This window comes from Coenobita brevimanus, chromosome 46, assembly GCF_032717465.1.
Source record: "Coenobita brevimanus isolate Jiangsu-jjx chromosome 46, ASM3271746v2, whole genome shotgun sequence".
In the NCBI taxonomy this organism is placed as follows: Eukaryota; Metazoa; Arthropoda; class Malacostraca; order Decapoda; family Coenobitidae; genus Coenobita; species Coenobita brevimanus.
The window spans coordinates 38,257,131-38,401,309 of record NC_136999.1 but is presented as its reverse complement, the minus strand read 5'-3'; the positions used below and the strand labels follow the sequence as shown (position 1 = coordinate 38,401,309).

At 41.2% G+C, this 144,179-nt stretch overlaps 1 protein-coding gene across 1 annotated transcript; it reads left to right on the top strand.

The window, feature by feature from the left end:
• The first annotated feature begins 25,460 nt into the window (after nucleotides 1-25,460).
• Nucleotides 25,461-110,490, top strand: LOC145398697 (uncharacterized). Its single transcript, XM_080271498.1, has 9 exons — nucleotides 25,461-25,517; nucleotides 26,065-26,188; nucleotides 39,606-39,730; nucleotides 40,932-41,048; nucleotides 43,010-43,245; nucleotides 45,593-45,721; nucleotides 47,916-48,074; nucleotides 49,979-50,069; nucleotides 110,158-110,490. The coding sequence occupies exons 1-9, from the start codon at nucleotides 25,461-25,463 to the stop codon at nucleotides 110,488-110,490; spliced, it is 1,371 nt and encodes a 456-aa protein (XP_080127624.1).
• Nucleotides 110,491-144,179: the final 33,689 nt, after the last annotated feature.

Below are 144,179 nucleotides of genomic sequence, written 5' to 3'. Positions count from 1 at the left end.
CTCGCTTTTATTTCAGTCTGATTTTGAGTTCAAAATTTTTATGTAAAAAATGTGAAAGCTGGTGATATATGGCATATGTGCATTTTTCAGTTTGATGTCAGATGAAAAACTTGGAAACGTTGGTGATTGATGTCTGTAAGTAAATGCACATTTAGGGATGAAATTCGCCCGAGGATGAAAGTACTATCCCACCAGAATCATCTGTTCTTCATGGACGCTATTACAATAGGGTGGTTAGAATCCGTAAACATGAAGGAGAAAATGAACGGGAGTGCTAAGGAAAATCAAACACACCCTAGATTATTCTTAATTTGTATATCCCAAAATCTGGCTGTTTGTGTAAATTATAGCATGTGTTAAAGAATAGCAGCCAATATTATATCAACAGGTCCCTGAATAAATGCAACAATCATCTGTTGTAATAATGAGTTTTTTCCTTTTGTTTTATTTTTTCAAACATTAGTGATAAAAGACACGTAAACTTTAACTATTTTGTACATGTATTTCATGCAATCTTTCTCTCTCTCTCTCTCTCTCTCTCTCTCTCTCTCTCTCTCTCTCTCTCTATATATATATATATATATATATATATATATATTCATCCCCCATTTGTCTAGCCATCAATACCCAGAAACAATAAGGAGCTGTAGCAACAAAATCCTTCAGTGCTAAACCGAAGTCAATATTCAAATTTATATGTACAGTTGGCCGCACTCCCGCGAGGGCCACCTTAGTGTTGTGAACGCTGGCCGAGATAGTAACCGCGAATCATTAGTAGTGAGCTCTGATCGAAGCATTCACAGGACTGAGGGAGGGAGCGGGTTTGAGGTGGGTAGGTGGGTGCCTGTACACGAGAGGCGAGATATGACGATTGTTGAGGCGACAGAAAAGTGTAATATTTATTAAAAGAATTTTTTTTTTTTTTCGGTGTTACTTTTGCCATCATGAAAAGTAAAAAGATCAACTTTAAATATTATACTGCAAAACAAAGACAACCGATCAAGATTTATAATTGTAGACTTTAATCGTATTTTATTTTATTGTCGTTTCCAAGCAATGGACGCTGTAAAATACAGACAAAAACTGCCTGAAAATAATGAATCAGAATGCTGTTTATTAATCACATGTAACAAATGTAAGTAACTTCATCCGGAATGTGGCAGCTGCTGACACCAATGGCACATATCAACATCGCCCATATCTAGCGTTACCTAACAAGCAGTTTAAAATCGCATCGTTGCGTCATCGCATCGTGGAGTTATCAGGGCTCCCATTCACCTTCACATGATAGCAGATTAAATATATATATATATATTTTATTTTATATATATATATCTATCTATCTATCTATCTATCTATATATATATATATATAGATAGATAGATAGATAGATAGATAGATATATATATAGATAGATATAGATATAGAGAGAGAGAGAGAGAGAGAGAGAGAGAGAGAGAGAGAGAGAGAGAGAGAGTAAGAGCGAGAGAGAGAGAGAGAGAGAGAGAGAGAGCGAGAGTAAGAGCGAGAGAGAGAGAGAGCGCGAGAGCAAGAGTAAGGACAAATTATATTATCTTTGTTTTTTCTTGTGACTCGAAAGGTTGATGTCTAGCCTAGACCTATTTATTACGTAATTGTTAATGCTGACAATTAACTTCATTGAACACCGGAAAGCTGTTATAGTGATAGGACAAAATAAATAATTGGTAAACGACATGTGGAAGTGTGATAAAGGAAATATCTAATTACATTATGAAACGTGCTGATTGTAACTTGTTATTGCTCTTTTACAGAACGTGACGGCAGACACTGGTGGGTTACTGGGATACTTATTTGGTAACTGTAATTAGTGTATTAATAAATATTATCAATAGAATGACCATATTAATTGTGACCCAAATATCAGCACAAGAGAACACGTTGAAAGTGTCGGATTATGGCAACAAATATTTTGTGCATTTAATTCGGGAATATATAAACCCTGCTGTGGACTTTTGATAAGGTAGGGTTGCTTGGACATATAACATCGCCTTGAAAACAAACATAAGTAAAGAAATACGAGACAAAACACATTAAAATAAGAAGAGAGAAAACTACTTAAATTCTGAAACGCTCTGTTGCAGAAAGGGAAAAACGATAGAGATGAGGGGTATCAAGCATGTGAAAAATGGAGCAAGGATTGACTGAATGGGCAGACTCCCGCCTCATACACCACAAACAAGCGAGCCAGAGGCGAGTGAGCGAGCGGTGGAAGGGCAAAACCCTCGCTTTTTAAGGCCTGTCTACACGTTCGGGGCTGATGGGCGGCCATGCCCGTCAAGTGGCACGTTGAACGGACAAATCAGCAAGAGCCATTATAGTCCAGCCGGTATGTGTCCCTCCATAAGGGATTGAACTTGCGACCGATCACATAGGAGTCGGACGCCTTACGCAGTCAGGGATCGAGGTGACATGGAAATGGCAATAAAAACAGAAGAGAAGGGAAAAAGAAAAATGACAAACTTAAGTTTCATCCTATACGCTACAGACAATACTCAAGGGTATGGTGTCAGCCCTGAACAATGTATTGGCTGTATGAAAGTTAACACATTCGGATACATTACAGTCAATTAGGTGCTAAAGAAATAGTAATAAGTTGTAAACAAGCTACTGTACTGTACGGTATCTAGAATATGACACTCCTGTTATCATGTGAGAGATAAGCGAGCCAATGTTGTCGGGTGTTAGGAAACGCTTGATAAGGAGGATACGGAGGTGTGTGCTAGGGGTGTCAGCAATTACCGCATGCAGTATTAAGGATTCACATTTGCTATAATCAGTAGCATTATGCTTTATGGTTTCCAAGCATTAACTGTGCCACTTTTCACAGCGGTAATAACTTGACGATAAAGGTATTAAAATATATATGATTTGTTACCAGGTGATTTATATTATATATAGCTTCCAGCCTTCCACTCATCTGTTTCAGACGTCATCCCTCACCTCTCGTGCATAGGTATCCCCCCACTCTCCTCAAACCCCCTTCCTCCCCCCCAAACTCTCTCTGTACGACTCTCTCTTACTGGCTGTGGATGCTTCGAACGCATTTGTCTACTAGTGTTTCAGAGTAAATATCTTGGCCAGCGTTGACAACGCTGTGGCCCTCGCGGGAGTGCGGCCAGCTGTACGTGAGTATCAGCAACTACAGGTACTGATATCATGATGCCTCTACATCTGACAAGTTCTTAGTATTCACTTACGCCATACATAAGGCCAGGGATGTCTACTGTAACTCTGGGTGGACAGAGCCTCAATAGTGGATGCTTAAATGGTGCCTAAGATGCAACATAATTTTACAATCGATCACCATCTAAACATCTATTTGTTACCTTAGCCCAGACTTACAACACAAACCTTCGACTCAGAGGTCATTTGAAGTGTCAGGGGAGATTACTGATGACGACCACTCTCTGTTGTGAGAAGTCATGGAATTAAGAGGTAACTCAGTCCTAAAACTTATTTTCTATAACCAAGTTTTAGTGGAATTCTGGCTGACCAAGCTCAAACACTGCCCATACCTGTCACGGAAAGCACTTGATATCCTTGTCCCTTTCAATAGTGGGACAGGCTTATCCACCCTTGTGAGTGTAATACCAACTACAGAAACCACCTCATTGACAACCTGACTTGTTCCTCGTACGTTCAACCAATCTTCCTCGCTTCAGACTGATCATGGGTAAAATGCAAAACCAGAGGTATTGTTAAACTGTTCTTTTTTTCTCTGCAAAAACCAAATAATTCATATGTTTTGTTAACTTTAGCCAAATGGAGAATTAATCTTTGTGAGATTTTGGCTACATACCCATTTTGTAATATCTAGACTATTGTGGAGTAAACAATAATGTATAATATCAGTATTTTTTAATGTTACTTTAATCTTATCTTTTCTCTCCAGAATTTAATGAGGTTGATTTGCGATTTTTGTGATACAGTTAGTCTGGTTGTGCACGAGCAAATAAAGGTTTGATAGGCTTACACTAGGCCATTTTAACTGTAAAATAATTTAAATGAACCAGCAGCACAAATAATACTTTGATGGAAGCAGAAAATATTATTCCATCATAAGGAAACGGTTCCTCCCTCACGTCGCTTTATTAAACATTCATAGTCATTATTTAACCTTCTTACAATGAAATGGGATCTGTAGTGAAAAGGTTGATGCAAAAGTACTGTAGTTTTTTCGATTTCAATGATATTATTAAGTACAAAGGAAACAGACAAATTACAGATGATATTGAAGGAAGCAGTAAAATTTATTATTCGCTTTTAATGCTGAAAAATGCTAGGATGTTCAATTTAGCACTGGATTCGAGAGAAATATGAGGATTTGTGATAGTGTTTACTTGTAGAAGAGGAAAAGGGAGCTTGAAATTAGTAAGCAAAATTTCATGGCTATATATGAGGCTTACGCTTAAGAAAAAAGTAAGGAGCATAAATGGGCGATATTTAAACTCATTTGCAAGTAAATGTGGGCGATATATCCATTCAGTCAATATTAAATCAGTCAAGAATACTGGTTTCCGTTATGTGGGAGAAACCCATCCACATCAAAAGTTCTCTCTTGGAATGCCCGTGAGGTGGGGTCATGGCTCAGAATGTCAGTTGAAAATAAAATGGCTCAGAATGTCAGTTGAAAATAAAATGGAACCCTTACCACGAGCACGTCCATCTTTTAGAGCATTAATTGCAATCTATCATCATTGTCCAAATTGCGGTTTTGCACAAATTCATTTAGCACACTAACGCTCTCTTCTCCTCTCACGTTGTAAACATACTTGGATTTACCGTCCTCTTTTTTTATTTGTACCTTGGTCTCTCGTTGTTGTTGTTGTTGTTGTAGATTTACCTACCGTAGGAGGACCGGGCCAAATAAGGGCCCACCAGACATAATCGTGGAAGATGAAGGCGGCTCTTAGGAGAGCACCCGTGTCAAGACGTAGTCAAGCACGGCAGAGCGAGGAGGGTCAGCAGCCAGGGCATCAAAGAGGCAAGACTCCAGGTTGGCAGAGATGGCCTGCATGGTCTGTCTGTCATCCTGCTGTATAAGCAGACACTTCTGCACACTAATAAAAACTTCTCACATCCCTGTGGGAAGTTTTCTTGTTTCTGTATTTATTATTATTATTATTATTATTATTATTATTAGTAACATTGTCTTTATCATTATGATGATGATGATGATTGTTCTTATCATTACCATTAATAATAATAATAAAATTATTATTATTACCCGTTCCTGCCGCAAAGGGGTTTAGGGACGGGTATTGCTTTCATCTGGGTTGTGTGTCTGTCTGTCTGTCTGTTAACAACTTTACGCAAGAAATACTTTAGCGGTTTTGGTTAAAATTACAGGATGATGGGCTATGATCTTCTGATAACCTGATTTAATTTTGGGCTAAATTGGGCCAAGGCCCATGCTGTAGGCCAATAAACTGTACAAAGAAATAGTTTTTTCGCCATAACTCCTTTCAGTGCATCTTTCAAATCTGCATGCTATAACATATCTCATTACATCAGGGGGTTAACCCATCAGTTAGTGGTATGGGGGTCAGTGTTAGTGGTTTGGGCCTAAAATTTCAAATGGGCATAAAATCGTCAATTTTCACCCGATTTCCTCCAAACATGATATGTGACATCTTTGACTAGATATCCTGTTGTGTTTATACGTCAGCACTAAAATAATTGCTGGGGACGGGTTTGTTGTTCCTTGGCACTGCTTCTTGTTATTACATATTTGAAAACTGTGATATTTCAAAGAGTATGTTGGTCATCTTAGTCGGACAGCTGTCTGCTTCTTTTGACCAAATATTATGGTGGCAATCCGTCAACCGGATCTCTGGATATTATCCGGAAATAGAATAATGAGCCAGCCAAGGTATCTCAAGAACCGTTGAAGCTAGGAAACTGAATCTCTTCTTCAAATAGCTTTTAGCCAGACGCCGGCCAGAAGGGACTATAGTTCCAATCGGTTAGTTATTCTCCGAGATTGCCTGCAGTGTAATATCGTGACATTTCTGGATATTCTGGATGTCACCTAAGTTTCCCTGAAGGATTAAAGCTAGAGCCACCGAAAGTGGTGGACTTGTAGACCGTGATGACCTAAGGTGACATGCACAAAATAAGTAACCTTAACCTCACCTGGGGAAAATAGTTGGGACTTTTCCTGATATTCCAGATGTCACCTAATTTTCCATGAGGAATTAAAGCTAGAGACACCAAATTTTGGTGGACTTATACAGTGTGCTGGCCCACGGTGACACACAAGATCAGAGGCCTTGGCCTCCGCTGGGGTGTAGCCTAATTTTCCATGAGGAATTAAAGCTAGAGACACCAAACTTGGTGGACTTAGTGTCTGATGTCCTAAGGTGACATGCACAGCATCAGTTACCTTGATCTCAAGATTCCTTTATAGTTCGGCTTCCAGTTGGTGTCGTACATTTTGAGATAATTTTGCGATTCCTTTAGAGAGAGAGAGAGAGAGGCTGAAGATCAGATTCATCTATTTTTGATATTCACTGGCTTCATACGAATCGCTCAGGAAAGGAATGAAAATGGGTATAAGCCAAGAGAGGCAACGTTTGTACTCGTGATTAAATAGTAAAAGATATCACTGTCCCAGCAAGTCTTATTCTACTTTACATTGGAGGGTTCCTCACCACATTATCTTAATGATATACTGTATTTGCTTTCTGGGGGGATGGTAAGTAATAAGAATATAAGGATATAAGCCAGCAAAGATGTTCCCCCCCCACCCATAAATAAAGAAAAATATAAAGCCTAAACGAAGATCAAAATATTTCCAGATTCTTAGGTGTTATAATGTATGCTACTGATGAAAACTACATCGATAATAGAAAGACTTGTTTAGCATAGAAGTCAATAACAAGATGGAAAGTGCAAAGATATGCTCCGAGGCCTTCCAGTCCACCTAGAATATGACCTTTAGTTTAAACTTCAAAATTGTCAGATTTATAGCATTGCCAGTGCCAGTATTTCGATCTCAACAAAAATCATTAGGTAGTTCAATTACAGATTCAACAAGAAACAGACAAAATGACACTGACCGCAATTTTACCACTTGCCTTACCAGACAACCACCTTTTCCCATACGGTATCAATATAGATATATAGACAGATAGATGGATGTACCAAATGTATGAGCTGTCTCAATTACTGGAGGAATCTGACTGTGACTAAGGAGTGAGGACTGGGGAGGTTAGAGCCGAGGAACAGAGATGGACTGGTGTGTCAACTTGTCAAGTGTGAGCTGTGAAGTGTAATAATTTGATTCATTTATATACAATAGTGAAGGATTTACCCTTGTTTTGTAGTAAAAACAGTCTAATATACTAATAATAATAACTGAAATATATGTTTTAGTTTCACTATACCTATACAATTTCAAACCTTCACAAAGTCACCAATTGTTAGTTAGAATAGAGTAAATAAAGATATAATTGTAGTGGATGAGTAACTAGAGATGGCTTTTAACCCATTGATTATGAAAAATATCATCCTAAACTTAATACAAAATGTGGTGCCAAGGCACAGTAAACCCGTCCCCGGCAGTCATTTTAGTGCTGATGTGTAAACACAACAGGATATCTAGTCAAAGATGTCACTTATCAAATTTGGAGTAAATTGGATGAAAACTGACAATATTATGCCCATTTAAAATTTTAGGCCAGACCCACTTACATTGACCTTCCTACCGCTAACTGAGGGGTTACCCCCCTAACGTAATGAGGCATGTTACAGGATGCAGAATTGAAAGATGCATCTTTAGGTTTTGGTGTCATGTTGATATGACAAATTAGAAAGGAGTTATGGCGAGAAAACTTTGTTTCTTCATTATTTTGGCCTACAGCCTGGGCCTTGGCCCAGTTTGGCCCAAAATTTTATCAGGTGATCACAAGGTCATAGCCCATCTCCCTGTAATTTAGTCAAAATCACACCGGTAGTTTTTGTATAAAGTTGTTAACAGACAGACAGACAGAAAAACCGAGTGAAAACAATATCCATCAAAAAGCACCTCTTGGGTGGGGATGGGTAATAGTTCTATAATAGTATACAGAATAAAATGAACCTGAGACCGGTGTAATGAAAGGGATTAAAATTGTTTGTGTTTGCGATTTTCCATTTGAGGAACTGCTAATTTCAACAATTTTGCATATTTGCGGTTGCAGAGGGCAATTTTTTGAGTTTGCAGATTTGTGTTGTGGAAGTGAACTTTCATTTGTGGTGCCCATCACTGATACACGCACACACACACACACACACACACACACACACACACACACACACACACAAAATAAAAATAATAACTTAACCCGAGGCATCCCATCGACGTATGGGTACGTCGCAACATTTTTTCACAGATAGACCCGTCGACGTACTGGTATGTCGCACAATTGCAAGGTTCATAATTTGCACAATTTTCAATTTTCGCGTGTGATTTTTGGTACGTATACACGGGGCACCTTCCTCTATTCCTCTACAAGATGCCAGGCAGAGACAATGCTTTACACCGCATGACCTCCACCCCCCCCTGCATGCCATTGTCTCGGCAATTCACCTGTTACAAGTGACCTGGCCAATAAAGACATTCAGGGCCAGAGTGATTCCCCAATTGATGACAATGTGGAGGACAAAGTTTACATAGCATTAGAGGAAGAAAGAGTCAGAAATGATGATCAGGTAATGTCACCAAAAAAGGTCAGGTATGTTGATGTGTTAGTGAGTGAAACAATGCTTATATTGCCTATATTACCATTTGAAACCCAATATACTCTCATGCTACATATAAATTCGTACCAAATAAATAAATAAATACCGTTTATAAGTGGTTTGGAATAGTTACCCTCCCATAGAACTCGTTTTCTTTGGAGCCATGATGATAGAAAACCCAGTAAGGTAAGGAGTACTGCTATCTGTATCGATTATTTTTAACCTCAGGTGAGCGATTTCTCTGTGAATTTTCGATGTTTCTCACCAAAAGCGGAGGTTTGAGCCAAAAAAATTTTTTCCCAAAATTGGTCAGGACTGGGGGGAGTCAGTGGTGGAAAATCGGTCAGGACATGACGGGTTAATTATGCTAGAAATTGGTAAATCATTATGTACTACGAACAATAGAAGGTAATTCTGGATGCCATGAGCAACTAGATTCTTTTTAATGCAAGAAACAAGCAACCAAAGGTCAGGAGCCTGCAAGACTGTTCACTTCAAGAAAAAACAAAAACAAGATAGCAGAGAGCCAAATTCAAGATCCGTTCATTCCGAGATGCCTGGACACACTGCATTTGAAAGACTGGAGACCAAAGGTAGGAATACAGACAGAGGAAGACAGTTCTAGAGTTGGCCTGTTGCATACATGAAAGACTGGGAGTAATGGTTAACTCTTGTGTTTGAGAGTTGGTCAGAACAGGAATGAGAGTTTGTTGCTAGATGGGTGCTACGTGCCCGCCGTAATGGTGGAGGGATGCAAGCAGACAGAGGAGCAGTGACCATTGATGTAGCGACAGAAAAGAGATAAAGATGCATCAGTGTGCAAAGAGTTAATAAGACTAAAAGTCTTTGACTCCACCTTATTGAGAAGAGCTGTATGTGGGAAGCCTTCCCACACATGATAGTTGTACTCCACACAAGGGCTAATAAAACCTGTGTATAAAGTCAACAACTGTGCAGGGGTAAAGAAGGCACAGAGTCGGCTTAGCACACCTAATCTGTTGGAACAGAATTTATGCGAGGTAATATGATCTTTCCAAGATGAATCCCGAGATAATGAAACCCCAAGTATGTTCAGAGATGATGCAGGACAGAGATGGAAATTGCTGAAAATCAGAATCTACTCCTGGTGAAGATTTTGCCAGTTTGAAAGTTGAAAGAACAGAGTTTTTGATGCATTAAAAGCAACAAGATTACTTTTACTCCAGTCAGAGATATGACCAAGCCATGACATTAGGTATGCCATAGCCTCATCCCATGTTTACTGAAGTAACTGCTGAGATGGACGCTGCAGATGGCGAATGGAAAGGTGAAGGGTGGAGTCATTAGTATATGGGTGGAAAGGGTTAGATGAACAGATCAGAAGGTGATAGGACAGAGCCCTGAGGAACACCACTACTGATAGCTCTAGGAGAAGATTGGTGGCAGTCTACAACAGGTGCAATGACAAATCTTTCGCCAAAGTCCGGAAAGGAGGATGACCAGGAATCTGAAAGATAGAAGAAGATAGCCAGTGGAGCATCCTTGGCGGAGCTCATCCTGACGATCTGAGAGAAGGTTGTGATAGGAAATGTGCTTTATATATTTATTTACTTAATTTTGCTAAGAACAGCCTCAAGAACTTTTGAAATACAGGATGTTAACCCGTCACGTCCGGAGCCTTTCCGCACCTATGACATCCCCCAGTCCCGAGCCTTTTTGGAAAAAAAAATTTTCTTATAAAACTTCCGCTTAGGTCGAGAAACTATGGAAAATCTTGAAGAAAGTGGTCTCTGCGGTCTATAAGTGGTCTATACAGGTGCGGTTTCCCCCCGCAGGTATCGTATTCTGTAATGGGCTGGATATGCGTTAACGTTTTCTATGGTAAGGAATAATGGGACAAACAACACACAACACCTCTACATTTATTGAATTTGAACTAATAAACAATAACAGTAACAATATAATGGATTTCAGACACATATATAGGAAAAATAAGCATTGTACCATCGCGCGAGCATAGCGAGTTAGGTCCGAGTCGTATCATGCTATATGCTAATTTTCTGTTATGAGTCTACCGATCATTTTTTCTACTTGTATACTTCTGTTTCAATGACAGTTTACCAATTACAACTGTTTGTAAGTGATTTCAGATGTTTTCATTCATTTTGATGACATGCAGCATAAGTTTAGCACACATCAGCTTAGTAAGCGCACTCGCTATGACTCGTATTTCAACATACCAAATTGTTTTATCACTTTCCAATTATTTTCCCATTTCCATAGAACCTTTCCCCCACCACTGTGAAGGTTTTCAATTATTTTCATTCATTACGAGGGCATTTAGCGATATGCTAGCGCCTATTCACGTAGCAACCACGATCTCAAACACTCGTGTTTCATCATCTACTTTATTTATTCACTCCAATTATATTTTCCCACTTACATTACACACGTTTACACCCCTCCAATGCACTGTACATACTTACTGCCATTATTTATTCAAGTGAGCGTGAGAATATCGCCTGAAAATACCCTCGCAAGGAATGTTACGTCATACATAATACTCACACACTTATATACTAATTCACTCACACACTTATATACTAATTATTCACTTTATCACTTGCTGACTTTTATTTTGACTAATACGTGCCTTATGCTTTCGACTAAGCGTCAGGAAATCTTATCTTTATAGACACGCTATGAATATTTGACTTAGGATATACATCATCATATACAATAATTTGAACTTATATTATACCCGTAAGAATGTCACATAATAGAAAATATATAATAAGGGGCCGTATTTATTGCACTGAGCGACAGAATATCGCATCAAACAACCCTCTCTATGTAAGTTTCAACTTAGGGCAGATTTATATACTTACACCCAATGTTTTCACTTATGTTCTACCCGTAGGCACATTATACTAATATTTGGCGATCCACATGACTGATATTTTCACAGAGCGTCTGTCTGTCGCATTTACATCAAAATTTCTGCGTCCTTTCGCATTCACACCATGCTAAAATTGCATCAACGTGTGATATTCACTAAAACATGGGTGAATACACAGACCCACGTCACACTGCACGCACTCATAGCGGGTGTCCTTCCTCTGTGTCGTGAGTCTCACCTGGGAATGACTGCACATGTGACACCTGCGCTGGGGCCTAGGTCTGTTGGGCTGGGGCGGGATAGGAGTGGGGAAATGGCGGGCGGATATTCTCTGGGGAGTGTGGGTAATATGGGCAGTGCGGGGGCGCTGTTGGGGCCTTCCAACAGCATACTTTGCAAAGATTTCTCGTGTGAGCTCCCTCACAAACCCTTCAAAGGTTTCCTGAACTCCTGTGGTCATGGCGTGAAGGTGGTGGCAATTCAGAGCAGTGATATCTAGCAAGTGAAAGAACAGTTTTTTATACCACTTCATCGTGGTCCTGGCACACTCTACCGTCGATATCATGTAGTCTGACTGGTCCACGAGGCGCATGTTTATATTATAGTCCATGACACATTCAGGTTTCCAAACACGACGCCTGCTCTCGCTATGGTAATCAACAGAATCAGTACGGTGCATCAAGGGGCAGTGAACCGTGGACAAGAGGCTTACTTCTCTGTTGTGGTTCCACATTGTTGCAAGGATGATGTTTGCTTTGAAGAAGACAACCTCACTCCTTGCAAGTTTCCGCCCTACCTTGACCATGTGACGCCGGTTCACCTTTACGGTTCCACAGACTCCCGTTTCATGTCTGTGAAGATAACGAGCGAGAAGAGGGCTAGTGTACCAGTTGTCGAGATAGAGAACGTGACCACGATGAAGGTAGTCTTGTATCATCGTCTTTACCACTGCTCCCGAAAGTCCTATAATTCGATCTTCTATTATGTCTGTCTGTGCACCGGTGTACAAGACTATGTCTTGCACGTATCCAGTCCTACAGTCACACATAACAAAGATCTTGAACCCAAAACGGTGCCTTTTGCTGGGTATATACTGTCTGAATGAAATATTGCCTCTCCAGAACACGAGACTCTCGTCTATGACGAGATCTCTATAGGGATAGAATGAGGATCGAAAGGTTTGCCTGAGGTGATCAAAGACCAGCCTAATTCGCCTCATTTTGTCCGTGTTGTTTGCATTTGCAGGGTCATTAGCATCATAAAAATGGAGGCGACTTAGAATTTGTTGAAACCGATTACGGCTCATCACTTGACCAAATATGGAGGTAAACATAACAGGGTCCGTAGTCCAGTAAGCAGGAATTCTATTTTTTCTTATTATACCCATCAAAAGGACAAGGGCAAAAAATAAGGACATTTCTGGAATGGAGACAGGGTAATCATAAATCATTGAATGCCTACTCCTTGTTCCCAATCTTTCACTTTCTAGCCGCTGGCTGCTTGCAAACAGGTTTGTTTGAAACACGATCTGATCTACGAAGGCCTCACTGAAAAACAGGTGGAAAAAATCCAACCTGCTTGAATTACAGTGAATACCTGGTGCAATGCAGCCAGATCACCCCTGCTCAGTGAAGGGGTGAATGAGGGGAGAAAAATCACTCCCATCCTCCCAATCCCACGACACAAATCCCTCGTCCCCATCACCGCCTTCGTCTGGGTGGGGAGGAGATCCTGGTTGGGGAGGTTGGGGAGGAGTACGGAGGGCTTCCCCACTGTCACTCCTCTTCCCTCTGCCTTTACCCTTTCCCTTTCCCTTACCCTTACGGCCTTGAGGAACATTAGGGGGCTGTGGGGATGAAATAGTTGAATATTGGGGAGCAGAAGACGTGCTGGGGAGTGGTTCCTCCCCACCTTCCCCCTCCATTACCACACCACGTGCTCTCTCACGCAACCTTGCTCGACCACGTGTTAGGGGATATTGGGGAGCATAAGACGTGCTTTGGAGTGGTTCCTCCCCACCTTACCCCACCCACACAACCCCACGTGATAAGGAACGCACCCGCACAGGCCCACGTGATCCACACTGCCGCCTCACACTGCGTAGGGAGAGCAATGACTCACCCACCTCACTCTCACTTTCCCTAATCCCAGGAATGTCCATTTCACTCCCCACTCCCTCCACTTCACTTCCTACCGCCCCAAACAGAATGCTAGGCCCATACCTGCTTAGACGACGTGGTGTGCGCTCTGGGCCACGATGCGTAATCACCTCCCGCCCATACCACGTGGCAGCACGTCCCACGTCTCCGTCCTCATCCTCGTCCTCGTCCTCGACCTCGAATTCTGCTTCCAAGGCACGCTGGGGATAGGGATATGACATACCACGTGCCTTCTTTGCCTCCTGCCCCTCTCTAGCAGCACGGTAAGTCACGGACTGCCGCTTCCTTGGTGACGGAACTTCCTCGTCACTGCTGGTGGTTTCTTCCTCCTCTGGCTGCACATAATCCTTGTCCATCTCCTCGTCATCCAGTGGGGACTCACTGTCGCCGGTAAAGGTGTCCAGGGCGACTTGAATTTCGCTCTCTGAGAGACCTCTCTTAGCAATGTCTGAGCAGGACCGTGGCTACCAGGTGAGTGGACGAGTGGCGGGCTAGCGCGGGTCGCGCGGGGTCACCAAGTGTCCCCGCCTGGTGGCAGGTAGGGGAAGGTCAGGCGAGGGTACGTACCGCAAATCAAGCGCGAAATTTGAAAATTGTCGAAATTATGCACATTGCAATTGCACGACGTACTGGTACGTCGCCGGGACTGGCAAATGCAAATCGTGGTGACGTACCCATACGTCGTCGGGACGGGGCGGGTTAAAGCTATTAGGCAATAGTTATAGGGCTGGGAATGGTCACCATTCTTTGTAACAGGCTGAATCTGAGCAAATTTCCAGCAAGAAAGGGAAGGTACAAGTTGACATACGAGAGCAAAAGAGTTTATCTAGGCAAGGTGTAAGCATAGTAGCACAGTTCTTGAGGATAACAGGAGGGACCCCATCAGGCCCATACAATACGCCTTGTTTGTACTGAAGCCAGTGATCACAGAATATACATCAGTTGAAGAAGTTGTAATGTCAACCACGAAGAAGAGGAGGAAGATATGGAGGGACAGCAAAGGAATCTTCTGATGTGGAACTGGGGAAGAAAGTCCGAGTGATGAGCTCTGCTTTATCAGTAGAAGAAACAGCTACAGAGCCATCAGAGTGGAGAAGAGGAGGGAAGGATGATGAGGCAAAATTTTTAGAAAGGCTTTTGGCAAGGTGCCAGAAGCAGCAGGAAGAATTTGAGTTGGAGAGTTCAGAGCATTTAGTACGAATGAAACAATTTTCAGCAGAGTGAAAACTGACTTGGAACGATTCTTGACAGAAGCTTAGATGAGATAAGATTCATGGGTGGGTTGGCTTCGGTACCTTTGTAGGCGTTCTCCTTGTTGTGGACAGCATTAGAACAAAAGTAATTTAGCCAAGTTTTATATATTTATTTTTTCATTAGTCACAGGATATGAGAAAGGGATGTATGCACCCATGCCCGAAAGAATAACCTCCGTAATGCACAAGGCACACTCAGATGGCTCTAGGCCATGGAAGCAATAATCACTCCAAAGAAGCAGCTTTAAAGTGTGACAGCCGCTGCTTCTTGGGAGAGTTTACAGGCCTTACTGGGGCGATAGGACATGGTAAGGTGATAAGGTTGTGATCTTGATTCTAGTTTTATTCACACATTAAGCCACCTTGAAACATCTGGTTCTTAGTCTGCAAAATCACTTATTTCTGTGTTGTCAGACTTTACCTGAAACTCAGTTGGTTTATTTGATATGGCAATACCACTCATATTCTGTCTTTTAGCCATCACTTTGAGAGAAAGAAGGTTGATTACGTTAATATGATCTCCACTTTACAATGCAAATACCGATCATGGCCTACATTCTTTGTCTACCCTCCTCTTTTCACTTGTCCTACCCTCCACCTCTCCTACCTCCCCCTTCCTCCCCCACTGATACTAGCTGGGAAAGAGGTGTATCCCTCGAACCAGTAGAAGGAGGAAGTGGACTTTGCTTCCTCCCATGAAGATCACACAAAGTAGCTGATTCCGTCTCATTCCGAGGTGGGAATTCCAAAGTAACAGCGATGACATTGCACAAACAAAAATTGAATTACCCTCTAAAGGACAGAGGGAAGGAGGAAAGGGCACTGTGGGAGGTAGGTTTTCAATTTGCCTCAGGATATGGGACAGGGGATGATGGGGTAGTTTGGAGGGAGGGGATAGGTTGTAGTGAGAGATTAGAGGTTTGGTTCCTGGATGGATGCCTCATTTGCATCTCCATTCAGTGAACAAGGCTATATCAAAGTAGGTTCCACATCACCTCGTTATTTGTTTATAATGATTATACATGGTTACCACCCAGTGTTATAAATGGTTTCCTTGGTTACAGGAAGCCATTAGGCTTGTCAATTAGTGTGGAGTCACCTAAAGATAGTACTATGTCCAGTGAGTGGATGACGAGCGCCTTCATCTACCACCACATGCGTAGTATTACATGTTTATATTTCCATTACTGAAAATCAACCATGGATTTGTTAACTGGAGATGAAATAAGTAGCTAAAAATACAGAAAGGTTATATTTTTCCTCCTATTCTTCCATACACCTTTGTTACCTTCACCATCAGCAAATGCTCCTATATTCTCCCGAATGATGTGTTCTTTGAATGTAAAGACTAAAATCAGATGATGCTACTTGTCAGATGATATGAGGAGAATGCTTACACCTATCGACTGTATGGGGCTCATTAACCCTCTCGCACACGCATTAGTTTCAGTAAATTTCACGGCATGCGATTTTACTCAGCTGGCCGCCAACCCAGCCCGCCCGCGTGCTGCTGAAAACACGTATTCTCGCCTTATTTTTGCCACCCAAACCTCAATATACTTCCATGAAACCTATATCATATTATTTGTCGATGTTTGTTCTAGCTGATAAGCCAAAAAAAAAGAAAAAACAAGAAAAACACGAATAAAACTACATTAGGTGGACCCGAATAAACATTTAGAAATGTCAGTCTCAATTCCCAACATCACCATTCGAGTGCTTTCCATCATACAAGAAATTGTTATTGGATGTTTTGATAGAGAATTTCATCAGCTTTCTAATGAAAAATATCTGGTTGTGATACGATTTGTAGTTTTCGAGAGAATAGCCAAAAACTGAAAGCTATTAAAAAACAACTGATTTTTGTACAGGGAGTTCTACTGCAAAACTTCTCTGACACACCTAATGTTTTTATTTCATAATATTATTTAGGATTTCATGGTGTAACGGTAAGAATTTACTATCCCCACCGTTATTGTTCATCCGGGATAATGACGGATATTTATAATCTTACCTGTTGTTGGTACTGATCAACTTACCCATGGATAATACAGGTGGTACTCGACTTAGTATAGTAGATGATAATTATTTAAGAAAATTTTTGGTACCGTTTGTAGTTTTTGACCGAGCTTAGATTTAGTCAGTACCACAGGTGGTCGTCGTTCCCTCAGCGAAGGAATCTTGAATTGGAAGGGGAGTGAATTAGGCTTGAGGACTTAATTCCCTTGATTAGGTACACTAAGAAAGAAAAAAAAATGATATATACTTTACTCTACTTTAATAACTTTATGCTAGTTTTCACAAAACATTTTTAATTACATGACCCTTTGTAGTATGAAAGAAGATTGTACATTAAAACCATGGTTTGGATGATCATTCCTCCAACATTGTCACCAGGCGAAAACAATTTGATACATACAAACGATTTATGAGATCATTGTACCTTACTTTCTTTTTGTCAGTTACTCTTGGGCTCGACAATAGCCTCAAGACAGGGACCTTTTTACGAGCATGGGTTGTCTTTTCGGGTTGGCATAGCCTCGAACCAATAAGAATTATTACTCGTGTTCATTTTCGTCCATATAATATACTCTCATCATGTAATTCTCTATAATCCACTATCAGTTCAGGATTATTTATAGTTCATAATCATCATTACTACATAATCATCAAAAAGAATACATAATCACTCGGGCTTGTGTAGCCTCGAGGTACAATTAAAAAAAATTGTTTAATCACCAAGAATTCGTAATCACTCGGGCTTGTTTAGCCTCGAGGTACAATTCAGATTTTGTATAATCACCAAGAATACATAATCACTTGGGCTTGTTTAGCCTCGAGGTTCAATTCAAAATTACATCATTGCTCACATTCACTAAGTTCCCTTCCACGCTCCTAATTTCCTAACCTTAATTTAAGAAAGAAAATGGTTAATGGTTTTGAATTTCGCTCTTCCGTTACCAGATTACATCACTTTTAAATTTCTACGAGGTATTTCTTATTTACAAAAAAAATTCACTTGATAGATCAATAATACTATTACAATTACATTTGGTTTATAAAATAATTCATGGGTAGTGTAAGTGTGTATGTTCAAGTCTTTGGACAATACTACGGGAAGGCCTCGTGCTCACACTGACGTTGTCGGTGTCTGGGGACTGAACGAACGTCCATTATACACGATGTCTGGGCCTCGAGTCTACGTTAAGCTTTCAACAATATTACTTCATATAGTCCATGCCAAGTAAGGATTAAACAAAGAAAAAGAGGGGGGGGAAGGAGAAATGTGGACAGCTCACCTGAACGAACGGCCATTATACACGACGTCTGGGCCTCGAGTGGGCTTCCTGGGTACGCTAGAGACACCACTGCTAAGTCAAATGAGGTGGTGTTTTTGAAATATGGTGGGTTTCAATTCTCTTCACAATTTATTTAGCAGTGTACCCATGACGCCAGGACTTTTGATTGAATTGGGGAAAATTTGGGATTTAATCCTTACTTAATTTAGATACTGATTTTATCACTATCCCGCCTTGAATTTTGGGGCAGCTTATGCCATCTAGTGATGGCTAGGGTAAACGGGACCATTAAATCCTCACAAAAGACATTATTTAGGCCTTTTGACTGTTAATCTCACATATTTGGGTTCTAGCAGCTTCATTAGTAAACATTTCACAACTAGGATACGGAAAGAATTGCATATTCATCATTATTCTGTTTAAGGTTTAAACTCGGCGCCCCACAATCGACGCACAAAGAGAGGGAAAAGCTGCGCGCATCTGTTATTCATTACTCGACCAGACGGAGGAATTCCCGTAGCTCAACATCCACAATTACATCACTCAATGCATAGATACAGAGATACATAGATATAAAAATAAAGTTAACCCTACATTAATCATTAACATATGAATTACTACTTAGGATAGGAATTTATAGACTAATATTCAGGTTGCACCCTATCTAACTTAAAAATTACAGTACCTTTAAACACATACATGAATATTAAATTTGTGGCACTACAATGGTACCCACCGTTTTTTGATAGGCCTCATAGTTTCAGAGTAAATCACAAAAAAGACTGGGTACTCACGACCGTGCATCATTATCGTCATGCATTCACAGCAAACACCATATTCCCGCCTACGTAACAACGACTTTTTAGCAGAGATATTACATTTTTATGTCCTGTATATACGTAGAATTTACTGCTCTTTATCATGGTTCTTACAGGAAATCAATACGTCCAATAGTTTTTGAGAAATTGGCCGACCAAGTGAGATTACTCCTCCGAGCACTGGTTACTTTTACCGCAAGAAAGAAAAAAAACACACTCTGTTCCCCCGCCTTTTCCTACAAAATATACTCCCAAAAGCTTTTATTTGGGTAGTGAAAATACGTATAATCCACTGATCTTCATCATGGTTTTACAGAAAGTCAATGTGTCCAATAGATATCGAGTAATAGGACAACAAAGCTAGATTACTCCTCCGATCGCTACCTAGTTTTACCGCAAGAAAAAAAAAAAAAAGTCTTTCCCCTCTTTGCCTGAAGACTATGCTCTCAAAGGCTTTTTTTTTTTTTTTTTTTTTTTTTTTTTTTTATGTACAGACTAACATCTCCAAGGGTTGTTTTTATAGTGTTATAACCTACTAGATATGAACACTACTTTTTTCTAGTTACTGCTTTTGAAGCTGTACTTTCCGTCATATGTGTAATATGTAGAAGATAATGATTATTTGTGTAAAAAATATGATGGTATTGATAATAGGTCAATATACATATCAACAAAATTCGGAAAACTTGCTTCCTCCAGGGATGTTGAGCTGCCTGAAGGATCTTCTGGGATTTGAAGATGAGGAGTTATGTATAGTGTGTGTGTGTGTGTGTGTGTGTGTGTGTGTGTGTGTGTGTGTGTGTGTGTGTATGCTCCACTAGGGAATATTTCGCTTGGTATTCCACCATTCGAAGCAATCACCCATGCAAAGCAGTACATCACAAACTGGACACATGTGACTTGTGTCCCTCCTCATCTTCGCCAGGGCACACAGGGCGCACCGGAGCCTCCTCCGTTTGGGGATCCTCTTCCGTCGATGGCCCAGTGTGTGATCCAACTGCACTCTGTCGTTGATGACTCTTCGTCACTTGGTTGGATGTCCTCCTGGTCTTCCCCATTCCTGTCGTCCTGCAGGTGTAGCTGCAGGGCCGGACATGGCAGCAGCAGCACGTTCTCCTGACGGACCAAGAACTGCTGCAGATTGTCGTCTTGGCACCCGTGCTGGTCCTAAAGGCAATGGTGGTGTTGGGTCCTGTGCTGGTCCTCCTCCTGGAGATGGTGGTGTTGACACCTGTGCTGGTGCTGGTCCAGGAGATGGTGCTGGCCCAGGAGACGATGGTGATGGCACCTGTGCTGGTGCTGCTGCAGGTGCCACAAGCGCCAGAGGTCCTGCTGGCCATCAGGTTGGAAGGTCAGGGGGATGGTGGATGACGTGCCCTGATGCGGGCCACTCTGCTTCAAGAAAGTGGAGGAGCTTGTCAACTATCTCCACAAATTCCAGCAAACTGACTGACCTGCATGAACACTTCTTGTACAGGGCGAACACATTGAAAATGGCCATCTGGATGAAATAAAAGGTGATCTTCTTGGTCCATTTCACGGTTCTCCGCTGGATGGGGTAACAATGGACCATCTGATCGAAGTGGTCTACCCCACCCATGTGTTGATTGTAGTCCTTCACTACACCGGGCTTGTCCATGGTACTCTGGACATAGGTTGTCCTCTCATCAGGACACCTGGTCTTCCCTCGAACCTGCTTCTGGACAGTGCTTGTTCTGTGGAAGGTGGAGACCATGTTGACAATGCACTTGTCCTTCTGCAGCAACACCATCACGTTGTCCTTGTGCATCGCTGCCATGCCCCCCTTTGGCAGGTTCTTGGTCCTAGCGATGTCCTGCAGCCACTTTGGTGCTCCTCTTGCGAGGTGTAGGGTCCCACACACATAGGTCCCTGCAGTGAAGAGGCGTTCGGACTGGGATACAGAATAATAATAATTGTCCATGTAAACTTCGTATCCCTGATCCTTCAGCAGTTCTACGAGGCTCCAAACAGTGGTGTCCAGCACCTTCTTCTGCCCTGTATACACCTCGAAGTTCCAGATGTACCCCAAGGAAGTCTCAGCCAGGGTATAAAACTTGATGGAGTACTTCGAGGGCTTCATGGGGTTGCAGACATGGAAGTGAGGCACCTTTTCCACACCAGCGAGCCCTCGTCCAGGCTGAGGTGCTCCTGTGGTAGGTAAGTGTCCTGGAACCACTGAACGAGGTACTCCATCTCTGTGCGAACCCTGATGATCCTGTTGCGATTGTCCTGGGGTATAGCGAGTGAGTTGAAGGCGTGGAAGTGTTTTAGGATGGCCCTGAAATGCCTCCCACTAATCACTTGCTGGAAAAAGGGGTAGTTATGGAGATGGGATCTCCTTCAGTAATGCCTGATGGTTGGCATATTCACAACCCCCATGAAGAAGTAGAGCCACAGGAACTTGGCCATCTCCTCTTCACTACAGATGAACCATGCATCCTACACAGTCCCCAGGAATGACGCGTAGCTGTTGGTCTCATGGGTGAAATACGTCAACAAATTCCTGGCGAAAAACAGCTGGAAGAACTTAAGAGGCATTGTTGGCAGATCCACCCTCATTCCTGGGGATCTTGTGAAGGGGCCACTAGCTGGTGTGAATGGGCCACTGCTCCACCCTGAATCCTCTGTAGAAACATCTCCCGCAGTGGTGGCAGTGGGTCGGCCTACCGACACCCTTCTGACTCCTTGGCCACCCCCTGGCTGCCCCCCATATCTGAGCAATGGACCACACTAGCCTCGTCGAGTTGGTGATGGCTCCGATGATGATGATGACGAGGCTGCCTCTTGCTGCTGCAAAACGTGGGTGGGGGGGATGAATGCTGTCAGAGACATCGTTCTTGTTGGCCGGGAATGGAATGACGATTCAGTCGCATCCTGCACCAGTTGCACCACAGACACTGCACCATGTGCAGGTGCCAGTGTCACGTAACTAGGCCCTGCTACTGGTGACATGCACTTGACCAAGGGGAAACTGGAGGGTAGAGGTGGAGAGACTGTGATGGCTGCTGGAGTGAGAGGTTTGAGCAAAGGCTATGCCTGTTGTCCAAGTGAAGACGATGGCTGGGCTGATCGTCCCCACATTGGTGGTGATGGTGTCTGCTCCTGTGGTGGTAGGGGTCGGGGCAAAGCCTCCCGATGGAAACGGCATAGGACATCATCCCAGTCCTCCTCACTGGAAGCATCACTCAGCTGCTCCTCCTCCTCACGCTTGGTTTCCTCCTTGAAGAGAGCCTTCTGCCACTCCTCAGAAAACAAACCCTTCTTCTCCACTGTGGCAAGCACTAACAACAGAAAGTCCAGTATGAGCTGTTTAGGTTCTCAGCTGAAAAACAAGAGATATTATTCACAGTCACACAACACCTTCCAGTGAGAGTAGCACTACACAAGTGATGTTAGATCTGTCCATACGGCCAATTGCTGCACCATTTACGAACATTTCACATAAATGGTAACTTTTCAGTGTCTTTGCACGGTGTAATACCTGTCCACTGTCGTCCATGGGTGTGTGTGCCCCCCCCCCATATATATATATATATATATATATATATATATATATATATACACTCTATGTTTCTAATTTTCTCATTCCCCCAAGGTTCCCCCAGCACATGATACCATCTCTCGATGAGCACTCGTAACACATATCACTAAAGTTTTATTGTAAATCATAAATAATGAGCAATTGTCTTAGCAAGGTACAGTACCTGTCCACTGACGTGCGTTGTTGCTAGGCATCCTTACGTTACCTGCACACCTGTCAGTAAGGTATCGCTGACATACACTATGCACCCACAATATCACACAACGAACACTCGTGACACATAACACAAACATTTTATATAAATCATAAATAATCAACAAATGTCTTAGCAAGGTTCAGTACCTGTCCACTGACATCCGTCGTTGCGTGGCATCCTTACATCACCTGCACACCTGCCGCTAAGGTATCGCTGACATACACTATGCATCCACATCCCACATCACTCGTGACACATATCACAAACATATTATATACATCAGAAATAATCAACAAATGTCTTATCAAGATACAGTACCTGTCCACTGACGTCCGTCGTTGCCCGGCATCCTTACATCACCTACACACCTGCCGCTAAGGTATCACTGACATACGCTATGCACCCACAATATCCCACAATGATCACCCGTGACACATATCATAAACATTGTATATAAATCATAAATAATCAACAAATGTCTAAATACGTTACAGTACTCGTTCAATGATGCACTTGGTTGCTAGGCATCCTTAAGTCCCCGCACATCTGCCACTAAGGTATCGTTAACCTACGCTATGCTCTTACAATATCCCACAACGGGAGAGAGTTGGCCTGCAGTCCTAACGGACCCGGGTTCAAATCCCGCTGGTGCAGGGAACAGTTTAAGGATTTGAATTTCATAAAATCAGACTTTACTGTTCTACCAGAAGACCCGTCGACATGTCGTAAAAATACCCCCGCTAATACCAATACACCATTCCTGTATGAGACAGCCCTAGCATGTATTCAGTATGGAAGGTGGGTGTTAGCGCCGACGTGGTGACATGTAGAGGTGTGCAGTACGTAGGAGGACTACTGGGCCTTGAAAGCAGGCTGTGAAGCCTATGCCCAGAGTCGGTCACATAAAAAAAAGAAAAAAAAATATCACAAACATTAATTTTTTTATAAATCATAAATAATCAACAAATGTCTTAGTACGTTACAGTAGCTGTTCAATGACGCATATGGTCGTTAGCCATCCTTATGTTCCCGCACACCTGCCACTGAGGTATCGTTAACCTACGCTATGCACTTACAATATCCCACAATGAACACTCGTGACACATATCACAAACATTTTATATAAATCATAAATAATCAACAAATGTCTTAGCATGTTACAGTACCTGTTCAATGATGCACGTGGTTGCTAGGCGTCATTATGTCCCCGCACACCTGCCGCTAAGGTATCACTAACCTGTGCTATGCACCCACGAAATTCCTTCACGGACACTCGCTGCACATTTCACGTTCACTGTACATAAAGTAAAACTTCTCACTAAATGTCTTAGCAAGTTACAGCACCTGTTCAATGACGTCCATGGATCCTAGGTTTCCTCGTGTCCCTGCACACCTGGCGCTAAGGTATCACTAACATACGCTACGCACCCTAAAATTATCCCTTCACGAATACTCCCAACTCAATTCACATACACTTTACACTAAATCATATGCAAATACATGACTACCACAATTATTCCACTCCTACCTCCGCAATTATTTACGTTCCTTACTACGGTACAACGTGACCGTGACGCAGCACTTTTGCCTCGAGATTTATGACACACCGCTATATTAGCACACACAACACTCCTTCATGAATACTCGCAGAATGTTGGCCTTATATTTCACACAGATTTATACACATATACAGTATCACAAACAAATTATCCATTCCTAAACACATCTAATAATTACATCCTGACTATGGCGTACAGGTAACGCCTGCCCCAGTCCACACTATGGCTATGGCGTATGTAATGCATGCAAATTCAAATATATCACAAAGCAAGCCACTATAGCTTTAACACACTATATAGTTTAGACACTCTCATTTCTATATATGTATGTGTAGTCAAAGCATAGGCCCCAGGAAAGGTAGAGTGGAGAAACCCCACTACGGTGAATACGCGTCTTGCCTCTAGGCCTAAGGACTGATAACAGGCACCATTTCTTCACAAGATATATATCTATGTTCCATCAACAAAATCACCTCAATTTATGCTCAGAAATAATACATTATCACACTCAGTCCATCAGGGGCTTCGACTCATGGGGGAGGGGGAGAATTAGTGTGATTTGAAGGGACAGCATACACGACATGGCCTTACAACCTGACTCCTTCAGAGGTACTGAGGTTTCTCATTATGGGGAGGCTCTGAGGAGGCTCTACAGTGTTTACCTCAGAAGAGGGATGTGCCTGCTAGAATGCATCCAAATTTGACTCTAATAGGTTGAAAACTTTTCTTTTGACGGCGTTTTTTCTGCTTTTTCATGTGATTCGCGTCAATGTGCGTTTATGTGCCAAACCACAAATAACGCGATTCTCGTCAACGTGCCTGGGAGGGTTAAGGTTTTGCTGGGACTCAATCTTCCCCTAGAAAAGGACAAGGAACCGTAGCAGTCAAATTTACATCCAGGTCCCTATTTATATTGCTATGTTAAAATGGAAAAAGGGAAAAGCTCAACTCGGGTTCTTCTGGTTGTGAGATGAATATGCCAGCCAATGCAACAGTCGTTCTCCCAGGAAATGAAATCAAGTTCTGGGTATTGTGTTCCCTGACAAAAAGGAACATGTGCTTTATGAAGGGATGGATGGCATATATGCCAAATTGCAAAGTACTGGTTCAGCTGTTACTTTCAAGATGCAACTAGGCACACATTATTTACTTCATTTATCTATGGTTGTAAGGATTATCATAATGTGCATTACAGAGAACGATTGCTTCCCATACCTCCAACGCCTCCGCCTCTGCCACAAATCTGGCACTGCCAGAAATTGTCGGTAGTTTAGTTAATGCATTCTGTTGTCTTTTCCTAACAGCACCTGTAACAACTGCTATGCTGTTTATGCTCTAACCTGGGCCAGGTTTTGGTCCTGTTGCAGCTAATTTCTCATAGCTCGGTAGCAAAAAAGATAGTACTATCCATCTACATCCTTCCCACAGCACTTCTTCGTGATTAGCATCATTCTAGTGTTAATCTATTGTTTTAACTCACTATTGCAGGTTGACAGATGGCAATTTTAGGCCAAGAGAAATTGAAAAGGGTATATTGTAGGTATGTATAGCTTAAGAAACATTTCCTGCTGCAGTTGTACCGTGGGCAACCCTGTGCTGGTGGTGGGGCAGTGGTGATGGCAGGTGCTGTGGGACGACTGTGGTTTAGCCTGGTTGTGTCCTGCCTCACGGTCCATGCTCGTCTGCCCCGATGCTGTGGTATGATGTTTGTTTGCAATTAGTTATACTTCAATCAATCAATCAATCATTTCCTGTAGCACCCCACGGGATGAATAGGGCCTCCATGAACTCTCTCCACCAATACTTATCTCCTGCCATCTCCTTCAGGTCCCACCAACACTCCTCTCCTGCTTCTCTTTGCAGCGTCCTCAACCAGGTCTCCCTTGGCCTACCTCTGCCTCCTCTTCCTCTAGCAGTCCACTCTGGCACATCCTGTATTAAACAGCCTTCTTTTCTATATATGTGCCCCAGCCATTTCCAGTGAGACAGTCTCACATATTCAACTGGTTCATCTATCTGTCTATCTATTGCCAGATGCCTCATCCCTTTTTGGGGTGGCCACAAACAAATCGCCTCCAAGTCGCCCTGTCCCCCGCCATTTCACTGCCCTGCTCCCAACTCACACCCCTCTCTCTCATATACCTCTCCATCCCATCCCTCCATCTCATCCTCGGCCTCCCCCTCCCTCTTCCCCCCTCCACCTCACTCACATACACTCTCTTCGTCAGTCTTTCACCCTCCATCCTCTCCACATGGCCAAACCACCTCAGTGTGTTCCTCATAACGCTTCCTATCACATCCTCATCCACACCACAACGCTCCTTTATATCCTCATTCGTCAGCCTGTCTCTCCATGTGACTCCACAGGCTCCTCTTAATCCCTACACCGCGGGCTTGTTTACCAATGACTTGCGTGTGCCGTGGGGTTATTTGGACTCCGACAGACTCTCAAAAAATATTTGCCAAAAATCAGTTATTAGTCCTAGAATAATAAAATTACATATGCTTATGGCACATACCTTCAGCTTTCTCCTGGAATGATTGTTGAGCCTTCGTCGTTACCGTAGGACTTGTGGAGACCTCTGAAGTAGGGTAACGAAGTCTACACTTTACACTTCCCGACAACCCGTAATATGATTACCACAGCCAGATACAAACACTATAAACACTATTCTACAATTTTCAAGTAGTTCGGGATCCATACTAAAAAAAAAAAACACTGTGAAAGCAATGGAAATTACGAGCGCGTCTGATCATCGCACTGGCACTAGTTCACTTTTGTTACTCTGTCATTTATTATTCATAAAACCCCTCACACTTTATATTTCTATTACTATATAACACTTATATATATCTACAGTCTTTATCTATAAGTTTCCTTCAGTAGTATTAGTTTATTGTCACGTATTTCTTTCAGTAAAATACGTAGCATTCACTTTCTCGTCCTGTATACTGGCATTGAAAGTGAATGTCACTTTCATCTTCACTCTCATAACTCATAGCATTCAGACATGCTAGAGTGAAACTTTCACTTTCATTACTCCTAGGGTATATACTCGTATTCTTATAATACTACTCATTTACATTTCTATTTACGTTCTCTATTTTATTTACGTTATTTACATTTCTATTTTATTTACACTGTGTTGTGCACTGTCACTTGAAATAACTTGTAAAACTATTTTCCATTGTTCACGTATATTTACATTCATTACTTTCACTTGCTGTTTACACATTATTTACAATTCCACTTGCACTGTTTTACTCAATAGAAAGATCGTAGTCACTCTTTTATCATTTGTCAGCCGTTTACCTCTTTCCACACGAGGTTTAGTAGGGGGTAAAGGTCACAGGGCCATTTGCATGGGGGTGAAAAAAGGCCTTGAAGTCAGCAAGAAGAAACATACGTACTCTCGCTTCGGAAGATGAGAGTAAACTGATAATGGAGGGCCAGCGTGGAGGCCTGCTTTAGGGGTTATTCAGAGTTACCAATATTGGTTCTTGAACAGCTAAGTCTAGCACTGATATGATTGGCAGGATATCTAGACAATACATTATAAATTTGGTAGTTCCAGGTGAATGTAAATATCACTTAGGCTTCTCCCTTCCCTCCTTACATGTATATTTATTACGAAAATAGATTAGAGGCCTACTTAGGAGATATATATTCAGAGCTACCAATGTTATATCTTGAAACAGCTTTGTCTAGCACTGATATGATTGGCAGGAAATCTAGACAATACATTATAAATTAGGTAGTTCCAGGTGAATGTAAATATCACTTAGGCTTCTCCCTTCCCTCCTTACATGTATATTTATTACGAAAATAGATTATACGGCATATTTCAAGGGGAAAAAAACAGCGAAAATTAGCGAACGAGTGCACGTGAGGTGTTGTCAGGTGATGATTAGCCAATTCCAGGTGTATGGCACTCTCACTTACCTTATTTCTTTCTTGTATATATTATTTGGTATAAGAATAGGACATAGGGCTTATTTCAATGGATGAAATCAGTGAAAAATTCCAGGGAAGATTTACTTAGCGTATATGACGGAGCAGGCGAGAGGATCGGGTAATGGATGGGGGGTAGGGAGGGGAGTCAAGAACGGGGAGAAATGGCTAAATTGTCAACAATGGATGGGAGTACAGATGAGATTAGGAGTGCTGACTAGTGTTGGACATTGGCAGTACTGATAGATGATACAAACCCCCGCTTGGAAGCCCGGGTGAATTCAAAATAACACAGAATCACAAAAGCGACGCCCCGCGGTATGATCCCTTGCTCCCAAGCGTCACGAAAGTGACGCCCCGCGGTTAAGGGGTTAAATAACTCATTTCCACTGCTTTCACTCTTGACTTGTGTCCTTCCAACAACGTCCAAGTTTCACTTCCGTACGTTAGACTTGGTATCACAATACTGTCATGTAGTAACTTTTTCACTTCCATGCTCACTTCCCTGCTTCTTATCACTGCTTTCAAAGAACCAGCAACCTTTCTTCCCTGCTGCACCTTTTCAAGCACTTCACCCTCCAAACTTCCATCCTTACTCATCACGCTACCAAAGTACTTAACCCCTTAACCGTGGGGCGTCACTTTTGTGACGCTCGGCCACAATGGATCATACCGCGGGGCGTCACTTTTGTGATTCTGTGTTATTTTGAATTATCCCGGGCTCTCAAGTGGAGGCTTGTATCATCTATCAGTACTGCCAATGTCCAACACTAGTCAGCACTCCAAATCTCATCTGTACTCCCATCCATTGTTGACATTTTAGCGATTTTACCCCCTTCGTGACTCCCCTCCCTACCTGCCCTCCATTACCCTCTCCTCTCACCTTCCACGCCGCGCTGCACTACAGAAATTTCCCCCTGATTTTTCCACAGATTTCATCCATTGAAATTAAGCCCTATGCCCTATATTTTTACCAAATAATATATACCCAAAAAAAAAAACAGGTAAGTGATAGTGTTATACTCCAGAAATTGGCTAATTATCACCTGACAAAACCTCTCGTGCATTCATTTGCTACATTACCACGGTAATTTCCCCTTTGATTTATGCCTTGTAATCGATGTCTGTAATAAAAATATATATCAGAAAGGAAGGGAGAATCCTAACTGACATTTGCATTCACCTGGAACTACCTATTTCTTTATTTATTGCCGAGATTTTCTACCTATAAAAAATTTGCCTGTAAGTTAGCAACAGTCAGCCTAAAGTGTCATTATCAACCCTTCCCTTCTCAGATAAGCCGCGGCATTTAGTTCCTTGTCCTCCACTGTAGAGAAAACATGTCGCACTCACGCCCTGCCATTCCTGCCGCTTCTACGCCCATTGCATAGGGCCCCGTGACCTCTACTCCAAAGAAAAGTGTTGAGGCAAGCAGGAAAGGCCTCAGTGACTCTGCAGTGGCACGAGAACTTGCAGAATTGTCCATGATAATGATGGACAGTGACTATGACGATTCAGGTGAATCGTGTGATGAGCCGGGTGAGGTTATCGCGCCAGAAACAGCGACAACAAGTGCTTCAACAAGTGAATCAGTGTCTAGCTCCAAGGGAAAGGAGCCTTTAGTGCAGGGAGGACAAGAATTTGGGAATCGAGTGAAAAGGCGGCGTGTTAGCCCCAGAACAATGCCCCCACGTGACCCAGCCCGCCATGAGTCACGAGTGCATTCACCTCCCCGTTCCCCAAGCCCCGCTTTACTCATCTCGTCATCATCGTCGGCTGAGTTATCTCCGGAGTCTTCATCGTCGGAGTCACCACCAGCATCAAGAGTGAAGGCAGGCCGTAGAGGTAGAGGTAGATCTAAGAGAGTGAAAAGTAGTGTAGCTAGTAGGGTAAGGGCTGCTAGTGCTGTACGGCAACCTAGGGTCAGTGAGAATGACCTTGACAGAGATAAGCCTCCCTCACAGCCAACCTCCACCACCACCACCACCACCCGCCCTCCACCGCCACGACAGGGAATCCTGGACGCCTTCGTGTGGACGGAAGGGTCAGATTTTGTCCCCGAAAATCTGGTTTTCGATGAGAGCTCCTCAGGAGTTCAGCCTGCCTTCACTATGGACAAAAATGCTGAGTGTGTCGACTACCTTTTGGCCTTCCTAGATGACGAAGTCATGCAGCACATATGTGATGAGACCAACAGGTACGAATCACAACGTGCTGCTAGTGGTACAGGTGCAGCCAAGATGCAACAGTGGTCCATGCTGGGAGTGCAGGAGCTGTATGTGTTCTTTGCCCTCATGCTTCTTATGCCACACTCCAAGAAGCAAGAGTTGGAAGAATACTGGTCCATGGACCCCTTACTACCCTCACCCACCTTCAATAAGTACATGGTCAGAGATCGCTTCCGGAACATCATGGGAAACCTGCACTTTGCCGACAATGATGTACCTTCCCAAACCGACCCACTCTGGAAGATCCGGGAGACTCTGAGCAGAATGAAGGATAAGTTCATGTCATTCTTCCACCCATTTCAGAAGGTTGTCATTGATGAATCCTTGGTTTTGTTCAGAGGACATCTTCAGTTTGTTCAGTACATTCCAAGCAAACGCCATCGCTTTGGAATTAAGTTCTTTGTACTGTGCGACTGTAAGATGGGGTACATCCTTGACTTCGTCATATATTCAGCCAGCACTGTTGATCTCGATAAAACTCACCCCCTTGGCTTCTCAGGCTGTGTAGTGAAAGTGCTCCTAGAAAAGTATTTTGGTGGGGATCATGTGCTGTATACAGACAACTACTATACAGCACCGAAACTTGCCAAATATATTTCTGAGCACGGCATTGGCTCCTGCAGCACTGTGAAAAGTAATCGTGCCAACTTCCCCAAATTCCCAGAGGTGGGAACCTCGCAGCGAGGAGACGTGCACCTACGCAAGTGTGAGAAGATGCTGGCAATACAGTGGCATGACAAGAGAGTCGTGCACATGCTCACCACCGTACATAAGGGGGAGATGAGAGACAGTGGGAAGGTCGACCGTAGGACAGGCGAACGTGTGATGAAATCTGATGCTGTGTTGGACTATAATATCAACATGCGGCTGGTGGACAAGTCCGACATGATGATTGGTGAGATCGACTGCATCAGGAAGAATACTAGGTGGTACAGGAAAGTTTTTCTGCATCTCATAGATATGACGATGCTGAACGCCTTCATCCTGTACAAGATGAAGGCAAAGCCACCCAAGTCCTTCTCCCTGAGGTTGTTCGCCAGGACTTGTGTCCAGCAGCTGCTGGAAAGATATGGTAGGGTGCAAGCAGCAACTCCAAGACGCCATCCAGTTACACTTCCCACCCGACTTGAGCAGAGGGCGTATATGGATCGGCACAGACTTGAGCTAATGCCTGCCACAGGGAAAAGGAAGGCTGCGATTCGCAGGTGTCAGGTATGTGCGCATACCACACGCCACACACCTGAGCACAAACGCACCTCTTGGCAGTGCGCTGAGTCCCAGGTTCCCCTCTATGTTACCTGCTTCCTCGATTATCACAGCCAGAAATAGTTCTAACAGTGCAAGTGTGGAAGCAGAATTATGTGTAAATAATGTGTAAATAATGTGTAAATAGCAGGTGAAAGCAATGGATGTTCAGTTCATATGACTGAACAGTGTATTATAGTTTTATCTTACTGAAAGTGAGAGTTAATAACATAGTGTAAGTAAAATAGCAGGGTAAATATTGAAAATAGAATAGAAAATGTAAATAGTAATGTAAGTAATTAGTAATATAAGAATATGAGTACAAATAATTTATGTTATAACAGTGAGAGTGAATCCGTGGCTCTCTACGTATTTTACTGACTGATAAATTGAATGACTTCAGTGACAATAAACTAATACGACTGAAGGAAACTTATGGAGAAAGACTCCAGATATATATAAGTGTGATATAGTAATAGAAATATAAAGTGTGAGGGGTTTTATGAATAATAAATGACAGAGTGCCTAGAGCGAACTAGCGCAAGTGCAACGATCAGACGCGCTCGTAATTTCCATTGCTTTCACAGTTTTTTTTTTTTTAGTATGGATCCCAAACTACTTGAAAATTGTAGAATAGTGTTTATAGTGTTAGTATCTGGCTGTGGTAATCATATTACAGGTTGTTGGGAAGTGTAAAGTGGAGACTTAGTTACCCTACTTCAGAGGTCTCCACAAGTCCTACGGTAACAGACGAAGGCTCACCAATCATTCCAGGAGAAAGCTGAAGGCATGTGCCATAAGCATATTTAATTTTATTATTCTAGGACTAATAACTGATTTTTGGCAAATATTTTTTGAGAATCTGTCGGAGCCCAAATAACCCCGCGGGACACGCAAGTCATTGGTAAACAAGCCCGCGGTGTAGGGATTAAACGTACTCACATTTTCCAATTCCTCACCATCCAACCTCGCTGTACATTCACTGACTTCGCCTCTCTCAAAGACCATCACTTTACTCTTCCCTACATTCACCTTTATATTCCGTTTCTTACACACTCTCCTAAACTCATCCACCAAGCCTTGCAGCTCCCCTTCGTCTTCACTCAACAACACAGTATCATCTGCAAACAACAGTACAGGGAGTTTCCAAACACTATCCTTTCTTACCAGGGCCACTCCAACATCCACTACCCTACCTTGTACCTCTTTTATTACCCCATCAATATACAGATTGAACAACCATGGAGACATGACACATCCCTCTTTCAACCCAACTTTCAAAGAGAAAAATTCACTTAGTTCACCATCCACACGCACTGCAGCCTTCGCACCATCGTACATACTCTTCACAGCATTCAACAACTTCCCATCTACTCCATATATTCTTAACACTTTCCACAATCCTTGTCTATCCACCCTGTCATATGCTTTCTCCAAATCCATGAAAGCTGCATACAACTTCTTTCCCTTCTCTAGAAACTTTTCCACTAAAGATCTAAGAATGAATATCTGATCTACACAACCTCTTCCTTTCCTAAAGCCTCCCTGTTCTTTTCCAACTAATTTCTCTGTTCTTTCTCTAACTCTGTCAATAAGTATCCTACCATATACTTTTCCTATTATACTAAGAAGACAAATGCCCCGATGATTACCACACACTTCTTTTTCCCCTTTTCCTTTGTACAAGGGAATAATTATACCTGACTTCCAATCCTCCGGGACTCTACCTTCCTCCCAGGCCAATCTGCACATCTTCCACATCCATTCTACTACTATCTCTCCCCCATGCTTCAGCATTTCACCACACACTCCATCAATTCCTGGGGCTTTCCCCGATTTAACTTTCTTCATTGCTTCTACAACTTCTATCCTACTGATTTCTTCCTGTCTTCTCACCTCCCTCCTTCTCCCAGCCATTCCCCAGCCACTTATACTCGCATTACTTCTATCCTCTATGTTCAACAATTCCTTAAAGTGTTCTCTCCATCTGCTCACTTTTTCTCCCTTCTCCACTAGTAATCTACCATTTTTATCTTTCACTCGACTGCTAACTTCACTTTCACCTTGTCTTACTCTTTTCACCTCTTTCCAGAACATTTTCTTACAGTCCCTCCACTTTACACTCAAATTCCTTCCAAATTCCTCATCCACTCTCTTCTTACTCTCTCTTACTAATCTTTTCACCTCTCTCTTTCTTTCTACATATAACTCTCTCTTCCGCCTCTCAACTTCTTCCACGCGCCTATTCCTCATCCATTCATTGTATGCTTTCTTCTTTTGTGCCACAGCCTGTTTTACCTCTTCAGTCCACCACGCTGTTCCTTGCACCCCCCTTCGTCTTCTCTTCCTGCCACACACCACATCACATGCTGCACATATTTCTTCTGTAAATATCCTACACACACCTTCCACGTCTCCCATCTGCTCCAATTCATATTTACCCAATCGTTCCTCCACTTCTCTCTTATACTCTGCCTTTTTCTCATCTTCTTGTAACCTTTCTACTCTCCTTGCAACTACTCCTTCCTCTCGTCTTTCCCTTCTTCTATTCCTCCATCTTACTTGAATTCTAATTCTGGCCACCACCAAGTAGTAGTCAGAAAGTCCACTCCCCCAACCTCTATAAACTCTTGCATCCATTACACATCTTCACATCCTTTCATCCACACGCAAATAATCAATCATTGCCTTCCTTTCATTCAGTTCACCACCCACCCTTCTCATCACTCGCCATGTATACCTGTGGATCATTAGATGCCTGGAGAGGGTATTGGCTATCACCAACCCCCTCCCAGCACAAATGTCCACTAATGCACTCCCATTCTCATCTGTCTCAACAGGCACACCCCACTCACCAACTATTCCATCCACTTTCACATTCCCAACTTTACCATTCATATCACCGATCAAAAACACTCTCTCATTCCTTCCAAACTTTTCCATGCACACTTCTACATTTGTCCAGAACTCTTCTCTCACTCTTCTAGCACGATATTGCGTTGGCGCATACACACACACACAATCGCCCACATTTGTATTCCAACTTTCAACTTTACCCACACAATCCTTGACCCAACTGATCCATACTGTCTTATGCTCCTCTTCCATCTTTTACTCACAACTATACATACTCCTTCCTTTTCCCTCTCATTCTCACCTACTCCTGCACATATGCCCCATCCATACTCCCATTCTCTCACACTTTCTCTTCCCCATTTTGTTTCAGTTATTCCACATACATCCACTTTCGCACCCTCAAGCACCTGGACAATCTCTCTCTCTTTTACCTCATCATTCGCTCCCCTTACATTCCACGTTCCGATAACCATGTCCTTTGTCCGGTCCTTGGTCGTCATCGTTTGGTCAGTCCTTGTCCGAGGCTCATTTTTGTGTTTTTAGGTAGTTGTTTTCCGGGGAGAGGCACTAACCCTCCGCCAACCCTTTTAGTCGCCTTTTACGACAAGCATTTGTAACTCTGTCTTGCCACATTACCCCAAGAATCCTTCTCATTCTTTTATTCCCAAATCGTAATACTTTCTGATCTGTTGCAATTGTAATGTACCATGACTCATGCCCATAATTAAAATTGGTCTAACCATGGGCTTGTAAATTTTTACTTTAGTATGTATCGAAAGCGTATTAATATTCGAAACAGATTTCAGCATTCCAACAGCTCGCCACGCCTGTCTAATCCTATCCCCAATTTAATGATCCATTAGATGATACTATCGTTCCCAGATATTTAAAATTTTCTGTATTCTTCAACACATTGTTCCCAGTTACACAATCGTTTTGGTTCTCCACATTCATATTAATAATTTCAGTCTTTCCACAGTTTATTACCAATCCCATTTTTTCTCCTTCCTTCAGACAATCAAGCAACCTCTGCATCTCGTAAGTACTTTCACAAATCAGTACAATATCATCAGCACAGTCCAAATCCATCAGCCTCTTATTTTCTTTCCAGTTAATTTCGGCACCAGTCCTCCTTACAACCTTTGTCATATAATCCATATCCAAAACAAACAGCAAAGGCGAAAGAACTCCTCCTTTAATCACTCCTGACCTAACTTCAAATGGATCAATCAAAGAACCACCCACCATTACCTTACAAAACGAACCTTCATGCAGACTTCTAATAATATTTCCAAACTTTCCTGGAATACCATAGAATCTCATAATTTTCAAAATAGTTCCATGCGAAACACTATCAAACGCCTTTTCAAAATCCACAAAACACATACTAAGTGGCATTTTCATCTCATTAGCTTGTTCCATTAGATGCCTTACAAAAAAAATCTGAACTTTACATCCTCGACCCTTTCTAAATCCAGCTTGTTCTTCTCTTAAAATTTTATCAATTACTGGCTCTATTCTGTTCAACAAGATTTTGGAAAAGACTTTTGCAACTATAGGTGTCAAAGTTATCCCCCTTCAATTTCCACACACACTTAAATCTCCCTTTTTTGGTATTTTTATAATCACTCCATTTTTCCACTCTTCTGGAATACCACCATTATCCCAAGCCACATTAAAAAGTTTCAAAACCATATTCATCAACTCATTATTTTCCACCTTAAGCATTTCAGGATATATTCCATCTTTTTCTGGGGCCTTAAACTTTAATTCCTTTATAAAGGAATTAAAGAAATTAATGTTATACTTAGTACATTCCAAAATTCGATATGATATGAAAAAGGCACTTTCGTAACTTGTCTTGAGTTCCCGGTGCCTTGAAGTAGTGAAATAAAAAAATTATACCCACATCAAGAGGGTCTAACACAGGCTGAAATAGTTGTATCTCCCCATTAAATAGTTTTTCCAAACTTGGATAATATATTATTCTTTTCTTTTAAATTTCTGTGGCGTCACCATGAAGTAAGAAATGAATATATTTGTTAGATAACATCGTTTAGTACAGGAGACTGAACGTGAAATGGAGTTAGGGCGCTATAAATTTCTGTGCCAAAGTCAGTGCAGAATATGAGCCATTTGGTGAGCATATAAGCTTAAATATGAATTGCAAATGATAATTAGCAACGTGCTAAAGGAGGTTTTTAATTAAGATGTCAAAATAGGGATCCTGGATGATGACTAAATGGTACTACGACAGGGCGGACTGGGAGGGACTTCAAAATTTTCTCATGGATGTTCCTTGTACCTCCTTTTTCTCCCATGATGCAAATTCCACACTGGGCCACATACAGGATTTCATTAAAGTCGGCATGGAAACATTCATTCCCCATCATAGTTACAGAAAAAGATGTAATTCTTCTAAATGGTTTGACCACAATTGTGCTAGAGTAACAGAACATAAAACAATAGCCTATAACACTTATACAAGGACCAAAACCAAAGAAGCCTTTTACTATTACAGAAATATTAGAAACCATGCCAAAACTATTATCAATCTTTCTAAATCAAACTTTCTACATAGACAAGCTAACAAACTACTAAACAATCCAAATGATAAAAAAATATTCTGGTCAACCCTTAATTCATTCAAAACTAACTTCACTACCACCTCTTCCATTCCACCGTTACAGTCCCCCAATAGAAATCTAGTAAGTGACCCATGCGGAAAAGCCAACCTTCTTGTTGGCATTTTTTTCAACAAACTCAACCCTAAATTCAGAAAATCATAATATTCCTGTACTTGATTTTGATTCCCCTCAAATACCTCCTTTCATGTTTCACACCAGACACACACAAGCCGTATTACAGAATCTATCAGCAGACAAAGCTACTGGTCCAGGTGAAATTCCTCCAATAGCACTTAAAAATTGCTCCTCAGTGTTGGCTCCTGTATTAGTAAAATTTTTCCGCTTATGCATCCGTCCCTAAATTTTTCCAGCCCCTTGGAAAGAAGCAAATATCCATCCTGTTCCTAAAAAGGGAGCAACTTCTGATCCAACAAACTATAGACCAATTGCAATAACTTCCGTTCTCGGTAAAGTTTTTGAGACACTAATTAACAAATACATAGTCAAGTATCTAGAAATCAATAAATTGATCAATGATCGGCAGTATGGATTTAGACAGGAACGTTCAACTGTAGATATTCTTTGCCTTCTTACCCATCAGATTAACAAAACAATAGACCAACCTGGTGAAACACACAGTAGCACTTGATATTTCAAAAGCATTTGGCAGAGTATGGCACCGGGCCTTATTGTCTAAGATGTCACACTATGGCCTTGCATCACTGGTTCCTCTAATTTCTTCTTACCTTCATAGTAGAAAAATACGGGTCATGGTAGATTGAATTTATTCTCATTTTCATTCCATAAATACTGGCGTACCTCAGGGAGTAGTTATGGCGCCAACCCTCTTTCTCATACATATAAATGACCTCCTATTTGTCACGCACAACCAAATACACTCTTATGCTGATGACTTGACCCTTCATAGTTCTTTCACATTTAGTACCTCCCTTACATAATTTGATATTATAAATTCCCAAATAAACACAGCAATTTCTCTGAACCAGGACCTTTCTAGAATTAATCAATGGGGAAAAAAAATCTGGTCTCATTTAATGCTCAGAAAACTAAATACATTAATTTCTCCAGTAGAAAGAATCCCTCAGACTCTCACATAATTTTAAATGATGTCAGTCTTCCCATATCCACTACAATTGATATCCTAGGTGTTACTCTAAACCACAACCTAAGCTGGACAGCTTATGTTAAATCCCTTACTAAAAATGTTTCTAAGAAACTGGGACTTAACTACAATCTACAGGGTTCGTGGGTTCTTCACTGACGAGCAGATGGCCACAATATACAAAAGTCTTGTGCGTTCTCAGATCAAATACTGTTCACCACTGTGGAGTGGATGTGGAGTGGTTGCATTGAGGCAGTTGGACAAAAGTCAAAATAAAGCCATTAGATTAATCAATAATCCTGCCATAACGCAGGACCTTCCTCCGTTATCAGTACATAGAGATGTTGCTTCTTTAGCACTATTTTATCGCTATTTTTACTGCAAGTGCTCTAACGAACTGGTTTCAATTGTGCCTCCCCTTCACATTTTCTCCCGAAATACTCGGGCAGCTGGGAGCGCCCATGAACTCACACTCTCTTCTCCACAATTCAGAACCTCTGCTTATCAAAATTCATTTAATCCCAGAACTACTACTCTCTGGAATACACTTCCTGGGAGTTGCTTCCCACATACATTTAATTCTCTCAATTTAAAATCCAATTGTTATAAGTATTTTATGAATGGAGGATGCCTTTAGGCACATGGACTTATTTTTTTTTCCTTTGTTTTTCCTTCCTCCATTCATTAAAAAAAAAAATGCCACAGTGTAAAATCATAAGCAGATTTCCATATACTTTCAAATATTACTTCATTATTACTGACAGTAATTTGTGCTGTATTGAAGTTTTCTTTTGTTGTCACTTTAGTCATCATGCTAACCCACTTTCCCATTAAATACATGCGATGAGAGTGATCCACAAACAGGAGCAGTATAAGTGAAAAGCTATAAAATTCACAGAGCTCCTGAAAAATAGACCACAGATCTAATCACTAATCATTCAAGTCTCCAAATTATTGACATCACCTTACAGACTAAATGATTAACACAATACAGTATTAACATTAACTGTACTTATGGAATAAAGATTAGATGAACCATGCGAGATACCATTTTATTTTGTTTCCAAATTTATGCTTGTTCCAGACCTGACCCAATCAGTGGCAGAGTTTCATGCTGCACTGGACGCCATGTTGGCCACACAGTTATGCAGGCACTCCTCCGTGTTTGTCGTGACAGATGGCTCGTACTGGACCTCCCTCGTGTCCGGGGTGAGTTTAAATTATGCTTCCCGTGTTACTTCATTACTTATCGATCTAAAGCAGACGGCAATAATTAGTTGGATGCTAGAGGATGACGAGCTAAAGAGGAAATTTTAATGCAACACAGGATGTAGGCATTAGGTGCTGAATGGTTGCTCACTACTTAGCCTTATGCACTTTCATGAAGCTTTCATGTCCCTATTCACCTGGCACAGAATAGGTACAGTACTATTGCCAACTAAAGTTCTGTATCTACTGTTTTTCTGTTTACAGTCTTTGGAAATTTGCCTTGAATCCGAAGCATATGACACAGATGACACTGATCTATGGCCAAATAAACCGTGTCAGTTGCTGTAGAATCACCAGACGGATTTTTATGGTCCATGGAGACCGAAGTACTGTAGGACAGCCGACAGAACTTTCGCTGCCAAATGTATATGGACGTAAATCGACTGAGCGAATCGTAATAAAAGGGAACAAACTATCGACTCCTGATTCACGGACACATAAGACACTAACTCTCTCACATGCATACTGCCTTTTCCCTACACGCCCCTTCCCAGCCCAGCTTAAGCCATCGTGGGATATTTTATTGGCTGTAAGCCTCCTAAATGTGCAAGTCTAATCCTACAGTGAACCATAAAGAACTGGTCATTGTACTTTTTATTTATCATCATATGTAAAGAGAATTATTTGATAAAGAGAGAGATTAATTGTGGAATGCACTGCTCTGTTTTTTATAGTCTGTTCTGTAGTTGTCATTGTTGTTGTTATTGTTGTTGCTGCTGTTGGTGTTGTAACTCCAGGCTCATCCGGAAGGGAATCCAGGACAGAAGGATAGTGGCCACTACAACCGGTCACTCCCAAAGATCTTTTGTTAGTTATGCTGAACAACTGAATGGCTTGCTATGGTGTGGTGGATGTGGTGAATTTATTATGGTGTGGTGGGCCGTAATGCAGTGCAGGTATAATGGATTGTGAGTTGTATTTTAGTTCGGTATTGTGGCACATGCTTGCAGCATATTTAAATCAGAAAAGAAACTGTATGTCTGCAAATGGCATAGCGTATGATGAACGGTAATTACAATGATATTATATGACATAAGTTTATCCAACCCTCCTCTGGAGTAACTGGCAAATAGCCGCACTAGGATCTAGCAGGGCAGGTAGAAGTGAACGACAGGTCTAATAAGGTATTCCACTGGTACAGGATCTGCCCAGGCTGAGAGCACCCTGGGGTCTGGGAGTTTTCGAGGGCAAGATTCATGGTCAAGACCAGAACACAACTCAGGAACATTTTACCAAGACTGTTAATGAAGCTCAGCAGGTAGGTTGTGCAATAATATATTAATGGTTACCAAAACATAATCTCACTCGTAGCATTATCCTAGCAAGGACAATGAAACTTTTATACTTATACCAAGCACAACTGGGTGGAACTCGCATCCCTAATTTAGTTTCCCCCATACTTAAACCTACAGCAATTCAAGTCCAACTGCTGCAGATTTTTTTTCTTAGTGAATGGAGGACACTATATATATATATATATATATTTAATTTCTTTTCCTTTCACTGTTCATCTTTTGTATATGTAAAAATCAATGTGCCCTCAGTACTAACAAAATCGTATTTTGTCTTTCTTTCCTTCAGTTTCTTTGGAAAAATAAGAGTATTTACAAGCCTTTGGTCTGGGGTTCGACTATGATTTAACTCAAGTCGTTTCCTTTAAGTTTCCCGTTTGTAGTTTACTGCACACACACACACACACACACACACACACACACAAATATATATATATATATATATATATATATATATATATATATATATATATATATATATATATATATATATATATATATATATATATATATATATACACACACAATGGAACCCCGTAATTCGTACGCCTCTCTACTCGTACAACTCGGTTTTCGTACAGCTTTATCGCCCAAAAATCGCTCCAGTTTTTGTACGGTGACCCGTTATTCGCACCAAGAGATGCGGCGTCGTAGGTGCCACATGGTCGCCAGCCTGGCTTTGTCTTCCGCCAGCTATGCATCATACAGGCTCGATTAAACTTTGTGATGAATTACGTATTTTCGATAGAAAATTGTACATAATCATGGGCCCTAAGATGATTAGTGAGTCAGGTGGAGCTAAAAGTAAAGCAGTGAGAACAAGAATTGAGCAAAAAAAAAGAACTCATTGCAAAGTTTGAAAGTGGAACCCGTGTCTCCAATCTTGCCATTCATTATAGTATGACGAAATCTACCGTTTCGTCCATACTAAAGAACGGATTAATGCAAATTACATTGCTTCTTATGGAAAAAAATGATTCGGTTTTCGAACAATTCGCATCTCGTACAGCCTCCAGGAACGAATTGTGTACGAATTCCGGGGTTCTACTGTATATATATATATATATATATATATATATATATATATATATATATATATATATATATATATATATATATATATATATATATATATATGTGTGTGTGTGTGTGTGTGTGTGTGTGTGTGTGTGTGTGTGTGTGTGTAAAATGACCCAGGATTGACTAAATAAATTTCTGCATATAGTGTAAAATCGCAGACTGAAGTACACATTAGCTGGTGGTGAAATATTATGGAACCCCCAACGCATACCTTCTGATACGCACACCTAACTTTTTCATTTTGTATAAACTTACTATTTCTCTCTCTCTCTCTCTCTCTCTCTCTCTCTCTCTCTCTCTCTCTCTCTCTCTCTCTGTCCTTGTACACATGAACAACCCTGGATCAACTTTTTTTTTTGCCTTATTTTCTTCGCACATGATTATAGTCTGCTTTTATGTGGTGACTTTGTGTATTGGTGTTGGAATGTTTACCTTGGTATGCCCCCAGGTCGAACTAGTAAGCATAAAAAAAGAAAAAAAAAATCGGATAAGGTATTTGTGGTTATTATGGGATTACTATAGAATTCTTATATGCTGTGACTTAGTGGCATAAAATAATATCGTAGAGTAGTAGAGATAACTGGGTCGGTATTACGGACTACGAGTATGCAGTTCTTAAAGCTGCATGATAAAACCATAAAGGTTTTTGAAAAGAAAATATGAGTTCAGAGATAAAATGGTAAAATTACCCATGTACACGGCGTCGTAAGTTTAGAATAAAGCTTGAAAACCTATTCGTGTGCAGTGCAAAACTTAGTAAATTAGCAAGAAAGTATTAGCAACCAGTAAGAACAGTGTGATATCAAATAGCTCTTAACATCCTTCTAATATCTGACACCATCAATAGCTGAGTGAGGTGGTGTGGAGATTGACTGTGGTGGTGGTGAGTGATGACCCAGACTTCCTGTCCACTTTCGCCAAGTCCTCCTTCAAGACTCATCTGCTGATGATTCAGCGAACGAGGATGCTCGCCTTCACTCGCCTCCCACTGCACCGCCTCTACACCCTCCACCACCTTCACAGGACATTCTCCCGCACTGACTCACTCATCGCCATTGTTAACGACGACGTGACAACATTCAGGTAATCATCATAATGTGATACTAACCCCTCCGCTACACGGGGTTAAATATATATATTTTTTTAAAGTAGTTAACCACCTTTAGTATATTTTAAGGTGCTATATACTCGTGCAACATGCTATATAAGTAAATCCACTTCCTTGCCTTGTAGCCTCCATGAATTTTTTGGACATTTTCTGCACACCTAGCACTTCCTGCTAAATTACGTGTAACTGGTAACTCAAGAAAGCAATGTTACATTAGATTGATAATTACCGAGATGCCCAATAATTGTGTAATAATAATATTAAAGCTAATTTCGCTAAATATTTTTTAGCGATACTAACACAAGTGAAGCTAGGGAAGGCGGTGGCTCAATCGTTAGAGAGGCTGCCTGCAGTCCTAATGGACCCAGGATCGAATCCCGGCTAGGGCAGGAAACAGTTTGAGGGTTTGAATTTCATAGAAGCAGACTTTACTGATCTACCAGAAGACCCGCCGACATGTCATACAAATACCCCCGCTAATACCAATATATCAGTCATGTATGAGACAGCCCTAGCATGTATTCAGTATGGACGGTGGGTGTTAGCGCCGAAGTGGTAACATGTAGAGGTGTATGGTATGTAGGAGGATTACTGGGCCTTGGGAGCAGGCTGTGAAGGCTATACCCAGAGTCCTGTACACCAGGAAACCAATTACTACGCTTGGTGGTAACCATGGTTTAGTGGGCAGTTAAGGGGCCCCAATCGGATTGAGCCGGTGATGGTTTATATCCAAGGGTTGGTTGGGGTTTGTTGCTCAAGTACTGCCACTCAGGGATGAGTGAGGCTGGTCACTCTCATCTTAAATGTCAGGACCAACTTGCCTAGCCTCGGGCTCCGCTTCTCATGGGGTAACACTGGATTAGATGATGAAAGAATGAAAATTTGCTTATATGCCACTCAGGGGTTTTGCAACTATAACCTGTTTACTTTAACGACCTAAACTTGCCAGTTCTCAGTCTTGAAAGCTAAGATATAGCAATAGGACAATGCTAGAATATGATGCTAGTCACGAAGTGTAGTTCCCTAGTATGGTGTTATTCTGCTACTGATCAAGTTTGAAATAAGCTATAAAAGAACAAAATTCTAGACCAAGTTGAGGTAAAAGGACTACAGTAACTAAAAGAAAATGCCAGGACTAAGTAACCTAGCCTAGAGTTCCTACATTTCTGATGGGGTAAAAGTGAAATGATGATGATGATGACGGGATTACCTCGACTTGAGTAGGTGAGGCAGCTTAAGAACCTCTGTGCAGTACTGGAAAATCAAGGTAAATGTGCAGTGGGAGTAGAATGTGGAATGTTCCTGGAAAGATGGTGACCGATGCCATGATAAGCTTGATACTAAGATGGAGGCCTGGGTGTGAAGAGTATATGAGGAGTACTTGGAGGTGTGTTACTGCAGTGTTCAGATCAACATATGGGCGAGAGAATTTTGCTTTGCATGAGGAGAAGTCAAACGTAAGAGCATTAAAAATATAAATTATGAAAGTGTGTAGAATGAGTTTAGTGATTAGAATAAAAAATACTGTGGATGAGAAGATAGTGCTTATACCCGCTGTAAGGTAACTTATTTCTTAAGCCTTGCCCCCTCATCCACTGCCCAGAAAGTAGCATGGCGTCAACGTGGCCACGCTTCGGGAAGGGGGCGGGGTATACGAGACAAGTTGCCTGGCGGCAGGTATATTAACAAAGCAAGGGTATATATGTTTAAGTGGTCTGGATTATGGAGACAATGACTGCAGATTGGGTGATGGAAGGAAAAATTTTAAGTATATGACTATAGTAAATGAGTGTTTAAGAAATCAAGGTATGGAAATGGGTGATACAATGGATCTGACAGGGTAATGGATACGTTTGACGAAATTTTAAGGATGAACTCGTGATGCAGTTCTGGTAAACCTTTCTAACTTGACTGTCGCTATGTGGCAGGTGTATGAAAAACACATCTGTAATAATTGAATAAATATTTAAATAGATTAAAATAAAGGTAATGCCTGATGGTTAGGCCTGCAAGGTGGTGGACCCAGGATTCCGCGGCTTTGTGTGACGTTTAAATGAATGTACGGCGAACTTCACTGCGCATGGTGTTGAGTTCTCCTTATGTCGTGGTTTTTCATTCGTTGTGTTGTGGAGCCTACCCCATCCTATCTTCAGCTGGGAAAGATGGTCAGGGTAATGACAAACAATGAATAGTGTTGTGATTTAAAACATCCTCTCGAAATCATCATTCCCATCATTGTCATCTTTGCTGTCGATGTTGTTGTTACCGTTGTTGTTAACATGAAATGAACTTATTTTGATTACTTTTATTAAATGTTTTCAGAGTGAGCCTGTACTCGTTTTTGCCGTACAGTGATTCATTTACCCTGCCAAAACGAGTGGCCACCTGGACTGCTGACAGAGGCCTGGTCCTTGCCCCCACAACCCAGCTCTTCCCTTCGAAGTTTGTGAAGTAAGTGATCTATATTTAAACATTGGGAAAGTTTGTCTATGCATAAGATTATTTTACCTAATAAAATACTATATTACCTAAATAAAATATTACATTATAAAAATACAGTACTGTACTAACGAACACAATATTATACAGAGAGAGAGAGAGAGAGAGAGAGAGAGAGAGAGAGAGTTCAATACCTATACAAAACTTTCCTGACTTTCCGTTTCTTCTCATCTGTAGAAGCATTTGCACACACACACGAAAACATTTACATTCCCATTTTTCTCTGAGAGTAGATAATTCTCAGCTTCATCATCTCAGAACCTTTTACAATATCCATTGATTTCCTTGCCAAGACATTTTCATCAACAGTATACACGTCTTTCCCATATCTCATACTCCTACTGCCCCCCACCTCTGCCTTTCATCTGTCTTCTAATTCCCTATCCACACGAGCGGGCAACGCCTGACGGACTCTGCCCACTGAGCGTATATCCCGCTTTTTTAGCAGTGTTACCAGATCAAACAGTTTCTGGCGGCCATTGGTCACCACTGGTCACACTTGTTTTGTTGTCCACACGGCAAGCATTGCCTCAACAACGGGCAAGGGTGTTATAGATAGTTTGCCAGTGGTTTCCCTGCTTATGACGTCATCTACGATCGAGCCCGCCAGCCACCTTCTAAATGTGTGAATTGTAATGTGATTTGGTATCAATGTTTGCCCGTCGGGCACTGCCCGCTCATTTGGACGGGCCCTTAGATATCCAGCCTCGGACTCATGTTCTTTCTTATAATTTCTCTCACATCAGACATTAAGTTTCACTGACAACCCTCATGCCTGATAAGTTCTCTCCCTGGCTTTTATGGTCACCCGAACTCTGTGGAATTTTTTTTTTTTTTTTTTTTTTTTTTTTTTGTGATGAAGTCTGTACTGTGTGGAAGTGATGTCAGGATTCTTGTGACATGCAGCAGTGTAAATGAGAATCGAGAGCTAGTGAATTCCTTAGGAGGAACTGGAGCTTTTAAGAAACAAAAGACCAGATTATTATTATTATTATTATTATTATTATTATTATTATTATCATCATCAATTTTAGTAGTAGTAGTAGCAGCAGCAGCAGCAGCAGCAGCAGCAGTATTACCAGATGCAATAGCGAAGCTGGTATTGTTTTCAATTTGTCTGTGTGTTTGTCTGTGTCTGTTTCTATTAGCACGATAACTTCGAAAACGCTCAAGATATCATCACATAATTTTACACGTGCGTAGTAGGGAAACCAATAGATCACGAGTTCGAAACTGGTGAATGTAGGTGAAGGTCTGTGTGTCTGTTACCACGATAACTTCGCAACCGCTCAAGATATCATCACAAAATTATACAGGTGTCTAGTAGAGATGAAAATTTCATACGATTGTTTTCATTTTGTCTGTGTGTTTGTTAGCACGATAACTTTACAACTGCTCACGATGTCATCACACAGTTTTACACATCTGTAGTAGAGATGAAAATCTCCTATGAGTTCAAAACTGGTGAAAGTAGATCAAGGTTTGTGTGTCTGTTACCATGGTAACTTTGCAACCACTCAAGATATCGTTACATAATTTTACAGGTGTGTAGTAGGGATGAAAATCTCCTACGAGTTCATAGTTCGTGAAAGTAGGACAAGGTCAAAGTCATATTTCGAGCCGCGCTAGATATGTATCAGCTCGTGGCCGGTGTTATTCCCCCCATGGGGAGTCCCTTGTTATTATTATGATTAGACTTTGCGTAAATTAAGAGCTTGGTATTCACTTTTTTCTTTATAGCACTTCCTCAGACTGTTAACAGTGACCGTACACAAGCCTGGACACCCCCTTGTTATACTGTGTTTGCTCATTCTTGGTCCAGGCTTTTGTCCTTTTGCAGCTTATTTCAGGTAGCTGTGTGGCAGAAGGAGACAATGCCACTAATATACATACTTTCCATAGCACCTCGATGTGACCAGCATCATCATCTAGTGTCAATATATTCCTACATCTCAGCATTCACGTCGGGGAGACAGAATTTTTAGGCCAAATATGAGAAAAAAGGTTATAGTAATTCCTGCTCTTAATGCAGTACCTACAATTACCAAATTTTAATGATATTGCAGTTTCTTAATACAACTTATATGCTTTCACTTTGAAACACTTAAATACAACAGAGAAAAGTAAAGGCTCCATCCCATTCCAGGTTCCCCCACCGTCCTCGCCTGGTGGTCTCCTCACTGTCGTACCCGACGCACGAAGCGCTGATGGTGGATGACCCAACGGCGCCTGGGGGTAAACGACTCACCTTCAGGGGACCCACACATAATGCTGTTGAGTTCCTCGCAGCAAGGATTAATTTCAAGTACGTCGCACTGGGAGACTAGTTTAAAGAATTTAGTAATGGATTCATTTGCGATTTACATTATTTGTTTTCAGAAGGTAAGAAAAATGTACAGTATTTATAGATTTAGTTACAGGTATAATTGGACGTCCTGCATATTTAGAGCTACTGTATGTCGTGAAACAAACTTATAAGAATTTTAATCAGTCTGTATCACACTTTAACATATATAATATCGCCGTAGAATTTTAATTAGTCTGTATCATACTTTTAACATACATAATACTGGCATATCATTAAACGATACAAATATTTTAGAATTACTGTAGGTGTCTTATGTCTCTTCCTTTAACATCATATCAACTGGTAAAGCAGTTGGCTGTTGACTGGATAAATATGATCGATTCCCGACTGGGACTGAGAGCAGTTTTGGGATTTGAGGTAACTTATCATCCGCAAGATTGTTCTACTTGTCCCGCTGACAGTCACTAGAAGGTGTGCTTCAAACATCCTGATGATGTGACATGTAGACTATGACATCATTAAGATATTGGAGGTATACCTCCCACCTGAGATCAGAGAGGCCGTGGAGCCATGAGTTATGCTGCAAGGGAGATTATTGAACTAATACAGTTTTTCACGGGGATATGCCATCCTGTGACAATTGCCAGTCAGGATTTACCTGACTGGAAGTTGCGGATCGAAAAGCCAATCCTGACTTGAAGTTGCGGATCGAAAAGCCAGTGCACATCAGACATCAGTGTAGGAAAAGGTTAATTCGGCTTTGATAGTGATAACCATCCTTCGCATATACAACTGAAAATTGTGGATAGGTGACTAAAGACATTATAAGGACACCAAGATGCTTAGCTGAGTTGTTTTAGAATATACCTTTGCTCCATATTTTCTTTTTACACCCACATGCACTGAAATCGCGAATGGGTTAACGTTTTTGCAAGTTTGTTGAAGGGGAGTGACCAAAATAACTCGACCAACTTTCAACTGATTTTAAATATATCAAAGATGAAGGTCACAGGGCAAGATAAATATTTACCTAGCAAGGCCAATGTAATCAGTTTTCGAGCAATTTAGACCAATCTTTGTGACAGGGCTAAAGGCACAGCAGGAACGAAGATTCTGAAGTTTGTGGACAATCTGTCGATCATCGAGGTAACAAAGCAAGGGCAAAGTACGACTTTTATGTGTCCGTGAGTGAAATAAATGAAACGGTTTTGATCTGATTTAGACCAAACGTGGTTGAACGGTTAATGGTCACCCGGTGGGTTGACCTTGTGCTATTTTGAACAATAGGTCAAAGATAAAGGTCACATGATAAATTTAACTTGTACATTTTTGCTCCGACCAAGCGTAATGGAAGACTTAAGGGTCAGAAAAGAATAATATAATTCCATTTTGAGAACACTCGATTAAAGGCCAAGATTACTGAACGAAGTCAAATGTTCGACCTTTAGACTGGTTGTAAGGTGCGGGTGATGTCCTCGTGAGTGGCCTCATTTTCCTTCCTTATATTTCCTTCTGCATGGGGATGGGCGAATTGGTGGTCCACTGATCTCTTTGTAATACAAAACCATATAGGTCTCACCAAAGTCTTTGTTTGGTACCTGAATATTTTTGTCACCTTGGAGACATGACTTTCTTAAGACGAAATATTCCACAATCATATATTGAACAACCTTGGCGATATCGCACGCCCCTGTCTCACCAATTCTGATACTAAAAAGGTCACTCTCCCACCTTCATGTACTCTTAAACAGGACTTGCTGCTTTGAATATTTGTACAAAATTAAGTAATTTTCTCTCCAAACCACACATACGAAACTCCTTTCAAAGAAGCTAAACATGACTTTTTTTTACCTGGTAAATTAACAATGGACCATGAGGCATTAACAACAAAATAATTTCAGGTACTGGTATGTGAGACCAGATGACAATGAGTTTGGCACCAAGCAGAAGGATGGCTCATGGTCTGGTATGGCTGGCCAAGTATTCAGGGAGGTAAGTGTTTAGAAACAGAGTTATCCACCATTCTATATATATATATATATATATATATATATATATATATATATATATATATATATATATATATATATAGATAGATATATATAAAGAATAACTGATGATCCTGTGGTCTACAACGCGTGCAGGAATGGAAAATAATTAGTTCTGTGCATTAGAAAAAATCCTCAAGGGATAGGGCGTTGTATGAGTAATGCCAACAGGGATGTAGGTCGATCACCCATACGTAACTGTTCTTATCTGTGGTTGCCTAGCCGTAGACAACTCTATCTTCCCAGATGTGTGAAATATTGCAGTATCTGTTGCTGTTCCACACCAGATATAGACCCCCACAACCATCACATTACTCCACATTATTTTTTTTTTCTTCCGCACAGTGAATAGGCAAAGCGTTATGTAATTACTGCATAAATACCCTGCCCCTCCAGCTCCTAGGGTGTGTGAAATATTGGAGTGATTTTTACTATTCCATTCTAGATAATAGACCTCCACAACCATCACAGAACTCCACAGATTTTGGTGTTTTTCTTCCACACATTAGGTTAGTAAAGCATTAGGTAATTACTATATAAACACCTTGTTATGTGATTTTTCCAGGTCATCATTTGTCATACATACCTAATGGTCATCACAACACTCCGTTCTTTATTTAGTAGTTATTCTGGCGACTCACCTTTGTAGTCATTGTTTCCAATACGTTACTCACAAGTCACGATATTTGCTCCACGATTCTTTGTCCACGCTTTATTTTTTCTAGCATTTTTATATCAACTTAAGGACACCGCATTATTTCCTGTTCCACTGATTAATCCCTTATGTAGCCAACACTGTCTGACATGTTTTATAGAGACCATAGCACAGTCCCTACAGTATTTGACAAGCTTTACTTGTATCTCACTAATCTGTCATATCCCATTTTTTTTTTTACGTACATAGTACGTGTAGTCATTGATTTATACTTAGGCACGTCAACTTTCTTTGTAAACCAACAACATCGATCACTTGTAAGGTAGAATTAGTGGAGATTAAAGTAGCATCACTGATGATCAGCAAAAGGACATGGGGACTACACTAAGGACATACTGGTACTAAGGAATAGCTATGGATTGCCAGTCAGAGCAGGCCTTTTTTAGGGGTTGGGGAGGTGGGAGGACAGTTATATGCGCTAGGATTTTAGCCCTGTCAAACTCCTTAATGATTCAGGGATAACTGATGCATGGTTTATTCCGTGCCAGGTAACGTGGTGTTTAGTGTCATTACCACAAATGACAACTCAATATGTGGCCATGGCTCCATGAATACTTTGCTGTGATATCACTTGTGCATTGATATTGGTGAAAACACAGATTCATCTATAATTTTCCTCATCACACTTCTTGTGCAAAGTGAGAAGTTATGTCAGATAGTCGGTGATGGAGGAAGTACAGTTGGGATCAGAAGTTGTGCTGGAGAGTCATTGGCCATGAAAGTTACGAACCTCTGTTACTTCTGATTATTGTGAAGAATTTTGACCTTGATTTCCCCCATCTGACAACAGTTGACCATGACTATATTTTCATCTGACACACCTTTGACTCTGCCCTACTGACGAGGAGTTAAATCAGCTAAATCAGGAACCGGGAAATCATACAGTCTAGATGAAAAATTCATCAGACAGACCCAGACACAAGAACAGGATAGCACAAGAGCAGGATAGCTGTTAAAAAGTGCCCCGTAGAAAATGAACCGCATATCCAGTCATAAATCAAGGTTCCGAAATTCGTAGCCTTACCTCACAAACAACTGCACCTCAGAATGTCTGTGAGAGTCATATGCATCTTCATACTGAACATTATTTACATTCCGTTTGTGTCGTCAGTAATTTCTATCGTTCTCCCTCCTCCAACACCTTCCTTAATCACATTCACTTACGTTATGCATCCAATAAGCCTGCCACTCCTCCTCCTCCTCTGAAACTCACTAATATTGATTACCGCGCTTACAATTATGCTCTCCGTGTGACCATACCATACCAACTTATTGTACTCTTTCCTACCCGTTCATCAGACAACTTCCCTGCTCCACATCTGCAGTGAAAGTCGGCAGTTCTTATCCAGTCCACAATAGGCAGCCCACATGCGCTTCTTAATAGTTTCACTTTCATTGGAACTTTTAAGTGACTCTTCACTGAGTGATAATCCAGGAACCTTCTCAGCATGTTTGATGGTAACCGTATAAGCAAGTGGACGCCAGGTGGTCTAGTCTATTAAGGCTCCTCAACTAGATGGTGTCCATAATGGTTTCCACCTGTGGGGTCATTGGGGTTTGTTGCTCATATAATGCCATCAAGGGGAGAGTGAGGCTATTCACCCTCACCCTAAAAATTGGAAATGAATGCTCTACCCACAGAACCCTATGCTTCTGATGAAACAAACACAGAAGAGAATTGGGTGATTCGTGGACAGACATAAAGACAGAATGATTTGATCACATCCAGATTCTATCATAAAATACCAGCACTTTTTTTTTTTTTTACACTGAGTTACCATGTCTTTCTGGTTTAAAAGGTATCCTTGGTGTCCTACTGCAAATACCCTGGCAGTTGTGTCGTCAGTAACCAACCGGTCTTTTCACTGGCGCATAAATACTGTTAGTAGAAACAGTGAAGGGTGCAAAGTCAGCAGGCATGTATAGTCTGGAAAAAAAAATGTTCCAACCGCTTCTATGGTGTGTGTATGTGGGTTGGTTCTTTCTGTGAGGCAGGTCACACTGCGGTATGAGGGTGGGGTGTGGCTGGGTAGAGGGCAGGAAGAAACTGAGGTAGGGGTTGGATGGCTGGGAGAGAGGTCAGGCTTAAGAGGGGTGTGCTGTTCAAAGCAGGGATCAAATCTGTCTAATTTTATGGGCATAGTGTACAAATTGTGTCAGTGGATAATGTATTTTTGCATTAACAGGAAGGAATGGCTGATGGCGAAACACTTCAGACCAGTCACTCATACCGACCCAAAGAGACATTGTGAGGGTCGTTATGAGGAGGTTTGATTTTAAACTGAAACAGGGTTCCAAATAGGTCTGTGAAGCCTGCATCGTAGCCTAAGGGACAAAGTAGGACTCGTAAGCACTAACACACTGGCAACAACGAAGCCTAAACTAAGTAATGATGGATAATTCACGGATACATTTCCATACGATTATTTAATCAATAATAATAATAATAATAATAATAATAATAATAATAATAATGATGATGATAATAATAATAATTATCATCATCATCATTATTATTATTATTATTATTATTATTATTATTATTATTGTAATTATTGTTGTTGTTATTAAAACAACAATAATAATCACCATCACCATTATCATCATCAAGACGTCCTTCCCCACCCCAGATTTACACATGTACAATACATTATTAAACTGACAGCACATATATCCACGAATATTAATGGCAACGTGTGTCATATTTCATGGTCAGTATGCCATGACTGCCTTTTCACACGACCTGCCATACACTTCCACCCAGATATACTGTCATGTTATTATCCTCGAATATATAAACAGTTCTTTGTGGAACTAGCCTCGCCAGTTCTCGTTCCATTTGTCTACATATTTTTAACACATTGTGCCCTGTGTGATGTGCATAAAATTATACTTTCAGAAAACAACCAATAGTAGTTTCTTCCTGCTTGCGTTTGTTTATCCAAAGAATAACCAGAATAATCCCATCTGCATGCCTTAACAAAACGTACCGAAGGCGATCGATATGTGTGTGTGGGTGTGTCTGTGTGTGTTCTTACCTACCTAATTGTTCTTACCTAATTGTATCTTTACAGGAATGAGTCAAGCTCGTGCTGTCCCAAGTCTTAAACCATATTTATCGTACATATCCTTAAATTTGTGAATTGTTTTGGCACACACTATTTCATTCGGTAGTGCATTCCATTGATCAATTGCTCTGTTTGGGAAACTGAATTTCCTTACGTCTTTATCACCTCTCTTCTTATGCAGTTTTTTGCAGTGTCCTCTTGCTGATGCTTCTCCATATCTTAAGTAATCATTTATGTCTATTTTCTCCTTCCCTGATATGCACTTATATAGCATTATCATGTCACCTCTCTTCCTTCTCTCCTGTAGTGTTGGTAGATTTAGTTAATTTAGTCTTTCTTCGTAGCTTAGGTCCCTTAACCCGTCACATCCCGAGGTTTTCCGCACCTCCGACATCCCCCAGTCCCGAGGTATTTTCGATTTTTTTTTTTTTTTGGCTAAAACCTTCGCTTTTGGTGAGAAACATCGAAAAATTCATAGATAAATCGCTCACCTGAGGTTTAAAGTGCCCAATCCAGGTAGGAGTTCCTCCTTACCTGAGTGGGTTTTCTAACATGCTGGCACCAAAGAAAACGAGTTCTATGGGAGGGTAACTATTTTATCCACTCATTAATGGTATTTATTTATTTACTTGGTACGAATGTATATGTAGTATGACAGTATATTGGTTTTCAAGCAGTAATAAAGGCATTATAAGCATTGTTTCACTCACTAACTAATCACCATACCTGACCTATTTTTGCCACACTACCTGATCATTATTTCTGGCTGTTTCTTCTTCTAATGCTATGTAAACATTGTCCTCCACATTGTCATCGATTGGGGAATCACTCTGGCCCTGAATAACTTTACTAGCCAGGTCACTGGTAACAGGTCCTTTGCCAAGACAATGGCGTGAGGGGGGGAGGGGGGAGGTTATGCAGTGTAAGGCATTGTCCCTGCTTGGTATCTTGTACAGGAATAGAGGAAGGTGTCCCGTGTATACATACGAAAAATCACGTGCAAAAATTGAAAATTGTGCAAATTAGGTACCTTGCAATTGCACGACGTACTGGTACGTCGCCGGGACTGGCAAATGCAAATCGTGGTGACGTACCCATACGTCGTCGGGACGGGGCGGGTTAAGCATGGAATCCATCTTGTAGCGGCCCTTTGAAGTTTTTCAATCTTGTCTATGTGCTTTTTGAGTTGAGGACTCCAGACTACTGATGCATATTCCAGGGTTGGTCTAATGAATGATGTTATTATCCTTCTTAGCATGTCTTCATTTATGTATGTGAATGCTATTATCATATTTGCAAGCAGTGTATACATGTTACGTACCTTCTCGCTGATGTGGTCAGCCAGAGATAGTCTGTTATTGATAATCACACCTAGGTCTTTCTCTCTTTCTGATGTGTATAGGGTTTTATTTCCAAACTTATAATCCCAATCAGGTCTTTTTCCACTTTTACCAGACTTGATTACATGACACTTGTCCACATTGAATTCCATTTGCCATGTACTACTCCATTCATGAAGTTTATTTAATTCTTCTTGTAGTTCTTTACAAGAGTCTGTGTTAGTAATTCTCCTTTATATTTTTACAGCATCTGCAAACATATTCAGATAGCTCTCATTTTCAGTGTTACTGTTTATATCATTTATATACACTAAAAACGTGATTGGTGCCAGCACTGAACCCTGTGGTACTCCACTAGTCACTTCTTTCCATGATGAGTAGTTTCCTCTTAGTACTGTTCTGATTTCTCTTTTTATGAGAAAGTCTTGGATCCAACAAAACAGTTTGACTCGAATTCCTCCTTGATGGTACAGTTTCCATAAAAGTCTTTGGTGTGGTACTGTGTCAAAAGCTTTCTTGAAATCTAAATAGATACTGTCCACCCATCCTTCCCTTTCCTGTATTGTGTTTGTTACTCTGTCATAGTAGCTCAACAGATTAGTAACACATGATTTTCCTTTTCTGAAACCAAACTGTCTTTCTGTTAACATACCGTTCTTCTAGATGATTTACCCAAACTTTTCTTATAAGCTTTTCTAATACCTTGCTTACAACACTGGTCAGTGATACTGGTCGGTAGTTGAGTGGATTTTGTCTATTACCTTTCTTGAATAAGGGGACAATATTTGCTTTTTTCCAAATATCAGGTAGTTTACCTTGACTCAAGGATTTCTTGAATATTAAAAATAATGGTTTACTTAACTCCTTTGCACATTCTCGTAATACCCAACATGAAATTTCATCAGGACCACTTGCTTTTAATCTGTCTAATCTACTTAACTCCTCCTGTATTACTTTTTCTGCTATTTGTATATGTGGTAGTATGTGTGGACATGCATCATCCACATAGTCCCTCTCAATTTTTTTTTTTCTGTAAAAACTAATTAGAAATTCTTATTTAGTGCTTCACAAATATCTTTCTCTAGCGTATAAGTGATTCCCTCGTCCGTAATGGATTGTATTATATCTTTTACTTTGGTTTTGCTTCTGATATAGCTGTAAAACAGCTTTGGTTGATCACTACTTTTATTTATTATATCCTCCTCAAACTGTTTTTGGGCTTCCCTCCTTATTCTTGTATAATCATTTCTTGCCTGTTTGTAATTATTATACGCCCTTTCACTATTGTGTCTTCTGTATCTATTCCACAACAAATCTCTTCTTTCTTTTAATTTTTTACATTCTGTATTGAACCATTTCTGTATTTTCTTATCTGCTTCTTTGTGCTGTGGGATGTACTTCTGGACTCCTATTTCATAAAATTCACAGAATTTTTTATATACAGCATTTAAATCTTGTCCTCTAAGCTCATTTTCTCAATCAACTTCTAAGAAATACTTCTTTAGGTCTTGATAATTTCCCTTTTTATAGTTTAGGCTCTTTTTATAACTGTCATTGCTGTTTACTATGTCATATGCTATCCTGAAGTTATAATTTAGTACTGCATGATCGCTTTTGCCGAGTGGAGGGTGATATATTAAACTGTCAATATCATTTTCTTGGCTAGTAAATATTAGATCTAGCACTGAAGGTATATCAAGTCCTCTTTTTCTGGTGGTTTCCCTCACATGTTGCGTTAGGAAAAACTCTTGCACGAGATCCAGAAGCTTTTGGTCCTAACAGCTTTCAGCTTTCTTGGCTAATTATATCTAGAGTATTCCAATTTATATTTGTATTGAAATCCCCAGTTAGTATAATTCTCTCCGATTTCTCTTTCATTTTATGTAGTAATGATCTTAAACTCTGAACTGTACTCTCTGCCAGGTCCTCATATTCCTCTCTTTCCCATGTGTTTGATCTGGGTGGCATGTACAAATTGGCCACAATTACTTTTCCTTCAGATGTGTTGATCTCTACTGCAATCAGTTCTACTTGTGATGGTATATCTAGTTTTATTTCATTGACTTTTAGAATTTTCTTTGTTAATATTATAATTCCTCCTCCTTTTTTTAAATTTCTGTCTCTTCTCCATATATTGTATTCCTTTAAGTTTAGTATGTCATTGGATATCCTTGGTGTTAATTTTCTTTCAGTTAGGCATATTATTTGTGGTTCATTTTCTCTGACATAATCATTCATCTCTAGTAATTTAGATACCATTCCATCCACATTTGAGTACATCAACTTTATCATCTTGTTTATATACTTACACATGTGTGTGTGTGTGTGTGTGTGTGTGTGTGTGTGTGTGTGTGTGTGTGTGTGTGTGTGTGTTGTTATGGAACAGAGAAAGATAATGTACACTTTAAGTGAGAATACTAAAAATCACTACTGTCCCGTAAAGTTCCAGGTTCAAAACAAAAGAGTTAGGTAAAATTACAAGTTAAAGTTTAATGCTCAAACTAACAACAAAACATTCAGGACTCATAAGGATAATGTAATGGCAAAAAACAGGTTAAATATATGGTTAACTGCAATGGCCTCTATTAACACGAAATTAGCAAGAGTAAATTTATCTAAGTCATCCCTAATAAAATGAGAAAACCAGTTAATACTCAGTGAATGCAAGACATATTATTAAAGATACAAAATACTATTACCACTGGCTGACAATATGAATTACAAAAACTTTACTAGGCCTACAAATCAACACCTTATGCTATACAGTACAAGAATAAAATGTAATAACACTCATACTCAAATTACACAGCTGCTAGATGGTTGGAGACTTCCTGAGCACTCACAATAATAACAACTGTACAGGGGAGGATAGAGATGTGAGCAAAATGAGGAGTAGATCTAAGTGGCAATTAATGCAGAGACTGAGCTCATCATATAGGGGCTGGCAGAGCTTGATACAACTTGTAAGAAGGACGCGCAAATGAAGCCAGAGGGGACAAAGAGTTGACACTCCTGCTCTGAACAACAGAAAGAACGACTTACTCTACTATAAGGGTAGAAGGGGGGAGTGAGGTAGAACACGCTCGTGATCAGACATGCAGCATACTCTACGTTAGAATTACACAAAGGATGATGAAATCATAGGCTATGTAACACCTCCCCACAAAGAAAAAAGAAATTTACAAAGGAAATTTCTTATTACTCTAAAACAATCTGTCTAAAGTCTAGATAAGCAATCTGCAATAACATTTTCTTTCCCCCTGACATGTTGTATGTCTAATGAATACTCCTGAAGAAGTAGACTCCATCTTGTCAATCTCTGATTTTTATCTTTAAACTTACTAAGGAATTTCAGTGGGTTATGATGGGTATAAATGACTATGGGGTCAAAACCAGAACACAAATAATTGAAAAATGCTGTCAACCCAAAATCAAGGCCAAAAGCTCTTTCTCAATAGTTGAGTAGTTCTTTTTAGATGGAGTGAACTTCTTACTGTAATATGATACAGGGAGTTCAATACCCTTATCATCCTCTTGCAGCAAAACAGCCCCAGCTCCTGTATCACTTGCATCAACAGCCATCTTAAAAGGCTTAGCAAAATTTGGAGTAGCGAGCACTGGCTGGCTTAATAGGATAGCTTTAAGTTTGTTGAAAGAGGATTCACAGTTATCGGTCCAGACAAATTTAACTCCCTTTTTCAGTAGGTCTGTAAGTGGTGATACAAGAATTGAAAAGTTAAGAACAAATCTCCTGTAATAACCCACCATTCCCAAAAATCTTTGTAGCTCTTTCCTACTTTTAGGTCTGGGAAGATCACTTATAACCTGAACCTTAGCTCCTTGTTGTGCACCATGTCCATCACCAATTACGTACCCAAGGTTCTGAACTTTAGCTTGACCAAACTCACACTTTGATAAATTAGCTACAAGATTAGCCTGAACCAAACACTCAAGAAATTTACTGACATGGCATAGGTGATCCTTCCAGTTGTCACTGAAGATTAATACATCAATATAAACACTACACCCTGCCAAACCCTCTCTTACAACATTCATGAGCTTCTGCAATGTGGCTGGTGCATTCTTCATACCATATGGCATTACAGAACATGCAAAAGTCTTTCCTAGTGTTACAGTTATATGCGCTAGGATTTTAGCCCTGTCAAACTCCTTAATGATTCAGGGATAACTGATGCATGGTTTATTCCGTGCCAGGTAACGTGGTGTTTAGTGTCATTACCACAAATGACAACTCAATATGTGGCCATGGCTCCATGAATACTTTGCTGTGATATCACTTGTGCATTGATATTGGTGAAAACACAGATTTATCTATAATTTTCCTCATCACACTTCTTGTGCAAAGTGAGAAGTTATGTCAGATAGTCGGTGATGGAGGAAGTACAGTTGGGATCAGAAGTTGTGCTGGAGAGTCATTGGCCATGAAAGTTACGAACCTCTGTTACTTCTGATTATTGTGAAGAATTTTGACCTTGATTTCCCCCATCTGACAACAGTTGACCATGACTATATTTTCATCTGACACACCTTTGACTCTGCCCTACTGACGAGGAGTTAAATCAGCTAAATCAGGAACCGGGAAATCATACAGTCTAGATGAAAAATTCATCAGACAGACCCAGACACAAGAACAGGATAGCACAAGAGCAGGATAGCTGTTAAAAAGTGCCCCGTAGAAAATGAACCGCATATCCAGTCATAAATCAAGGTTCCGAAATTCTTAGCCTTACCTCACAAACAACTGCACCTCAGAATGTCTGTGAGAGTCATCATATGCATCTTCATACTGAACATTATTTACATTCCGTTTGTGTCGTCAGTAATTTCTATCGTTCTCCCTCCTCCAACACCTTCCTTAATCACATTCACTTACGTTATGCATCCAATAAGCCTGCCACTCCTCCTCCTCCTCTGAAACTCACTAATATTGATTACCGCGCTTACAATTATGCTCTCCGTGTGACCATACCATACCAACTTATTGTACTCTTTCCTACCCGTTCATCAGACAACTTCCCTGCTCCACATCTGCAGTGAAAGTCGGCAGTTCTTATCCAGTCCACAATAGGCAGCCCACATGCGCTTCTTAATAGTTTCACTTTCATTGGAACTTTTAAGTGACTCTTCACTGAGTGATAATCCAGGAACCTTCTCAGCATGTTTGATGGTAACCGTATAAGCAAGTGGACGCCAGGTGGTCTAGTCTATTAAGGCTCCTCAACTAGATGGTGTCCATAATGATTTCCACATGTGGGGTCATTGGGGTTTGTTGCTCATATAATGCCACCAAGGGGAGAGTGAGGCTATTCACCCTCACCCTAGAAATTGGAAATGAATGCTCTACCCACAGAACCCTATGCTTCTGATGAAACAAACACAAAAGAGAATTGGGTGATTCGTGGACAGACATAAAGACATAATGATTTGATCACATCCAGATTCTATCATAAAATACCAGCACTTTTTTTTTCACACTGAGTTACCATGTCTTTCTGTTTTAAAAGGTATCCTTGGTGTCCTACTGCAAATACCCTGGCAGTTGTGTCGTCAGTAACCAACCGGTCTTTTCACTGGCGCATAAATACTGTTAGTAGAAACAGTGAAGGGTGCAAAGTCAGCAGGCATGTATAGTCTGGAAAAAAAAATGTTCCAACCGCTTCTATGGTGTGTGTATGTGGGTTGGTTCTTTCTGTGAGGCAGGTCACACTGCGGTATGAGGGTGGGGTGTGGCTGGGTAGAGGGAAGGAAGAGACTGAGGTAGGGGTTGGATGGCTGGAAGAGAGGTCAGACGTAAGAGGGGTGTGCTGTTCAAAGCAAGGATCAAATCTGTCTAATTTTATGGGCATAGTGTACAAATTGTGTCAGTGGATAATGTATTTTTGCATTAACAGGAAGGAATGGCTGATGGCGAAACACTTCAGACCAGTCACTCATACCGACCCAAAGAGACATTGTGAGGGTCGTTATGAGGAGGTTTGATTTTAAACTGAAACAGGGTTCCAAATAGGTCTGTGAAGCCTGCATCGTAGCCTAAGGGACAAAGTAGGACTCGTAAGCACTAACACACTGGCAACAACGAAGCCTAAACTAAGTAATGATGGATAATTCACGGATACATTTCCATACGATTATTTAATCAATAATAATAATAATAATAATAATAATAATAATAATGATAATAATAATAATTATCATCATCATTATTATTATTATTATTATTATTATTATTATTATCATTATTGTAATTATTGTTGTTGTTATTATAACAACAATAATAATCACCATCACCATTATCATCATCAAGACGTCCTTCCCCACCCCAGATTTACACATGTACAATACATTATTAAACTGACAGCACATATATCCACGAATATTAATGGCAACGTGTGTCATATTTCATGGTCAGTATGCCATGACTGCCTTTTCACACGACCTGCCATACACTTCCACCCAGATATACTGTCATGTTATTATCCTCGAATATATAAACAGTTCTTTGTGGAACTAGCCTCGCCAGTTCTCGTTCCATTTGTCTACATATTTTTAACACATTGTGCCCTGTGTGATGTGCATAAAATTATACTTTCAGAAAACAACCAATAGTAGTTTCTTCCTGCTTGCGTTTGTTTATCCAAAGAATAACCAGAATAATCCCATCTGCATGCCTTAACAAAACGTACCGAAGGCGATCGATATGTGTGTGTGGGTGTGTCTGTGTGTGTTCTTACCTACCTAATTGTTCTTACCTAATTGTATCTTTACAGGAATGAGTCAAGCTCGTGCTGTCCCAAGTCTTAAACCATATTTATCGTACATATCCTTAAATTTGTGAATTGTTTTGGCACACACTATTTCATTCGGTAGTGCATTCCATTGATCAATTGCTCTGTTTGGGAAACTGAATTTCCTTACGTCTTTATCACCTCTCTTCTTATGCAGTTTTTTGCAGTGTCCTCTTGCTGATGCTTCTCCATATCTTAAGTAATCATTTATGTCTATTTTCTCCTTCCCTGATATGCACTTATATAGCATTATCATGTCACCTCTCTTCCTTCTCTCCTGTAGTGTTGGTAGATTTAGTTAATTTAGTCTTTCTTCGTAGCTTAGGTCCCTTAAGCATGGAATCCATCTTGTAGCAGCCCTTTGAACTTTTTCAATCTTGTCTATGTGCTTTTTGAGATGAGGACTCCAGACTACTGATGCATATTCCAGGGTTGGTCTAATGAATGATGTTATTATCCTTCTTAGCATGTCTTCATTTATGTATGTGAATGCTATTATCATATTTCCAAGCAGTGTATACATGTTCCGTACCTTCTCGCTGATGTGGTCAGCCGGAGATAGTCTGTTATTGATAATCACACCTAGGTCTTTCTCTCTTTCTGATGTGTATAGGGTTTTATTTCCAAACTTATAATCCCAATCAGGTCTTTTTCCACTTTTACCAGACTTGATTACATGACACTTGTCCACATTGAATTCCATTTGCCATGTACTACTCCATTCATGAAGTTTATTTAATTCTTCTTGTAGTTCTTTACAAGAGTCTGTGTTAGTAATTCTCCTTTATATTTTTACAGCATCTGCAAACATATTCAGATAGCTCTCATTTTCAGTGTTACTGTTTATATCATTTATATACACTAAAAACGTGATTGGTGCCAGCACTGAACCCTGTGGTACTCCACTAGTCACTTCTTTCCATGATGAGTAGTTTCCTCTTAGTACTGTTCTGATTTCTCTTTTTATGAGAAAGTCTTGGATCCAACAAAACAGTTTGACTCGAATTCCTCCTTGATGGTACAGTTTCCATAAAAGTCTTTGGTGTGGTACTGTGTCAAAAGCTTTCTTGAAATCTAAATAGATACTGTCCACCCATCCTTCCCTTTCCTGTATTGTGTTTGTTACTCTGTCATAGTAGCTCAACAGATTAGTAACACATGATTTTCCTTTTCTGAAACCAAACTGTCTTTCTGTTAACATACCGTTCTTCTAGATGATTTACCCAAACTTTTCTTATAAGCTTTTCTAATACCTTGCTTACAACACTGGTCAGTGATACTGGTCGGTAGTTGAGTGGATTTTGTCTATTACCTTTCTTGAATAAGGGGACAATATTTGCTTTTTTCCAAATATCAGGTAGTTTACCTTGACTCAAGGATTTCTTGAATATTAAAAATAATGGTTTACTTAACTCCTTTGCACATTCTCGTAATACCCAACATGAAATTTCATCAGGACCACTTGCTTTTAATCTGTCTAATCTACTTAACTCCTCCTGTATTACTTTTTCTGCTATTTGTATATGTGGTAGTATGTGTGGACATGCATCATCCACATAGTCCCTCTCAATTTTTTTTTTTCTGTAAAAACTAATTAGAAATTCTTATTTAGTGCTTCACAAATATCTTTCTCTAGCGTATAAGTGATTCCCTCGTCCGTAATGGATTGTATTATATCTTTTACTTTGGTTTTGCTTCTGATATAGCTGTAAAACAGCTTTGGTTGATCACTACTTTTATTTATTATATCCTCCTCAAACTGTTTTTGGGCTTCCCTCCTTATTCTTGTATAATCATTTCTTGCCTGTTTGTAATTATTATACGCCCTTTCACTATTGTGTCTTCTGTATCTATTCCACAACAAATCTCTTCTTTCTTTTAATTTTTTACATTCTGTATTGAACCATTTCTGTATTTTCTTATCTGCTTCTTTGTGCTGTGGGATGTACTTCTGGACTCCTATTTCATAAAATTCACAGAATTTTTTATATACAGCATTTAAATCTTGTCCTCTAAGCTCATTTTCTCAATCAACTTCTAAGAAATACTTCTTTAGGTCTTGATAATTTCCCTTTTTATAGTTTAGGCTCTTTTTATAACTGTCATTGCTGTTTACTATGTCATATGCTATCCTGAAGTTATAATTTAGTACTGCATGATCGCTTTTGCCGAGTGGAGGGTGATATATTAAACTGTCAATATCATTTTCTTGGCTAGTAAATATTAGATCTAGCACTGAAGGTATATCAAGTCCTCTTTTTCTGGTGGTTTCCCTCACATGTTGCGTTAGGAAAAACTCTTGCACGAGATCCAGAAGCTTTTGGTCCTAACAGCTTTCAGCTTTCTTGGCTAATTATATCTAGAGTATTCCAATTTATATTTGTATTGAAATCCCCAGTTAGTATAATTCTCTCCGATTTCTCTTTCATTTTATGTAGTAATGATCTTAAACTCTGAACTGTACTCTCTGCCAGGTCCTCATATTCCTCTCTTTCCCATGTGTTTGATCTGGGTGGCATGTACAAATTGGCCACAATTACTTTTCCTTCAGATGTGTTGATCTCTACTGCAATCAGTTCTACTTGTGATGGTATATCTAGTTTTATTTCATTGACTTTTAGAATTTTCTTTGTTAATATTATAATTCCTCCTCCTTTTTTTAAATTTCTGTCTCTTCTCCATATATTGTATTCCTTTAAGTTTAGTATGTCATTGGATATCCTTGGTGTTAATTTTGTTTCAGTTAGGCATATTATTTGTGGTTCATTTTCTCTGACATAATCATTCATCTCTAGTAATTTAGATACCATTCCATCCACATTTGAGTACATCAACTTTATCATCTTGTTTATATACTTACACATGTGTGTGTGTGTGTGTGTGTGTGTGTGTGTGTGTGTGTGTGTGTGTTGTTATGGAACAGAGAAAGATAATGTACACTTTAAGTGAGAATACTAAAAATCACTACTGTCCCGTAAAGTTCCAGGTTCAAAACAAAAGAGTTAGGTAAAATTACAAGTTAAAGTTTAATGCTCAAACTAACAACAAAACATTCAGGACTCATAAGGATAATGTAATGGCAAAAAACAGGTTAAATATATGGTTAACTGCAATGGCCTCTATTAACACGAAATTAGCAAGAGTAAATTTATCTAAGTCATCCCTAATAAAATGAGAAAACCAGTTAATACTCAGTGAATGCAAGACATATTATTAAAGATACAAAATACTATTACCACTGGCTGACAATATGAATTACAAAAACTTTACTAGGCCTACAAATCAACACCTTATGCTATACAGTACAAGAATAAAATGTAATAACACTCATACTCAAATTACACAGCTGCTAGATGGTTGGAGACTTCCTGAGCACTCACAATAATAACAACTGTACAGGGGAGGATAGAGATGTGAGCAAAATGAGGAGTAGATCTAAGTGGCAATTAATGCAGAGACTGAGCTCATCATATAGGGGCTGGCAGAGCTTGATACAACTTGTAAGAAGGACGCGCAAATGAAGCCAGAGGGGACAAAGAGTTGACACTCCTGCTCTGAACAACAGAAAGAACGACTTACTCTACTATAAGGGTAGAAGGGGGGAGTGAGGTAGAACACGCTCGTGATCAGACATGCAGCATACTCTACGTTAGAATTACACAAAGGATGATGAAATCATAGGCTATGTAACACCTCCCCACAAAGAAAAAAGAAATTTACAAAGGAAATTTCTTATTACTCTAAAACAATCTGTCTAAAGTCTAGATAAGCAATCTGCAATAACATTTTCTTTCCCCCTGACATGTTGTATGTCTAATGAATACTCCTGAAGAAGTAGACTCCATCTTGTCAATCTCTGATTTTTATCTTTAAACTTACTAAGGAATTTCAGTGGGTTATGATGGGTATAAATGACTATGGGGTCAAAACCAGAACACAAATAATTGAAAAATGCTGTCAACCCAAAATCAAGGCCAAAAGCTCTTTCTCAATAGTTGAGTAGTTCTTTTTAGATGGAGTGAACTTCTTACTGTAATAAGATACAGGGAGTTCAATACCCTTATCATCCTCTTGCAGCAAAACAGCCCCAGCTCCTGTATCACTTGCATCAACAGCCATCTTAAAAGGCTTAGCAAAATTTGGAGTAGCGAGCACTGGCTGGCTTAATAGGATAGCTTTAAGTTTGTTGAAAGAGGATTCACAGTTATCGGTCCAGACAAATTTAACTCCCTTTTTCAGTAGGTCTGTAAGTGGTGATACAAGAATTGAAAAGTTAAGAACAAATCTCCTGTAATAACCCACCATTCCCAAAAATCTTTGTAGCTCTTTCCTACTTTTAGGTCTGGGAAGATCACTTATAACCTGAACCTTAGCTCCTTGTTGTGCACCATGTCCATCACCAATTACGTACCCAAGGTTCTGAACTTTAGCTTGACCAAACTCACACTTTGATAAATTAGCTACAAGATTAGCCTGAACCAAACACTCAAGAAATTTACTGACATGGCATAGGTGATCCTTCCAGTTGTCACTGAAGATTAATACATCAATATAAACACTACACCCTGCCAAACCCTCTCTTACAACATTCATGAGCTTCTGCAATGTGGCTGGTGCATTCTTCATACCATATGGCATTACAGAACATGCAAAAGTCTTTCCTAGTGTTACAAAACATGAGATCTCCCTAGCACATTCAGTCATAGGTACTTGCCAGTATCCCTTTAACAAATTAAACTTACTTATGTACCTAGCCTTTCCGATCTTGTCTATGCAATCTTCCACGCGAGGGAGAGGGTAAGTGTCTGTTTTGGTTATCTGATTAACACGCCTGTAGTCGATGCAAAGCCGCTGTGACCCACCCGGCTTAGGGACTAGAGTGACAGGAGAACTCCACTCACTCTGACAGGGCTCAATCATCTCGTGGTCCAACAGGTAGCCAAGCTCCTTCTGGATGAAAGGAACTTTCACTGGGTTCACACGGTAAGGAGGCAGTTTAATTGGCTTTGCGTCTCCAACATCGACATCATGTATCAACACAGTGGTTCTTCCTGGACTGGCACAGAACACTTGCGGGTACTCCTGCAGTAATGCCGAAAACTCCTGCCTTTCCTCGGGAGCTAGATGAGAAAGCTTAGTCTGGAGATCATTCATAATATCAGGATTCTTCACCAAACTATCACTCAGGCTCATGCTGCATGGGAGAACTTCACTTGCAGACTCGGGTGGAACAGCTACAGTGCAGACTGGGTTATTTTCGTCCTGCCTGTGATATAACTTTATCATATTGATGTGACAAAGCTGCTTGTTCTTTCTACGATCTGGTGTGGCGATGACATAGTTGACATCACTGAGTTTCTTCTCCACGAAATAAGGACCACTAAACTTGGCTTGAAGAGGTTGCCCATGCACTGGTAGCAGAATCAAAACCTGATCTCCTGGCTGAAAGTGGCGTAACCTGGACTTCTTATCATACCAAGTCTTCATCTTCTCCTGAGCAGCTCCTAAATTCTCTCTCGCCAGCTGTAAAGCAGTGGACAGCCGTTCTTTGAACTTCATCACATACTCCAGCAGGTTGATGTCATCTTCCTCCGACAGCCAGCATTCCTTGAGTAACTTAAGGGGTCCTCTTACTTCATGGCCAAACAGTAGTTCAAAAGGTGAGAAGCCCAGTGATTCATTTGGAGATTCTCTTGCGGCAAATACAACGAATGGAAAACCTTTAACCCAGTCTTTCTGATGTTCCAAACAGTATTTCTTGAGCATCGATTTGAGTGTTTGATGATATCTCTCCAACGCTCCTTGGGTCTGGGGATGGTAAGCTGAAGACGTGATCTGGGTGATGCCCAACTCTTTCAGAGACTGCTTGAAAACATTTGACATGAAATTACTTCCCCGGTCTGACTGTAACTCCTTGGGCAGACCAAACTTGGTGAAGAACCCTAGCATTTCCTTAACCACGTTCTTTGCTGAGATATTTCTAAGTGGAATGGCTTCAGGATAACGAGTAGCCATATCAATCAGGGTCAACACATAACAAAATCCTGAAGAAGTCTTAGGAAGAGGGCCCACAATATCCACCAACACACGGGTGAATGGCGCCTCAAAAGGAGGAATGGGAACTAGAGGTGCAACCTTTTCGGTCTGATTACACTTCCCCACAACTTGACAGGTGTGACAAGACTTACAATACCAGGAAATATCCCTGAAGATACCTGGCCAGTAGAAGTGTTTCAAAATGCATTCCACAGTCTTCCTCACTCCAAGGTGTCCTGCCAAACTGGAATCATGAGCCACTCTAATGATATCCTGCCTACAAACACGAGGGATGACAACTTGATGTACAACCTCCCTTTCACAGTCGGCTGATGCTGTTGGGGGTCTCCACTTCCTCGTAAGTACTCCTGACTTTATATAATAACAAGTAGAAGCACCGGCTGACTCTTCCTCACTGCAAGCAGAGTTAGCTAGACCTTTCAACTCAGGGTCAGCAACCTGCAACTCAATCAACTCTTGACAAGACAAATTATCAACTCTACAGGGTACTGCCTCATCTGGTGAGTGGTCCAAATTAGCAAGAAAAGTGTCAGCTAGGATAACATCATCATCATCATTATCCTCTAAGTCACCAGTAACTTTAGGCTTAGCCCTAGTGACAGCACATGCAGGGAACACATCAGGGACATCACAATCCTGGGCCGCAGCCACTGGCTCACTAGACAACTGAGGAGCTGGACACACTTGACTTCCACCAATATCATTTCCAAGTAAGAAAGTTACACCTGACACTGGGAGTGTCTCAACCAACCCAACCATAACGGAACCATTAACAAAACCAGACTCTAAATTCACTCTGCACGGAGGGACAGAGAAGTAATTATTCCCTACACCTTGTAAGATTACAGTTTCATCAGAGGAATTAACATTAGAGCCTAGAACACTGGTCAGCATAAGGGATTGGCAAGCACCTGTATCACGATATATTTTAACTGATTTCCTGTTATTACTGTCCAGAGGACTGACAAAACCATCAGACAGGAAATTAGCACATGAACTCTTGAGAGTGTCACCCACGTTACTGCTCAAAAGAGGAGCTTCATCATGAGAATTTAATTTACCCCTCAAAGCAGGTTCAGTTAACTCAGTTAAAGAATTCTGGGAACTCTCAAGGGTGGACACTAGACCAATTGACTGAATATTTAAAGACTCCTTTTTGTTCACATCACGCTGTCTCCTGAAACATTTCTCCGTAGTATGACCAAGCTTACTACAATAAGTACATTTACTTTTCTGAAATCTAGAGGTGAAGCTGGTATTTACTTCCTGAGAAACATCATCTTTATTCTCTTTCCTGTTACCTGTACTCTGAGTAGAGGCAACGTACTTACTCTCAGCTTTCCTTTTTCTCTAGAATATCTCTTGTGAGTGAGAACATATTCATCAGCTAAAACTGCAGCATCAGACAAATTATCTATTCTTTTCTCATCAAGATATAGGCTTACATCTTTATTAATACACTTTTTGAAGTCCTCCAGCAAAATCATCTGCTTAAATTTGTCAAAATCAGAATCCACATTCTTAGAATTTAACCAGTGCTCTAACAGATCTTCTTTGATTTTTGCATACTCAACATGGGATTGCTTATCTTGCTTATAAGTTGTCCTAAATTTTACTCTATAGGCTTCAGGAACAAGTTCATAGGCCTTAAGAATCAAGCTCTTAACTACATCATAATTATCAAATTGATCCTGAGGCAAAGATGCATAAGTTACTTGAGCTTTACCGGTGAGAACAGATTGAAGGAGTACTGGCCAATACTCTTTGGGCCAATTAAAACCTGTAACTACACTCTCAAACAACTGAAAATACTTTGTTAAATCTGATTCATTAAAAGGAGGGACAAGTTTAACATTTTTAGCCACATCAAAATCGTCAGAGCTAGATGATCCACTTCCACATTGTTTCATGCGATACTCATGGTCTGCCTGAGTCCTAGCAAGTTCAATTTGTGCCTGAGCCTGTACCTGTGCCTCCTGAATACGAGCATTTGCCTGAAATTCAGCCTCCTTAGTACGAGCCTCCTGCAGGGCTAGCTGTAACTTATCTAATTCAATCTACGTTTGCTCATTTGGAGGAGTTACATTAAACAAGCTTTCATTAATCATGTCAACAATTTGATCTTTAGAATGATGAGAGCGAACAGCAATTCCCAATTGTTGAGCAACAAGCTTAAGTTCATTCTTTGTTCTGTTTTCTACATCACACATTGTTTGCACATTTGACAAAAAATCTTTGGCTTCATCAAGCGTAGTAATAGTAGACATCATGAATAAACCACAGTCACAAAATATCAAGCAATATCCTTATGATAATATCCTGAATATCCTGATAAGAGGTCGCCAAATTTATGTTACGGAACAGAGAAAGATAATGTACACTTTAAATGAGAATACTAAAAATCACTACTGTCCCGTAAAGTTCCAGGTTCAAAACAAGAGTTAGGTAAAATTACAAGTTAAAGTTTAATGCTCAAACTAACAACAAAACATTCAGGACTCATAAGGATAATGTAATGGCAAAAAACAGGTTAAATATATGGTTAACTGCAATAGCCTCTATTAACACGAAATTAGCAAGAGTAAATTTATCTAAGTCATCCCTGATAAAATGAGAAAACCAGATAATACTCAGTGAATGCAAGATATATTATTACAGATACATAATATTATTACCACTTGCTGACAATATGAATTACAAAAACTTTACTAGGCCTACAAATCAACACCTTATGCTATACAGTACAAGAATAAAATGTAATAACACTCATACTCAAATTACACAGCTGCTAGATGGTTGGAGACTTCCTGAGCACTCGCAATAATAACAACTGTACAGGGGAGGATAGAGATGTGAGCAAAATGAGGAGTAGATCTAAGTGGCAATTAATGCAGAGACTGAGCTCATCATATAGGGGCTGGCAGAGCTTGATACAACTTGTAAGAAGGACGCGCAAATGAAGCCAGAGGGGACAAAGAGTTGACACTCCTGCTCTGAACAACAGAAAGAACGACTTACTCTACTATAAGGGTAGAAGGGGGGAGTGAGGTAGAACACGCTCGTGATCAAACATGCAGCATACTCTACGTTAGAATTACACAAAGGATGATGAAATCATAGGCTATGTAACACCTCCCCACAAAGAAAAAAGAAATTTACAAAGGAAATTTCTTATTACTCTAAAACAATCTGTCTAAAGTCTAGATAAGCAATCTGCAATAACATTTTCTTTCCCCCTGACATGTTGTATGTCTAATGAATACTCCTGAAGAAGTAGACTCCATCTTGTCAATCTTTGATTTTTATCTTTAAACTTACTAAGGAATTTCAGTGGGTTATGATGGGTATAAATGACTATGGGGTCAAAACCAGAACACAAATAAAATGAAAAATGCTGTCAACCCAAAATCAAGGCCAAAAGCTCTTTCTCAATAGTTGAGTAGTTCTTTTTAGATGGAGTGAACTTCTTACTGTAATAAGATACAGGGTGTTCAATACCCTGATCATCCTCTTGCAGCCAAACAGCCCCAGCTCCTGTATCACTTGCATCAACAGCCATCTTAAAAGGCTTAGCAAAATTTGGAGTAGCGAGCACTGGCTGGCTTAATAGGATAGCTTTAAGTTTGTTGAAAGAGGATTCACAGTTATCGGTCCAGACAAATTTAACTCTCTTTTTCAGTAGGTCTGTAAGTGGTGATACAAGAATTGAAAAGTTAAGAACAAATCTCCTGTAATAACCTACCATTCCCAAAAATCTTTGTAGCTCTTTCCTACTTTTAGGTCTGGGAAGATCACTTATAACCTGAACCTTAGCTCCTGGTGGTGCAACATGTCCATCACCAATTACGTACCGAAGGTTCTGAACTTTAGCTTGACCAAACTCACACTTTGATAAATTAGCTACAAGATTAGCCTGAACCAAACACTCAAGAAATTTACTGACATGGCATAGGTGATCCTTCCAGTTGTCACTGAAGATTAATACATCAATATAAACACTACACCCTGCCAAACCCTCTCTTACAACATTCATGAGCTTCTGCAATGTGGCTGGTGCATTCTTCATACCATATGGCATTACAGAACATGCAAAAGTCTTTCCTAGTGTTACAAAACATGAGATCTCCCTAGCACATTCAGTCATAGGTACTTGCCAGTATCCCTTTAACAAATTAAACTTACTTATGTACCTAGCCTTTCCGATCTTGTCTATGCAATCTTCCACGCGAGGGAGAGGGTAAGTGTCTGTTTTGGTTATCTGATTAACACGCCTGTAGTCGATGCAAAGCCGCTGTGACCCACCCGGCTTAGGGACTAGAGTGACAGGAGAACTCCACTCACTCTGACAGGGCTCAATCATCTCGTGGTCCAACAGGTAGCCAAGCTCCTTCTGGATGAAAGGAACTTTCACTGGGTTCACACGGTAAGGAGGCAGTTTAATTGGCTTTGCGTCTCCAACATCGACATCATGTATCAACACAGTGGTTCTTCCTGGACTGGCACAGAACACTTGCGGGTACTCCTGCAGTAATGCCGAAAACTCCTGCCTTTCCTCGGGAGCTAGATGAGAAAGCTTAGTCTGGAGATCATTCATAATATCAGGATTCTTCACCAAACTATCACTCAGGCTCATGCTGCATGGGAGAACTTCACTTGCAGACTCGGGTGGAACAGCTACAGTGCAGACTGGGTTATTTTCGTCCTGCCTGTGATATAACTTTATCATATTGATGTGACAAAGCTGCTTGTTCTTTCTACGATCTGGTGTGGCGATGACATAGTTGACATCACTGAGTTTCTTCTCCACGAAATAAGGACCACTAAACTTGGCTTGAAGAGGTTGCCCATGCACTGGTAGCAGAATCAAAACCTGATCTCCTGGCTGAAAGTGGCGTAACCTGGACTTCTTATCATACCAAGTCTTCATCTTCTCCTGAGCAGCTCCTAAATTCTCTCTCGCCAGCTGTAAAGCAGTGGACAGCCGTTCTTTGAACTTCATCACATACTCCAGCAGGTTGATGTCATCTTCCTCCGACAGCCAGCATTCCTTGAGTAACTTAAGGGGTCCTCTTACTTCATGGCCAAACAGTAGTTCAAAAGGTGAGAAGCCCAGTGATTCATTTGGAGATTCTCTTGCGGCAAATACAACGAATGGAAAACCTTTAACCCAGTCTTTCTGATGTTCCAAACAGTATTTCTTGAGCATCGATTTGAGTGTTTGATGATATCTCTCCAACGCTCCTTGGGTCTGGGGATGGTAAGCTGAAGACGTGATCTGGGTGATGCCCAACTCTTTCAGAGACTGCTTGAAAACATTTGACATGAAATTACTTCCCCGGTCTGACTGTAACTCCTTGGGCAGACCAAACTTGGTGAAGAACCCTAGCATTTCCTTAACCACGTTCTTTGCTGAGATATTTCTAAGTGGAATGGCTTCAGGATAACGAGTAGCCATATCAATCAGGGTCAACACATAACAAAATCCTGAAGAAGTCTTAGGAAGAGGGCCCACAATATCCACCAACACACGGGTGAATGGCGCCTCAAAAGGAGGAATGGGAACTAGAGGTGCAACCTTTTCGGTCTGATTACACTTCCCCACAACTTGACAGGTGTGACAAGACTTACAATACCAGGAAATATCCCTGAAGATACCTGGCCAGTAGAAGTGTTTCAAAATGCATTCCACAGTCTTCCTCACTCCAAGGTGTCCTGCCAAACTGGAATCATGAGCCACTCTAATGATATCCTGCCTACAAACACGAGGGATGACAACTTGATGTACAACCTCCCTTTCACAGTCGGCTGATGCTGTTGGGGGTCTCCACTTCCTCGTAAGTACTCCTGACTTTATATAATAACAAGTAGAAGCACCGGCTGACTCTTCCTCACTGCAAGCAGAGTTAGCTAGACCTTTCAACTCAGGGTCAGCAACCTGCAACTCAATCAACTCTTGACAAGACAAATTATCAACACTACGGGGTACTGCCTCATCTGGTGAGTGGTCCAAATTAGCAAGAAAAGTGTCAGCTAGGATAACATCATCATCATCATTATCCTCTAAGTCACCAGTAACTTTAGGCTTAGCCCTAGTGACAGCACATGCAGGGAACACATCAGGGACATCACAATCCTGGGCCGCAGCCACTGGCTCACTAGACAACTGAGGAGCTGGACACACTTGACTTCCACCAATATCATTTCCAAGTAAGAAAGTTACACCTGACACTGGGAGTGTCTCAACCAACCCAACCATAACGGAACCATTAACAAAACCAGACTCTAAATTCACTCTGCACGGAGGGACAGAGAAGTAATTATTCCCTACACCTTGTAAGATTACAGTTTCATCAGAGGAATTAACATTAGAGCCTAGAACACTGGTCAGCATAAGGGATTGGCAAGCACCTGTATCACGATATATTTTAACTGATTTCCTGTTATTACTGTCCAGAGGACTGACAAAACCATCAGACAGGAAATTAGCACATGAACTCGAGAGTGTCACCCACGTTACTGCTCAAAAGAGGAGCTTCATCATGAGAATTTAATTTACCCCTCAAAGCAGGTTCAGTTAACTCAGTTAAAGAATTCTGGGAACTCTCAAGGGTGGACACTAGACCAATTGACTGAATATTTAAAGACTCCTTTTTGTTCACATCACGCTGTCTCCTGAAACATTTCTCCGTAGTATGACCAAGCTTACTACAATAAGTACATTTACTTTTCTGAAATCTAGAGGTGAAGCTGGTATTTACTTCCTGAGAAACATCATCTTTATTCTCTTTCCTGTTACCTGTACTCTGAGTAGAGGCAACGTACTTACTCTCAGCTTTCCTTTTTTCTCTAGAATATCTCTTGTGAGTGAGAACATATTCATCAGCTAAAACTGCAGCATCAGACAAATTATCTATTCTTTTCTCATCAAGATATAGGCTTACATCTTTATTAATACACTTTTTGAAGTCCTCCAGCAAAATCATCTGCTTAAATTTGTCAAAATCAGAATCCACATTCTTAGAATTTAACCAGTGCTCTAACAGATCTTTGATTTTTGCATACTCAACATGGGATTGCTTATCTTGCTTATAAGTTGTCCTAAATTTTACTCTATAGGCTTCAGGAACAAGTTCATAGGCCTTAAGAATCAAGCTCTTAACTACATCATAATTATCAGATTGATCCTGAGGCAAAGATGCATAAGTTACTTGAGCTTTACCGGTGAGAACAGATTGAAGGAGTACTGGCCAATACTCTTTGGGCCAATTAAAACCTGTAACTACACTCTCAAACAACTGAAAATACTTTGTTAAATCTGATTCATTAAAAGGAGGGACAAGTTTAACATTTTTAGCCACATCAAAATCGTCAGAGCTAGATGATCCACTTCCACATTGTTTCATGCGATACTCATGGTCTGCCTGAATCCTAGCAAGTTCAATTTGTGCCTGAGCCTGTACCTGTGCCTCCTGAATACGAGCATTTGCCTGAAATTCAGCCTCCTTAGTACGAGCCTCCTGCAGGGCTAGCTGTAACTTATCTAATTCAATCTACGTTTGCTCATTTGGAGGAGTTACATTAAACAAGCTTTCATTAATCATGTCAACAATTTGATCTTTAGAATGATGAGAGCGAACAGCAATTCCCAATTGTTGAGCAACAAGCTTAAGTTCATTCTTTGTTCTGTTTTCTACATCACACATTGTTTGCACATTTGACAAAAAATCTTTGGCTTCATCAAGCGTAGTAATAGTAGACATCATGAATAAACCACAGTCACAAAATATCAAGCAATATCCTTATGATAATATCCTGAATATCCTGATAAGAGGTCGCCAAATTTATGTTACGGAACAGAGAAAGATAATGTACACTTTAAATGAGAATACTAAAAATCACTACTGTCCCGTAAAGTTCCAGGTTCAAAACAAAAGAGTTAGGTAAAATTACAAGTTAAAGTTTAATGCTCAAACTAACAACAAAACATTCAGGACTCATAAGGATAATGTAATGGCAAAAAACAGGTTAAATATATGGTTAACTGCAATAGCCTCTATTAACACGAAATTAGCAAGAGTAAATTTATCTAAGTCATCCCTGATAAAATGAGAAAACCAGATAATACTCAGTGAATGCAAGATATATTATTACAGATACATAATATTATTACCACTGGCTGACAATATGAATTACAAAAACTTTACTAGGCCTACAAATCAACACCTTATGCTATACAGTACAAGAATAAAATGTAATAACACTCATACTCAAATTACACAGCTGCTAGATGGTTGGAGACTTCCTGAGCACTCACAATAATAACAACTGTACAGGGGAGGATAGAGATGTGAGCAAAATGAGGAGTAGATCTAAGTGGCAATTAATGCAGAGACTGAGCTCATCATATAGGGGCTGGCAGAGCTTGATACAACTTGTAAGAAGGACGCGCAAATGAAGCCAGAGGGGACAAAGAGTTGACACTCCTGCTCTGAACAACAGAAAGAACGACTTACTCTACTATAAGGGTAGAAGGGGGGAGTGAGGTAGAACACGCTCGTGATCAAACATGCAGCATACTGTACGTTAGAATTACACAAAGGATGATGAAATCATAGGCTATGTAACACCTCCCCACAAAGAAAAAAGAAATTTACAAAGGAAATTTCTTATTACTCTAAAACAATCTGTCTAAAGTCTAGATAAGCAATCTGCAATAACATTTTCTTTCCCCCTGACATGTTGTATGTCTAATGAATACTCCTGAAGAAGTAGACTCCATCTTGTCAATCTCTGATTTTTATCTTTAAACTTACTAAGGAATTTCAGTGGGTTATGATGGGTATAAATGACTATGGGGTCAAAACCAGAACACAAATAAAATGAAAAATGCTGTCAACCCAAAATCAAGGCCAAAAGCTCTTTCTCAATAGTTGAGTAGTTCTTTTTAGATGGAGTGAACTTCTTACTGTAATAAGATACAGGGTGTTCAATACCCTGATCATCCTCTTGCAGCAAAACAGCCCCAGCTCCTGTATCACTTGCATCAACAGCCATCTTAAAAGGCTTAGCAAAATTTGGAGTAGCGAGCACTGGCTGGCTTAATAGGATAGCTTTAAGTTTGTTGAAAGAGGATTCACAGTTATCGGTCCAGACAAATTTAACTCCTTTTTCAGTAGGTCTGTAAGTGGTGATACAAGAATTGAAAAGTTAAGAACAAATCTCCTGTAATAACCTACCATTCCCAAAAATCTTTGTAGCTCTTTCCTACTTTTAGGTCTGGGAAGATCACTTATAACCTGAACCTTAGCTCCTGGTGGTGCAACATGTCCATCACCAATTACGTACCCAAGGTTCTGAACTTTAGCTTGACCAAACTCACACTTTGATAAATTAGCTACAAGATTAGCCTGAACCAAACACTCAAGAAATTTACTGACATGGCATAGGTGATCCTTCCAGTTGTCACTGAAGATTAATACATCAATATAAACACTACACCCTGCCAAACCCTCTCTTACAACATTCATGAGCTTCTGCAATGTGGCTGGTGCATTCTTCATACCATATGGCATTACAGAACATGCAAAAGTCTTTCCTAGTGTTACAAAACATGAGATCTCCCTAGCACATTCAGTCATAGGTACTTGCCAGTATCCCTTTAACAAATTAAACTTACTTATGTACCTAGCCTTTCCGATCTTGTCTATGCAATCTTCCACGCGAGGGAGAGGGTAAGTGTCTGTTTTGGTTATCTGATTAACACGTCTGTAGTCGATGCAAAGCCGCTGTGACCCACCCGGCTTAGGGACTAGAGTGACAGGAGAACTCCACTCACTCTGACAGGGCTCAATCATCTCGTGGTCCAACAGGTAGCCAAGCTCCTTCTGGATGAAAGGAACTTTCACTGGGTTCACACGGTAAGGAGGCAGTTTAATTGGCTTTGCGTCTCCAACATCGACATCATGTATCAACACAGTGGTTCTTCCTGGACTGGCACAGAACACTTGCGGGTACTCCTGCAGTAATGCCGAAAACTCCTGCCTTTCCTCGGGAGCTAGATGAGAAAGCTTAGTCTGGAGATCATTCATAATATCAGGATTCTTCACCAAACTATCACTCAGGCTCATGCTGCATGGGAGAACTTCACTTGCAGACTCGGGTGGAACAGCTACAGTGCAGACTGGGTTATTTTCGTCCTGCCTGTGATATAACTTTATCATATTGATGTGACAAAGCTGCTTGTTCTTTCTACGATCTGGTGTGGCGATGACATAGTTGACATCACTGAGTTTCTTCTCCACGAAATAAGGACCACTAAACTTGGCTTGAAGAGGTTGCCCATGCACTGGTAGCAGAATCAAAACCTGATCTCCTGGCTGAAAGTGGCGTAACCTGGACTTCTTATCATACCAAGTCTTCATCTTCTCCTGAGCAGCTCCTAAATTCTCTCTCGCCAGCTGTAAAGCAGTGGACAGCCGTTCTTTGAACTTCATCACATACTCCAGCAGGTTGATGTCATCTTCCTCCGACAGCCAGCATTCCTTGAGTAACTTAAGGGGTCCTCTTACTTCATGGCCAAACAGTAGTTCAAAAGGTGAGAAGCCCAGTGATTCATTTGGAGATTCTCTTGCGGCAAATACAACGAATGGAAAACCTTTAACCCAGTCTTTCTGATGTTCCAAACAGTATTTCTTGAGCATCGATTTGAGTGTTTGATGATATCTCTCCAACGCTCCTTGGGTCTGGGGATGGTAAGCTGAAGACGTGATCTGGGTGATGCCCAACTATTTCAGAGACTGCTTGAAAACATTTGACATGAAATTACTTCCCCGGTCTGACTGTACCTCCTTGGGCAGACCAAACTTGGTGAAGAACCCTAGCATTTCCTTAACCATGTTCTTTGCTGAGATATTTCTAAGTGGAATGGCTTCAGGATAACGAGTAGCCATATCAATCAGGGTCAACACATAACAAAATCCTGAAGAAGTCTTAGGAAGAGGGCCCACAATATCCACCAACACACGGGTGAATGGCGCCTCAAAAGGAGGAATGGGAACTAGAGGTGCAACCTTTTCGGTCTGATTACACTTCCCCACAACTTGACAGGTGTCACAAGACTTACAATACCAGGAAACATCCCTGAAGATACCTGGCCAGTAGAAGTGTTTCAAAATGCATTCCACAGTCTTCCTCACTCCAAGGTGTCCTGCCAAACTGGAATCATGAGCCACTCTAATGATATCCTGCCTACAAACACGAGGGATGACAACTTGATGTACAACCTCCCTTTCACAGTCGGCTGATGCTGTTGGGGGTCTCCACTTCCTCGTAAGTACTCCTGACTTTATATAATAACAAGTAGAAGCACCGGCTGACTCTTCCTCACTGCAAGCAGAGTTAGCTAGACCTTTCAACTCAGGGTCAGCAACCTGCAACTCAATCAACTCTTGACAAGACAAATTATCAACACTACGGGGTACTGCCTCATCTGGTGAGTGGTCCAAATTAGCAAGAAAAGTGTCAGCTAGGATAACATCATCATCATCATTATCCTCTAAGTCACCAGTAACTTTAGGCTTAGCCCTAGTGACAGCACATGCAGGGAACACATCAGGGACATCACAATCCTGGGCCGCAGCCACTGGCTCACTAGACAACTGAGGAGCTGGACACACTTGACTTCCACCAATATCATTTCCAAGTAAGAAAGTTACACCTGACACTGGGAGTGTCTCAACCAACCCAACCATAACGGAACCATTAACAAAACCAGACTCTAAATTCACTCTGCACGGAGGGACAGAGAAGTAATTATTCCCTACACCTTGTAAGATTACAGTTTCATCAGAGGAATTAACATTAGAGCCTAGAACACTGGTCAGCATAAGGGATTGGCAAGCACCTGTATCACGATATATTTTAACTGATTTCCTGTTATTACTGTCCAGAGGACTGACAAAACCATCAGACAGGAAATTAGCACATGAACTCGAGTGTCACCCACGTTACTGCTCAAAAGAGGAGCTTCATCATGAGAATTTAATTTACCCCTCAAAGCAGGTTCAGTTAACTCAGTTAAAGAATTCTGGGAACTCTCAAGGGTGGACACTAGACCAATTGACTGAATATTTAAAGACTCCTTTTTGTTCACATCACGCTGTCTCCTGAAACATTTCTCCGTAGTATGACCAAGCTTACTACAATAAGTACATTTACTTTTCTGAAATCTAGAGGTGAAGCTGGTATTTACTTCCTGAGAAACATCATCTTTATTCTCTTTCCTGTTACCTGTACTCTGAGTAGAGGCAACGTACTTACTCTCAGCTTTCCTTTTTCTCTAGAATATCTCTTGTGAGTGAGAACATATTCATCAGCTAAAACTGCAGCATCAGACAAATTATCTATTCTTTTCTCATCAAGATATAGGCTTACATCTTTATTAATACACTTTTTGAAGTCCTCCAGCAAAATCATCTGCTTAAATTTGTCAAAATCAGAATCCACATTCTTAGAATTTAACCACTGCTCTAACAGATCTTTGATTTTTGCATACTCAACATGGGATTGCTTATCTTGCTTATAAGTTGTCCTAAATTTTACTCTATAGGCTTCAGGAACAAGTTCATAGGCCTTAAGAATCAAGCTCTTAACTACATCATATTTATCAGATTGATCCTGAGGCAAAGATGCATAAGTTACTTGAGCTTTACCGGTGAGAACAGTTTGAAGGAGTACTGGCCAATACTCTTTGGGCCAATTAAAACCTGTAACTACACTCTCAAACAACTGAAAATACTTTGTTAAATCTGATTCATTAAAAGGAGGGACAAGTTTAACATTTTTAGCCACATCAAAATCGTCAGAGCTAGATGATCCACTTCCACATTGTTTCATGCGATACTCATGGTCTGCCTGAATCCTAGCAAGTTCAATTTGTGCTTGAGCCTGTACCTGTGCCTCCTGAATACGAGCATTTGCCTGAAATTCAACCTCCTTAGTACGAGCCTCCTGCAGGGCTAGCTGTAACTTATCTAATTCAATCTGCGTTTGCTCATTTGGAGGAGTTACATTAAACAAGCTTTCATTAATCATGTCAACAATTTGATCTTTAGAATGATGAGAGCGAACAGCAATTCCCAATTGTTGAGCAACAAGCTTAAGTTCATTCTTTGTTCTGTTTTCTACATCACACATTGTTTGCACATTTGACAAAAAATCTTTGGCTTCATCAAGCGTAGTAATAGTAGACATCATAAATAAACCACAGTCACAAAATATCAAGCAATATCCTTATGATAATATCCTGAATATCCTGATAAGAGGTCGCCAAATTTATGTTACGGAACAGAGAAAGATAATGTACACTTTAAATGAGAATACTAAAAATCACTACTGTCCCGTAAAGTTCCAGGTTCAAAACAAAAGAGTTAGGTAAAATTACAAGTTAAAGTTTAATGCTCAAACTAACAACAAAACATTCAGGACTCATAAGGATAATGTAATGGCAAAAAACAGGTTAAATATATGGTTAACTGCAATAACCTCTATTAACACGAAATTAGCAGGAGTAAATTTATCTAAGTCAGCCCTGATAAAATGAGAAAACCAGATAATACTCAGTGAATGCAAGATATATTATTACAGATACATAATATTATTACCACTGGCTGACAATATGAATTACAAAAACTTTACTAGGCCTACAAATCAACACCTTATGCTATACAGTACAAGAATAAAATGTAATAACACTCATACTCAAATTACACAGCTGCTAGATGGTTGTAGACTTCCTGAGCACTCATAATAATAACAACTGTACAGGGGAGGATAGAGATGTGAGCAAAATGAGGAGTAGATCTAAGTGGCAGTTAATGCAGAGACTGAGCTCATCATATAGGGGCTGGCAGAGCTTGATACAACTTGTAAGAAGGACGCGCAAATGAAGCCAGAGGGGACAAAGAGTTGACACTCCTGCTCTGAACAACAGAAAGAACGACTTACTCTACTATAAGGGTAGTAGGGGGGAGTGAGGTAGAACACGCTCGTGATCAAACATGCAGCATACTGTACGTTAGAATTACACAAAGGATGATGAAATCATAGGCTATGTAACACCTCCCCACAAAGAAAAAAGAAATTTACAAAGGAAATTTCTTATTACTCTAAAACAATCTGTCTAAAGTCTAGATAAGCAATCTGCAATAACATTTTCTTTCCCCCTGACATGTTGTATGTCTAATGAATACTCCTGAAGAAGTAGACTCCATCTTGTCAATCTCTGATTTTTATCTTTAAACTTACTAAGGAATTTCAGTGGGTTATGATGGGTATAAATGACTATGGGGTCAAAATCAGAACACAAATAAAATGAAAAATGCTGTCAACCCAAAATCAAGGCCAAAAGCTCTTTCTCAATAGTTGAGTAGTTCTTTTTAGATGGAGTGAACTTCTTACTGTAATAAGATACAGGGTGTTCAATACCCTGATCATCCTCTTGCAGCAAAACAGCCCCAGCTCCTGTATCACTTGCATCAACAGCCATCTTAAAAGGCTTAGCAAAATTTGGAGTAGCGAGCACTGGCTGGCTTAATAGGATAGCTTTAAGTTTGTTGAAAGAGGATTCACAGTTATCGGTCCAGACAAATTTAACTCCCTTTTTCAGTAGGTCTGTAAGTGGTGATACAAGAATTGAAAAGTTAAGAACAAATCTCCTGTAATAACCTAACATTCCCAAAAATCTTTGTAGCTCTTTCCTACTTTTAGGTCTGGGAAGATCACTTATAACCTGAACCTTAGCTCCTGGTTGTGCAACATGTCCATCACCAATTACGTACCCAAGGTTCTGAACTTTAGCTTGACCAAACTCACACTTTGATAAATTAGCTACAAGATTAGCCTGAACCAAACACTCAAGAAATTTACTGACATGGCATAGGTGATCCTTCCAGTTGTCACTGAAGATTAATGCATCAATATAAACACTACACCCTGCCAAACCCTCTCTTACAACATTCTTGAGCTTCTGCAATGTGGCTGGTGCATTCTTCATACCATATGGCATTACAGAACATGCAAAAGTCTTTCCTAGTGTTACAAAACATGAGATCTCCCTAGCACATTCAGTCATAGGTACTTGCCAGTATCCCTTTAACAAATTAAAATTACTTATGTACCTAGCCTTTCCGATCTTGTCTATGCAATCTTCCACGCGAGGGAGAGGGTAAGTGTCTGTTTTGGTTATCTGATTAACACGTCTGTAGTCGATGCAAAGCCGCTGTGACCCACCCGGCTTAGGGACTAGAGTGACAGGAGAACTCCACTCACTCTGACAGGGCTCAATCATCTCGTGGTCCAACAGGTAGCCAAGCTCCTTCTGGATGAAAGGAACTTTCACTGGGTTCACACGGTAAGGAGGCAGTTTAATTGGCTTTGCGTCTCCAACATCGACATCATGTATCAACACAGTGGTTCTTCCTGGACTGGCACAGAACACTTGCGGGTACTCCTGCAGTAATGCCGAAAACTCCTGCCTTTCCTCGGGAGCTAGATGAGAAAGCTTAGTCTGGAGATCATTCATAATATCAGGATTCTTCACCAAACTATCACTCAGGCTCATGCTGCATGGGAGAACTTCACTTACAGACTCGGGTGGAACAGCTACAGTGCAGACTGGGTTATTTTCGTCCTGACTGTGATAACTTTATCATGTTGATGTGACAAAGCTGCTTGTTCTATCTACGATCTGGTGTGGCGATGACATTGTTGACATCACTGAGTTTCTTCTCCACGAAATAAGGACCACTAAACTTGGCTTGAAGAGGTTGCCCATGCACTGGTAGCAGAATCAAAACCTGATCTCCTGGCTGAAAGTGGCGTAACCTGGACTTCTTATCATACCAAGTCTTCATCTTCTTCTGAGCAGCTCCTAAATTCTCTCTCGCCAGCTGTAAAGCAGTGGACAGCCGTTCTTTGAACTTCATCACATACTCCAGCAGGTTGATGTCATCTTCCTCCGACAGCCAGCATTCCTTGAGTAACTTAAGGGGTCCTCTTACTTCATGGCCAAACAGTAGTTCAAAAGGTGAGAAGCCCAGTGATTCATTTGGAGATTCTCTTGCGGCAAATACAACGAATGGAAAACCTTTAACCCAGTCTTTCTGATGTTCCAAACAGTATTTCTTGAGCATCGATTTGAGTGTTTGATGATATCTCTCCAACGCTCCTTGGGTCTGGGGATGGTAAGCTGAAGACGTGATCTGGGTGATGCCCAACTCTTTCAGAGACTGCTTCAAAACATTTGACATGAAATTACTTCCCTGGTCTGACTGTACCTCCTTGGGCAGACCAAACTTGGTGAAGAACCCTAGCATTTCCTTAACCACGTTCTTTGCTGAGATATTTCTAAGTGGAATGGCTTCAGGATAACGAGTAGCCATATCAATCAGGGTCAACACATAACAAAATCCTGAAGAAGTCTTAGGAAGAGGGCCCACAATATCCACCAACACACGGGTGAATGGCGCCTCAAAAGGAGGAATGGGAACTAGAGGTGCAACCTTTTCGGTCTGATTACACTTCCTCACAACTTGACAGGTGTGACTAGACTTACAATACCAGGAAACATCCCTGAAGATACCTGGCCAGTAGAAGTGTTTCAAAATGCATTCCACAGTCTTCCTCACTCCAAGGTGTCCTGCCAAACTGGAATCATGAGCCACTCTAATGATATCCTGCCTACAAACACGAGGGATGACAACTTGATGTACAACCTCCCTTTCACAGTCGGCTGATGCTGTTGGGGGTCTCCACTTCCTCGTAAGTACTCCTGACTTTACATAATAACAAGTAGAAGCACCGGCTGACTCTTCCTCACTGCAAGCAGAGTTAGCTAGACCTTTCAACTCAGGGTCAGCAACCTGCAACTCAATCAACTCTTGACAAGACAAATTATCAACACTACGGGGTACTGCCTCATCTGGTGAGTGGTCCAAATTAGCAAGAAAAGTGTCAGCTAGGATAACATCATCATCATCATTATCCTCTAAGTCACCAGTAACTTTAGGCTTAGCCCTAGTGACAGCACATGCAGGGAACACATCAGGGACATCACAATCCTGGGCCGCAGCCACTGGCTCACTAGACAACTGAGGAGCTGGACACACTTGACTTCCACCAATATCATTTCCAAGTAAGAAAGTTACACCTGACACTGGGAGTGTCTCAACCAACCCAACCATAACGGAACCATTAACAAAACCAGACTCTAAATTCACTCTGCACGGAGGGACAGAGAAGTAATTATTCCCTACACCTTGTAAGATTACAGTTTCATCAGAGGAATTAACATTAGAGCCTAGAACACTGGTCAGCATAAGGGATTGGCAAGCACCTGTATCACGATATATTTTAACTGATTTCCTGTTATTACTGTCCAGAGGACTGACAAAACCATCAGACAGGAAATTAGCACATGAACTCTTGAGAGTGTCACCCACGTTACTGCTCAAAAGAGGAGCTTCATCATGAGAATTTAATTTACCCCTCAAAGCAGGTTCAGTTAACTCAGTTAAAGAATTCTGGGAACTCTCAAGGGTGGACACTAGATCAATTGACTGAATATTTAAAGACTCCTTTTTGATCACATCACGCTGTCTCCTGAAACATTTCTCCGTAGTATGACCAAGCTTACTACAATAAGTACATTTACTTTTCTGAAATCTAGAGGTGAAGCTGGTATTTACTTCCTGAGAAACATCATCTTTATTCTCTTTCCTGTTACCTGTACTCTGAGTAGAGGCAACGTACTTACTCTCAGCTTTCCTTTTTTCTCTAGAATATCTCTTGTGAGTGAGAACATATTCATCAGCTAAAACTGCAGCATCAGACAAATTATCTATTCTTTTCTCATCAAGATATAGGCTTACATCTTTATTAATACACTTTTTGAAGTCCTCCAGCAAAATCATCTGCTTAAATTTGTCAAAATCAGAATCCACATTCTTAGAATTTAACCACTGCTCTAACAGATCTTCTTTGATTTTTGCATACTCAACATGGGATTGCTTATCTTGCTTATAAGTTGTCCTAAATTTTACTCTATAGGCTTCAGGAACAAGTTCATAGGCCTTAAGAATCCAGCTCTTAACTACATCATAATTATCAGATTGATCCTGAGGCAAAGATGCATAAGTTACTTGAGCTTTACCGGTGAGAACAGTTTGAAGGAGTACTGGCCAATACTCTTTGGGCCAATTAAAACCTGTAACTACACTCTCAAACAACTGAAAATACTTTGTTAAATCTGATTCATTAAAAGGAGGGACAAGTTTAACATTTTTAGCCACATCAAAATCGTCAGAGCTAGATGATCCACTTCCACATTGTTTCATGCGATACTCATGGTCTGCCTGAATCCTAGCAAGTTCAATTTGTGCCTGAGCCTGTACCTGTGCCTCCTGAATACGAGCATTTGCCTGAAATTCAGCCTTCTTAGTACGAGCCTCCTGCAGGGCTAGCTGTAACTTATCTAATTCAATCTGTGTTTGCTCATTTGGAGGAGTTACATTAAACAAGCTTTCATTAATCATGTCAACAATTTGATCTTTAGAATGATGAGAGCGAACAGCAATTCCCAATTGTTGAGCAACAAGCTTAAGTTCATTCTTTGTTCTGTTTTCTACATCACACATTGTTTGCACATTTGACAAAAAATCTTTGGCTTCATCAAGCGTAGTAATAGTAGACATCATGAATAAACCACAGTCACAAAATATCAAGCAATATCCTTATGATAATATCCTGAATATCCTGATAAGAGGTCGCCAAATTTATGTTACGGAACAGAGAAAGATAATGTACACTTTAAATGAGAATACTAAAAATCACTACTGTCCCGTAAAGTTCCAGGTTCAAAACAAGAGTTAGGTAAAATTACAAGTTAAAGTTTAATGCTCAAACTAACAACAAAACATTCAGGACTCATAAGGATAATGTAATGGCAAAAAACAGGTTAAATATATGGTTAACTGCAATAGCCTCTATTAACACGAAATTAGCAAGAGTAAATTTATCTAAGTCATCCCTGATAAAATGAGAAAACCAGATAATACTCAGTGAATGCAAGATGTATTATTACAGATACATAATATTATTACCACTGGCTGACAATATGAATTACAAAAACTTTACTAGGCCTACAAATCAACACCTTATTGTATACAGTACAAGAATAAAATGTAATAACACTCATACTCAAATTACACAGCTGCTAGATGGTTGGAGACTTCCTGAGCACTCACAATAATAACAACTGTACAGGGGAGGACAGAGATGTGAGCAAAATGAGGAGTAGATCTAAGTGGCAATTAATGCAGAGACTGAGCTCATTATATAGGGGCCGGCAGAGCTTGATATAACTTGTAAGAAGGACGCAAAAATGAAGCCAGAGGGGACAAAGAGTTGACACTCCTGCTCTGAACAACAGAAAGAACGACTTACTCTACTATAAGGGTAGAAGGGGGGAGTGAGGTAGAACACGCTCGTGATCAAACATGCAGCATACTGTACGTTAGAATTACACAAAGGATGATGAAATCATAGGCTATGTAACAGTGTGTGTGTGAAAGAGAAGGGGGGCTGTGGTTGCTAAAACCTATGGGTGATAAGATTTACATAACATTTAGTATGCCTGTTTAGTGAATGACCTGCTCATGAAGTGATTATATCTACTTGCGATGAGGCTGCAAACCTTGTGCTCACTTATCGTCAATTTCATGATTATCTTTATTTTTTTTTTATAATAAGAGAAGAGAAGAAGGAAAGACAAATAAAAAAACTAATCCATACACCAGATTACTGGCTCTGTTCATAAATTATTTGTAACAGTTAGACTTGAACAGCTATAGGTTGAAGTTTGGAGGGAAGCAACTCTGGGGAAGCGAGTTCCATAGAGATGTAGTTCGGAGAATGAAAGAATTCTGATAGGCAGATTTTCTGCAACATGGCTGAGTGACATTTCAGTCATGAGCGCTACCAGATGCCCGTGTAGCACGAGGGTAGGCATAAGGAGGTGGCACAATTGATGCAACATCGTCTGACCATTTGCTATAAAAATATCTGTAAAATAATGGAAGGTAGGCAATATTCCTTCTTACTTGTAGGGTAGGTAGTTTATTAGTAATAGCAGGGTTATTAATAATTCCAACAGCTTTGTTCTGAATTTTGTCTAGTTGTTTTAGTGCAGCCTCTTCATATCCATTCCCAAAGGGAGAGCAGTATTCAAGCTGAGGGCGCACATGACTCTTATGAATTATAGCTAACTCCTCATCAGTGAAGAAGTTACGGACTCTGTACAATAATCCAAGTTTCTCTGAGGCAGATTTAGCAAGTGATCTAACATGAGAGGTCCAGCTGAGGGCACTGTTAACCCGCCACGTGCCAGTTCCGTTTTAAAACGGTCTGACATAATTCCGTGGCCAGTGCCAGTGCCGTTTTAAAACGGTTTAAAATAGAAAACTTCACTCTGACCACATTTCTCAAGATTCGTAGGTAAAAATTGGCAGGCATGTAATGTAACTGTTCCTCTACCATCCCCCAGGCTGTCAAGTCCATACACTCACTCGCTTCCCCCCTCACACTCGTAACTATTCCTCCACCATCACCCAGGCTGTCAAGGCCATACACTCACTCGCTCCCCCTCTCACGCTCTCTCTGCCTCACTCTGCCTGTGTGCCTCACCCAGTGCTGTACATAGTGAAGGTATTTTGTAAATATTTTCATGTAAGTGTAAGTTGTAAATATTTTCTTGTAAGTGTAAGGACTATATAGTGAAGTCAAGTTGTAAATACCTTCATGTGTAACTGCGTTTTTTTAATAATTCTTGAACTTTTATTTCAAGTGTGGCTCGGTCCATAACTCTGTACTTATGTCATTGCTCTCGGTATACACCAAGTGTTTAGAGGCTCCAGTAGTAAGCTTTCAAATTTTTCTCCACATCATGTGGCAAAAATAATTTTATATTGTAGACATCATATACAGTCTTAAGCATATTAGGACATAATACAACATTACCTATCAACCAGTAGCTCACACACCATGCCCTGAGTAGAGAAATTCGAACAGTTATGATCCCACTTTGAATCGCAAACTCCCTCCTCTGCCTGACCCTCCTCCAAATCATTCAACCTCCTGAACTCCATATCTCCATGCCTTTTACTTTTTCACAACTCCCTATCCCACTATGACATGCCACACAGGAAAGAGCACCCTAGATGCTCACAGTATAGATAACAGTGGAACATATTTCTCCAAGACTTTACATCTTCACTCCCAACGTTTTGTAGATGCCTGGATCGCCGGCTCATGATTTGGACCATGAGGGGTAGAGACACACGTGAGTTGGCACAAAACTGAAATCAGAAGGTTTCAAACAGCCGTGTGACTTGCCACAACCAACATCTACCTTCCCTGACATCCTGTTCCTTTCCCTTTCCACCCACACCATACGTGCACCTCCTCTGCTGCCGAAGGGTAACCTACAGAAAAACTTTCAATGGAAATATTCTATTACCTGAAATTTACTCTTGAAATGCAAACCCCTATAACTTTCTTTGTTTTGCATGGATTTTAATGAACTTGGTGTCAAATAATCAGCAAAACAAGGTGCATATAATTACACAGAAATATATATTTTTCCTTTTGTTGATGAGAATGATGCTGCTCTTTAAATTACTTTAGAAAGTTTGATGATGTATGAGTTTTCATAAAATTTATGCTGAAAAATGTAATTATCTCTGTATATTTTGATATAGCATGAATTCCTGAAGAAAATGCCACAAAAAGCACCAAAATCCAAGCTTGACCTCAAAGTTAAAAACCAATGTTTGTTCTATATCTCAAACACTTTTTCTTCTCATGACTTGATATTTGGTATGGAAGTAACTAAGTGCATGCTGATAAGTCTAAATAAATATGAATATTGTATCTTGAAAAATACGATTATAAATAATATTTTTGTATATGGCCTTTTACGGTGAAATCGGTTGCTGCAGAATGTGCGTGCAAAGAAAGCTCCAACACACCAGCACAGTCACCGCACACCCCAGCAACACTCTCAAAAAGAGAATAGAGGCGAGATTCTTTCACAACAAAATTTCTGTCATCATCACCACTAGCATCACTAGCACACCACCTTCATCACAGCCATCACTTACCACTTTCTAGGCAAAATAACTTTCCGAAGCATTTTCCCTTACCTTTAGGGTGCTCATGATAGTTCCTAGAGGTGGTTGGGTGTCGTCAGGTACCGTATAGAGGCCAAGAGCTAGGCCCAGGTAATTCAAAAGGTATGGACCTAGGCCCAGCTTGAGGTTCAGAAGTACTCATCGTAGGTCCTAATGCAACATGTTCTCCATCTCGATTCCTCTTACGAGCTTCAGCACTAGCTAGGCGTGCCTTTGGAAGGTGTCTCGTTGATTTTTTTTGGCCTGGGCATCTGTAAAATCCCTCGATAACAAGCAGAACACAAGGCAAACCAATATGGCTGACTCCAGAGGCACACTTGATAATCGATGAGAACACCAGTGTAGACAATTAATATCTGAATCCTTACTCTGAGGCTTATACTGGTAATATATATATATATATATATATATATATATATATATATATATATATATATAAAACCCATTGGATCCCAGGGGTCCTGGGCGAGGCACGGCACTGGGAGGGTACTAAGCTTACCACCCTCCGCCTATCGGCTCATAGTCATGCAGCTCGTAGGTCCCTACCCGGGGTTCCCTGCTTTGTAAAGACTTGAAAATTCCCAGTTCTGTCCAATACTCGGGACACTGGGCTCCAATGGGATATATATATATATGACAGACTAACAAAAGTGCTAAAAGAATCAGCCGAGGTAGCAGGAAAACCTAATACAACGAAAGCCAAGAAGTATTCAGAAAAGACACTTGCGCTTATGAAAAAAAAAAAAAAGGAAATGAAAGTAAAAACAAAGAAAGATGAAATAGACTGAGTGGAATTAAATAAGCTTATCAACAAAAGACAAAGAGTAGAAAAACGAAAAAGAAACATGGATCAAATCAAAGAAACCATCAAAAAAGGAAAAAGTCTGAAACAGGTCCGAAGTACAATGGCACTTGGAATGCAACAAATTACATCATTAACCCCTACACCGCGGGCTTGTTTACCAATTACTTGCGTGTCCCGCGGGGTTATTTGGGCTCCGACAGACTCTCAAAAAATATTTGCTAAAACTCAGTTATTAGTCCTAGAATAATAAAATTATATATGCTTATAGCACATACCTTCAGCTTTCTCCTGGAATGATTGTTGAGCCTTCGTCTGTTTCCGTGGGACTTGTGGAGACCTCTGAAGTAGGGTAACTAAGTCTCCACTTTACACTTCCCGACAACCCGTTATATGATTACCACAGCCAGATACAAACACTATAAACACTATTCTACCATTTTCAAGTAGTTTGGGATCCATACTAAAAAAAAAACAGTGTGAAAGCAATGGAAATTACGAGCGCGTCTGATCGCCGCACTTGCGCTAGTTCGCTCTAGGCACTCTGTCATTTATTATTCATAAAACCCCCTCACACTTTATATTTCTATTACTATATCACACTTATATATATCTGGAGTCTTTCTCCATAAGTTTCCTTCAGTCGTATTATTTTATTGTCACTGAAGTCATTCTATTTTTCAGTCAGTAAAATACGTAGAGAGCCACGGATTCACTCTCACTGTTATAACATAAATTATTTGTACTCATATTCTTATATTACTAATTACTTACATTACTATTTACATTTTCTATTCTATTTTCAATATTTACCTTTCTATTTTACTTACAATATGTTATTCACTGTCACTTTCAGTAAGAGGAAACTATAATACACTGTTCAATCATATGAACTGAACATCCATTGCTTTCACCTGCTATTTACACATTATTTACACATTATTTCCAAATAATTCTGCTTCCACACTTGCACTGTTAGAACTGCTTCTGACTGTGATAATCGAAGAAGCAGGTTACACAGAGGGGAACCTGGCATTCAGCGCACTGCCAAGAGGTGCGTTTATGCTCAGGTGTGCAGCGTGTGGTATGCGCACATACCTGACATCTGCGAATCGCAGCCTTCCTTTTCCCTGTGGCAGGCATTAGCTCAAGTCTGTGCCGATCCATATACGCCCTCTGCTCAAGTCGGTCGGGAAGTGTAACTGGATGGCGCCTTGGAGTTGCTGCTTGCACCTTACCATATTTTTCCAGCAGCTGCTGGACACAAGTCCTGGCGAACAACCTCAGGGAGAAGGACTTGGGTGGCTTTACCTTCATCTTGTACAGGATGAAGGCGTTCAGCATCGACATATCTATGAGATGCAGAAAAACTTTCCTGTACCACCTAGTATTCTTCCTGAGGCAGTTGATCTCACCAATCATCATGTCGGACTTGTCCACCAGCCGCATGTTTATATTATAGTCCAACACAGCATCAGGTTTCATCACAGGTTCGCCTGTCCTACGGTCGACCTTCCCACTGTCTCTCATCTCCCCCTTATGTACGGTGGTGAGCATGTGCACGACTCTCTTGTCATGCCACCGTATTGCCAGCATCTTCTCAGACTTGCGTAGGTGCACGTCTCCTCGCTGCGAGTTTCCCGCCTCTGGGAATTTGGGGAAGTTGGTACGATTACTTTTCACAGTGCCGCAGGAGCCAATGCCGTGCTCAGAAAGGTATTTGGCAAGTTTCGGTGCTGTATAGTAGTTGTCTGTATACAGCACATGATTCCCACCAAAATACTTTTCTAGGAGCACTTTCACTACACAGCCTGAGAAGCCAAGGGGGTGTGTTTTATCGAGATCGACAGTGCTGGCTGAATATATGACGAAGTCAAGGATGTACCCCGTCTTACAGTCGCACAGTACAAAGAACTTAATTCCAAAGCGATGGCGTTTGCTTGGAATGTACTGGACAAACCGAAGACGTCCTCTGAACAGAACCAAGGACTCATCAATGACAACCTTCTGAAATGGGTGGAAGAATGACATGAACTTATCCTTCATTCTGTTCAGAATCTCCCGGATCTTCCAGAGTGGGTCGGTTTGGGAAGGTACATCATTATCGGCAAAGTGCAGGTTTCCCATGATGTTCCGGAAGCGATCTCTGGCCATGTACTTGTTGAAGGTCGGTGAGGGTAGTAAGGGGTCCATGGACCAGTATTCTTCCAACTCATGCTTCTTGGAGTGTGGCATAAGAAGCATGAGGGCAAAGAACACATACAGCTCCTGCACTCCCAGCATGGTCCACTGTTGCATCTTGGCTGCACCTGTACCACTAGCAGCACGTTGTGATTCGAACCTGTTGGTCTCATCGCATATGTGCTGCATGACTTCGTCATCTAGGAAGGCCAAAAGGTAGTCGACACACTCAGCATTTTCGTCCATAGTGAAGGGAGGCTGAACTCCTGACGAGCTCTCATCGAAAACCAGGTTTTCGGGGACAAAATCTGACCCTTCTGTCCACGCGAAGGCGTCCAGGATTCCCTGGCGTGGCGGTGGAGGGATGGTGGTGGTGGTGGTGGTGGAGGTTGGCTGAGAGGGAGGCTTATCTCGGTCAAGGTCACTCGCACTGACCCTAGGCTGCCGTACAGCACTAGCAGCCCTTACCCTACTAGCTACACTACTACTCACTCTCTTAGATCTACCTCTACCTCTACGGCCGGCCTTCACTGTTGATGCTGGTGGTGACTCCGACGACGAAGACTCCGGAGAGAACTCAGCCGACGATGATGACGAGATGAGTAAAGCGGGGCTTGGGGAACGGGGAGGTGAATGCTCTCGTGACTCATGGCGGGCTGGGTCACGTGGGGGCATTGTTCTGGGGCTAACACGCCGCCTTTTCACTCCCTTCCCAAATTCTTTTCCTTCCTGCACTAAAGGCTCCTTTCCCTTGGAGCTAGACACAGATTCACTGGTAGGAGCACTTGTTGTCGCTGTTTCTGGCGCGATAACTTCACCCGGCTCATCACACGATTCACCGGAATCGTCAAAATCTCTGTCCATTATTATCATCGACAATTCAGCAAGTTCTCGTGCCACTGCAGAGTCACTGAGGCCTTTCCTGCTTGCCTCAACACTTTTCTTGGGGGTAGAGGTCACGGGGCCCTTTGCAATGGGCGCAGAAGCGGCAGGAATGGCGGAGCGCGAGTGCGACATGTTGTCTCTGCAGTGGAGGACAAGGAACTAAATGCCGCGGCTTATCTGAGAAGGGAAGGGTTGACAATGACACTTTAGGCTGACTGCTGCTAACTTACAGGCTAATTTTTTATAGGTAGAAAATCTCGGCAATAAATAAAGAAATAGGTAGTTCCAGGTGAATGTAAATGTCAATTAGGATTCTCCTTCCTTTCTGATATATATTTTTATTACAGACATCGATTACAAGGCATAAATCAAAGGGGAAATTACCGTGGTAATGTAGCGAATGAATGCACGTGAGGTTTTGTCAGGTGATAATTAGGCAATTTCTGGAGTATAACACTATCACTTACCTGTTTTTTTTTTTTGGTATATATTATTGGGTAAAAATATTGGGCATAGGGCTTATTTCAATGGATGAAATCTGTGGAAAAAGAAGGAAATTTCCGTAGCGCAGCGCGGCGTGGGAGGTGAGAGGAGAGGGTAATGGAGGGCAGGTAGGGAGGGGAGTCACGAAGGGGGTAAATTTTCTGAGAAGGGAAGGGTTGACAATGACACTTTAGGCTTACTGCTGCTAACTTACATGCTAATTTTTTATTGGTAGAAAATCTCGGCAATAAATAAAGAAATAGGTAGTTCCAGGTGAATGTAAATGTCAATTAGGATTCTCCCTTCCTTTCTGATATATATTTTTATTACAGACATCGATTACAAGGCATAAATCAAAGGGGAAATTACCGTGGTAATGTAGCGAATGAATGCACGTGAGGTGTTGTCAGGTGATAATTAGGCAATTTCTGGAGTATAACACTATCACTTACCTTTTTTTTTTTTTTGGTATATTACTGGGTAAAAATATAGGGCATAGGGCTTATTTCAATGGATGAAAACTGTGGAAAGAGAAGGGGGAAATTTCCGTAGCGCAGCGCGGCATGGGAGGTGAGAGGAGAGGGTAATGGAGGGCAGGTAGGGAGGGGAGTCAGGAAGGGGGTAAAATAGCTAAAATGTCAACAATGGATGGGAGTACAGATGAGATTTGGAGTGCTGACTAGTGTTGGACATTGGCAGTACTGATATATGATACAAGCCACCACTTGAGAGCCCGGGATAATTCAAAATAACACAGAATCACAAAAGTGACCCCCCGCGGTATGATCCATTGTAGCCGAGCGTCACGAAAGTGACGCCCCGCGGTTAAGGGGTTAAAAGACATAAACGGTGAAACCATTAATCGCAGAGATAAGATGCTGAAGAGGGTTGAAGAATTTTACAAAGAACTGTATGCATCAAAGACAGTAGTACCAACAGCTAAATTTTCAGTTGACACAAGTGAAATACCTGAGGTAACACCAGATGAAGTAAATAATTCTCTCAAATAGCCTATATGAAAAAAGGGAAAGCTCCGGGAGAAGATGGAATAGTAGCAGATTTACTGTTGGATGCAGGAGTAGAAGTGCAAACTAGGCTTGCTTACTTATTTATTCAATGTATAAAAAGGAAGAAAATTCCCAAAACATTGTGTAATGCAATAGTTATTTTACTTTACAAAAAAGGTGACTCAAAAGACCTTAGTAACTAACGACCCATTAGCTTGCTATCAGTCATTTACAAACTCTTCACTGAAGTCCTTACAAACAGAATAACTATAAATTTGGAGGAAAACCAACCTCATGATCAGGCAGGATTCCGAAGCAGGTACTCGACTATTGATCATCTACACACAATGAATCAGTTAATTGAGAAAATTACAGAATATAATAAACCACTGTGCTTAGGTTTTGTTGTTACGAAAAGGCTTTCGACTCAGTGGAGCACATAGCAATTATAAATTCATTACGAGAACAAGGAGTGAATGAGACCGTTGTAAAACTGCTCGAAAACATTTATAAAGAGGGAACTGCTTCAGTTAAATTACATAAGGACTCAGAGAAAATTAAGATTGAGAAGGGCGTGCGTCAGGGAGATACAGTTTCACCAAAGTTATTTACAGCATGCCTAGAAAGTATTTTCAGAAAACTAGACTGGGAAAACAAAGGAGTGAACATAGATGGAGAAAAGCTAAACTATTTGAGATTTTCAGATGACACTGTCCTTATCTCAGAAACAGCAGAGACAATGCAAGAAATGTTAAATGACCTGAACGACAAAGTCTCAAAGTAGGGCTAAAGGTGAACCTGAGTAAAATTAAAGTAATGTTTAATCCTCAAACACTAAAGAGCGTCATCAGAAGAAGTGGAGAAATTCTTGAAGAAGTCGAAGAATACAATTACTTGGGACAAATACTAAAATTAACGAAAGATCATGGTAGCGAAATAAAAAGACGCATTACAATTGGATGGAAAGCTTCTGGTAAACATAGGGACATTACGAAAAGTAGCTTGCCAGTATGTATGAAACGAGAAGTATATAACGAATGTATAATTCCAACTATGGCGTATGGTTGTGAGACTTGGAAACTGACAAAATCGATGGAAAATAAACAAATTCGTTCTCAGACAGCAATGGAAAGGTCAGTGTTGGGAATATCTTTAAGAGACAGGAAAAGATTAACTTGGGTAACAGAGCAGACGAAAGTCAAAGATATTATAGAAGTTATAAAAGGACAGAAATGGAGGTGGGCCGGTCATATAGCGAGAATAAGGGATAATCGATGGAGCAAGAGGTTGACTGAATGGACACCAAGAGATTGTAAGCGTAGCAGAAAAAGGCCAGACAGGAGGTGGAGGGATGAGATAGAGGAATTTGCAGGGAAAATGTGGCAAAGATTGGCTTAGTCAAGGAATTTGTGGAAAAGGTTGGGGGAGGCCTTTGTTCAGCAGTGGACATGTAATGGCTGATGATGATGATGGTGGTGGTGATATATATACCGTAATAATATTTTACTCGGTCTCGCGCTTGCCTGGACGCACCACAACTCAAAGAAGAATATACTTGAAGTGGTATTTATTTTTATTTTCATTTAGGTTCTTTATTTACCAGTCAGTACAAGCCCCAACACATTGGGGAACACTGTCCTTGAAGGCCAAGCAGGGAAGGGTGCATGAGGAAAACAAAATCTGTATCATAGGGCACAGAAGGTACAGAAGGAATTATCATTACAAGCACAATAACGTACAAGACATACAATGATACATGTATCGTACAAAGTTGTCACATTATCATTACATGTTTTGAAATGAATGATGTGGTACATAGATACATACGAATGTACATACATATGCAGAGGGAGACACATATCCACACATACATGTAAGTATATATCTATACATATATGTAAATATTCACGCACATGTAGCCATAGACGTACTGCATGTACAGGATAGGTATGCATGTACAAAGGTATCGGTATGTGTTCAGGCGTGCATACATATACATAATATGCAACATGCACATATATATGATATATTCATATATACATAGACAGGGAGACATATATATACACATACATCCTAAGTAGATACACAGGTAGGTAGATAGGAAAACCATAATATGCACTGTAAAATTGCCTCATGATTCAAAATCCCAGCACTAGGACAATCCATGCACATGCACATGAAGTGTGCACGTGTGCATGGACAACACACACACACACACACACACACACACACACACACACACACACACACACACATACCACCAGATATACAAATATCAGAAAAAGTAATACAGGAGGAGCTAAGTAAATTAGACAAAGGAAAAGCAAATGGTCCTGATGAAATTTCATGTTGGGTGCTACGTGAATGTGCAAAGGAGTGAAGTAAACAATTATTTTTAATTTTCAAGAAATCCTTGAGTCAAGGTAAACTACCTGATATTTGGAAGAAAGCAAACATTGTTCCCTTATTCAAGAAAGGGAATAGACAAAATCCACTCAACTACCGACCAGTATCACTAACCAATGTTGTAAGCAAGGCATTAGAAAAGCTTGTAAGACAAGCATAGGTAAATCATCTAGAAGAACACAATATGATAATAGAAGACAGTTTGGTTTCAGAAAAGGAAAATCATGTGTTACTAATCTATTGAGCTACTATGACAGAGTAACAGACACATTACAGGAAAGAGAAGGATGGGTGGACAATATCTATTTAGATTTCAAGAAAGCATTTGACACAGTACCACACCAAAGACTTTTATGGAAACTGTACCATGAAGGAGGAATTCAAGGCAAACTGTATTGCTAAATGCATGATTTTCTCATAAAAAGAGAAATAAGAACAGTACTAAGGGGAAATTACTCGTCATGGAGAGAAGTGACTCGCGTAGTTCCACTGGGCTCAGTGCTGGCACCAATCATGTTGTTAGTGTGTATAAATGATATAGACAGTAATACTGGAAATGTAAGCTATATAAATATGTTTGCAGATGATGCAAAAATGCAAAGGAGAATTACTGACACAGACTCTTGAAAGAGCTATAAGAAAAATTAAATAAACCTCATGAATGGAGTAATACATGGCAAATGGAATTCAATGTGGACAAGTGTCATGTAATCAAGTTTGATAAAAGTGGAAAAAGACCTGATTGGGATTATACGATAGGAAATAAAACCCTACACACATCAGAAAGAGAGAAGGACCTAGGTGTGATTATCAGTAACAGACTACCGGTATCTCCAGCTGGCCACATCAGTGAGAAGGTATGGAACATGTATACACTGCTTTCAAATATGAGAATAGCTTTCACATACATAAATGAAGACATGCTAAGAAAGATAATGACATCATTCATCAGACCAACCCTGGAGTATGCATCAGTAGTCTGGAGTCCTCATCTCAAAAAACACATAGACAAGATTGAAAAAGTTCAAAGGGCCGCTACAAGATGGGTACCAAGCCTAAGGAATCTAAGCTATGAAGAAAGACTAAAAAAACTTAATCTACCAACACTACAGGAGAGAAGGAAAAGAGGTGACATGATTATGTTATATAAATGCATATCAGGGAAGGAGAAAATAAACATAAATGAAGACTTAACCTATGGGGATGCATCAGCAAGAGGACACTGCAAACTGCATAAAAAGAGAGGTGATAAAGATGTAGGGAAATTTAGTTTCCCAAATAGAGCAATTGATCAGAGGAATGCACTACCGAATGAAATAGTGTGTGCCAAAACAATTATCAAATTTAAGGATATGTGCGATAAATATGGTTTAACCGGCCCCATCCCAACCACTTTTCCACCACTGACTCCCCCCAATCCCGACCATTTTTGGAAAAAAAAATTTTTGGTTCAAACCTCCGCTTTTGGTGAGGAACATCGAAAATTCATAGAGAAATCGCTCACCTGAGGTTTAAAATACTCGATCCAGCTAGCAGTACCTCCTTACCTGACTGGGTTTTTTAACAGGCTGGCACCAAAGAAAACGAGTTCTATGGGAGGGTAACTATTTCACACCACTCATAAACGGTATTTATTTATTTACTTGGTACGAATTTATATGTAGTATGAGAGTATATTGGTTTTCAAACAGTAATATAGGCATTATAAGCATTGTTTCACTCACTAACTCATCACCATACCTGACCTTTTTTTCCCACATTACCTGATCATCATTTCTGACTGTTTCTTCCTCTAATGCTATGTATAGTTTGTCCTCCACATTGTCTTTGATTGGGGAATCACTCTGGCCCTGAATTTCGTACCGTGGCATGACATGGCTTTACTGGCCAGGTCACTGATAACAGGTGAATTGCTGAGACAATGGCATGCAGGGGGGGGGAGGAGGTAATGCTGGGTAGGCATTGTCCCTGCCTGGCATCTTGTAGAGGAAGGTGTCCCGTGTATATGTACCAAAAATCACTCACGAAAATTGAAAATTGTGCAAATTAGGGACCTTGCAATTGATTCGCATTTATATACGTCGACGGGATTGGCAGTGACAAAAAGTGTGGACGTTAATTCACGTCGACGGGATGCCGCGGGTTAAGACACAGTACAGTACAAGCTTGACTCATTCTTGTAAAGATACAATTAGGTAAGAACACACACACACACACACACACATGCACAAGCGTGCGTGCGCCAAAATGTCTGATCATTGTCCTAGTGCCAGGCAATACAATGAAAGGAAATCGGGATGGAGGGTGACACTGTCTTCAAGTACATCAAGATGTGTGGTGAAGTAGGTACACAAAGCAGAAAACAAAAGTCCAGGGGGCAGTTAACGATATGATGGAATAATTCTTCATCCATGGCATTGTGACAGAGTTTACATGGCTGTTGGTGGTTAGTCATCCTGTGATTTCCCCTGGGGAGCAAATCCCCAGGTGAATGTGGGCAACGGCCACATCACAGCAGTGGGTGTGGGTGGGGTGCTTGCCATGGGTGTGTCTCACGCCATGGTAGGTGTCATAGTGCTGGATGGAGACACTAGTGGGACGTTCAGCATCGATACGCAGGGCTAGGTCCTCCCTGGACTCCTCGAGAAGGATTCTCCAGACAATTGTCATGGACACAGGGAGACAGATGGCAGCTAGGAGGAGGTTACGAGGTATGCTAAGATTGAAGGGTCAATAATCACTAACAGCCCCACAAAACAGAACCTGGGAGTGACGATGGGACAGGAAGCTTTCCAGCCAGCAGAACAGGTGGCCAGAGACACCTATGTGGGCAAGTTCGTCAAGGATGATGTCACGGTTCACGACATCGAATGCAGCTTTGAGGTCAATGAAGGGTGTGTAGGAGGAGGATGTGAAGTGAGTAATTCTGCAAGGCAATGTGCTTTGGGCTGAGAGGAAACCAAAAAGATGGGGAGAGAGCTGGTCCTGAAGAAGATCACAGAGTCTTGCTAAAAGAATTCTCTCAAAGAATTTGCAGATGCAACATATCAGGGAAATGGGATGGAAATCAGAGGAATTAGGCTTAGGGATGGGGATGATGGTGCAATGGGTCCAGTCTGCAGGGAGACTACCTTCGGAAAGACGCAGGTTGAACAGTGAGAGTAGGGGATTGCCAGGGCCTTGAGGGATGAGTCTGAGTCTTGCGCAGGTGATCCAGTCATCACCTGGGGCAGTTTCCGTGCCTTGCAATAGCGCAAGGCGCAACTCCTCACCAGTGATGGGGTGATCATCAAGGAAAGAGGGAGTGGAGCAAGCTTCTGCAAAATGTGCTGGCCTGTTTCCGCTAGCAGCCAGGAGGCGAGCCTTGATGTGGGGAGGCAGGGATGTCAGGTGAGATAGGTTGGACCATTTGTCAACCAGGTTGTTGGCATAGTCCACAGGATTGTGGTGAATAGGAAGGGAGGGGGACTTACGTGACTGAACAACTCATTAAGAAGCTGCCAAGCCTTAGATTGAGGAGTGTGTGCATTAACCTGCCCCGTCCCGACGACGTATGGGTACGTCACCACGATTTGCATTTGCCAGTCCCGGCGACGTACCAGTACGTCGTGCAATTGCAATGTGCATAATTTCGACAATTTTCAAATTTCGCGCTTGATTTGCGGTACGTACCCTCGCCTGACCTTCCCCTACCTGCCACCAGGCGGGGACACTCGGCAACCCCGCGCGACCCGCGCTAGCCTGCCACTCGTCCACTCATCTGGTAGCCACGGTCCTGCTCAGACATGGCTAAGAGAGGTCTCTCAGAGAGCGAAATTCAAGTCGCCCTGGACACCTTTACCGGCGACAGTGATTCCCCACTGGATGACGAGGAGATGGACAAAGATTATGTGCAGCCAGAGGAGGAAGAAACCACCAGCAGTGACGAGGAAGTTCCGTCACCAAGGAAGCGGCAGTACGTGACTTACCGTGCTGCTAGAGAGGGGCAGGAGGCAAAGAAGGCACATGGTATGTCATATCCCTATCCCCAGCGTGCCTTGGAAGCCGAATTCGAGGTCGAGGACGAGGACGAGGACAGAGATGTGGGACGTGCTGCCACGTGGTATGGGCGGGAGGTGATTACGCATCGTGGCCCAGAGCGCACACCACGTCGTCTAAGCAGGTATGGGCCTAGCATTCTGTTTGGGGCGGTAGGAAGTGAAGTGGAGGGAGTGGGGAGTGAAATGGACATTCCTGGGATTAGGGAAAGTGAGAGTGAGGTGGGTGAGTCATTGCTCTCCCTACGCAGTGTGAGGCGGCAGAGTGGATCACGTGGGCCAGTGCGGGTGCGTTCCTTATCACGTGGGGTTGTGAGGGAGGGGGAAGGTGGGGAGGAACCACTCCAAAGCACGTCTTATGCTCCCCAATATCCCCTAACACGTGGTCGAGCAAGGGTGCATGAGAGAGCACGTGGTGTGGTAATGGAGGGGGAAGGTGGGGAGGAACCACTCCCCAGCACGTCTTCTGCTCCCCAATATCAAACTATTTCATCTCCACAGCCCCCTAATGTTCCTCAAGGCCGTAAGGGTAAGGGAAAGGGAAAGGGTAAAGGCAGAGGGAAGAGGAGTGACAGTGGGGAAGCCCTCCGTACTCCTTCTCCCCAACCTCCCCAACCAGGATCTCATCCCCACCCAGACGAAGGCGGTGATGGGGACGAGGGATTTGTGTCGTGGGATTGGGAGGATGGGAGTGATTTTTCTCCCCTCATTCACCCCTTCACTGAGCAGGGGCGATCTGGCTGCATTGCACCAGGTATTCACTGTAATTCAAGCAGGTTGGATTTTTTCCACCTGTTTTTCAGTGAGGCCTTCGTTGATCAGATCGTGCTTCAAACAAACCTGTTTGCAAGCGGCCAGCGGCTAGAAAGTGAAAGATTGGGAACAAGGAGTAGGCATTCAATGATTTATGATTACCCTGTCTCCATTCCAGAAATGTTCTTATTTTTTGCCCTTGTCCTTTTGATGGGTATAATAAGAATAAATAGAATTCCTGCTTACTGGACTACGGACCCTGTTATGTTTACCCCCATATTTGGTCAAGTGATGAGCCGTAATCGGTTTCAACAAATTCTAAGTCGCCTCCATTTTTATGATGCTAATGACCCTGCAAATGCAAACAACACGGACAAAATGAGGCGAATTAGGCTGGTCTTTGATCACCTCAGGCAAACCTTTCGATCCTCATTCTATCCCTATAGAGATCTCGTCATAGACGAGAGTCTCGTGTTGCGGAGAGGCAATATTTCATTCAGACAGTATATACCCAGCAAAAGGCACCGTTTTGGGTTCAAGATCTTTGTTATGTGTGACTGTAGGACTGGATACGTGCAAGACATAGTCTTGTACACCGGTGCACAGACAGACATAATAGAAGATCGAAGTATAGGACTTTTTGGAGCAGTGGTAAAGACGATGATACAAGACTACCTTCATCGTGGTCACGTTCTCTATCTCGACAACTGGTACACTAGCCCTCTTCTCGCTCGTTATCTTCACAGACATGAAACGGGAGTCTGTGGAACCGTAAAGGTGAACCGGCGTCACATGGTCAAGGTAGGGCGGAAACTTGCAAGGAGTGAGGTTGTCTTCTTCAAAGCAAACAACATCCTTGCAACAATGTGGAATCACAACAGAGAAGTAAGCCTCTTGTCCACGGTTCACCGCCCCTTGATGCACCGTACTGATTCTGTTGATTACCATAGCGAGAGCAGGCGTCGTGTTTGGAAACCTGAATGTGTCATGGACTATAATATAAACATGCGCCTCGTGGACCAGTCAGACTCCATGATATCGACGGTAGAGTGTGCCAGGACCACGATGAAGTGGTATAAAAAACTGTTCTTTCACTTGCTAGATATCACTGCTCTGAATTGCCACCACCTTCACGCCATGACCACAGGAGTTCAGGAAACCTTTGAAGGGTTTGTGAGGGAGCTCACACGAGAAATCTTTGCAAAGTATGCTGTTGAAAGGCCCCAACAGCGCCCCCGCACTGCCCATATTACCCACACTCCCCAGAGAATATCCGCCCGCCATTTCCCCACTCCTATCCCGCCCCAGCCCAACAGACCTAGGCCCCAGCGCAGGTGTCACATGTGCAGTCATTCCCAGGTGAGACTCACGACACAGAGGAAGGACACCCGCTATGAGTGCGTGCAGTGTGACGTGGGTCTGTGTATTCACCCATGTTTTAGTGAATATCACACGTTGATGCAATTTTAGCATGGTGTGAATGCGAAAGGACGCAGAAATTATGATGTAAATGCGACAGACAGACGCTCTGTGAAAATATCAGTCATGTGGATCGCCAAATATTAGTATAAAGTGCCTACGGGTAGAACATAAGTGCAAACATTGGGTGTAAGTATATAAATCTGCCCTAAGTTGAAACTTACATAGAGAGGGTTGTTTGATGCGATATTCTGTCGCTCAGTGCAATAAATACGGCCCCTTATTATAAATTTTCTATTATGTGACATTCTTATGGGTATAATATAAGTTCAAATTATTGTATATGATGATGTATTTCCTAAGTCAAATATTCATAGCGTGTCTATAAAGATAAGATTTCCTGACGCTTAGTCGAATGAATAAGGCACGTATTAGTCAAAATAAAAGTCAGCAAGTGATAAAGTGAATAATTAGTATATAGGTGTGTGAGTGAATTAGTATATAAGTGTGTGAGTATTATGTATGACGTAACATTCCTTGCGAGGGTATTTTCAGGCGATATTCTCACACTCACTTGAATCAATAATGGCAGTAAGTATGTACAGTGCATTGGAGGGGTGTAAACGTGTGTAATGTAAGTGGGAAAATATAATTGGAGTGAATAAATAAAGTAGATGATGAAACACGAGTGTTTGAGATCGTGGTTGCTACGTGAATAGGCGCTAGCATATCGCTAAATGCCCTCGTAATGAATGAAAATAATTGAAAACCTTCACAGTGGTGGGGGAAAGGTTCTATGTAAGTGGGAAAATAATTGGAAAGTGATAAAACAATTTGGTATGTTGAAATACGAGTCATAGCGAGTGCACTTACTAAGCTGATGTGTGCTAAACTTATGCTGCATGTCATCAAAATGAATGAAAACATCTGAAATCACTTACAAACAGTTGTAATTGGTAAATTGTCATTGAAACAGAAGTATACAAGTAGAAAAAATGATTGGTAGACTCATAACAGAAAATTAGCAGATAGCATGATACGACTCGGACCTAACTCGCTATGCTCGCACGATGGTACAATGCTTATTTTTCCTATATATGTGTCTGAAATACATTATATTGTTACTGTTATTGTTTATTAGTACAAATTCAATAAATGTAGAGGTGTTGTGTGTTGTTTGTCCCATTACTCCTTACCATAGAAAACGTTAACGCATATCCAGCCCATTACAGAATACGATACCTGCGGGGGGAAACCGCACCTGTATAGACCACTTATAGACTGCAGAGACCACTTTCTTCAAGATTTTCCATAGTTTCTCGACCTAAGCGGAAGTTTCATAAGAAAAAAAATTTTTCCAAAAAGGCTCGGGACTGGGGGATGTCATAGGTGCGGAAAGGCTCGGGACGTGACGGGTTAATATGCTTGTGAAAGTCATGCCAATACTCCTGGCGAACACTGTGTTTAAGGTCACGGGTGGACCTGGCTCCAGTGAGATAGGAGTGGAGGTTGTCAGCAGTGCAGTCAGTGTGGTACACGGCTGCAGCTCGCTTCACTTCCTTCTCGCTGTCATGTAGAAAACGATCCCTTACCCACTCCCCAGCCTGCTGAGCAGAGGTTACCGTATAATTGACTTGCAGCACATAATGATCATAGAAGGTCTGTACTACAGTAACTAGGGTGGCGTAAAGTTCAGATGATGTGGTGAACGAAAGACTGACAAACCAGGTAGTGAGCATGTCCATGGCAATGGGTTGCAGCGGAATAGGGATATTATTTTTTTTCCTCACATGGTGGTGCTAGAAGTGTAGTATGGGAATGGAATATGTGGCAAGGATGGCATTGTGGTCTGAGATAATGCTATCACCGTTGACAATGTCAACAGTGATAGCAGGTTGTACCACGTTGCTGCTAAGGACGAGATCGAGATAGTCTCCCACAACATGAGTGGAATGAGGAGTGGGAAATGGATGCAGATGATGGTTATTGGTAGTCATGGACACAATGACCAACAGGAGAAGCACGGGAACCGCCAAATGATGGATCAGAGGCATTAAAATTGCCCAGGTAAAGGATAGGTGAGGAGCAGCAGGTAGGTAAAGTGGTGGGATCACCCCCAGTTGGACTGAGATAGACGGTACATATATACAAAGAGGCATCGTTGACAGTGATGCAAAATAAGTAATAGAGGGAGGAGTGAGAAGAGGCAGGTAATTTGGTAATGAGTGTGTGAGGAACAGAGTGACGAATGTAGGTACCCAGGCCTTGGCCAGAATGGGTATGATAGCAGTGATATCCTTGAAGCCTGGGTGGGGGTCTGGGGCGACGAGAGTGAGGGAAAGCCTCCTGAAGGCAGATAACGGCAGGGTGATGAGATAAAGCATAATGAGAAAGGTCAGGCAGGCGGTGGTGGATGCTCCGTATGTGTCAAGGTAACATTTTATATTGTCTAGGTTTGGGAGCCATTCGGACAAAGGGGGAGATGGAGAATTGTCATGAGAGAGTTGGGGAATGGATGGTTGGGGAAGTGGGGGAAAGGAGTAGGAAAGTGGGTGGGGAGGCACGAGAGAGGGAGGTCCCATATGAGCGGTTGCCAGGAGAGAGGGAGGGGGAGGGGAGCGGGCGGCAGAGAGGTGAGGACGTATAGGAGAAAGGAGTGGGTGAGGGAGTGCAGACAGAGGTGGCTTGTGTGAGAGAGTGAGGCTGGGACACAGGTGGAGGGACAAGGCTTGGTGGTGGTGAGACGGGAGGGAGGGAGAACAGGGATAACAGCAGGGGTGGTAGTTACATGGGAGTTGGTTTGTGGGAGCTGGGAGGTAGGCATAGAAAAATATTAAGGTGCGAGAGTACATACAAAAGGAGACTGCTTAGTTCCTCGTACTGTTGTTGCAGTAGTTGAAGTTGTTGGTCTGATAGGTGGGGCAGGGGGTGAGGAGGAGGGGAGGCATGATGTAGAACTGACAGCGGAAGGGTGTATCAGCTGATGATCAGGAGCAGGGGTGGCAGTGAGGGCAGGAGCAGGGGCAGGGAAGGCTGAGTGGTGACTTCAGTAATCCAGGTGCCAAGCAGTGACACCCACACCCACACACCGGGGGCACTGGAACTGCAGTGAATGTAGGAGACGAGTGTGGGCAGCCACGGGGTCAGTGAGGGCTGGTGGCGTAGGTGATAAGGGCAGTTCCGGGAACTTAGATGAGTGGGGTTCAGGTGCATGGGGACTGGAAGAGTGAACGGTGGCAGAGTGCCTGATGGGACAGGTTGTGGTTGAATGGGGGCCACTGCACAGACCACACCATTCTGCAGACCGGCAGTAGCGTGAGATGTGGCTGGACTCACAACAGCGATAACACAAGTGCTGTGATGGAGTGGCCTCTCCAAAGGTACAGGGGGGAAGGAGTAGCTCTTTACAGTATCCTGGAGGGGGGGAGCCATCTCCCTCCCATACAACAACGGCACGGTAGATGGGTTCACACAAAGAGTTGTTCAGGCGACGTGCTCACTTGACACCAAGTATGTTGTGAAGGACTGTAACAGAATAGTCAGTTGCCAGGCATTCCGTTAGGTATTCCAGCAATTTCTTCCTTCTAATTAGGGCATCATGGAATACAAATTTGACACCCAAAAGCCCCTCAGTTGTTAGGGTCTGGTTGAGATCGGGATAATTCCTGTGGACGTAGATGTTAGGAGGTGCAGGAGACATAAGACAAACAGCTCCGGGGGGCTGAGTGATGAGGGAGTAAGTGGATGCACAAGACACCGCCGACAGCAGGTGTGCATGTGGAGGGGAATGCCAGGCGCACATATTGGTCTCGTGGTATGACAGGAGGGAGCCAGGGCTTGGTAGGGGTGTGTGGATCCACAAGAGGGATGCTGGTGGTGAGGGCAGAGGCAGATTCATCAGGGCTGGAGGGGTGTGAATTTATGGCAGAGGGTGTTCTGGGTGGTTGGCACTTGGCGCTTGGATGTTGGGGTCAGTGACCGCCATTTCAGCACTCTCTCTTGTTGGAAAGCGTGAGGCACTAGCATCATCATCTTCACCACTAGCACTATCAAGCCTGATGCATTTAATTGTTCCAGTAGTAGGTTTGTTGGACGCAGCAGGATCACCGACAGCCGAGGCAGAAGTGTGGGGGTCGTCAGTGTCTGGCAGAGAGTGTGTGTGACGGCGTACATCAGTCAGTGGGGGCAGCACTGGGTGTAGTAGCAGTTTGTGCTGCACTACTGGGAGGTCTGGCACCCCGTTTTGATTTGGGTTTGTGCTTCCCCTTACCCATAACACTGACCTTGCCGGGTACTAATGTTATTAACACTGCACACCGAGTAGGAATGATTGCCCAGAATGCCACACAAATGCCTGGGGCAGGGGGACAACACTTTTGCATGCCACCAAGACAGGGCTAGGAGTGCCGGCACATGTAGTAAAATATTGGAATAAAATTATTCACCCACAAATTCTCTTGTTTTGGTCATTTTATCTACGTAGACTTTATCAAAGGAAACGGAGAAAGGCTAATACAAGAATTTCCCCTACATTCGTCAGCCGTGCCGTATATCTTGCGACTTTTCGTTGCCCGCACCATAGCGAGCAGCAGACGTATATTGTTTTATGGCAAAATAAGCCATTTATACGAGAGTTAGGCCAATTTTACTGCTGGGAATGTGAAGTAGATGAACAAGCAATTGGTGGTGAAAACCACAAATCTATATCCTAGGCACATTTCGGTCGTAGAAGTACCTAAATGCTACATGTTCACACTCTCCCACTGCAAATTTCCCAACTTATGTCTGCCAACTGGCTCAAAGGTGGTTATTGTTTTGAGAAGGTCCAAGTGACTCTTCCAGCAAGTTTTTTTTTTTTCCTTTTTAGGTTCTTTACTTACCATTCAGTACAAGCCCCAACAATCTGGGGAACATTGTCCTTCAAGGCCATGCAGGGAAAGGTGCATGAGAAGAAAAAAATACACTTATACCTTAGGGCATAGAAGGTATACAAGTAATTATCATTACAAGCACAATAATGAACAAAGACATGCAATGACACATACATGGCCAAAAGTTGTTGCAGTAATTATCATTACAAGTTTTGAGATGAGCAAATGGTACATAGATACACATGTATGTGCACATGTATGCAAAGAGAGTCACATATGCACACATACATTTATGTATATATCTATGCATATATGTATATATTCAAGCACCTGTATGTACAGGTTAGGTACGCATGTATAAAGATATGGGTATGTGTACAGGCGTGCATACATATACATATGCTACATGCACATATATATATGACATTCATATATACATAGACAGGGAGACATATAAATACATATAAACCCTAAATAGATATATATACATAGTCACATACACAGCTAGATAGATAGACAAAAACGATACGCATTATAAAATTACCTCTTGATTCAAAATCCAAGCACAAGATGCTCATTTAGTGGATATGCTGTGGAAAAAAAATCAACAGTGTCCATGACTCAGTTACATTTGTTTTATTTTCTCAATCACTTAGTTCTCAGTGAAGATAACTACCTCTGTCTTGTTTAAATAATTTGTCAAATCTTGTCGAATTAGGCTAATATGACTTCCATATCAACAGATATAAAATGTTGGCAAGCCTTATACAGCTCAGTATGAACAATACAGCACTACTTTTAAGTCTTGACTTAAACTCTTGATTTAAAGTGTACCAACTAATTGTAACTTTTTTATTGTTATGTTTTTTTTCACAACAGGCCATTTTACTAAACCACCTTCATATCTGATTGATTTTAGCTGCGTACGTTTTTTTTATATTAATTCACTAAATTTCAGGAGGCTGATCTCAGCTGTGGGCCACATCCCATCTCATCCTACAAAATTAAAGATTTGTACTGCAGTCCTACCATCATTGTGGGGCAGTATAAAATTCTGGGTACCCGTGGACGCCCTGAGGTGGACCCGTGGGGCTTCCTGCTGCCTCTGTCACCATTAGTGTGGGTGGCTGTGGGGGCGGCACTGCTGGCTGTGATCACTCTCATGTTGATCCTGCCCTCCTGCCTTCCCCCACACACCCACCTTACAGACAGACGAGACACCAACATCTTCAACTGTGTTCGCGTCCTCCTCCAAGAAGGTTCCCTAAATGTCATGGTCCAAACTTCCTGATATCTATTTTCCTATCTGTCTATCTGTCTATCTATCTGTCTATATTATGGTTCAGAATTGTAAGGACAATTGTTCAGGGTACAAGCATCGTAATTTGGAAGTATATAATTAATTAGATCTGGTTATTTAACTAATATACATAACATGGAGATTCAGTTTGGACAAAATTATCTGTCCAATCATTCGCACACTTTCTCCTCCATTATCACTCCCATTAATAATCGTATGTGGGTTACTGAGGTGTCAGAATTGTAAGAAGTTTTTGCACTGTTTTTATTCTTGGTAATGAATCCTTAAGAGGCATTTATGCATGATTCTGATTTTTCTTTTTTTATGTTACGAAGAAGGAACCAAAGGCCACGAGCCCATGATAACTGTTGCCTCCAAGAGAAAAACAAAATACAAGAGAGAGCCAAACTCAAGATCCGATCATTTTGAGATGCCTGGACACACTGCGTTTGAAAGACTGGAGATCATAGGAAGCAGGAAATATAGACAGAGAGAGACAGTTCTAGAGTTGACCTGTTGCACAAATGAAGGACTGGGATTAACGGTTAACTCTTGCATTAAAGAGTCGGACAGAAAAGGGATGAGAGTTTGCTGCTAGACCAGTGCTACGCACCTGTCGTAGAGGTAGAGGAATACATACAGACAGTTCACAGGAGCAGTGACCATTGAAACAGCGATAGAAAGGAGATAAAGATGCAACAGTGTGGGGAAGAGACAGAGGCTGAAGGTAGTCAGTAAGAGGAAGAGAGTTTATGAGACGAAAAGCCTTTGACTCCACCCTATTGGGAAGAGCTGTATGTGCGGAACATGAGAGTTGTACTCCACACAGGGGCAGATAAAACCTGTGCATAGAGTCAACAATTGTGCAGGGGTAAAGAAGGAATGGAGTCGGCTTAGCACACCTAATCTCTTAGAAGCAGATTTTACAAGAGATGTAACATGATCTTTCCAAGACAAGTCTCGAGTAAATGAACCTCAAGCATGTTCAAGGATGATGCAGGATTAAGCTGAATATTATTAAACATTAGTGGGTACACCTATGGAAGATTTTGCCGGGTTGATAGGTGTAAGAACCGAGTCATTGATGCATTAAAAACAACAAGATTATTTTTACCCTAGTCAGAGATAAGAGCCAAGTCAGACATTATGTGTGCCATAGCCTCATCCCTTGTTTGTTGAAGTAACTGCTGAGATGGACGTTGCGGGAATCAAATGGAAAGGTGAACAGTGGAGTCATCAGGTTATGAGTGGATAGGGTTAGATGTAGAGCTTAGAAGGTCATTGATGAAAAAAAGGGAGAGACTTGGTGATAGGACAGAGCCCTGAGGAACACCAATGTTGATAAATCTAGGAAAACGATGGGCGTCTACAACAGCAGCTATAGAACAACCAGAAAGGGAGCTAGAGATGAAGGCACAAATAGAAAGATAAAAACCGTAGGAGGGCAGTTTGGAAATTAAAGATTTGTGCCAGACTCGATCGAAAGCCTTTGAGATGTCAAGTGCTACGACAAAGCTTTCGCCAAATCCCGAAAGGAGGATGACCAGGAGCCTGAAAGGTAGGTGAGAAGATCGCCAGTGGAGCCTCCCTAACGGAACCCATACTGACGATTAGAAAGAAGATTGTGAGAGGAAAGAGACTTTAAAATTTTTCTATTAAGAATTGATTTGAAAACTTTTGAGATACAGGATATTAAAGCAATTGGATGATAGTTAGAGGGTTGAGAATGGTCACCCTTCTTTGGGACTGGCTGAATGAGAGCAAACTTCCAGCAAGAAGGAAAGGTAGAAGTTGACAGACAAAGGCGAAAGAGTTTGCCTAGGCAGGGTGTAAGCACAGAAGCACAGTTCTTGAGAACAACAGGAGTGACTCCATCAGGCCCATATGCCTTGTTAGTATTGAGGCCTGTGATGGCAGAAAATACATCAGCTGAAGAAATTTTAATGTCAGCCATGAGAAAGTCAGAGGGGGGAAGTGATGGAGGAACAGTGCTGGAATCGTCTAAGGTGGAATTGGAGGAGAAAGTCTGAGCAAAGAGATCTGGTTTATCAGTAGAAGAAAGAGCTACAGAGCCATCAGAGTAGAAAAGGGGAGGGAAGGATGATGAGGTAAAGTTGTTAGAAAGGTTTTTGGCAAGGTGCCAGAAGGAGCAGGAAGAACTCGAGTTGGAGAGTTGAGAGCATTTAGTACGTATGAAATTATTTTTAGTACAACAGAGAACAGACTTAGCACGATTCCGGGCAGAAACGGATAAAAGATGTGATTCAGGAGTGGGTTGGCTCCGGTACCTTTTATAGGCCCTCTCCTTGTTGCACACAGCATTAGAACAAGTGTGATTAAACCAAGGCTTTCTTGCATTAGTCAATGGATATGAAAAAGGAATGTATGCTTCCATGCCCGAGAGAATAACCTACGTAATGCACAAGGCACACCCAGATGGCTCCCGGCCATGGAAGCAATAATCATTCCATGGAAAAATCAAAGAATTACTGCCTGAGGGCCTCCCAGTCAGCAGCTCCAAAGTACCACAGACGACGTTTCTTTGGAGGGTCCACAGGCCGTACCAGAGCGATAGGAGAGGTTAAGGTGATAGGTTGTGATCGGAGGAGCCCAAGGGAGAGATAAGATTAACAGTGTAAGCAGAAGGATTAGTTTTTTTTTTTTTTTTTATAACAGAACAAAGGAAAGAGAAATGAATGAACAAAAAAAAAAAAAAAAAATCCATGTACCAGATTACTGGTGTCCTCTGTTCATAAAATATCTGTCACAGTTGGACTTGAACAGCTGTAGGTTGCAGTTTCGAGGGAAACAACTCTGGGGAAGCGAGTTCCAGAGAGATGCAGTTAGGGGAATGAAAGAATTCTGATAGGCAGAAGTTCTGCAGTATGGCTGAGTGACATTCCAGTCATGAGTGCTGCCAGATGCCCGTGTAGCACGAGGGAAGGCATGGAGAGGTGGCACAATGGACGCAACTTCGTCTGAGCATTTGCTATAAAAATATCTGTAAAATAACACAAGGGAGGCAACATTCCTTCTTACTTGTAGGGGAGGTAGTTTGTTAGTAATAGCAGGGTTATTAATAATTCTAACACCTTTGTTCTGAATTTTGTCTAGTTGTTTTAATGCAACCTCTCCTCATCCATTCCACATGGGTGAGCGTTATTCAAGCTGACAGCGCACATGACCCTTATAAATTATAGCTAACTGCTCGTCAGTGAAGAAGTTACGGACTCTGTATAATAATCCAAGTTTCTTTGAGGCGATTTTAGCAAGTGATCTGACATGAGAGGTCCAACTAAGGGCATTGTTAAGCGAGACACCGAGAATTTCAATACTTTGGGAAATGGGAATATTTGTAGGAATGAAGGTAATATACGATTCTGGCAATACCTGTCTATTAGTAAATTGTATATATTTAGTTTTACTAGCATTAAGGTTATTTTGTCCCCATTCACTGATCGTGAATAAGTCTCGATTTAAAGAGATGGCCGTACTGAGTTGTGAGTTAAAGATATCAGACTTTGTAAATGGATGTCTGAGTGTGAATGAACTATGAAGTGTTGAGTCATCTGCATATGAATGGATGGGATTGTGGGTGACAGATAAGAGATCATTAATATGAACCAGGAACAGGGTTGGTGCCAGAACTGATCTCTGCGGCACGTCGGCGTTAATTGAGTGGAAATTGGAATATACATCGTCTACTATTACTGTTATTTTTCTGTTGCTGAGGTATGAGGAAATCAAAGAAACAAAAAAGTTTAGTCCATAGCAAGGGAGTTTGGACAATAGGGAACGGTGCCACACTCTGTCAAAAGCTTTAGAAATATCCAGGGCTACTGCTTGAGTTTCTCCATGTACATCAACTGATTGATGGATGGTATTAGTCAGGAGATTGAGTATGTCTATGGTGGATCTTTCTTGGCGAAAACCATATCGTCTACCAATAATTAAGTTGTTGGAGTCAAGATGTTTAACTATGTGCTTATTAATTACAGTTTCAAAAACCTTACCAAGAGAAGATGTGACAGCTCTTGGTCTGTAATCAGAAGGGTCAGAGGAACTTCCTTTCTTTGGAATGGGATGGATATTGGCTTCTCTCCATGAATTAGGGAATGAAGAAGTACGTATGCATAGTCTGAATAATTTAGCAAGAACAGAGGCAAGTTCTGGGGAACACTTTTTCAAAACAATTGGCGGAATTCCATCTGAGCCTGGAGCTTTGTTGATAGGTAAATTGTCTAGCATGGATTTCACGTACCTTGTCTGTATTTTAAGTGGAACAATTTCGGGAGAGTTAAGTTCCAATCCTGGGACGTTCTGGCTGGCTTCCTGTAAGGTAGAATTTCTGGGAAATGTACTGGCAAAGATATCTGCTTTCCCACGCGGGTCATTTGTAATGTTGCCATGTGGAGATTTTAGTGGGAGAATGGATGATGACTTGTTAAAGTTATTATTGAAAGAATTAAGAGTTGACCAGAATATTCTATTGTCATTAGGGTTGTTTAATAGCTTTGATGCTTGGTTTTGAAGAAAGTTTGATTTAGCAAGATTTATTACAGCTTTTGCATGGGTTCTAGCAATTTTAAATTGTGAGAGTGATTCAGATGTTTTTTATTTTAAGTAATAGTTATATGCTGATGACTTTTGGGCTATTGCTCTAGCACAGTTGCTATCAAACCATTTTGGAGAGTTCGATCTTTTAGTGAATTGTTGACTTGGTATGAATAAATCCATACCAGCTAGTATTAAGTCACAAATGTGGAACTGGGTAGAATTGACATAATTAGAGAAGGAAGACTGCCACTGAATGTCAGCAAGATAATTTCTAAATTCATCCCAGTTTGCCCTATCAAAGTGCCATCGGGTCACCCTGACAGGCTCAGAATGGGGAGGTTTGGGGGGGCTAACTAATGAGACTTTGATGAGATTGTGGTCAGAGGATCCAAGTGGAGACAATACCTCTATCCTGTACTGATCTGGATTATTTGTCAGGAATAGATCCAAAAGACGGGCATTATTGTCAGGATTATCTGGTATTCTGGTTGGTTGCTTTACCAGTTGCGTGAGATTAAACGATTCTGCAAACAGCTCGCACTCTAGACCAGCATCGTCAGTCCTGGCAGAATGCAATAATCATTCAACATTATGTATGTTAAAATCACCCAAAATGGTAATTTCGGTGCTAAGGGCAAGATTAAAGTTACTTCAACTGTGTGGAAATGGAATCAAATACACTGGGTTCAGAAGAAGCACTGGGGGAGCAGTAGACTACACAGATATATTTGGTAATATTATGACAGTTTAGTTTATACAATGAATAATCAAAACTGTGTGAAGTGAAGTATAAAATGGTGTCAACTGCATAGTGGGATTTGATATAACAACACGTGCCACCCTTGTTATGGAAATTTGTGAGGAGATGGTAACCGGGAAAACAATATGGGGATATATCAGTAGTCGGTGAGATTTGCGGTTCTGTGAGGAATAAGGTAAGAGGGGATATGGACTGTAGGAAAAAATGGACTGAATTTAAGTTGGTACTAAGCCCACGGATGTTGGTGAAGAATAAGGCGGCATTTTCATTTCTCCGCTGACGAGCATGGCCGAAGGTCAAGTATGTTGCAGCTCTCTCCAAGGCAGTCAGGGATACGGTTAGGGTGCTGTACAAGCTGCTCTAGGTCATTAAGGATAGAAAAGGTGTAGGCTTGTTCACCAGGTGGATTAGTGAAAGGAGAGGAGAGCCATAGGTGGTGGTGAACATTGAAATCTCCTAGAATGGAGATTTCAGAGAAAGGAGAAATGGATAGAATGTGTTCCATCGTAGAAGTAAGATAGTCGAAGAATTTTTGATAGTCAGTAGAATTATGGGATAAGTAAACAACGTAGATATATTTAGTCAGAGAGTGACAGGAAAGCTGAAGCCAGAATGTAGAGAATTCAGAAGAATCGAGTTCAGGAACACGAGAGCAAGATAAGTCGTTGCATATACTGTATATACACAAGAGCCACCTTTGGCTTTGAAATGAGTATAGAGAAAGGAGGAGGATACAGAAAAGGGTTTGCTGTCAGTTGCCTCAGACGCTGAGTCTCAGTTAGGAAAAGAAGGTGAGGTTTAGAGGAGGAGAGGTGGTGCTCAACAGAGCGAAAGTTGAAGGAAAGGCCACAAATGTTGCAGAAATGAAGAAGAGAGTCGTCACCGGGAGAGGGGCAGAAGGTGGGGGCATTTATGGTCCCCCCCCAGGGACTCCAAGGCTGTGTGTTGTGACGCCATGATTTTTGAATTTTGGAAGAGGAAGTGTAGTGTGTACTGTGCATGTAGTTTGGTGTTGAAAGATAAATTTGTGTTGGTGAGCATGCTGGCCTACTCTCTGTGTTACTGAGACACTGAAAAAGTTCAGCAAAGGGGGATGGTCGGGAAGTAGTCCCGAGGGCTGATGAAACGGGAGCTCCAGCTCTCCCTGTCATCAGCTTTCCATCCACCTTGAGTGTACTGCCCTGCTCGACTGGTGTTATGGTCGAGCAGGGCAGTAATGCAAAGCTTATGTGCCTTAAAAAGCTAGAGGTAACTGGATAAATAAGTTGTAGGGAAATACAGTGTCGATTTACAAAACTAAAAGTAAAGAATCTCTGTACAGAACATTTTTACTCACACTATTATACTAGTGAAGTCCAAAGAGCAATGACGAAGTATTATAGTAACACATAGCCTACACAGGATGTTCCATGTGCCTTTGGCCTTTACCTTCACCCATAGATTATATCGACGTGTAATGAAATGACTAACACGTTCGAATACCTCAAGTATATTGCTAATTCAGTCATAGACCTCCTGAATCTGTGCAAGTAAATCCTTCCTCTTAACTGGATCCTCAGACACACAGGTTTTCAAGTGACCCCACATGAAGAAGACAACTAGATTCAGATCCAGAGATGGTGCTGGATATAGGATGGGAGTCACGCGCTCAATACACTGTTCACGTTATTTAACATCTAAATACATCTGCACCGTACAATTGCACTATTATGGGAAGATACTCCTTCGTGCATTAGCCACATTCTTCTGCGTGTAGCTAGAGGTACATTTTGTATATCTGGCATACTGTGCTAAAGAAATTAAATATCGTTCTCTTAAAGGATAGCCATGGAGTACACGAGAACCTACCAACAATCCATTATCCCATTTATTATCCCACACAATGCTAGCAGTTCTAAGTTGATATCCTGTACACCTCGGCACATGCGGGTTTTCCTCGTCCCAGAAAAGCTTATTAAGCGAGTTAAGGCTCCCTGTTGTGCTGAAAATGGATTCAACATTATACAGTTCAAAAAGGAGTATTGAGCAGGGAGGGTGCTATGAAATCCTAGATGATTAATACCCGTACAGCTCGTGATATTCTAAGGTAATTAATCTGTTATCATCTGAATGTACTTATGATTACAGTACTAAGTAGTAAGTGTCAAGCAGGCGATATAAATTGAATCCTTATGAAATTAAGCTTATTTACATAAAATAGATGAATCTGTGTTCTTAGAATAGCCATCGTGTGTGGCATCAGAACGTTTCACATGTACTTGTAGTGTTCACAAATGCTTTTGTAAAAAAGTGGATTTTACATTACAGTACTAGGAACATCACCATTGTGAGATACCCGCCTTATGAACAACTGATAGAATATTAGACGTCTTAGATGATGAACAGGCTTTTTTTTTTATGCAAGGATAAAGGAACCAAAGGCATGGAGCCCGCAAACTGTTCCCTGCAAGAAAAACACAAAAACATTACAACAGAGAGCCAAATTCAATATCTGTTCATTTCAAGATGTCTGGACACACACTGCATTTGGAAGACTGGAGATCAGAGGAAGTAGGAAAAACAACCAGAGGGAGACAGTTCCAGAATTTACTTGCTGCATAAATGAAGGACTGGGAATAACGGTTAACTCTTGCATTAGAAAATTAGACAGATAAGGGATTAGAGTTTGATGCTAGACGGGTGCTACTCACTCGTCGTAATGGTGGAGGGGTGCAAGCAGATAGTTCAGAGGAGCAGTGACCACTGGAGTAGCGATAGAAAAGAGATAAAAATGCAACAGTGTGTCGAAGAGACAGACGTTCAAGAGAGTTAGTACGAGGAGGACAGTTAATGAGACTAAAATCCTTTGATTCCACCTTGTTGAGAAAAGTTGTATGTGAGGAGCCTCCTCACACATGAGAGTTGTACTTTAAACAGGGGCGAATAAAACCCGTATATAAAGTCAACAACTGTGTAGGGGTAAAGAAGGTACGGAGACGGCTTAATACACCTAATCTACTGAAAGCAGATTTTACAAGAGATGTAATATGATCTTTTCAAGATTAATCCCAAGAGAACGAAACCCAAAGTATGTTTAAAGATGCTGGAGGATTGAGATGGATATTATTAATATTAGTGGGTTCTCCTGTGGAACATTCTGAGGGTTTGATATATATTAAAACTGAGTTTTTAACGCATTAACCCCTTAACCACAGGGCATCACTTTCGTGACACCCGGGAGCAAGGGATCATACCGCGGGGCGCCACTTTTGTGATTCTGTGTTATTTTAAATTCGCCCGGACTTTCAAGTGGTGGCTTGTATCATCTATTAGTACTACCAGTGTCCAGCTATACTCAGTTCTGCTAATGTCACCTGTACTCCCATCCCATCCACTGTTGACAATTTAGCCATTTTTCTCCTGTCGTTGACTCCCCCCCTCCTTACCTCCCCTCCATTACCCTCTCTTCTCACCTGACCAGCTGTGCTGCACTACACAAATGCTGGACGGATTTTTCCACTCATTTTATCCATTGAAATGTGCCCTTTGCCCTATTCTTATATAAAATAATATATAAAAGAAAGAGAAAAGGTAATTGATACTGCCATACATCTGGAATGGGATAATTATCACCTGGCAACACCTCACGTGCACTCATTTGCTAATTTTCCCTGTTTATTTCCCCTTGAAATATGCCGTATGACCTGTTCTCATAATAAAAATATATATAAGAAAGGAAGGGAGAAGCCTAAGTGATATTTACATTCACCTGGAACAAGCTAATGTATTATGTATTGCCTAGATTTCCTGGCAATCAATTCATAACATATATATTAGCAGCTGTCACCACGTTTACATTGGCAGCTCTTCACTGCCCCTAGGCCACAGCATTCAGTTTACTGTCGTCTTTCAATGTCCAATTCCGCCACTTTTTAGTCCCATGCAAAGGGCCCTGTGACCTCTACTCATACTAAACCTCGTGTGGAAAGGGGTAAAGGGCTAAGTGACTGTTGTTGAACGTCTATCTATCTATCTATAGCTCGACGCCCTAATCCCGCAAAGGGTGGCCGCAGACAAAACGCCTCCAAGTCACTCTGTCACCCACCATTTGACTCCCCTCCCCCCAACTCACCCCCCCTCCCTCATATACCTCTCAACTCCATCCCTCCACCTCATCCTCGGTCTACCCCTCCCTCTCCCTCCCTCCACCTCACCTACATACACCCTCTTAGTCAGTCTTTCATTCTCCATCCTCTCCACATGTCCAAACCACCTCAGTGTATTTCTCCTAATCTTTTCAACCACATCCACATCTACCCCACAACGTTCCTTCACTTCTTCATTCGTCAACCTGTCCCTCCATGTCACTCCACATGCTCCTTTCAAGTAACTCATTTCCACTGCTCTCACTCTTGACTTGTTCCCCTCTTGCAAGGTCCACGCCTCGCTTCCATACGTCAGGGTAGGGATCACAATACCATCATGCAGTAACTTCTTAACTTCCATACTCACCTCCCTATTTCTCATCACTGCTTTCAGTGTGCCAACAACCTTCCTTCCCTGCTGTACCCTTTCACGTACTTCATCCCCCAAAGTTCCATCCTTACTCATCACACTACCCAAGTACTTGAATGCACTCACATTCTCCATATCCTCACCATCCAACCTCACTGCACACTCTGTGACTTCATTCCTCTCAAACACCATAACTTTACTTTTGTTTACATTAACTTTCAGCTTCCTCCTCCTACACACTGTCCCAAATTCATTCACCAAACCTTGCAACTCACATTCATCTTCACTCAACAATACTGTATCATCAGCAAACAGCAACACCGGAAGCTTCCAAATCTCACCCTCATTCATTAGGGCCACCCCCACATCCACTGCTCTACCTTGTACCTCCTTTACGACCCCATCCATATATATATTAAACAGCCATGGAGACATTACACACCCCTGTTTCAGTCCCACATTGAGATCAAAGAACTCACTCAGCTCACCATCCACTCACACCGTAGCCCTAGCTCCCTCGTACATACACTTCACAGCACTCAACAATTTCCCCTCCACTCCATATATTCTTAATACCTTCCACATACCTTTCCTATCTATTCTGTCATAAGCTTTCTCCAAGTCCATGAAGGCAGCGTACACTTTCCTTCCCTTCTCTAGATACTTCTCCACTAAACATCTTAGAACAAATATCTGATCTACACACCCTTTTCCCTTCCTTTTCCCTTGTGGAACGTGAACTGCCTAATTTATCAATGATAATGACGGACAGTGACTACGATCCTTCTGGTGACTCTAAAACAGTGCAAGTGGAAATATAAATAATATGTAAATAATGTGTAAACAGCAAGTGAAAGCAATGAATGTAAATATAACTGAACAGTGGAAAATAGTTGTATAAGTTACTGTGACAGTGCATAACATAGTGTAAATAAAATAAAAATGTAAATAATGTAAATGAAATAGAGAATGTAAATAGAAATATTAATAAGTAGTAATATTACGATATCAGTTTATATATTAGGAGTAATGAATATGAAAGTTTCACTCTAGCATGTATAAATACTGGGAATTATGAAAGTGAAAGTGACAGATTCGTTCTCCACGCTAGTATACAGGATGAGAAAGTGAATGCTACGCATTTTACTGAAAGAGAAATTGACAATAAATTACTATTACTGAAGGAAACTTATGGATAAAGACTGCAGATATATATGAGTGTTATATAGTAATAGGAATATAAAGTGTGAGTGTTTTTATGAATAATAAATGACAGAATACCAGCGGGGAACGAGCGCAAGTGGGAAGCTCGTATACGCTCGTAATTTTCATTGCTTTCACAGTATTTTTTTTGGAGTATGGATTCCAAACTATTTGAAAATCATAGAATAGTGTTTCTAGTGATAATATCAGGCTGTGGTAATCATATTATGGGGTGTCGGGAAGTGTGAAGTGGAGACTTCATTACCCAACTTCAGAAATCTCCACAAGTCCTACGGTACTCGACGAAGGCTCAACAAACATCCCAGGAGAAAGCAGAAGGTATATGCCATGTGCATATGTAATTATAATATTCTAGGACTAATAACTGATTTTTTGCAAATATTTTTACAAAGTCTGTTGGAGCGCAAATATTCTTGCGGGACACGCAAGGACCGCCAAAACAACCCCGCGGTTTCAGGGTTAAAAACGACAAGATTACTTTTACCCCAGTCAGAGATATGAGCCAAGTCAGACATTAGGTGTACCATAGCCTCGTCCCTTGTTTGTTGAAGTAACTGCTGAAAACTCTATACCCTTAAAAAATGATACTGATAGAGTGACTTTTCTTGTTATACCCTCCAGACTGGCGAGCGACTAAGCCCTGATTCATTTGCAGCTACAGGAGCACTAGTTATATGATAAGCTCCAGCAGCCTCTAAAACATCTACTTCTCTTTCTGTAGTGTATGAGTAAGCCATGGTCTCTTTTGACCCCTCTGTCAATGGCAGGATTAATCCTCCAGCTAGACCTCATCAGATCATCTAGCCCTGCTAGGATCACAGGAGAGCTGTACCCCTCCCAGCACAGCAGCCACCGAGCGGGGTGCAAACTCACAACCTCACGATTACGAGCCCGACACCCTACCACTAAACTATCGTGCGACCCATCAGTGGCAGGAAAAGTTGTGCGATGTGGATGAATTCACTTAGGAAAACGTATTGCATGCTCTCCCTGTTCTTCACGACCATTACCACGTGTGGCACCAAACGATAGCTGCAGATTAGCCAGGTCTTGGAAGGTGAATCCCTCCATCCTATGTACCTGCAGTATTTGAGTAAATGAAGAGTTTGCAGTTTGCAACAACCAAGGCAACATGCCACATACATTCCTAGAATTAGAATATGAAATGACAATTGATGACGTGTAGGATTTTGTGTTCATATACCACTGAATTCATTCGGAAAAGTATAAAAAAAAAAAAAAATCATCATACCGTGCTTTTAGGGAATGTGTTTTATTGATAAAAAAAAAAAATAATAAGGGTGACATCGAGGATACAGACTTAATGTATGCTAGTTTATTATTAAGCTTACACTTCACATGACGATTAACCAACATAATCATGGGAAGTTGCATTAAAAATGTCTTTGATACGAAACATACTTATTTCCATAATTAGCTAACACTGTTCAATACAGTCGACATACCCAACGAACAGACTAAGCCTGTATGAACCTGCCTTGATGTTTTCTTGTAATGTGTCGACTTCTATTGGTGTAAAAGGATGGCATTCGATGCTTTGAAATTCGTACAGACATCACGACTATACATCGGTCGTAACTGCATCTCCAGTCATGACAGGAAAATTGTCAACATTCATACTATACCTTTTTTCTCATCGTCCGTTCTTGTTTTTACCACGTTATGAACTAAAACGTTTATATGGTTATCTTAAACCGAAATGGTAAGCTTCGGTTCTGGTGCACCCGATACTCAAAACGCACGCCCCGAAACACTGCAGTACTACCAAGGACTTAGGCTGCTTTCACATGAACGGTTTCTGCCGCGGCAGTATTACCTGTTCGCTTGGATGTGCGACTTTGACCAGCCCTTCACACGGGTGGTTTTAGCCTCTGCGAATAGGTCTACTAGTGTCTCTTCATGATCGAGGACGTGAGGAAGAGAGCTGTGTGTGTTTATTTAATGAACAAGGTCATGGAAAAAAGAAACATTGAAAATTCTGTATCCATCCCTTGAACAGTAGTCGACTCCTGCACGGAGCATTTTACACTCTGTATGAGGAGCTGAAAGCTGGTGATGCCATGACACAGTTCTGCAATTTTTAAAGTCATGAGTTCATAAAAGATATAGCTACTCACTCACAGTAACTCATAGTAGATTTCTGGAAGAAGGCTCTACTGAACCTGTTGCTCCAGCTCAAGACCCTCTAAATCATGGTCGATGTGTGAGATGGTTATACGTGCCTTACAATTGTATATAAATTCTTGACCCTGCCAGAACATGTCAAGTCTTCTTTCAGATTGGTTTACTGATGTAGCACTGATGTTCCACAATGGTAAATTATTCTAATTATTTGTTACCCGTAGAGGAATTTATCCTGAGGTTTATCCTACCTCTCCTCTTGTCCACCCTCCACTCATGTCCTCTTGTAGTTGTTCTATCGCTTCTCATGGTAAACAGGCCTCCACTACATTCGTCATCATATATACCCTTAATGATCCTAAAAGCCTCAATTAAATCACCTCTTGCTATTCTGTAAGCCAAAGTTGGCAGTTCGTGTTTCCATAATCTTTCCTAATAAGGTAGATCCTTCAATCCTGGTATTAACGTGTTGCTCTTCTGTGTACTCTTTCTATTGATTCTATGTCTTTCATAAGATATGGTTTCCAAACCTGATTCGCGTACTCTAGATGTGGCCTTACCAGTGCCACATATAAATTTCTAATGTTTATGGGATCCAAAGCTGCAAAGGATCGTCGGATAAGACCCATAATCTTATTAGCCTTGTTGGTTTTATTATAATTTCTGAAATTTTCAGCTTATTGTCAATTACTACTATATCTTTCTCCACTGTAGTTCTCCTTAGTTCATTATCAGTCTTGTATGTGTAATCCTCAACATTCGTGTTACCAACTCGCACTGACTTGCACTTATCTGAATGGAAGTTTAGTAGCCATTTCTCAGTCCATTGATGCATATTTGTTAGGTCGTCCTGCAAGTTTTGGCAATCCTCTGTGCTGTCAGTGATTTTGAATGTTTTGTTATCAGCATACAGGTATACGTTACTGCCGCGGGTTTCGCATTGTAAGAAATCATTCATATATACTGCAAAAAGCAGAGGACCCAGTGCTGATCCTTGGGGAATACTACTTTTAACTCCCATCCAAGGTGACTGTTTTCCATTAACTATTACCCTCTGCTTCCTCCCTTTTAAGAATTTTCCATGTCCTTAATTGTCCTTCAGTGCCATAGCTAGTTAACTTGCTCATTAATCTCCTATGTGGAACCCGATCAAACGCCTTTCAAAAATTGCAGTATACACATCTATAGCCTTGTTCTGGTCTAATGCCCATTCATGTATTACTTTTATCAACTGTAGAGCAGTAGAACGCCCAGATATACGGTAAATCCATATTCCTTGGTACAGAATAGGGTATTGGCTTTCATATGTTCATTTATGTCCTCCCTAATAATGGCTTCTAGGATTTTACAAACAACACTAGCGAAGCTCACCGGTCTATAAATAGCAGGGTCTCGTGGATCACCTTTTTTATGTACCGGGTATAGCTATAATATGGGCATTTTTCCAATCCTCTGGTATTTGTCCAGTAGCCAGAGAATAATTAAACATTACAGTAAGTGGTAATGCCAAAACCTCTGCTGCTTCTTTCAATATCCTTGGATGGTTAATATCAGTGTCAGTATTCGCCAAGAAATTGCTAACCAGGTGGAATCCATCAAAGGAAAAATACTTGATGAAGTTAAGGAAGAAATGAGTCATGAAGTGAAAGAAGGTAATAAAACTGAACTCTCAGGTGTGAAGAATAATTTGTCTCGCACCTATAGAGATATGGCACAGAAGGAAGCAAAGGAATTCAGCGTTCATCAAGCACAACCCCTGAAAGCCGGAAAAGATGTAACTCAGGTGGTTGAGAATAGGATGGATCGAGTGAATAGTTTAGTACTGTTCAACATACCAGAGCAGGTAAAGGAAGGTATGAACATACAAATACGAAGAGAGATAATTGAGCATGATAAGATGGTATTTATTGAAATATGTGAGGAAGTGAATCTGTGAAGTATTGAGAACGATATCATTGAAATAAGGAGGATTGGGTGATACGCTAAACCCAATGTGATGGGAGAAGAGAAAAAGCCTAGGCTCATGCTGGTGACCGTTCAGAGAGGCCTAAAAAACAGAATACTGTCAAGGGCTAGTTTAAAGCTGCCAAGAATTTAATGTACCGGAAAGTGAGCATCACACATGACATGACGAAAGATGAAAGAAAGATTGATGCAAGAGATAAGAATGAGGTGGAAAGGAATTCGGGAAATTTTTATGTAGTTTGAGGAGATCCATGGAACCGCTACATCTTGCAGGTGAGGAGGAAGGAATTGGGTGACGCACCTCAGGATCGGGAGAGCAAAGGAGGAGTCAGCAGTCCGTAAGAATTGAAAGTAATAATGTCACTAGATGTAATAATATCACAGTTATGTTTAGTAATGTAGGTATACTTTCTGTAGATAAGCTAAATGAACTAAAAACTAGGATTATGGGTATGGATTTTTCTCCACATGTGATTGCCTTTCAGGAGGTAAAACCTAAGAATTTTAGAGTTGAGAGACTATTAGTAGAATATCACATTGAAGGTTATGATATGCTTGATAAAAATCTTTCACGGAGTAATGAAGGAAGAGGTCTATTATTCTCAGTACAACAAGGAATCTTTTATGCCTCTGCTGTTTGAGAAAAGTTTTTGTGAATGTAGTGCTGTTAAACGAAAAGCGACAATGGTGATATGCATAATGTATATATATATATATATATATATATATATATATATATATATATATATATATATATATATATAAGCCCAAATAGTGACACAGTGAACAGTGGTAAGCTTCTGGAGCTTATGCATGAAATCAGCAACTATAAAGGTGCTAGAAACAAAGTTTTGATAGGAGATTTTAATGTGCCGAGAATGAATTGGGAGAATTGTGCTGTATCAGGGTAATGGGGAAACCTTTTATTATGAACTAGTTGAAAAAGTAAGGGACTGCTACTTTACACAGCTTGTTCAGGATATAACGAGACTGTGTCCCCCTCCCCCCCCAGTGGCAGGGGGGGACACAATCTGGCTGCACTAAGGGGTGGTACTACTACTCTGCAGTCAGGTTGTGTTAGGAAGAATACTGCCACCTGTATTCCCTGTGTTTCATAAAAGGTGACTAAAAGGGGAAGGGTGAGGGGACTAGGGACCCCCACCTCTGTTTTTCAGTTCCTAAAAAGAGACAGCCCAGAGAAAGGGATGGGGAATTGAATTATCCCCGTACCCTGAGGGTTGGGTCTATGAATGTGCGTGGATGTAGTACGACTGAGGCTAAAAGGAAGGAGACTGGGAGAATGTTTATGAGAAGAAAGTTGAATGTGTTAGCTTTGAGTAAAACGAAGATGAAAGAGAAAGCTGAGTCTGAGTTTGGAAGTGTGAATTGAAGATTGTCAGGTGCTGATAGAGGAAGGGCAAGAGAAGGTGTGGCCTTGTTAGTGAGTCCGGAAGTACAGCAGTGTGTGATTGAATGGAAGGTGTCATCGAGACTGATGTGGGTGAAAACGAAATTTGAACGTCAGTTGTGGGTGTTTGTGAGTGCATATGGGCCTGGTAGTGAAAGGGATGAAGAGGAGAGGGAGTCTTTCTTGAATGATGTTGATGAGTGTCTGCAGAGTTTTGGAGCGAATGTGAATGTGGTAATGATGGGAGATCTGAATGCTATAGTGGGAAATGTATCAGTTGAAGGTGTAGTTGGTATGCATGGTGTGCCTAGCAGAAATGAAAATGGGGAACGAATGATAGGGATGTGTGTTGAGCGAGAGATGGTGATTGGAAATACCTTGTTTGAGAAGAAATATATTTATAAGTATACATGGGTGAGACATGAGGGTGGAAGGATTGTAGATAGAGCATTGATTGACTATGTGCCTGTGTCTAAGAATGTAATAGGAAGATTGTTGGATGTGAGAGCTCTGAGAGGAGAGGTTAGAGGTATGTCTGACCACTACCTTTTGAGATTCGAATGACTATTTCGATCGTCATTTCAAATCCAACCTCAGAGATTCAGATGACGCTTTTAATCGTCATTTTAAGAATATTTTGTAAAATATTCACCATAATCGCATTTACGCATCATAACAAAGAGGCTCCATCATGTTGTCACAGAATGGTTGCTCTATGTGTGGGGGTACTGCACAGCTGGTCTGACTCATAGCTTTCTTTCTTTATAACTTTATTCTTGGTGAATATTTTTCTATAGCAAGGTATGAATTTTTTTATTTTTGCCTAATTTCAACTCGTCACTTTGACTTTTTATTTTCTCTGTTTTCCTTTTATGAACATACTACGATAAAGTACAACTATTCAGCTTCAAAATAACACCACAACCAGCATCCTCTCATAAAAAGTGTATTTACATTGACCGATCAAAGAAAAACATCGCGAAGCGAAAATGCGGCCGAGACTAAAATAAAATTTTGCATCTCTTTCCTTTCGCTTTACTGCACAATGAAATGCAAAAATTACCATAATCCATATATCATTGTAAAGCTAATTTATTGTATTTTTGCATGGTTGAAACCAAATTTACATATCTTTACTCGTTATTTTTTGCCGAATATTTTTCTACGGCAAGATATAAAATTTTTGTCCATCAGCTAAATTCAACTCATCATTTTGACATTTTTTCTTTGTTCTCCATTTTTTAACATACTGCGATAAAGTACAACTATTCAGCTTTCAAATGACACCAAAACCAACATTCTATCTCGAAAAGTATATTTATACAGAGCGATCAAAGTAAAATATTGGGACGCAAAGATGTGGGTCAGCGTGAGTGGCTGACTCTGACACAGACATAATCTGCCCGGCCCAAAAACCTGATAGGGTTAAAGAGTAGATAAGAGATGGGTGAGAGCTAGGAGAGTTAGGTGTGGAAGGGAGGTTTTGAAAGTGAGTGAGTTGTATAAATGAGAGAAAATGATACAGTATCAGGAGAAATTGAAGGATGAGTGGAATGCAGTGAGAGATCAGGAAAATGGCAGTGTGGAGGAGGAATGGCAGTTGTTTTAGAGTGCTGTGATGGGGCATGCAGAAGAGGTGTGTGGTGTGAGACGAGTGGGTGGTGGTGTAAGACAAGGAAGTGAATGGTGGTGTGAGGAAGTAAGTATGGCTGTGGCTGAGAAGAGACGTGCATATGAAGTGTGGCTGCAGAGGAAGGATGGTGTCATATGAGAGGTTTAATGAAAAGAGGAAGGGGGCGAGAAGGGCTGTGCATGATGCTAAAGTGGCAGCAGATGAGAGGTGGAGTAGGTGGTTGACTGAGAATTTTCAACAGAATAAGAAAATGTTTTGGAAGGAGGTGAAAAGGGTGCGAAAGGGAGAGTCTGGGAAAGAAGAGCAAGTAAAAGCAGAGGATGGAAGGATGTTAATTGAGATGGATGCAGTAAGGGAGAGATGGGTGGACTATTTTGAAAGATTGTTAACCCCTTAACCGCGGTTATCGTTCCAGAATGACATTGCAAAAACTGGACCAAACCGCGGGTGTCATTCTGGAATGTTTGTGAATATTTTGAATACCGCGCGTTTTTTCCACTCGCCAATTGTTTCAAGGGAGAGTAGCTATTAAGTTCTTTCACTCCAGCCGACCCCCACCTCCCTCCTCCCACCCCCCGGGCCCCCACCTCCCACCCCCCGGCCTCCCCCCCAACCCCTGCCCAAACACGCATCAGTATCTGTCCAGCTATGTGAGTGACAATGGCGCTGATGTGGCAGTGAAGTATGGGCAGTTACAGTGCCTTTTACCTGCCTCAGTGAACACAGAGTGCGTGTTTATCGTATGTGCAGTGTTCATATATGTCTATAGAATTATTATCAGAGTGTGGTTGTTATTTGGTAATGGTGTGTTGGGCGAAAAATAGTGATTTTAGGTTGCTCACTTCTAATGGCACTGCCCATCCAGTGACAGTCAACGAAGTCATGAAACCTACATCATTGCAAAGCTGAAGGTTAGTACTTTCTAACAGTATCTTATTTTTCGCTCTAGCTTTATTCTATGCAGAGTTATAAAGGTTTAAAGTTTGTTTACATTTTGGCTGGAACCCCCGCGGGGGGAGGCCAGTCGGGTCAAAACAATGCCCGCGGTTAAAGGGTTAAACACAGAGGAGGAAAGGCAGGCTGAGATTGTGGTGGATTGAAGGGTGCAAGGAGTAAATGTGTTGGGAGAGTTGAATGATTCTTTGATCACGAAGGACAAAGTGCAGGAGGCAGTAAAGGAGATGAAAACTGGGATAGCTGCAGGAATTGATGGGTGTGCTGTGGAATGCCTGAACGATGGTGGAGTGACTATTGTAGACTGGTTAGTAAGATTGTTGAATGTGTGTGTTGTGAAAGGTATAGTGCCAATTGACTGGGCAAGTGCTTGTATGGTCCCACCGCATAAAGGAAAGGATGATAAGAATCAATGTACAGTAGTCCCTCCAATATCTGATGTAATAGAGCCAATGGCATGTCCGGATAGTGATCCCGTCCGGATATTGGGCCCCAGCCTTCCGGACTTGTTCTTATGGACCCTAACTCAGAAAAACACCTATACAACTCCCTCTGGACATGCATAGCACCTATTTAAGACCCAAATCACACCAAATAAGGGACATAAAAGACTGAAATAAATGCAAAAGAACCATAAAATGAGGTTTTTGAGGTAGGTTTATACAATATTAAACATTCTGGGTACTTACAACAAGTCCCTGGCTCCTGGACTGGTAGTTATGGACTCTAACCTAGCCTAACTCAGAAAAACACCTCCCTACTGCACATGCATAGCACCTAAGACACTATTCACACCACTAAGGGACATAAAAGAGTGAAATGAGGTGTTAGAGGTAAGTACGGAAAAAACAGTTCAGTACCAATATGAAACATTCTGGGTACTTACAGCAAGTCCCTGGCCATCTAGATGAATAATCCACCTCCTCTCAGACTCTGACAGTAAGAAGGAGTTCCTGAATCACTTGCAGTACACTGTTCACGAAGTCTTGCACAGAACTTAGTCATTTGCACTCAGAATTCCATTCTCTTAACACTGCGCACTCTTGTCTTACTTACGCTCCATTGTACCTTAATGAAATAAGTGTTGCACTCTGCACTTTAAGTCTTTCCACTCTTAAAACAATTTTCTAAACAAAACACACTCAAGTTAATTTACGTTACATTTACAGTCCATTAAATTTTTGTCTTTTCACTCACAACTCTATATCCTTAACACTATGCACTGTTTTTTTCACTGCACAACACTGTAAATTCCCATGTGGTCTAGTGTAGAAGCTCTTGGTGTCTAATCACTGTCAGAGTCTAAGAGTAGCACATGCAGGTGACCTAGGGGTGCGTCATTGGGTCGTGGTGATGGCACACCCACTGCAGATGACTGAAGAGAGGCGCAAACTCACGTCGAGTGGTGACTCCACCGTGCCTGATGTGCTGGGCTGTGGCTCGGAGCATGAGGGCCTGTCTTGGGGAGGCAATGAAGTGGAGCCAAGCTGTCAATCATCGATTGACGCAAGGAACGACGATTTTGACAATTAATGATGATTTCCTGAAAGCGTGCACTTCCTCCACAAGTCCCAAGGGCCCCATCTCCCTGTCACAGTCCAGGTGCTCCAGGTAGTCCAGAACGAACTCTAGGTGTTCCCGGAGTACGCTCAGCTTGGGGATGGATGGAGTAGTGTCATGCTGAGAGGAGTCCGCATCATCGTCGTCGTCCTCGTTGGAATCTTCAAGCTGGGTACTGACACCTGCAACTGAAGATGCGATCTCGATATCAGACATGGTCTGATACCCAGGATTTCCCTCGTCATCATCCAACCACTCACGCACTTCGTCCACATCAACATCATTACCATGCGCACGTAGATGTGCATGAAAGTCATCCACATCAAAACCTAGGAAATCGTGCTCCACATCCATTCCGAGAAGCAGACAAGACCAACCATTTTCTAGAGTCTTGACAGGGATTTCCTTCCATGCACTGGCCCAGTTGTAGATGGCAGGCTTGATGTTGTAATGGCGAATGTTTTCTTAAGTCCGCTGGCCTCGCATGTCCTGTCCCTCCCTGCGCTCGTCCTCATCCTTGAAGACAACCATCACCTCATCCAGGAACTTCCACCAGTACAGCCTCTTCGATGCCACGATCACTTCTTGGTCCATTGGTTGAATGAGAGCAGTAGTATTAGGTGGCAGAAACATGCACCTAATGCGCCCATTCTCAGCCACCAACTCCTTGTTGCACGAGTGGGCAAGTGCATTGTCGAGGAGGAGGGCCTTTACCTGGTCGCGTGGGATTCCCAGTTTCTCCATCTGGTAATGGATGACCTCCTTGACGAAATGATGGTGGAACCAGTCTTTGAAGATCTGGGCTGTGAACCATGCCTTCAAGGAATGGTACCAGACGACAGGAAGGACATCCATCACCCCACGAAGACACCGAGGCTGCTTTGCATGGCCAACAATAACGGGCTTGAGCCGATGCATGCCGTTAGCACTGGCACAACACAAAGCAGATATCCATTGCTTGCAGAGCTTGTGGCCAGGTACATGTTTCTCCGTCTCCTCGGCTAGAGTGTTCGTAGGCAAAGAGCTTTAGAATAAGCCAGTTTCATCAGCGTTGTAGACTTGACCAAGAGTTAGGCCCTCCCTGTCGATCAAGCCCCTCACCTTGAGCTGAAACTCATCAACTACATCCTCGTTGGCATCCAAAGCTTCGCCATGAGACTTACGGTTGGTAAGGCCATGTAACTTGAACACGAAGAGCCAACCTTCGGATGCCTTGAAGTCTAGGGGATCGTGAAGCCTTGCAAACTTCTCAGCAGCAGCCTTCAGCTCCGTGCCACGCACCATCACACCAGCAGCACGTTGCTGTCAATACCAAATCAACGTACAGCGGTGGACTTCTGCATTATTGGGAGTATACATCATCTTCCTCTCCACGTTGCATTTGTTTTTCGACGAGAAGTCAGCCGTGTACTGCATGAGTTTGTCGTGGGATCTCTTGATATTAAACAAAGTAGACCGGGCCAGGCTGAATTCACAGAGGATACATGAGGTAGATCATCCCGCATCCACCTTGTCCAATATCTCCCTCTTCTTCTACAGAGTCAAAACCACTCTCTTCCTCTTCTCAGGTGGCGGGGCCATCATTACACACATGAAGGAGAGGCACGAGAGCAGCAGGAGAGCCTGTAGCAGGTAAGGCACCACCACAAAAGCGAGCACGTGGGCAGCCATGACGACGAGCGTGCACACACAACAAGAGACGGGCAGTAAGTGGGGAGGATGCAGAGGCGCTCTAGCGGACATTGGCGGGACAGCGCACTAAACACAGCTCGCTCGTGCCGCGTGCACCAACATCAAATTACGGGCGGGAAAAAGTCAGATTTTTAAAATATTTTTTGCCATTTTTGGCCCATTTCGGGAATATTGGATCCTGGGATGAAAATGTCCAGTTATTGGGGATGTCCGGAAAATGGGCGTCCGGATATTGGAGGGATTACTGTACTAGCTTTAGGGGTATAAGTCTGTTGAGTGTTGTAGGTAAGGTGTATGATAAAGTGTTAATTAAGAGACTTAGAGAGGGTACAGAGGGAGTGATTCGTGATGAGCAGTGTGTCTGTAGGAGAGGGAGGAGATGCGTGAATCAGTTGTTTGCTGTGAGACAGGTGTGTAAGAAGTATTACACGAAAGGGAAGGATATGTTTTGGGTGTTAATGGATTTAAAAGAAAATGTATGATAGAACTGATAGGGAGGTTTTGTGGACTGTTTTAAGATTGTATGGACTTGATGATAGGTTACTGAAAGGAGTGAAAAGTTTTTATGTAAATAGTAGAGTATGTGTAAGAGTGGGAAATACTGTGTATGAGTGGTTTCCCATGAGAGTGGGGTTGCATCAGGGATGTGTGATGTTGCCTTGGTTGTTTAATATTTATATGGATGGTGTTGTAAGGGAGGTGAATGCAAGAGTGCTAGGTGGAGGTCTGAGTCTGGTGAATGTTGATGGTAGAGAGTGGAATTTGAAGCAGCTGCTGTAGGCCGGTGATACTGCACTCATGGCTGATTCAGAGGAGAGACTGAGACAGTTGGTAGAGGAGTTTGGAAGGGTGTGTGAAAGGAGGAAATTGAAAGTAAATGGGAATAAGAGTAAAGTGATGAAGTGTACGAGGTTGGTAGATGGTAGGAGGATGAATATAGTTTTGAATGATGAGTTGCTTGAGCTGGTAGTGTTTTAAGTATTTAGAATCACATGTTGCTGTGGGTGGAAGAATAGATGCAGAAGTGAAGTTTAGAATGAATGAAGTAGGAAAGGTGCTGGGACGAATGAAAAAGGTGTTTAGATGTCGTTTGCTTAGAATGGATGTAAAGAGGAGGCTCTATGAGGGTGTTATGGTATCAACTGTGTTATATTGGGCTGAAACATGGAATATGGGTGTAACATAGGAAAAGTTTGAATGTAATGGAGATGAGGTGTCTGAGGAGTATGTGTGGAGTGGCGCACATGGATCGACTGAGAAGTGGTGAAGTATGAAGGAGAACTGGAGCTGTTCGGGAGATGGCTGATCGAGTTGAGCAGAGGGTGTTGCGATGGTTTGGGCATATGGAGAGAATGGATAATGAACGATTGGTGAAAAAGATAACTAGATCTGATGTGAGAGGTGTAAGACTGAGAGGAAGACCACGAATAGGATGGATGAACAGTGGGAAGAGAGTGTTAGATGCGACAGGTATGTCCGTTGAGCAAGGAAGAGTGACTGTGCATGATAGAAATGAATGAAGAGAAATTGTGAATGAATAAATGATGACGCAGCCCTGAGGGGATATTCTCCCACATTTGTCTGCTCAGCTGATCAAGTCAGGTGCGGGGAAGGGGATGGGTCTATTATGATGTGGCAGTGGTAAACCAGCTCTGCTGTCGGGGCTCTGCTGCGGATGTCATTAATTGCACTGCGCAATTGACCCTTGTGCGATGTGGTGCAGTGAGGATCTGTCCCTTCTCCCCTTTGGGACTAAGATGCGAATGAATGTGTTTGAGTGGATGAGTAAATTGGGCGTGTGTCGTCCTGTCTCGGATACTTCCCTTTTCTTGGGGGAAGCAGCCTAGGTATACAGATAGATAGATAGATAGTAAAACAGTATTAGAGTGAACGTAAGAATGCTAGATCTCTTTATGAAAAAGGAAATTATGAAGAACTGAACAGAAACTTGAATATAAATTGGACAGAATATTTAGATACACACAACATGGATGAGACGTGGAAAAGATTTCTATACAATTTTCAAGAGGCAGTCAGTGAATGCATACCATGCAGAGAATTTAAAGGCACATAGGAAGCTAACAAACAGCGACTTACCCATCAGTGGAAAACTATGGAAAAAGATAAAAAGAAAGCAAAGGTTATGGGAAAGGCTGAAGAAAATGAGAAAGGACAATAGAGACATGGATAGGGAATATGGTGAAGTGCGACTGGAGTATAAAAGAACGAATAATCAGGTGAGGAAGGAAACTAGAAAGGAGATGAAGAATAAAGAAACATAGCAAGGAACGTTAAGGAAAACCCAAGAGTATATTGGAAGTATGTCCAGTCCAAGACAAAATATAAATCAAACATAACTGACCTATATACTAGTGAGAAGAAGGACAAAACTAGCGACCACAAGGAAATGGCAGATATTTTGGCCAAATACTTTAGCACTGTCTTTACAAGAAATGCAGGGGATATCGCTACAGTAACAAGAAAGCAATTTCCAGTACTGGAAACTATGGAGATTAGAAGGGAGGATAAAAGGAAAGAAATTAATAAATTTAAGCGAAATAAATCACCAGGGCCTGATGGAATACAGCCCCGAGTTGTTAAAGAGGTAGTGGAAACAATATTGGACCCACTAAAAATTACATTTAATCATCAATGAGGAGTAGTCAAATCCCTCGAGATTGGAAGAGAGCGAATATTACTGCTATACAGTATATAGGAAAGGGGACAGGAGCGACCCAGGGAATTATAGACCAGTTAGTCTGACAAGTATCATCTGCAAAATCTTGGAGTCCTTGGTACGAGGAAAAATTATGAAGCATATGGAAGGAAACAAGCAATTTAGTGAAAAACAATATGGATTTATATCTGGAAGATCAATAGTACTACAATTAATAAAAGTTACTGACGAATGGACAAGAATACTGGATGAAGGTGGGGCCAGAGACATTGCATACTGTGACTTTATGAAAGCTTTTGATACAGTATCACATTGGCGACTATTGGAAAAAAATCAAAGGATATAATATTACAGGAGATATACTCGGTTGGATGAAGGCATTTTTGAGTGACCGGCAACAGTGGGTGATAGTTAATGGTGTGGCTTCTGCCTGGAGTGAAGTAGTGAGTGGTGTTCCGCAGGGATCTGTGCTGGGACCACTATTGTTTGTAATATTCATAAATGATTTGCCTGATGTAGTGAGGAACTGTGATGTCTGTGTCTATTGTGACGACACCAAGATTATTACAAAAATTTATGATGATGACGATTGTAACAAGATGCAAGAGGATATAGTATTCAGAAAATGGTCTCAAGAATGGCTGTTGAAATTCCAGCCCCCAAAATGCAGTTATAGTAGGACTGGAAGGACAAATGTTGAAAACAGAAAATATAAGATGGAGGAAGAAATGAAAGAAATACGTTCTGAAAAAGACCTGGGTGTGGTGATTGATAGTGACTTAATTTTCTCAGAACATATGGCAGAGATATTAAACAAAGCCAACAAGATTGTGGGCCTAATAAGAAGAACATTCTGTGCTCAGAATGAAGAAACCTACCTCTGTATACTGCCCTAGTTAGGCCACATACTGAATATGCTAATCAAGTTTAGTGTCCTTATAAGATGAAAGATATTGAGGTAATAGAAAATATACAGTGGAGGGCGACGAAGCTGATTCCTTCTCTAAGAGATCTGTCATATGAGGAGAGGTTAAAGAAGCTGGGTTTACCCACTTTGGCTTATAGACGCATAAGAGGTAACATGATAGAGGTTTTTAAAATTTTATCGGGAGATTACGATAAGGAGGTGTGCAGAGGTGTTTTTATCTGGCAAGACTCGGCAGCCGTGGCTCAGTGGGTTAGAGCACTCCACTCTGACCGAAGGGTCGGAGGATCGAATCCACCCAAGGGTCACTGGTACACATCAGGAAGGGCATCCGGTCATAAAATGCTTCATGCTCCTGTTCAAAAGTCCTCTACCCAGGGGCAACGCCTTGGCCCTTCGGGGATTTTTAAGCTCCCTACGTGTCAAGTGGGTTGGTGGAGAGTTAGTGCCCCTCCCTGTAAAACAAATAACTCGCAGTCAAATGGCCACCCCGTACGAGATTATGGCGTCTGGCAATAGATAGATAGAAGACTCGGCTACAGGAATATTCTTTCTGTAACAGGGTAATTAATGTATGGAATGGTCTTCCTGATTCAGTGGTTAATACGGAGCCAGTGACAGATTTTGAATTGAATTGAGACAGGTTATGGGCCAATCAGGATAAAAAAATATAATTATAGAGCTTGTTTGGAGTATAGCCGCCTCGACCAGCTGCCTGACATGACTAGCTTGAGTAGTAGTGAGCTGGACGTACAGGCTTAGAAGAAGCCTCCAACCAGAAGACATCTGTGAGTATCTGTGGGTATTCCTTTAGGACCTGGGGACTTGTTCACCTTCAGATTATTTAGTGCCTTCATGAATCTCTCTACACCTATTTGTACGTTATTCTTCAGGACAATCTCCTGTGTTCATTCCTGGTACTACACCTTCTGGCTCATCACAAAATGTCTTGCTGAAATGGTTTGCTAGGATCATTGCTTTTTCCTTGTCGACTACTGTTGTTCCTGTCATGTCGTCACTGTTGTGCAATTCCGCTGTATTCCCCTTTGATCTTATTCTGGTCCGTATATACTTCCAAAACAGTTTAGGATTACTCTTTGTCATACTTGCTACTCCCTTCTCCTTTGTTTTTACAGCTTTCTGTGTTTCTCTCCTGACCTGATTTCGAGTTCATCTGCATTCCATTTCAGTTTTGGTAAGATCTTCATTGTCATCTCGTGAACACTGGGATTCTTTTAACTCTATCAGGTTTCTGGGCAGGGCAGATTATGTCTGCCCTAGAGTCAGCCACTCACGCTGACCCACATCTTCGCGACCCGATATTTTAATTTGATCGCACTGTGTAAATACACTTTTCATGAGAGAATGTTGGTTTTCATGTCATTTTAAAGCTGAATAGTTGTACTTTATAGTAGTATGTTCAAGAATGGAGAACGAAGAAAATAAAATGTCAGAATGACGAGTTGAAGTTAGGCGACCTGCAATAAGTTTATACCTTGCCGTAGAAAAATAATCGGCAAAAAATAATTAGAAAAGATATGTAAATTTGGTTTAAACCATGCAAAAATACGATAAATTACCTTTACAATGATATATAGGTTAGGCTATATATGGTAATACTTGCATTTCATTGTGCAGTAAAGCCAAAGGAAAGAGATGCACAATTTTATTTTAGTCTCGGCCGCATATTTGCTATGCGATGTTTTTCTTTGATCGGTCAATGTAAATACACTTTTTATGAGAGGATGCTGGTTGTGGTGTTACTTTGAAGCTGAATAGTTGTACTTTATCGTAGTATGTTCATAAAAGGAAAACAAGGAAAATAAAAAGTCAAAGTGACGAGTTGAAGTTAGGCAAAAACCAAAATTTTATAATTTGCTGTACAAAAATATTCACCAAGAATAAAGTTATGAAGAAACAAAGCCATGAGTCAGACCAGCTGTGCAGTACCGCCACGTATAGAGAAACCATTGCGTTTCATGCTCGAGCCTTTTTGTTATACAATTTTGTTAATGCAATTTAAATGTGAATATTTTACAAAAGTTTCGTCAAATGACGATGAAAAGCTTCATCGGAATCTCTAAGGTTGGATTTGAATGACCATCGAAATAATCATAAGAATCTCAAAGGGCTAACTGCTTTAGAATACTCCATAATCTCTATTTCCTTCTGATTTTTGCTTGTATTTTTTTTTTTTTATTCCTGGGAAAGTTTTTATTTGGATGACCAACATGACCTTTCGATCCACATTCTAACATCTTTCTTGGTACACATTCCTCCTTTGCCCTTATTACTGTATCCTTAAATACATTACATTTATCCTCGGTATTTCTTTCAGATGATAATTTTTCTTTCCACTGCTGGTCCAGTCTCATCCTGAGATCCTCATAATTACCTCTTTCATACATGTATACAGTTTTCTTACTTCCACTTCTGACTTCCTCCAGATCACAGGTAAAATAGATAACTGCATGTTCACTTTTACCAACTTTACATTCCATCATTATGTTACTGATTATTGTTTCATCATTTGACAGTAAAAGGTCTAGAACATTTCCCTTAGCAGTACCTCTAAACCTGGTTATATCATATACATGTTGGCTTACGAAACCATCCCTTAATTTTTCTATAAATTCTCTTGCATAGAGAGCATTTGGTGTTCCATCCTCCATACTTCAGTTACTCAAGTCAGTGTTTGGTAGCTTGAAGTCTTCGGTTAGCACTTTATATTTTACTCTCATTTCAAATATTTCATCCAGTAGTTTTAATAGGTCTTCATTATTATCCACACTTAAACTTGGGCTCCGAAATATAGATGCAAAAGAGTACATTACTATCATATCCCAGTAATTCAATACATAGATATTCAATATACTTGAACTTCAGATCTACTATCCTGAATTTAATATTTTTATCAACATATATCAAAAGACCTCTACTGTGTCACTGAATACATTTTTCTCAACACACACATATCCATTAATTAGGTACTTTTCCACGCTCTTCTCATACCTTTGGTTATTAGCCTTGACTTCCTGAATGGCAAATACTGTTCGCTTATTCTCCATTGCACTAATTCTATTTCTTAATTCATCTAGCTTATCTGAGCTTAACACATCTACATTTGTAAACATAAATAACTTATTTACACTATTTACAATATTCTTCTCCTTGATTTTTCCTGATTGACCTCTCCTCCTCCCCTCGTCTTCGTGACTCTCCTTCTCCAAGGTGGCCCCATGACCACGTACGCTGTTCATTTAAGACTCTGGCTTCTAACCATAACCTTCTCTCCTCTTCTCTTTGGTTTCTAGTTAAATCGTGAGAAATTCTTACTCCTGCCCATTCTTGCTTCCCTTTTAAATTTCTCAGTTCTTAAATATATTCATTTTGGCTGATGTACTTTTCAGCACCACAAGCATAGGTCTATCCTTCCCTGCAGCTCTAAGACCAATCCATGAAACTCATGCAATATTATCAACATCAGTATTACAGGATTTAATTAACCTTTCAGATGCTTCCTGATCATGGTGAAATCTCTCTTGGGCCTCAGCAGAATTGCTTTCTTTAATATTATAAACCACAGTGTTGTTTTCACGTGCTTTTCTTTCATTCATCTAAGCCTTCAAGTGACTGCTTCTCCTGAGACTGACCATCAGGCGCTGATCCCTTTTTATCCAGTCTCACATTAAATACAGAAATTTTATCCTCCATCTCCTTAAACTTAGCAGAAGTATTATCTTCCATCTTCTTTATTTTGAAAGATGTTTCACTCCGTAGTAACTGATTAGGCTGAGTCATGTTCTTAGGCTTAGTTGCTAATTTATCATGCTTTTCATTGAGCTCTACTTGTATCCTTTGTATATTCATAACGTGCTTGTATATTCTCTCATACCCGACATCACATAAGCTGCATAACCAATGAAACTATTCAGAGGACTGCTCATTAACCATATAATTGTAAACAGACTTAGGAATTTTTCACAGGTGATGTGAAACCAAAAGCTACATACCTCACAGCACATAGCTTTATCCTCTGTATCCACTTCTGAGCAGGATTTCCGACAATAATAATGATCACTGTCCTTATCTTTATTAACTATTTCCCTCTTTGTTGATCCTGAGATGTCCATACTGCCTTTGTCCATATATTCCCGTCCTCCTGTGAGTCCCGTCGCCATCTTGAGATATCCTGAATATAATTGTTTATTCTTGCAAAATTTGTACTATACGGCTCTCTTAAATATATTACGTCGGTGATATAAATCTACTTTTTTCTTTATTTCATTTCTTTTCTATATCATGTTATTAAACACAATGCTTACAGGAGCAGCCTTTGGCACGTCCACCTTACACCACGAAAAAAAAAAAAAAAAAAAAAAAAATTACAGTACATGCCAGCTATTGATATTGCAGAGCAGTTGTTTGGGTGTTGTTTGTTCCAGAGCTAAAACCTAACTGACGCCGTGGGCAACATCGCTCGTGTGAACGGACATATAGCAAAGCGTGGCCTCCCATCCTGACCGGCAGTTTGATTGGTGCTGCGATTTAGCGACCCAGACGGTCGGTGGCGGCTGCCATCGCGGCTATTTTGCTGCTCCCGCCTTGTGTGAACGGTCTCACTGGATTCAATGTTTTTGTAAACCTCGCAACAAGAACCCCTGCGGGAGAAACCACTCGTGTGAAAGCAGCCTTAGTGAGGGAAGGGGGTGTGGTGTGGGTATGGGGGAGGGAAGGAGGGGAAAATAGGGATATCGGTTTCCGGACGGCGACCTCGACATCGGTTACCATGTTTCGATCTCCACTCATCATTGCCAATTCTAGAGATGTTGGCTGCTAAAGTTGTTAAGGTAGATTGATAACACGTTGGTAACTCTTGACATCTCCAATATGCGTTTATCATGATGTTAGAGTTTACCAGTTCTGTAGTCTAGCATTATATCTTAGGAAAGGGTTAAGAGTATTTCCAAAGCAATTTTTCTGTATAGAGGCTTGCAACTTAGTGGTAAGTTTTCAATATTGCTAGTGCTAACTTAATTACAATGTCTGATTCATTTACTATGCATATCTTGAATGTTATACATACTGTATATTTCTCACTAGCAGGGGTACCCGGCATTGTCCACAAAAAACCTAATGGTTGTGCAATACCGGCATTGCCTGGAACTTGATGACCACTTCCCTTGTTGGAAGAGATACTTGAGACTCCATTCAACCCACTGAACATATGTCCCTTCTCGGGACCATTTCCCCAGGGATATGCTCCCCATGCACCTATTCCTACCATGGACCTATTTTCTCACTATCCACTCTGCTCATCCACTCACCCACCAACCCACCTACAGAACTCATCCACCCACCAACCATGCACTCACCCTTCCTACCCACTCATTCACACTCACCCACGTTGTCTCACCACACCACATCTTTGTCCACCCACCCACCCACCTATCCTGCCCTTCCACATGCACCTGTCCAGTCAACCCTTTGCACCCACCCCACCAACCCTGCCCACCCCACCAACTAGTCCACCCATATGGCCCATTGTAGCTAATAATGGCATGACTGTAGAAGTAAAACCTCTGTGGTAACTGACTACTATATTTCCACCATGTTGACTTGAAGATTTTTAATTAGTTCTAAAATTGCCCATCAGATGTGTCACTTTAGTAAATGTAATGTACACATCTAAATTCGTCGTGCAGAGTGTCACCTGTTAGAACTGTTTGAAGAGCTCTGCATGCATCCTTCCCGATTTCCAAAGAGGATAGAAAAACAGAGAGACAAGAACAGATATTTTATATATATATATATATATATATATATATATATATATATATATATATATATATATATATATAAAAGGAGTCGCATGTCTTAAGGGCCCAAGCATTAATAAGAAAAAAGCAGATATCATCTTGCGATAATATTTCTGGCGTTTTTATGCTGATGGCGCGATGGGCCCTTACCCCGTGGATTGCGCAATTACCCCCCCTTTTTTTTTTTATCCCACCGTGTGGTGCGCAAAAAACAAATGAAACCAGCTTTTTTTTTAGTTTTTGATTATTATAAACCTGAAGATAAACATCAAAGGCATCATCTGGTGAAAAGAAAAAAAATTTCTCTCTCTCTCCCCGTCTCTGCGTAGGGCCATGCGTAAATTTACGTACGGGAGTAGTGACAAAAAAATTGTTTTTGTTTATTATAAACCTGAAGATAAACATTCAGGCCATCATCTGGTCAAAAGAAAAAAACTCTCTCTCTCTCTCTCCATCTTTGAGTAGCGTCATGCGTAACTTTGCATAGTGGTGGAATTGTTAACGGTGATGCACGGCCACCACGGCCTGAGCTGTGGCTCGCAACACGACGCTACCCAGCCTGAGCTGTGGCTCACAACCCACAGGTTAAGACGTGCGACAGTCTTCAGGGTCGAACGCGCCAAAAAATGACAGAAATAACCTCCCTGGGAGGCTATTTCTGGCGTTTTTTTTTTATTACTAGCACATTGGGTCTTTAAGATGTGCAACCCCTCACATATATATATATATATATATATATATATATATATATATATATATATATATATATATATATATATATATATATATATATATGGCATATCATTTTATGTGAATTATACACAACCTTCAAATTCTCAGATGAGTCTCTGCTTGCTGTATTTTTGCCACTCACTTGGCCTGCGCTGCTCTTACACTCCGAAAAGCGTTGGTAGAACCACCAAAAAATGCGTAGCTCCAATCTGAACCAACAGAAGGACACTAAGAAAAGCCATTATTTTGCAATTTTAGCAACGCTTCTCAAATTAGAGCGACTGTAATGTATACATCTAAACTCGCCTTAAAGAGTTACTTGCACATCTGTTAGAGCTGATTAGAGTTCTATCTGCATCCCCCTCGATCTCCCTAGAGTACAGACACAATGACAGACACACAGACATTCTCTACCTATCTCTCTATCGATATGAAAGAGTCGCGTTGATTCTTTTTTTGTGCTTCAATCACGTTCAAACCAAAAGCCAGAGACCCTCAGACCAATATATATTCTGAATTAGGGTGACCCAAGGATGGTTTTGGGGGGTCAAAATTCAGATCTGGGTCATTTGAGGTCACTGGTAGAGTGTTGGTTTGGCCCAGGCAACGACGGGTACCCCTGCAGCCCAGTTTTTGGCATGGAAACTGACATAAGCCCCAGTTCATACACAGGCTATGTGAGGTTGACCGAGATAATTTTAGGTCACCGGTAATAGTAAACAAGAGTGCACAAGTGCTGTGCGTTAGTCTGGAAAAGCTAAAATAGAAAGGGCCTGGACCGCTTATAATCCCTCTTTCAAACCATGAGAGGTACATGGTCTTTCTGAAATAGAAGGAAAGATTAAACCAGAACAAATTGGATTAGAGTGTTCACCTTTTTGGCCCAGGCTAATATATATATATATATATATATATATATATATATATATATATATATATATATATATATATATATATATATATATATATATATATATATATATATATATATATATATATATATATATATATATATATATATATATATATATATATATATATATATATATATATATATATATATATATATATATATATATATATATATATATATATATATATATATATATATATATATATATATATATATATATATATA

Excerpts from the sequence above, each read along its gene's own strand:
- LOC145398697 (XM_080271498.1), top strand. The coding sequence starts at position 25,461 with ATGAATATGCCAGCCAATGCAACAGTCGTTCTCCCAGGAAATGAAATC. Across the intron at positions 26,189-39,605 it reads TCGTCTGCCCCGATGCTGTG|ACCTGACCCAATCAGTGGCA; the intron begins GTATGATGTTTG and ends TGCTTGTTCCAG. Across the intron at positions 39,731-40,931 it reads GGACCTCCCTCGTGTCCGGG|GATCTGCCCAGGCTGAGAGC; the intron begins GTGAGTTTAAAT and ends CCACTGGTACAG.